Here is a 144,179-nt window from a genome sequence, read left to right as displayed (position 1 = left end):
CAAACTATGTTGTCGTTGGTCAACATAGGGAGAGACTCTGAGTACTTCACCACTATACCTAACCCTAGCCAGTGCCTCGGACCAGCTCCTCTCATTCAACCCAATATGTTGCGGCATGACCGTTTTCTCCCTCTTTGCAAACCCCAAGCATCTCGATCACACGGCAAATGTAGTGTGATCAATACTAGTCTGACCTCTACATGGGCTGGTGGTAATTCGATCCAGACCATGACAAATCTATGTATACACAATATGCTGTGATGTCACAGTCTGGGGGTTCCTGTAATCAGGCTACCAGACTGCAATTGTTTTTGTCATAATCTCTAAATATGTGGCGGCAGGACCATTTTCTCCCTTTTTGTAAAATCTTATTCTCTTGATTACACGGCAACTGTAGTGTGATCAGGAGTAGTCTGACATCTACATGGGCTGGTGGTAATTCTATCCAGAACATGCAAATTCTATGAATACAAAGTACACTCTGAGGTCACAGTCTGTAGGCTACTGTAATCAGGCTGCCAGACTATAATTGTCTTGAAGATTATCTCTCGCTGCATTTCATTGCAACAATTACTTGTTATATTCAACAATACTAATAAAAATATTTTTTGTTAAATAGACTATTACTTTCTCCTTCCATGGGGCCTAGCCTGGGGAGTTTTATTTAACTACCTCCTCCACCTGGAAACTTTTTTTACTGGGCCAGCTCCTGTCAGGTTACTAACCCTATCCACCAAAACTTCCTCTTAACTGCTCCCTGCCAGGGCACACCAGAGCACCGACCATGCAAGCGCTCCCTCCTCATCACTCATGTCTCGTCAGGACCGCTCAAAAGGATGTCGCCTCTCCCCCTCTGCTGCTCACTCTGCACTACAAGACACTTAATCGCCCCCCTCACATGGCTACTGGAGAGACAAGTCAGCTGAGGCTCCCTTTATCAGACCCTGAGGCTTCCCAAGCAAGCCCACTGATATATGAGGCGCACTCGACTTGTTTTTCTACAGTCATGCATCACCTGTAGCCCATGTAGCAGCCTCTCATCCCTTAAAAGGAAAAGCGTCATGCCTACGTACTCGCCCACCCATGCCCCATGCTCTTGCCTTGCCCATTCTCCTCATGTGCCTCCTCACAGGATGCCATACACATGGAAACACTCCCTCTTCATCTTCGCGCCTGCGTGCATGCCCAAATGGATCTCCACTCCCTGTACTCCTCACACCTGGATGCACTCCCTCTGCATCTTCGCGCCTGCGTATGTGCCCAAAAGGATCTCCACTCCCTATACTTGTCCACCCTTCTCATGTGAGTCCTGACAGGAACCCACCCACACACATGGATGCACTCCCTCTTTATCCCCCATGTCTCCTCATGCATGCCCAAAAGGATATCGCCTCTCCCCATCTGCAGCACCTTCTGCACTTAATCGCCCCCTCACATGGTTACCACAGTGACAAGTCAACAGAAGCTCCCTCTATCAGCCCGTGAGGCTTCCCAGGCAAGTCCACTGATATGGGAGGAGCACTCGACTTGTTTCTCTCCTATCATGCATCACCCTGCAGCCCAGATCAGCACAAAGGTGCTCCCCCGCTGCCTATTTGCCCTTGTAAAGCACTAACATGATGCCTATGGCCACGCCCACCAACGCCCCTTTCTGGACTTGCCCTTTCTCCTCATGTGCCTCCTCACAGGTTGCCATACACCTGGACACACTCCCTCTTCATCTTCGCGCCTGCGTACGGGCCACAATGGATCCTCACTCCCTGTACTCCTCACACCTGGATGCACTCCCTCTTCATCTTCGCGCCTGCGTACATGCCGAAAAGGATACCCTCTCCCTGTAATTGCCAACTCTTCTCATGTGCCTCCTGCACGGGACCCTAATCCACACACATCTGGCTGCACTCCCTCTTCATCCCCCGCGTCTCCTCATGCAAGCCCAAATGGAGCCTCACTCCCTGTACTCCTCACACCTGGATGCACTCCCTCTTTATCTTTGCGCCTGCGTGCATGCCCAAAAGGATCTCAACTCCCTATACTTGTCAACTGTTCTCATGTCTGTCCATGCCGCGGTACAAGCCAAATAACCGCCCCTTGCTCACTGGACTTCTGTGCTCTCATCAGGTGCCTGGCAGGGGCCGTGAAATCCCCATACTAACCTCTCTGCCCCCAGAGCTCCTATTCAGTTTTCTTTCCTCTATATTTTTTTTCTCTGCAATGCCTAATCCCAACCCTGATCCCTAAACCCAACCCTTATGCCTAAACCCAACCACTTTACTTTTCTGACATTTTCGTTTCTAGTATATGTCCAGCCCTGTTCCTTAACCCTGACCTCAACCCCTTCCCTCCCTGTGCCTAACCCTAGTCTATGGCCATTTAACCTGCATCAGCCCCCAAGCAGGGATTGGAATTATAGAGTATTGTCCACAATTGAATTGTCAAAATTTTCAATTTTCACTGCTGGCGCCCCCTTGTGGCCACAGCATGACACTGGTTCTGACTGTGAGTGTGGTTGTAGATGTAGGCATATATGGCAGCTCTTTTAGGGCTTCCTTTGTTTTGATAGTTTACTTTTCACAGCTGGCGCCCTCCTGTGGCCACAGCCTGACACCAGTTCTTCCTGTGAGTGTAGGTATAACTGTAGGCATATATGGCAGCTCTTTTAGGGCTTCCTTTGTTTTGATAGTTTACTTTTCACAGATGGCGCCCTCTTGTGGCCACAGCCTAGCATTGAGAGCATGACCCTCTGTGTGTTTTGCCCCAGCATACTACTGGGCGGTCCAGTCACCTCCCTCATGGTGCAATGGACCATAAAAAGATTAACAAGTAGTTTTTTGGTATTTGACAAAGACACACCATACCAGAATTAGTTTACATAGACTTTTTATATATACCAGTATAATTACTGTTAGAAAAGAGCATTTTTTTCCCACATTCACAGTCAGGGGGCGTGTTTACCCATAAGGCTTTGCACCGCCTCACTCAGACCAGTGGAGCAGGCTTATCCCCCTCCTCTCTCTCTCCCCTTCACCCCTCCTTTTCTTGTTGTTTACCCAGAGTGCCTTTCACCCCTTCACACACAGGGGGAGTGGCTGTCACTTGCAGAGTGCTGCACCCTAAGGGAAAAGCGTAGCAGCTTCAGTGACTTGGCCAGCTTTGGCCATTGCAAACCAAAACAGCAAATTCAGATGAAGGACTTTACCCTGCAGAGGATTTCTTTCTTCATTTCTTCAATTGGCCTGCTGTTGGATATGGACTTTTTATACCTTTTTACATTTTCAATTTTTATTTATTTATTTTTTTTCCTTTTTCCACTCTTTGTTGTTGTGCGGTGTATGGAACACATTGAGTTGGCTTTTTTCTTGGCCCTGAGTCCATTGGGGATCAAGGAGGCAGAGCGAGTCTCTGCTGGCCTTGGTCCTCCGGACCTCTGTGGTGGCCGGGAGGGCTCTGCTCTGGCGGGCTTTCTCCTGGACATTGCAGGGGTGGACCTTGGGGCTGGGATGGAGCTGGCTCTCTGGTCCTGCCTGCTCAGCAACATCTGTGTTGTGTGCTTTTTAAGGGGATGCTACAGGACATTCTGGGTGAGTAACAATGAAGCTTGGCTGGTTGCATTTGGGAGCCCCCCCAAATTAAGGCTTTAGTTTATTGTAACTGTCTCAAAATAGGCGCTCAACATTATTTTTTAGAATCTATTTCTCTAAAAACACAAGCCTTTAAAATACAAGTGGCCAGTGTAGAGCAGCATAGGAGGGACACACACCAAAGACCGTACATCTTTGGCTGGACCTTCCTTGGGGGAGAGTGTCTTGTGGTAACGGGTCGAAACACTCGATGATCCTAAGGCACACAACTGAGGATGTGTCCCAGTGAGCACAGACTTGGCAGGTCATCACTCGAAATTCCCTCATGGTTTTTCGCATCTGGGGCATCGCGGGACGACATACTGGCCCACGTTCCCTTAAATTCAGACAGCAGGTGGAGAGGTCTGTCATGGTGTCGGGGGAGCACTCCTGCTCCCTTCGGTTGTCATCGGGCTCTTCCTTGCACCCCACCACATTCCCTCCTGGGGCTCTGCACGCCGGACGCATGCTGCTGCACCTTCTGGTGTGGCCGTGTGCTCCCCCGGTGTCTTTGCCGACGGGGGGGATTCAGGTTTAACAGGGGGGCCTGGTCGGCTGGTGGCAGCTTGTTGCGGATGACTTGCAGTGATCTGCTGCGCTGTTCAGAGGACTCCACTTGTGCCATACAGGCTCCTCCCACTGTAGCTTTCGCTCTCCACTGGTGCGGACCACATGGGGAGGGAGGATGTAGTGACAGGGGAGACTTCCACTGCAGCAGTCAGTCTCCACTGGTGCGGACCACATGGAGAGGACTGCTGTCATGATTCAGACGATGACATCTCTGCCACTGTCTCCACTCACTTAGCAAGCTGCAACGTTTACTTAGGCAAAACTCTCAAAGATATACTAATATATTTCCTGTGAGAACTGACTTTGCACATCATCAATCGAAATTCCTACCAGGTTTTTCGCCCTTGGGGCATCGCGGGACGACATGTTTACCCACGTTCCCTTAAATTCAGACAACAGGTGGATGCGTCTGTCGTGATGTCTGGGGGCTCTTCCTGTTCCCTTCAGGGGGACGGGCGGTGGTCGTCGGCGTCGTGGGGATGCTTCCACTTGTGCCGCATACTGTCATGATGATTCCTCAAGCACTGTCTCTGCTCACTTTGCAATCAATAATATCTAATGACTTTTCTTTTGCAGACTGCAACTGTCCCTAATGCTGTCTTCCCCTTTGACCTTCCTGTGATTTCTTTCTGTGTTTTGCCGGTCTGCTTGGTTGTTCATATGGCCACACCAGTCGGTTATCCTAACCTCAACCTCTCCCCCCTTCACGTCTAATCCTAACCCCTCCTTCTTTTCTTTCTCTGACCTGACGCTGGACACGCCCTAGTCAGCATTTTTTGTAGATATTTCAGGCAGTATTTATTGAGCCATTACACACTCTACTGTGGTGTGGATTTGTCCTGCCATTAGGCATAGCTGGTTCGCTAAAGGCGTTCCCCCTCTCAACCAACTCTTCCTCTTCCTCCACCTGTTCTTCTCTCCTCTATCACCGGTCATGCTAGCAAGTGGGAGGTGAGATGGGGACTAACTTGCGGCGGCCCGTGCATTCCTCTGTCTCTCTACCCCAAACTATGTTGTCGTTGGTCAACATAGGGAGAGACTCTGAGTACTTCACCACTATACCTAACCCTAGCCAGTGCCTCGGACCAGCTCCTCTCATTCAACCCAATATGTTGCGGCATGACCGTTTTCTCCCTCTTTGCAAACCCTAAGCATCTCGATCACACGGCAAATGTAGTGTGATCAATACTAGTCTGACCTCTACATGGGCTGGTGGTAATTCGATCCAGACCATGACAAATCTATGTATACACAATATGCTGTGATGTCACAGTCTGGGGGTTCCTGTAATCAGGCTACCAGACTGCAATTGTTTTTGTCATAATCTCTAAATATGTGGCGGCAGGACCATTTTCTCCCTTTTTGTAAAATCTTATTCTCTTGATTACACGGCAACTGTAGTGTGATCAGGAGTAGTCTGACATCTACATGGGCTGGTGGTAATTCTATCCAGAACATGCAAATTCTATGAATACAAAGTACACTCTGAGGTCACAGTCTGTAGGCTACTGTAATCAGGCTGCCAGACTATAATTGTCTTGAAGATTATCTCTCGCTGCATTTCATTGCAACAATTATTTGTTATATTCAACCATACTAATAAAAATATTTTTTGTTAAATAGACTATTACTTTCTCCTTCCATGGGGCCTAGCCTGGGAAGTTTTATTTAACTACCTCCTCCACCTGGAAACTTTTTTTACTGGGCCAGCTCCTGTCAGGTTACTAACCCTATCCACCAAAACTTCCTCTTAACTGCTCCCTGCCAGGGCACACCAGAGCACCGAACACGCAAGCGGTCCCTCCTCATCACTCATGTCTCGTTAGGAACGCTCAACAGGATTTCGCCTCTCCCCCTCTGCTGCTAACTCTGCATTACAAGACACTTAATCGCCCCCTCACATGGCTACTGGAAGGACAAGTCAGCTGAGGCTCCCTTTGTCGGACCCTGAGGCTTCCCACGCAAGCCCACTGATATATGAGGCGCACTCGACTTGTTTTTCTACAGTCATGCATCACCTGCAGCCCATGTTAGCAGCCTCTCATCCCTTAAAGGTAAAAGCGTCATGCCTACGTACTCGCCCACCCATGCCCCATGCTCTTGCCTTGCCCATTCTCCTCATGTGCCTCCTCACAGGATGCCATACACATGGAAACACTCCCTCTTCATCTTCGCGCCTGCGTGCATGCCCAAAAGGATCTCCACTCCCTGTACTCCTCACACCTGGATGCACTCCCTCTTCATCTTCGCGCCTGCGTATGTGCCCAAAAGGATCTCCACTCCCTATACTTGTCCACCCTTCTCATGTGAGTCCTGACAGGAACCCACCCACACACGTGGATACGCTCCCTCTTTATCCCCCATGTCTCCTCGTGCACGCCCAAAAGGATCTCGCCTCTCCCCATCTGCAGCACCTTCTGCACTTAATCGCCCCCTCACATGGTTACCACAGTGACAAGTCAACAGAAGCTCCCTCTATCAGCCCGTGAGGCTTCCCAGGCAAGTCCACTGATATGGGAGGAGCACTCGACTTGTTTCCCTACTATCACGCATCACCTGCAGCCCAGATCAGCACAACGGTGTTTTCCCCCCCTGCCTATTTGCCCTTGTACAGCTCAAACCTGATGCCTATGGCCACGCCCACCAATGCCCCCTTCTGGATTTGCCCTTTCTCCTCATGTGCCTCCTCTCAGGATGCCATTCACCTGGAAACACTCCCTCTTCATCTTCGCGCCTGCGTACATGCCAAAATGGATCCTCACTCCCTGTACTCCTCACACCTGGATGCACTCCCTCTTCATCTTCGCGCCTGCGTAAATGCCCAAAAGGATCTCCACTCCCTATACTTGTCCACCCTTCTCATGTGAGTCCTGACAGGAACCCACCCACACACATGGATGCGCTCCCTCTTTATCCCCCATGTCTCCTCATGCATGCCCAAAAGGATATCGCCTCTCCCCATCTGCAGCACCTTCTGCACTTAATCGCCCCCTCACATGGTTACCACAGTGACAAGTCAACAGAAGCTCCCTCTATCAGCCCGTGAGGCTTCCCAGGCAAGTCCACTGATATGGGAGGAGCACTCGACTTGTTTCTCTCCCATCATGCATCACCCTGCAGCCCAGATCAGCACAAAGGTGCTCCCCCCGCTGCCTAATTGCCCTTGTAAAGCACAAACATGACGCCTATGGCCATGCCCACCAACGCCCCTTTCTGGACTTGCCCTTTCTCCTCATGTGCCTCCTCACAGGATGCCATACACCTGGAAACACTCCCTCTTCATCTTCGCGCCTGCGTACGTGCCACAATGGATCCTCACCCCCTGTACTCCTCACACCTGGATGCACTCCCTCTTCATCTTCGCGCCTGCGTACATGCCCAAAAGGATATCCTCTCCCTATAATTGCCAACTCTTCTCATGTGCCTCCTGCACGGGACCCTAACCCACACACATCTGGCTGCACTCCCTCTTCACCCCCCGCGTCTCCTCTTGCACGCCCAAATGGAGCCTCACTCCCTGTACTCCTCACACCTGGATGCACTCCCTCTTCATCTTTGCGCCTGCGTGCATGCCAAAAAGGATCTCAACTCCCTATACTTGTCAACTGTTCTCATGTCTGTCCTGACAGGAACCCACCCACACACATGGATGCGCTCCCTCTTCGTCACCTACGTCAACTCGTACACGTCCAAAAGGATCTCCTCTCTCCTCTCTCCCCATCTGCAGCGCCCACTGCAGCCACCGTGCGTTCCACATACTTGCCCCCTAACATGACTTAGTGGAAGGACAAGTCAACAGCTGCTCCCCGTTTCAGAACCTGAGGCTTAATGAAGAAGCCCCCTGATATCGGCGGAGTGCTAGGCTTGTTCCACTACGGTCATGCATCAGCTGCAATCCATGTCACCATGATGCTGCTCCCCCTGCAGCCTATCACCCCTTGGAAGACACTACTTAATGCCTCGGTACAACCCAAATAACCCCCCCTTGTTCACTGGACTTCTGTGCTCTCATCATGTGCCTGGCAGGGGCCGTGAAATCCCCATACTAACCTCTCTGCCCCCCGGGCTCCTATTCAGTTTTCTTTCCTCTATATATTTTTTTTCTCTGCAATGCCTAATCCCAACCCTAATCCCTAAACCCAACCCTAATGCCTAATCCCAACCACCTATCTTTTCTGTCATTTTCTTTTCTAGTATATGCCCAGCCCTGTTCCTGAGCCCTGACCTTAACCACTTCCTTCCCTGTGCCTAACCCTACTCTATGACCATTTCACCTGCATCAGCCCCCCAAGCAGGGATAGTAATTGTAGAGTATTGTCCACAATTGAATTGTCTAAATTGTCAATTTTCACTGCTGACGCCCCCTTGTGGCCACAGCGTGACACTGGTTCTGACTGTGAGTGTGGGTATAGATGTACTGATATATGGCAGCTCTTTTAGGGCTTCTTTTATTTTGACAGTTTACTTTTCACAGATGGCGCCCTCCTGTGGCCACAGCCTGACACCAGTTCTTCCTGTGAGTGTAGGTATAACTGTAGGCATATATGGCAGCTCTTTTAGGGCTTCCTTTGTTTTGACAGTTTACTTTTCACAGATGGCGCCCTCTTGTGGCCACAGCCTAGCATTGAGGGCATGATCCTCTGTGTGTTTTGCCCCAGCATACTACTGGGCTGTCCAGCCACCTCCCTCACGGTGCAATGGACCATAAAAAGATTAAGAAGTAGTTTTTTGGTATTTGACAAAGACACACCATAACAGAGTTAGTTTACATAGAATTTTTATATATACCAGTGTAATTACTGTTAGAAAAGAGCATTTTTACCCACATTCACAGTCAGGGGGCGTGTTTACCCATAAGGCTTTGCACTGCCTCATTCAGACTAGTGGAGCAGGCTTATCCCCCTCCTCCTCTCTCTCTCCCCTTCCCCCTCCTTTTCTTGTTGTTTACCCAGAGTGCCTTTCACCCCTTCACACACAGGGGGAGTGGCTGTCACTTGCAGAGTGCTGCACCCTAAGGGAAAAGCGTAGCAGCTTCAGTGACTTGGCCAGCTTTGGCCATTGCCAAACCAAAAAGCAAATTCAGATGAAGGACTTTACCCTGCAGAGGATTTCTTTCTTCATTTCTTCAATTGGCCTGCTGTTGGATATGGACTTTTTATACCTTTTGACATTTTCAATTTTTATTTTTTTTCCTTTTTCCACTCTTTGTTGTTGTGCGGTGTATGGAGCACATTGAGTTGGCTTTTTTCTTGGCCCTGGGTCCATTGGGGATCAAGGAGGCAGAGCGAGTCTCTGCTGGCTTTGGTCTTCCGGACCTCTGTGGTGGCTGGGAGGGCTCTGCTCTGGCGGGGTTTCTCCTGGACATTGCAGGGGTGGACTTTGGGGCTGGGATGGAGCTGGCTCTCTGGTCCTGCCTGCTTAGCAACAGCTGTGTTGTGTGCTTGTTAAGGGGATGCTACAGGACATTCTGGGTGAGTAACAATGAAACTTGGCTGGTTGCATTTGGGAGCCCCCCCAAATTAAGGCTTTAGTTTATCTTAACTGTCTCAAAATAGGCGCTCAACATGATTTTTAAGACTTTATTTCTCTAAAAACACAAGCCTTTAAAATACAAGTGGCCAGTGTAGAGCAGCATAGGAGGGACACACACCAAAGACCGTACATCTTTGGCTGGACCTTCCTTGGGGGAGAGTGTCTTGTGGTAACGGGTCGAAACACTCGATGATCCTAAGGCACACAACTGAGGATGTGTCCCAGTGAGCACAGACTTGGCAGGTCATCACTCGAAATTCCCTCATGGTTTTTCGCATCTGGGGCATCGCGGGACGACATACTGGCCCACGTTCCCTTAAATTCAGACAGCAGGTGGAGAGGTCTGTCATGGTGTCGGGGGAGCACTCCTGCTCCCTTCGGTTGTCATCGGGCTCTTCCTTGCACCCCACCACATTCCCTCCTGGGGCTCTGCACGCCGGACGCATGCTGCTGCACCTTCTGGTGTGGCCGTGTGCTCCCCCGGTGTCTTTGCCGACGGGGGGGATTCAGGTTTAACAGGGGGGCCTGGTCGGCGGGTGGCAGCTTGTTGCGGATGACTTGCAGTGATCTCCTGCGCTGTTCAGAGGACTCCACTTGTGCCTTACAGGCTCCTCCCACTGTAGCTTTCGCTCTCCACTGGTGCGGACCACATGGGGAGGGAGGATATAGTGACAGGGGAGACTTCCACTGCAGCAGTCAGTCTCCACTGGTGCGGACCACATGGAGAGGACTGCTGTTGTGTTCAGACGATGACATCTCTGCCACTGTCTCCACTCACTTAGCAAGCTACAACGTTTAATTAGGCAAAACTCTTAAAGATATACAAATATATTTCCTGTGAGAAGTGACTTTGCACATCATCAATCGACATTCCTACCAGGTTTTTCGCCCTTGGGGCATCGCGGGACGATATATTGACCCACGTTCCCTTAAATCCAGACAACGGGTGGATGCGTCTGTCGTGATGTCTGAGGGCTCTTCCTGTTCCCTTCGGGGTGACGGGCGGTGGTCATCGGCGTTATGGGGATGCTTCCACTTGTGCCGCATACTGTCATGATGATTCCACAAGCACTGTCTCTACTCACTTTGCAGGCCACAACATCTAATGACTTTTCTTTTGCAGACTGCACCTGTCCCTAATGCTGTCTTCCCCTTTGACCTTCCTGTGATTTCTTTCTGTGTTTTGCCGGTCTGCTTGGTTGTTCATATGGCCACACCAGTCGGTTATCCTAACCTCAACCTCTCCCCCCTTCACGTCTAATCCTAACCCCTCCTTCTTTTCTTTCTCTGACCTGACGCTGGACACGCCCTAGTCAGCATTTTTTGTAGATATTTCAGGCAGTATTTATTGAGCCATTACACACTCTACTGTGGTGTGGATTTGTCCTGCCATTAGGCATAGCTGGTTCGCTAAAGGCGTTCCCCCTCTCAACCAACTCTTCCTCTTCCTCCACCTGTTCTTCTCTCCTCTATCACCGGTCATGCTAGCAAGTGGGAGGTGAGATGGGGACTAACTTGCGGCGGCCCGTGCATTCCTCTGTCTCTCTACCCCAAACTATGTTGTCGTTGGTCAACATAGGGAGAGACTCTGAGTACTTCACCACTATACCTAACCCCTTAACCGTTCCAGACGGTGTGCCTGGCCCCAACCCAACAGCCAACTTCTCCGTTACAGCTTAAAACACTCAACGTCGCGCACAATACACAACACCGCCCCGCTGATCTAACACCACTTTTTACATTCGACACCGTCCCACCAACTTTACTGGAATCTTTGATTTTGGCAACTTAGCTGTAGGCTTTATCTACACGCCACAAGCTGTTCTGGGTGGGTAGCCCATGATGTCATTCCTGGTGTTCTGTGGGCGACTCGGGGCTTGTTTTTTACAGTGGAGCCCCCAGGTCCAGGACACTGGGGGCAGTGAGGAGCTCCCAGTGCAGGGCTTCTCAGTGAGAGATGTCCCGGGAGTTCCTCCCTGGTGGCTGTACTAGGTACAGCCTTTGTTTTTCACAGTGGAGCCCCCAGGTTGCCATGGCAGTGCACTGGGGGCGGGGAGCTCCCCCCAGGAGGAGGGGCGTGTCTGTCTCTGTGTGGGGAAGCTGCAGAGTGTCATTCTTCTGACACCCTGCTTCACTCATGGTGCAGATAGGTTAACAACACTACTTTTACCCTTTCTCGAGGGTTACAAGCTGGGGTTGCCACTAAAACCATACATACTGCCACCCTCTGTGGCACACTGTCAACAAATACTGCTAACTGGTAAATTTTGCTTTTTTTGTCATTTTCTACAAATTACCCAGCATGCCATTCACCCACCTGGGTGGCTGGTATCCGCCCCCAAGAAATTACCCAGCAGGCTTTGGGAGCTTGTAGCTTTCAAAACAGGAGTAAAATGGCTCTACTGAGCCTCTCCTGTTTCTGAAACTTGGCCTAAAATACTTTGCTATGCGTGTTGCTCTTGGGGGGCTTGACTTTCGGGGAAAATAGCAGCTTCACCAAGAAGTCCTGTTGTCAGGGGGTGGAGCTGCCGCTTTTAATAGGGTGAGGGGGTCCTGTGAAGCCTAACTTAAACAGGGGGTCATGTGATTGACTACAGCAAGGCCGGCTACACTCAACATTAGGAGATTTGGAGTGCAGGCAATATTTCTGGTGAGTACATGCTTTGACCTTTCCTTATGCACATGGATCATTATTTTTGGCTGTTGTTTTACCACTCTCTGGGAGTCGTGCGGTGTATGGGGCACCAGAGAGTTGGATTTCCTGACCCTGAGTCTACTGGGGGTCGAGGAGTCAGAGCCAGTCTCTGTCGGCCTCGGTCTCCCGGTCCTCTGTGGTACCCGGGAAAGCTTGGCATCGCATTGCCGGGCTAGTACTGGTTGCTGCAGGGGGTGGACAACATGGGAGATGCGACCAATCTCTCTGGCCCTGCCCGGCTGGACCACTGATACCTTGCGGTGATAACGACGTGGTCTATGCTGGTCAGGGGGTAAGTATGCGGCCCCCCGTGTCCCGACTTTAGGGCAGCACTGCGGGAGTGGTGGTTTTGGCGTCAGAACCTTAAACGTGGCCAAGTCTTCTATGGGGATTAGCCTCACCCACACAACAGCCCATTTTGCACCACACACGGTTCCAATTCAGCTGTCCGCTTTGTGTAAACACCTCAATTGGGCGTCTTTCAAATTGTCACTTCCCTCCAAATTTCACGTCCCTCAGTCTGACTTAGAGACTGGGTCGTGGACGCACCGGGACGTAGGCTTTTTCCGTCCCTCAGTCTACTTTAGGGACTGAGTTTTGGACGCTACACGACCATAGGCTTGTATTTATCTCAGGCTTGGCAATCTTGTTTCCCTCCACTTCAGTGGACTTCGAATACGTAACCCTTTCTCCTCGAATCAACAACCGACTACGCTCACGCCTTGCTCTCCAGGCAAAACTGCGCTCGCTCCAAAAAACACTTCTAATCTTGGTTCGCCTTAAACTCAGAATGGCTAGTGTAGTGTAGCATAGGAGGGACACACACCAAAGACCGTACATCTTTGGCTGGACCTTCCTTGGGGGAGAGTGTCTTGTGGTAACGGGTCGAAACACTCGATGATCCTAAGGCACACAACTGAGGATGTGTCCCAGTGAGCACAGACTTGGCAGGTCATCACTCGAAATTCCCTCATGGTTTTTCGCTTCTGGGGCATCGCGGGACGACATACTGGCCCACGTTCCCTTAAATTCAGACAGCAGGTGGGGATGTCTGTCATGGTGTCGGGGGGGCACTCCTGCTCCCTGCAGCTGTCATCGCTGGCAGTCTGTGGCGGATGACTTGTAGTGATCTCCTGCGCTGTTCAGAGTACTCCACTTGTGCCTTACAGGCTCCTCCCGCTGTAGCCTTCGCTCTCCACTGGTGCGGACCACGTGGGGAGGGGGGATATGGTGACAGGGGAGACTTCCACTGCAGCTTTCGTTCTCCACTGGTGCGGACCACATGGAGAGGACTGCTGTTATATTCATATGATGACTTCTCTGCCACTGTCTCCACTCACGTAGCAAGCGATAACAATTCCTGCGGCAAAACTCTCCAAACGTTCTTTCCTGAAAAACTGTCATTGCTCATCACTAATCGCAATTCCTACCTGATTTTTCGCCCCCTTCGTTCTAGAGATGGCGAACTCCCCTTAAATTTCGAGAACATGCCCACTCCAGTACGCTAACCCTAACCTCAACCTCTTCTATTCTGCATGCCTAACCTCAACTCCCTTGTTCCTTTCTGGCCAAACGCTGGACTGGTGCCTACGCCAGGCTTATATGACAACTTATATAACAGATTATATGACAGCTTATAGCACAGTTTAATTCACCGGCATTGGGCCACTGGACATTCTGGTGTGCTTTTGTAATTGTTCTACCACTATCCATCTGTTCTCCTCTCCTTTCGTCGGTCATGCTGGTAAGTGGGAGGTGAGATGGGGACTAACTTGCGGCGGCCCGTGCATTCCTCTGTCTCTCTACCCCAAACTATGTTGTCGTTGGTCAACATAGGGGGAGACTCTGAGTACTTCACCACTATACCTAACCCTAGCCAGTGCCTCGGACCAGCTCCTCTCATTCAACCCAATATGTTGCCACATGACCACTTCCTCTTGCCCTTCATACCTACTTAGCTTGAACACACGGCAACTGTAGTGTGCTGGGACGTACCCTGGACTCCACATGGACGGGTGCATATTCCCTCCAGTCTAATATTGGGTTATGCTTACTACATGTACTTAGAGGGCGCAGTCTGGAGCTACTGTAATCAGATTTCCAGTGGATACTTATTGGCGTTCTCGTTATTGGTACTACTATTGTGATTATGATTATGATTATTAGTAGTATTATTATGATGACTCTGTCATCTCTTTATACACGCATGTTGGTCAAACTTACGGCGTGCTATAGCCTGGCGTTCGCATTACTTACGGTCTACTATTCTTTTTTTCGTCCTCTATACAGCATATTGCCTTCCCCCTTTGGACACCTTAGCCATGTCTACACTGAATACCGCTGAGGATTTCCTGACACTTGTCAACAACTTGGTGCAGTACATATTGGCTCACCACAAACTCACCTCGTTGCCACAAGCTCCGGAAGACAGCCTTCCTCCTTTTTTGGCTGATGCCGAAAAATACCTGGTCCGCATCACCAACCCCTACACACCATCGGAAGAGACAACTACTGCCTCACGACAAAATGCCAGACAATGGGTGGCCGCCACACTCACCTTACTGCGGGACCACTACCGCCGCATCCGTGACAGAGTGATTGGCGACATCACCCCCTTGTTAGTGCCTGCTTGGAATAGAGCTCTCTTGGTGGCTACTCGTCAGGCACGTCGGAAAAACCCTGCCATAAGTGACACCACCATTGACGCAACCCGCAGCATGCTGACGGCCATAATGTCCCCCTCTTTCCCGCTGCCACCTCCTGCACCGGCGGGGACACAGTCTCCCTTACCGGGCCCATCTCAGCAACCTCAATTGCCCAACGAACCTCTTGAAGAACAGACGCTGGGTTCCTCTGCTCTTGACGCAGCCGACGTACTAACCGGTACTCTCTCCACACCTCCTACGGGAACGACTGACAGCCATGCAACGCGTCCTCCCCTGCCTTTATCACCTGTCATCAGCATCATTCCCCCGAACCCAGCCACTAGTCATGACACGCTGGCACGCACCGACTCATCATCTCCGCCCCCGGTTGGCCCTGACGCCAAAAAGTCACGTTTTGACATTGACTCACTGGATGACGGCTACCTTCGTTCCCTCCTGGATGACTTCCCTTTGGAAGGGCCGCCGCAGGCCTCTGCATCTGTACACCCTTCTACGAGTGACACGACCCCCGCACCTCCCAAACCCGCGGGGTCACTACGACATGTCCCTTTATTTACCAGTCATCCACACCATGGCGACAAATACAAGAACTGGACTCTGTCTCTTCGTCGCCCATTGCTGATTATGGGGGATTCCAACCTGTCTCGTCTCCCCGATATCGCTGATGTACGCATACAGGTGGATAGCTACCCTGGCGCTAAAATAGCTCATGCCGCTCATATACTGAGACATAAAACTCCTCCTTGTCCCATGGTGACTACAGCTATCCTGTCTTTTGGCATTAATGATAAAGAGTCCTCAAACCCGTCACTACTGACGAAGTCACTGGCCTCCTTGTACAACGCGGCTAAACGCGCCTTCCCCAACGCCGTGATCTACGTCCCACTACTTAACTGTAGTGATTTTCTCCCTCCGCATATTCAGAAGAATGTAGCACAACTAAATGACTTGATAAAGTCGTACAACTCGTTCATTCCTCGTTTGGGCAAATCCCAGTTTAGAACCACTCAGGACAATGTCCACTGGACGCTGGAAACTGCACGCCAGATGTGGAACCACTGGAGGGATTTTTTAGATTAACGCCTCTTCTACCTCCCACACCACATGCCACTTCGGATAAGGCTGTACTTAACCTCTCCCAGCACTTCACATTGACATACAATGAACACTCGCTACTTAGTAGAGGCCTCTCTTTTGTGCCTACGAAGTCTGCCTCCCACACGGCGCGTCAGGATCTGGCGTCGGACTTGCATCTTTATCATCGCCGCCTAAAACTTGCCTCGTACTTTGGCCCTACTCCCTTTTCCCGTAAGCCACCCTTCTCTGCTGCGTCACAATGGGAACCACACTCTGCACGCCTGCCCGCACCATTACTACAACTTCTGCAGGATGACTGCGCTACAATCTCACGCTTGACGTACGCACCGGATGCTCCAAACCTACCCCCTGACGAAGAACAAGCACTGGGAGACCTTATCACTGCGAGAGGGTTAGTCATAAAACCCGCGGATAAGGGCAGCGCTGTCGTGCTTATGGACCGGGCGGATTATGTTTCGGAAGCACTACGCCAACTGAATGACACCGAGTATTACATCCCGCTGGATAAACCGATGTATACAGACACGGCTGAGATTATTGCTGAAGAACTGCGAGCACTGCTGGCTTCTAAACGGATCAACAAAAAACAGTACACATATCTCCTTGGCGAATCCCCACCCCGACCCCGTTATTTTTACCTCCTACCAAAAATTCATAAACCACGGGAGAAGTGGACAGTGCCACACAGAGTGCCCCCGGGCCGTCCCATAGTCTCGGATTGTGGAAGCGAAAGCTACGGGGTGGCAGAATATCTGGATTTCTTCCTTACCCCCCTCTCTGTGCGTCACAAAAGCTACGTGAAAGACACCCAACATTTTTTGGCCAGAGTAGCATCCCTTAAGCTGCGCGACCCCTGTTTTCTTTTTACCATGGATGTGAACAGCCTGTACACAAACATTGAGATACCTCTTGGGATACAGGCCGTCCAAAACACCTTCACACGTTACCCAGACCCGGCGCGACCGGATGACACCCTTCTACGCCTCCTTGAAATCAGTCTCAAAAGGAATGACTTTGTTTTTCAGGACCAATTCTACCTTCAAATCAAAGGCACCGCTATGGGCAAACGCTTTGCCCCAGCCTATGCTAACATCTACATGGCGGAATGGGAAAACACTGTCTTTCCTAAATGTCAGCGGCTACCTTTGATCTACTTACGCTACTTGGATGACATCTGGGGAGTATGGACACATTCCCGAGATGCTTTTGATGCGTTCATACAAACCCTTAACGCACATCACAAATCCATTACGGTTGAGCCGGAAATTCATCCCACCCAGGTGAACTTCTTGGACACCACGACATTCAAGGGAAGCGACTTTGCAAACACAGGCACCCTGGAGACGAAACTCTTTGTAAAACCCACAGACACCCATGCTCTCTTACACCGTGCAAGTTTCCACCCCCGCCATGTCTTCACCGGCATCCTCAGGTCGCAGCTGTTACGGTTCTCTCGCATATGTAGTCGGCCTCAAGATCGATACGATGCGACGAAGGAACTATTTACAGCTCTGCGCAAACGCGGGTATTCACGATCCTTCCTACGCAATGCCCTGAAATCTGTGCACGCACCCAGTACGCAGCCAACTGGAGAAGACAAACAGCTCATCCCACTGGTGGTGACGTACTCCTCCTTCACTACACGTGCAGTGCACAGACTCAGGTCAGCATTCACCAACACCCTGTCAACAACTCGCTTGGGCAGATGCTTCAAGCTGATTTCTGCCTATCGCCGGAATCCCAACTTACTCCAACTGTTGGTACGGGCTAAACTGCCCCCAGTAGAAACCACTCTCCGAAAAGCCCACACTATGAAAACTGTCTCGAACACATCTAAAACGGCGGCATTCCCTCTACCACAGAACATCCCGCGGACTCAATCCAATTGTCTCTACGTTATAAAATGCTGCCACTGCGGAAAAATCTACGTTGGGGAAACACGAAACTCACTCAACGACCGCTCGACGCAGCACAAATACGTTATCCGAACCCGTACTGGCTCATCTTCCCACTTGGTGGCTCACTTTCAACGCCACGGGATACATAACTTTCTCATGCGGCCGTTGGAACATAACCCCCGGTGGACAGTGGCAGACCGTCGCCGAAGAGAAGCTATTTGGATTAAACGCCTGAACACTTATTACCCACATGGCCTCAACGACCGGAAACCATGCAGAAGTCGGACATGACTCTAGCATGCCCCAACCCCTGTCTTTGACACAGTATGCTGTATATACTAACTCTGCACTACTATTTTAATAAACTATCTTTGTTCTCCCCCCTTTTTTTTATTCTACTACTTAACCCTTGAGCGTGACTCCCAAACACGTCTTCTGTTTACCAAGGTTTGTTGGTACTTTTTGGGCTTTTTAATATATATTTTTTGGAGATATTTTTTCTATATTTATATATTGATATATATGTGTATATATATATATATATACTTCTTTGGCTGATATTTTTTACCTCATAATTTTTTATTTCAATTTTTTATTTCTATTTTTTCATTGCACACTCCCACTTAATATAAAACGGGAGTGGAAGGAGGGCTCGTGCATGGATACGGCCATGTTAAACATTGATGTACCACATTGTACTTGCCACTGACTTTTTTCCAAAAAAAATTTTTTTACACATATTTCTAACTTACTTTTTGTACGGACAAGAATCCCTTCTACTTAAATCCTTACGATACTGGAAGGTGATCATTGGAAATGGCGCGGAAATGAAGCTGAACTGATCCGTTCCATTTTCAATTTTATAATTCAAAATAAACTACTATTTACCCCTTGAACGTGATTCCCAAACACGTCTTCTATTTACCGCGTTTTTTGGCTCTCTTTTTTTATATATATGTCCCCCCTTTTTTTTGCTTATACTCTTTATCTAATACTGGTTTCATTTTTATTTTTTATTTTTTATTTTTTATTTTTTATTTTTTTTATTATTTTTTTTATTTTTACTGCACACTCCCACTTAATATAACACGGGAGTGGAAGAAGAAACATTGATGTGCCACATTCTACTTGCCCCTGACTTCTTTCGCAAAATTCCTTTAACATATTTTTTACTTAACTTTGGTACGGAGAAGAATCCCTTCTACTTAAATCCTTACGATACTGGAAGGTGATCATTGAAAATGGAACGGAAATGAAGCTGAACTGATCCGTTCCGTTTTCAATTTTATAAAAATCTTTTAACATTTTTTTTGTTTTTTAGATTTTTTTTGTTTTTTTAGATTTTTTTCCTCCCGTCTCTCTGTCTCTCTCTCTCTCTCTCTCTCTCTCTCTCTGTCTCTCTCTCTCTCTCTCTCTGTCTCTGTCTCTCTCTCTCTCTCTCTCTCTCTCTCTCTCTCTCTCTCTCTCTCTAACCCCAGCCCCTAACCCTGACCCGACTGTCTTACCCTAACCCCAACCCCCTCCTTTCCTAATGCCTAAACCCAGCCTCCTCCGTTCCTAATGCCTAAACCCAACCTCCTCCGTTACCGATAACTCAAGCCTAACCTCCTCCCTTCCGAAGGCATAGATCCAGACGCCGTTTACGCGCGATATAATGCAAATACCTGCCAACTCCCTTTTTGGGGGAAATGGGGGAAAGGTTAACACTTGACCCCTGACCTCAACCTCCTTCTCTCCACGTGCGTGCCTAACCCCTTAACCGTTCCAGACGGTGTGCCTGGCCCCAACCCAACAGCCAACTTCTCCGTTACAGCTTAAAACACTCAACGTCGCGCACAATACACAACACCGCCCCGCTGATCTAACACCACTTTTTACATTCGACACCGTCCCACCAACTTTACTGGAATCTTTGATTTTGGCAACTTAGCTGTAGGCTTTATCTACACGCCACAAGCTGTTCTGGGTGGGTAGCCCATGATGTCATTCCTGGTGTTCTGTGGGCGACTCGGGGCTTGTTTTTTACAGTGGAGCCCCCAGGTCCAGGACACTGGGGGCAGTGAGGAGCTCCCAGTGCAGGGCTTCTCAGTGAGAGATGTCCCGGGAGTTCCTCCCTGGTGGCTGTACTAGGTACAGCCTTTGTTTTTCACAGTGGAGCCCCCAGGTTGCCATGGCAGTGCACTGGGGGCGGGGAGCTCCCCCCAGGAGGAGGGGCGTGTCTGTCTCTGTGTGGGGAAGCTGCAGAGTGTCATTCTTCTGACACCCTGCTTCACTCATGGTGCAGATAGGTTAACAACACTACTTTTACCCTTTCTCGAGGGTTACAAGCTGGGGTTGCCACTAAAACCATACATACTGCCACCCTCTGTGGCACACTGTCAACAAATACTGCTAACTGGTAAATTTTGCTTTTTTTGTCATTTTCTACAAATTACCCAGCATGCCATTCACCCACCTGGGTGGCTGGTATCCGCCCCCAAGAAATTACCCAGCAGGCTTTGGGAGCTTGTAGCTTTCAAAACAGGAGTAAAATGGCTCTACTGAGCCTCTCCTGTTTCTGAAACTTGGCCTAAAATACTTTGCTATGCGTGTTGCTCTTGGGGGGCTTGACTTTCGGGGAAAATAGCAGCTTCACCAAGAAGTCCTGTTGTCAGGGGGTGGAGCTGCCGCTTTTAATAGGGTGAGGGGGTCCTGTGAAGCCTAACTTAAACAGGGGGTCATGTGATTGACTACAGCAAGGCCGGCTACACTCAACATTAGGAGATTTGGAGTGCAGGCAATATTTCTGGTGAGTACATGCTTTGACCTTTCCTTATGCACATGGATCATTATTTTTGGCTGTTGTTTTACCACTCTCTGGGAGTCGTGCGGTGTATGGGGCACCAGAGAGTTGGATTTCCTGACCCTGAGTCTACTGGGGGTCGAGGAGTCAGAGCCAGTCTCTGTCGGCCTCGGTCTCCCGGTCCTCTGTGGTACCCGGGAAAGCTTGGCATCGCATTGCCGGGCTAGTACTGGTTGCTGCAGGGGGTGGACAACATGGGAGATGCGACCAATCTCTCTGGCCCTGCCCGGCTGGACCACTGATACCTTGCGGTGATAACGACGTGGTCTATGCTGGTCAGGGGGTAAGTATGCGGCCCCCCGTGTCCCGACTTTAGGGCAGCACTGCGGGAGTGGTGGTTTTGGCGTCAGAACCTTAAACGTGGCCAAGTCTTCTATGGGGATTAGCCTCACCCACACAACAGCCCATTTTGCACCACACACGGTTCCAATTCAGCTGTCCGCTTTGTGTAAACACCTCAATTGGGCGTCTTTCAAATTGTCACTTCCCTCCAAATTTCACGTCCCTCAGTCTGACTTAGAGACTGGGTCGTGGACGCACCGGGACGTAGGCTTTTTCCGTCCCTCAGTCTACTTTAGGGACTGAGTTTTGGACGCTACACGACCATAGGCTTGTATTTATCTCAGGCTTGGCAATCTTGTTTCCCTCCACTTCAGTGGACTTCGAATACGTAACCCTTTCTCCTCGAATCAACAACCGACTACGCTCACGCCTTGCTCTCCAGGCAAAACTGCGCTCGCTCCAAAAAACACTTCTAATCTTGGTTCGCCTTAAACTCAGAATGGCTAGTGTAGTGTAGCATAGGAGGGACACACACCAAAGACCGTACATCTTTGGCTGGACCTTCCTTGGGGGAGAGTGTCTTGTGGTAACGGGTCGAAACACTCGATGATCCTAAGGCACACAACTGAGGATGTGTCCCAGTGAGCACAGACTTGGCAGGTCATCACTCGAAATTCCCTCATGGTTTTTCGCTTCTGGGGCATCGCGGGACGACATACTGGCCCACGTTCCCTTAAATTCAGACAGCAGGTGGGGATGTCTGTCATGGTGTCGGGGGGGCACTCCTGCTCCCTGCAGCTGTCATCGCTGGCAGTCTGTGGCGGATGACTTGTAGTGATCTCCTGCGCTGTTCAGAGTACTCCACTTGTGCCTTACAGGCTCCTCCCGCTGTAGCCTTCGCTCTCCACTGGTGCGGACCACGTGGGGAGGGGGGATATGGTGACAGGGGAGACTTCCACTGCAGCTTTCGTTCTCCACTGGTGCGGACCACATGGAGAGGACTGCTGTTATATTCATATGATGACTTCTCTGCCACTGTCTCCACTCACGTAGCAAGCGATAACAATTCCTGCGGCAAAACTCTCCAAACGTTCTTTCCTGAAAAACTGTCATTGCTCATCACTAATCGCAATTCCTACCTGATTTTTCGCCCCCTTCGTTCTAGAGATGGCGAACTCCCCTTAAATTTCGAGAACATGCCCACTCCAGTACGCTAACCCTAACCTCAACCTCTTCTATTCTGCATGCCTAACCTCAACTCCCTTGTTCCTTTCTGGCCAAACGCTGGACTGGTGCCTACGCCAGGCTTATATGACAACTTATATAACAGATTATATGACAGCTTATAGCACAGTTTAATTCACCGGCATTGGGCCACTGGACATTCTGGTGTGCTTTTGTAATTGTTCTACCACTATCCATCTGTTCTCCTCTCCTTTCGTCGGTCATGCTGGTAAGTGGGAGGTGAGATGGGGACTAACTTGCGGCGGCCCGTGCATTGCCTCTGTCTCTCTACCCCAAACTATGTTGTCGTTGGTCAACATAGGGGGAGACTCTGAGTACTTCACCACTATACCTAACCCTAACCCTAACCCTAACCCTAACCCTAACCCACTTGTCCTAATTTGGTTCCCCACCCTGACACCGACCACAAACCCTAACCCCAACCCGTAAGTTGACCCTAGAGGCCCTAAATTAAAAGGTTCCGTAGCCACATTCAAACCCAAGTAGGGTGAATAATATACGAGGTACGCTAATTTGGACACCGGTTGTGGGTGAAGGATGGAGGACGGGAGAGAGGAAAGGAAACGGAGAAGGAAGAGGAATAGGGAGAATGGGATAAATTAATTAGAATAAATATAATTGGACAAACAAAATTCATAGGGGAATAGGATTTATTGGGTTTAAAACAAGTTAAATATAACATATTATAAACAACAGGCAATAAATAATAAGATATAACAAATACGTTAAATTCATTAAAAACAAATAGGTTACAAGATAAATATGTAAAAACAAATAAGTTAAATAATTAAGTTAAAAACAAATTATGTGGAACACAAGCAAGTGAAAACAGAAGTAAAAGTAAATTAATGGGCAAAGTAAAATGGTTGAAATGGAGAAATCAGGGGGGAGTATAAAAGGGAGACAGAGAGCAGAGATCAGTTTGGCAGAAGACATTGGAGGAGCAACATCTCCCCAACATTAGGGATACTTGTAGGATGGCCATAGCCTGAAGAAGTCCGAATAGAGACGAAACGTCGCGCGAGCCTCCTACAATTAAAACAAGAAGGTTAACCAAAACAAATATGGGTGGGAATTAGAAAAAACAATAGAACGCCAAACTAAAAAAGATTAAAAAAACCAAAAGAACCAAAAAAATGGAAAAATAAAAACAACAAAAAAACAAAATAAGCGGTGGAAAATAATACTTGATATAAACTTTAATTTAAAATATATATAACTAAACTAGAAATTATAAATATTATTAATTAAATACACCGCGACGATAACTCAAATAAGAGAGGATGGGAGAGGGGGCCGGCCAGACATGTGAAGGACCGTGCATTTCTGGGCGACCACCTCGGTGGTGCCCATTTCTCTAAACCTAACCCCCTAACCCTAACCCTAACCCTACCCACCACGGTGGTGCCCTTCCTCTAAACCTAACCCCTAACCCCTAACCCTAACCCTAACCCCCCCTAACCCTAACCCTAACCCAACCACCTATCTTTTCTGTCATTTTCTTTTCTAGTATATGCCCAGCCCTGTTCCTGAGCCCTGACCTTAACCACTTCCTTCCCTGTGCCTAACCCTACTCTATGACCATTTCACCTGCATCAGCCCCCCAAGCAGGGATAGGAATTGTAGAGTATTGTCCACAATTGAATTGTCTAAATTGTCAATTTTCACTGCTGACGCCCCCTTGTGGCCACAGCGTGACACTGGTTCTGACTGTGAGTGTGGGTATAGATGTACTGATATATGGCAGCTCTTTTAGGGCTTCTTTTATTTTGACAGTTTACTTTTCACAGATGGCGCCCTCCTGTGGCCACAGCCTGACACCAGTTCTTCCTGTGAGTGTAGGTATAACTGTAGGCATATATGGCAGCTCTTTTAGGGCTTCCTTTGTTTTGACAGTTTACTTTTCACAGATGGCGCCCTCTTGTGGCCACAGCCTGGCATTGAGGGCATGATCCTCTGTGTGTTTTGCCCCAGCATACTACTGGGCTGTCCAGCCACCTCCCTCACGGTGCAATGGACCATTAATAGATTAAGAAGTAGTTTTTTGGTATTTGACAAAGACACACCATAACAGAGTTCGTTTACATAGAATTTTTAGATATACCAGTGTAATTACTGTTAGAAAAGAGCATTTTTACCCACCTTCACAGTCAGGGGGCGTGTTTACCCATAAGGCTTTGCACTGCCTCATTCAGACTAGTGGAGCAGGCTTATCCCCCTCCTCCTCTCTCTCTCCCCTTCCCCCTCCTTTTCTTGTTGTTTACCCAGAGTGCCTTTCACCCCTTCACACACAGGGGGAGTGGCTGTCACTTGCAGAGTGCTGCACCCTAAGGGAAAAGCGTAGCAGCTTCAGTGACTTGGCCAGCTTTGGCCATTGCAAAACAAAAAAGCAAATTCAGATGAAGGACTTTACCCTGCAGAGGATTTCTTTCTTCATTTCTTCAATTGGCCTGCTGTTGGATATGGACTTTTTATACCTCTTTACATTTTCAATTTTTTTTCCTTTTTCCACTCTTTGTTGTTGTGCGGTGTATGGAAGACATTGAGTTGGCTTTTTTCTTGGCGCTGAGTCCATTGGGGATCAAGGAGGCAGAGCGAGTCTCTGCTGGCCTTGGTTTTCCGATCCTCTGTGGTGGCTGGGAGGGCTCTGCTCTGGCGGGCTTTCTCCTGGACATTGCAGGGGTGGACTTTGGGGCTGGGATGGAGCTGGCTCTCTTGTCCTGCCTGCTTAGCAACAGCTGTGTTGTGTGCTTTTTAAGGGGATGCTACAGGACATTCTGGGTGAGTAACAATGAAACTTGGCTGGTTGCATTTGGGAGCCCCCCCAAATTAAGGCTTTAGTTTATCTTCACTGTCTCAAAATAGGCGCTGAAAAATAATTTTAAGAATCTATTTCTCTAAAAACACAAGCCTTTAAAATACAAGTGGCCAGTGTAGAGCAGCATAGGAGGGACACACACCAAAGACCGTACATCTTTGGCTGGACCTTCCTTGGGGGAGAGTGTCTTGTGGTAACGGGTCGAAACACTCGATGATCCTAAGGCACACAACTGAGGATGTGTCCCAGTGAGCACAGACTTGGCAGGTCATCACTCGAAATTCCCTCATGGTTTTTCGCATCTGGGGCATCGCGGGACGACATACTGGCCCACGTTCCCTTAAATTCAGACAGCAGGTGGAGAGGTCTGTCATGGTGTCGGGGGAGCACTCCTGCTCCCTTCGGTTGTCATCGGGCTCTTCCTTGCACCCCACCACATTCCCTCCTGGGGCTGTGCACGCCGGACGCATGCTGCTGCACCTTCTGGTGTGGCCGTGTGCTCCCCCGGTGTCTTTGCCGACGGGGGGGATTCAGGTTTAACAGGGGGGCCTGGTCGGCTGGTGGCAGCTTGTTGCGGATGACTTGCAGTGATCTCCTGCGCTGTTCAGAGGACTCCACTTGTGCCATACAGGCTCCTCCCACTGTAGCTTTCGCTCTCCACTGGTGCGGACCACATGGGGAGGGAGGATGTAGTGACAGGGGAGACTTCCACTGCAGCGGTCAGTCTCCACTGGTGCGGACCACATGGAGAGGACTGCTGTTATGATTCAGACGATGACATCTCTGCCACTGTCTCCACTCACTTAGCAAGCTACAACGTTTAATTAGGCAAAACTCTCAAAGATATACTAATATATTTCCTGTGAGCACTGACTTTGCACATCATCAATCGAAATTCCTACCAGGTTTTTCGCCCTTGGGGCATCGCGGGACGACATGTTGACCCACGTTCCCTTAAATTCAGACAACAGGTGGATGCGTCTGTCGTGATGTCTGGGGGCTCTTCCTGTTCCCTTCAGGGGGACGGGCGGTGGTCATCGGCGTTATGGGGATGCTTCCACTTGTGCCGCATACTGTCATGATGATTCCTCAAGCACTGTCTCTGCTCACTTTGCTATCAATAATATCTAATGACTTTTCTTTTGCAGACTGCAACTGTCCCTAATGCTGTCTTCCCCTTTGACCTTCCTGTGATTTCTTTCTGTGTTTTGCCGGTCTGCTTGGTTGTTCATATGGCCACACCAGTCGGTTATCCTAACCTCAACCTCTCCCCCCTTCACGTCTAATCCTAACCCCTCCTTCTTTTCTTTCTCTGACCTGACGCTGGACACGCCCTAGTCAGCATTTTTTGTAGATATTTCAGGCAGTATTTATTGAGCCATTACACACTCTACTGTGGTGTGGATTTGTCCTGCCATTAGGCATAGCTGGTTCGCTAAAGGCGTTCCCCCTCTCAACCAACTCTTCCTCTTCCTCCACCTGTTCTTCTCTCCTCTATCACCGGTCATGCTAGCAAGTGGGAGGTGAGATGGGGACTAACTTGCGGCGGCCCGTGCATTCCTCTGTCTCTCTACCCCAAACTATGTTGTCGTTGGTCAACATAGGGAGAGACTCTGAGTACTTCACCACTATACCTAACCCTATCATAAATCTTATCACTATTTCATTTTATCCCCTAACCCTAAAATTTGGCCTTTATTGTTTGGGTAGAAATAAATAAATAAATAATTAAATACATAAATACATAATTCATACATTTATTAATATATAAAACATAATTTATAAAGGTATTATCTATAAAACCATTTGATATATTAATACACATATATAGTTGTAATAATAGCTAATATATCTAAAAACATTCATATTTAAAAAAAACACATTTTGGGAGGATAATTCATTGTAGAAGGGGAAGATAGGATTAAAAATTTAGAAAGGGTATACAACTTTATTTTTAAACACACAAAAAAGAGAGCCTATAAAAGGGGAGGAGCTTGTGGGGAGGCTCATTTTTCTCTGGGACATCGAGGTGGAAACATCTAGAGCCAGCCAGACAAACTATTATTTTTAGTGTGTCCAGTGCCTGAAGAAGACTCAGTGAGTCGAAACGTTGTAGAGGACACACCTATTTTCGTTCATTATTTTATTTTTTCGTTTTTTAACAAAAAAGAAACACTCTTTGGAGTTTTTGTTTTATTAAACATTTATTTTATTACTTTTCTAAAAAAAATACAAATAACCAAAAAAAACAAAAAAGACAAAAACAAACAAAATTAGAGACACAACAAAAGAACTTCACCCATAGTCATGGGTGATTATAATACAGGCTGGACCCTGGTCCAGCGAAGAGGGCGACGCCGGCCGGCTCGCCCACCGTTTCAGGACCGTCGGGGAGGGTGGACGGAGAGAGCCTATGCCGTTCCCTACGGGGGGCGGAATCAGTTCTCTATCCCTAACCCCTGTTCCTGAACCCTGACCTCAACCCCTTCCCTCCCTGTGCCTAACCCTAGTCTATGGCCATTTCACCTGCATCAGCCCCCAAGCAGGGATAGGAATTATAGAGTATTGTCCACAATTGAATTGTCAAAATTTTCAATTTTCACTGCTGGCGCCCCCTTGTGGCCACAGCATGACACTGGTTCTGACTGTGAGTGTGGGTATAGATGTAGGCATATATGGCAGCTCTTTCAGGGCTTCCTTTGTTTTGATAGTTTACTTTTCACAGCTGGCGCCCTCCTGTGGCCGCAGCCTGACACCAGTTCTTCCTGTGAGTGTAGGTATAACTGTAGGCATATATGGCAGCTCTTTTAGGGCTTCCTTTATTTTGACAAGTTTACTTTTCACAGATGGCGCCCTCTTGTGGCAACAGCCTAGCATTGAGAGCATGATCCTCTGTGTGTTTTGCCCCAGCATACTACTGGGCTGTCCAGCCACCTCCCTCGCGGTGCAATGGACCATAAAAGGATTAACAAGTAGTTTTTTGGTATTTGACAAAGACACACCATAACACAGTTAGTTTACATAGACTTTTTATATGTACCAGTATAATTACTGTTAGAAAAGAGCATTTTTAACCCCATTCACAGTCAGGGGGCGTGTTTACCCATAAGGCTTTGCACCGCCTCATTCAGACTAGTGGAGCTGGCTTATCCCCCTCCTCCTCTCTCTCTCCCCTTCCCCCTCCTTTTCTTGTTGTTTACCCAGAGTGCCTTTCACCCCTTCACCATAGGGGGAGTGGCTGTCACTTGCAGAGTGCTGCACCCTAAGGGAGAAGCGTAGCAGCTTCAGTGACTTGGCCAGCTTTGGCCATTGCAAATCAAAAAAGCAAATTCAGATTGGAATTTACCCTGCAGAGGATTTCTTTCTTCATTTCTTCAATTGGCCTGCTGTTGAATTTGGACTTTTTATACCTTTTTACATTTTCAATTTTCATTTTTATTTTTCCACTCTTTGTTGTTGTGCGGTGTATGGAACACATTGAGTTGGCTTTTTTCTTGGCCCTGAGTCCATTGGGGATCAAGGAGGCAGAGCGAGTCTCTGCTGGCATTGGTATTCCAATCCTCTGGGGTGGCCGGGAGGGCTGTGCTCTGGCGGGCTTTCTCCTGGAAATTGCTGGGGTGGACTTTGGGGCTGGGATGGAGCTGCCTCTCTGGTCCTGCCTGCTTAGCAACATCTGTGTTGTGTGCTTTTTAAGGGGATGCTACAGGACATTCTGGGTGAGTAACAAAGAAACTTGGCTGGTTGCATTTGGGAGCCCCCCCAAATTAAGGCTTTAGTTTATCTTAACTGTCTCAAAATAGGTGCTCAACATTATTTTTAAGAATGTATTTCTCTAAAAACACAAGCCTTTAAAATACAAGTGGCCAGTGTAGAGCAGCATAGGAGGGACACACACCAAGGACCGTACATCTTTGGCTGGACCTTCCTTGGGGGAGAGTGTCTTGTGGTAACGGGTCGAAACACTCGATGATCCTAAGGCACACAACTGAGGATGTGTCCCAGTGAGCACAGACTTGGCAGGTCATCGCTCGAAATTCCCTCATGGTTTTTCGCATCTGGGGCATCGCGGGACGACATACTGGCGCACGTTCCCTTAAATTCAGACAGCAGGAGGAGAGGTCTGTCATGGTGTCGGGGGAGCACTCCTGCTCCCTTCGGTGGTCATCGGGCTGTTCCTTGCACCCCACCACATTCCCTCCTGGGGCTCTGCACGCCGGACGCATACTGCTGCACCTTCTGGTGTGCCCCGGTGTCTTCGCCGACGGGGGGGATTCAGGGTTAACAGGGGGGCGTGGTCGGCTGGTGGCAGCTTGTTGCGGATGACTTGCAGTGATCTCCTGCGCTGTTCAGAGGACTCCACTTGTGCCTTACAGGCTCCTCCCGCTGTAGCTTTCGCTCTCCACTGGTGCGGACCACATGGGGAGGACTGCTGTTGTGTTCAGACGATGACATCTCTGCCACCGTCTCCACTCACTTAGCAAGCTACAACGTTTAATTAGGCAAAACTCTTAAAGATATACAAATATATTTCCTGTGAGAACTGACTTTGCACATCATCAATCGACATTCCTTCCAGGTTTTTCGCCCTTGGGGCATCGCGGGACGATATATTGACCCACGTTCCCTTAAATCCAGACAACAGGTGGATGCGTCTGTCGAGATGTCTGAGGGCTCTTCCTGTTCCCTTTGGGGTGACGGGCGGTAGTCGTCGGCATTATGGGGATGCTTCCACTTGTGCCACATACTGTCATGATGATTCCTCAAGCACTGTCTCTACTCACTAGACATAGCAGGTTCGCTAAAGGCATTCCCCCCTCTCAACCAACTCTTCCTCTTCCACCTGTTCTTCTCTCCTCTATCATCAGTCATGCTAGCAAGTGGGAGGTGAGATGGGGACTAACTTGCGGCGGCCACATCAAATCACACCGCCAGCCCACCCCGAGTACAACGCACACACTCACGTCTTCCTACGGCGCTGCTAGCCAAAGTTAGCGCGACACGTTATTCACACCAAATACACACCTTCTCAAGTTCATATCTCCGGAACCGCTGGCCCAATCCCGACCATTCAAACGGCTATGGAAAGCTCTCGAAAAGACAAACAAAACCCGACCAAACTCACCTCTCTAGCTCCTTCCTGGAAACACTTACGACCCATCAAAACACCAAAAATACCACTTCCACACGTCAGAAAAATCCTGCCATGTCACCGTTAGATCCGCCATGCCCACAAACGGGGGGGTAGGCGTCAAGTCCGATGCCAAAAGACGATCCCAAAACAAGATATTCACTTTTCACACATCCACAGCCTCCTCTCAGCTCCAAACGCCTTGGGGTCAGGCAAGCACATTTCACAAAAACCACACTCCAAAGGGGGTATAGATAGACTCCAAATGGCCTGAAACGTGCTCCTAAATGGTTTCTGCAGACTGCATTTGGCCATCTCACACAGAAATTTTCACACTTCGCCCATTCACTTGAATGGGGATTTTCAAACCCACACAACTCCAGACAGGAAACTACTACAAACTCCATTCCAAGTGCATTGGAAAGCCCATTGCCACTTTAGGGGGGGTAGCCAAAGTCTCAAGTCCATCTGACCAAGTCAAATGACATCAGCTTTTGGGGAAATTTCTCAAAAACTACAAGTCCCACATACAAGATTCTACGGTATCTACGGATCCGCCTCGTCCAGACGAGTCTCTGGATACCTCTACCATCTATCTAGCACATTCCTATCTCGAGTTATTCCCAAAAAGAATGACCTCGAAATCATACTTTTTCCATATCTCAGCAACCGTAGCTCCTAGCCACTTGGGACCACCACCAGGCGCTCCGGAACGGCCTAAAATGGCCAAAAAACATACTTTCAAGTCCATCACACCTTCCGTTCTCGAGTTATTCCCAAAAAGAATGACGTCGGGTGGTTTTCATCCCTATACCCTAAAACGCACACCTACACCAAAATCATACTTACCTGGACCACCTGTGAAAAAAAAAGAAAAAAAGAGAAAAAAACACAACAAAAGACTTACCTGGAACACCTGTAAAACAAAAATACCTACCTGGAACACCTGAAAAAAGAAGAAAATAAGATTATATCTGTCGACCTTTAGATCTCTGGGGGCAGCCATTTTGGCTACTTTGTTTACATTCTGTTAAGTTTCACTTTTGGTTTGTTACTTCTTAAGTTCAGTTGGACACTTTATTTTGATTTTTTGGCAACATTTGAGCAGCAAACAACAGGAAAAACAGCAGAGTTCAGTTAGAGTAATGCCCAGACATGTAGGGAGCCCGTACGGAGGATCCGTAGCCAAGGGGAGGGCTGACTTGCGTGGAGAGTCCAGGGGAGGAGATAAAAGGAGGCCGGAGGAGCAGAGCCGGTCATACCTTCTCTGACCTAGGAAGGAGAAGGATCTCTGTCAGTTAGACAAACAACAGCTCTCTTTTGTCCCCATATCAGTGTGCTAGGCCTGAAGAAGACCAGAATCCTGGTCGAAACGTCGCCGGTTAGCACACTCTTTCTTTATTTCTGCAGCAGCTCAAGTACAGAGCTTTTTTCTTTAAAAACAATTGTTTTGTTTTGCCTTTTTCTGTTCTTTTCTTTGTTTTTCACTGGTTTGCTTTTTCTTTTATTAATAAATACCTCACCTAAACTTAAAAATAAACTATAGAACTTGATTAAAAACATACAGTGCATAAGCACATAGATTTAAAACATATCTCCCTATAAAAACATAACTCTAAAACATAAACACTAGTGATTACTTAAATACACCGTGAGGACAAACTTTTCCAGATGGACGGTGTATGGAAGAAGGTCAGTTACAAGCGCAGAGGGCGACATACCTATGATCCTGGCTGGGATAACGTGACAGAGGCACAGTGGGGGAAGGACAGTGCACCTTCCCGGCCATTTTCGGCACGGGCTCAGTTGCCCGCACCTAACCCTAACCCTTCACACACAGGGGGAGTGGCTGTCACTTGCCAAGTGCTGCACCCTAAGGGAGGAGCACAGCAGCTTCAGTGACTTGGCCAGCTTTGGCCATTGCAAATCAAAAAAGCAAATTCTGATTGGATTTTATCCTGCAGAGGATTTCTTTCTTCGTTTCTTCAATTGGCCTGCTGTTGGATTTGGACTTTTTATACCTTTTTACATTTTCAATTTTTATTTTTATTTTTTCCACTCTTTGTTGTTGTGCGGTGTATGGAAAACATTGAGTTGGCTTTTTTTCTTGGCCCTGACTCGATTGGGGATTAAGGAGGCAGAGCTAGTCTCTGCTGGCTTTGGTTTTCCGGTCCTCTGTGGTGGCCGGGAGGGATATGCTCTGGCGGATTTTCTCCTGGATATTGCTGGGGTGGAATTTGGGGCTGGGATGGAGCTGGCTCTCTGGTGCTGCCTGCTTAGCAACAGCTGTGTTGTGTGATTTTTAAGGGGATGCTGTCACATCGTGGTGAGGTTGTCTCGTCTTGGTATCTGTCTTGTGAACTTCCTGTTTTATTGTGAAAATAACTCTCCTTTCGTTTCAGGTCACTTACCCTTCCTCCTGTGTCCATGGTCTGACGTCATCCCTAATCCCTGATTGTTTCCACCTGTGAAACCCTTCCTCATGTGTATAAAGTCTGCGTCTTCCCCTGTCTCTGTGCCAAAGTATTTCGTCTTTATGTCGTTTACCGAAGCCTTTGATCACAGCCTTGTTCCACGCCTTGTTGAGAGTTTGACTCATAGATGGTAATGTATTGTTCATGTTTTATTTCTTCTGAATTTTGTATCCTCGAGAAGAGTGATTTTTATTTGTATTTTCTGGTTAGGATTTTGAGTTGAAGTTTGAAGTTTTACAGCCTTTTGTTTTCCTCGTCACGAGTGAATTTTTGTTGATAAATTATTTAAGAAAGAGTAGTTAATTTTCATAGCCTCTGAGCTTTCTCTTCGGAGTGTTTTAGTTTTTAATTTTGATATCTATGTATATATTCAAGAAAAGTGTAGGTTTTCCTCCTGCGGGAGCGTTTTCAGTTTTTCTGTGTTTCATGTTGTTTGTCTTGTTTGTCTCGCAGAGTTTCATAGAGTTTGATTTGTCATTCTTGCTGGAGAGTTACAAATTCAGAATAATACAACTTGACACTACTGCTGCCATTTCCGCATCTGAGTTCTCTTTTCTGCCCGAGTCTGACAGATGCTACAGGAAATTCTGAGTGAGTAACAATGAAACTTGGCTGGTTGCATTTGGGAGCCCCCCCAAATTAAGACTTTAGGGTTTGTCTTTACTGTCTCAAAATAGGCGCTCAACATTATTTTTAAGAATTTATTTCTCTAAAAACACAAGCCTTTAAAATACAAGTGGCCAGTGTAGACAAGCATAGGAGGGAAACACACCAAAGACCGTACATCTTTGGCTGGACCTTCCTTGGGGGAGAGTGTCTTGTGGTAACGGGTCGAAACACTCGATGATCCTAAGGCACACAACTGAGGATGTGTCCCAGTGAGCACAGACTTGGCAGGTCATCGCTCGAAATTCCCTCATGGTTTTTCGCATCTGGGGCATCGTGGGACAACATACTGGCCCACGTTCCCTTAAATTCAGACAGCAGGTGGAGATGTCTGTCATGGTGTCGGGGGAGCACTCCTGCTCCCTTCGGTTGTCATCGGGCTCTTCCTTGCACCCCACCACATTCCCTCCTGGGGCTCTGCACGCCGGACGCATGCTGCTGCATCTTCTGGTGTGGCCGTGTGCTCCCCTGGTGTCTTTGCCGACGGGGGGGATTCAGGTTTAACAGGGGTGCCTGGTCGACTGGTGGCAGTTTGTTGCGGATGACTTGCAGTGATCTCCTGCGCTGTTCAGAGTACTCCACTTGTGCCTTACAGGCTCCTCCCACTGTAGCTTTCGCTCTCCACTGGTGCGGACCACGTGGGGAGGGAGGATATAGTGACAGGGGAGACTTCCACTGCAGCAGTCAGTCTCCACTGGTGCGGACCACATGGAGAGGACTGCTGTCATGTTCAGACGATGACATCTCTGCCACTGTCTCCACTCACTTAGCAAGCAACAACGTTTAATTAGGCAAAACTCTTAAAGATCTCCAAATATATTTCCTGTGAGCACTGACTTTGCACATCATCAATCGAAATTCCTACCACGTTTTTCGCCCTTGGGGCATCGCGGGCCGACATCTTGACCCACGTTCCCTTAAATTCAGACAACAGGTGGACGCGTCTGTCGTGATGTCTGAGGGCTCTTCCTGTTCCCTTCGGGGTGACGGGCGGTGGCCATCGGCATTATGGGGATGATTCCACTTGTGCCACATACTGTCATGATGATTCCTCAAGCACTGTCTCTACTCACTTTGCAAGCAATAATATCTAATTACCTTTAATTTTGCACACTGTAAGTGTCTCTAATGCCATCTTCCCCTTTGACCTTCCTGTGATTTCTTTCTGTGTTTTGCCGGTTTGCTTGGTTTTTCATATGGCAACACCAGTCGGTTATCCTAACCCTCAACCTCTCCCCCCTTCATGTCTAACCCCAAACCCCTCCTTCTTTTTCTGACCTGACGCTGGACACGCCCTAGTCAGTATTTTTTGTAGATATTTCAGGAAGTATTTTTTAAGCCACTAGACACTCTACTGTGGTGTGGATTGGTCCTGCCATTAGGCATAGCAGGTTCGCTGAAGGCGTTCCCCCCTCTCAACCAACTCTTCCTCCTCCACCTGTTCTTCTCTCCTCTATCAAGGCTCATGCCGACAAGTGGGAGGTGGGATGGGGACTAACTCGCGGCGGCCAGCGCCATGCCTCTGTCTCTCTACCCAAACTATGTTGTCGTTGGTCAACATAGGGAGAGACTCTGAGTAATTTATTACTTCACCTAACAAAAACAAAATTATACTTGATATAACTAAGGCTACTCCAAAATAACATAAATAAATATTATAAAGTAACCAAATAAGGGGAATTTGGAGCTACTGGGGGGGGGAGGGGTCAGACCACAGGGTGGAGAGTGCACTTCTGGCACCACTTTGGTGGTTGCCGGCTTCTTTTCCCCTTGCCCAATCCCTCCTTCCTTTTCTGACCTAATGCTGGACACGCCGTTGTCAGCATTTTTTGTATATATTTGAGGAACTACAGCCAAAGCCTCGTTCACTGGACTGGCCAGGAAGATCAATGACCAGCCACCAAAACTTTAACATTGGCGCTTATGGGTCAGGGTCTGGACAGGAAGGAGCTAGACACTCCATTCCAACTGCCATGGAAAGCCCGTGGCAACATTTGAGGTGGTAGACAAAGCCTTGTTCACAGGACCGGCTGGGAAGATTAATGACCAGCAATGCATTGTTTTTTCAAAGACTTCCCGAAGTCAAATCTGAGACATAAGGTGACCAGCGCGTTCAGCTAGGCATAACCTTTCCGAATATATAGCTTTTGTGGCTCTCAGACCCCGGGAACCTTCATGACCGGAGACCCCGGGGGTGGCACTCACCCCCATTTCCCCCTAACCCTAAGCACCCTTACTGGATGATGTTTTCGAAGGGTTCTCCCGCATTCAAGTCAGTGACAATAACCACTGTACTATCCAGCTTTTTAAAATTTATTTTTTTATTTATTTTCTTATTTATATTATTTATTTGTTTTTCCAAAAGGCTACATCATATTTTAAAAAGATTTACACTACTTACCCATAACGATTGGAAGATTTGAAAGGGAGGTGGACTCAAACACAGTTAAAGAGGAGGCAAGATAAGGAGAAAAACAAAACGTGAGCTTTATTTAAAAGCTGATTACAAAAAACCAAACACAGACAAACAGGGACGAAAGGCAAAGTAGCAACCAAGGATGAGACAAAGTGTCAAAGTTCAAATCAAACATGGAAAAAATGCAAAAAAAATCCAAAACATACCAACCAGGGGACAGGAGCATGAACAGGAGCATGAACGCTGACAAGGACAAACAAAGACAATGACCGGACAAGGAGTGAAGGAAACACACAGACTAAATACACAGACACTGATTACCAATGAGGAAGAGGTGAGGAGAGAGGAAGGAGGAAGCCAGGTGAGGTAACGAAGGGGAGGAGCACAGAAGAAGACCAAGAGGGAAGAAGGCAGACAGAGGGCAGACGACAGGGAAAACTTAAAGGACACACGAGGGCATGGAAAAACAAAACATGAGACACAAGACATGATACAAAGACATAAATCAAATACAAGAAACCAAAAAACAGATACAAGAAAACAACACAAACAACAAGAATCCAAGGTTATGACAAAGTGGGAATGGTGGTGCGCTGTGATGCAATATTAATTTCAAACCACGGTCAGATTCAACGTCTCACCACACCACAGTCACAAATTTACACTTATGCGAATCGTCTCAGACCAGTTTATAGTCAAATAGAGTTTATGTTTATAGTTCAGATCAGACGATTTCACTGGAGCATGCAAACCTGAAGTTACTCAGCACATGCTGATTTACTTCACATGCTCCTTCTGCTAATCCCTGTTGTAGTGTAACAGTGTGCTGAGCAGGAGTAACACTGGTAAGAGACAGAGTAACACAGAGTTTGACAGAAAATGGGAAAAAAAGACAAATAATATGCAGAAACAATCAACAGGTTGAAATCAGACTTGCTGCAGTGACACACACACATCATCTGCTGAGCTTCAGACAGCATGTTTGTGTTTCATTGAGATGGACAGACAGACACATACACACTAACAGACATAGTGTCTGTAAAGACAGATAGTTTTGTTTGTTTGTCTACAGTCAAAGCTGCCAAAATAATATAAACATGTCGAGCTCCAGTTTCTGTTTTCTGATGATAAGGTAGCGCTGACGTCACTTCCTCCTCTGAGACAAAACAATACAGATCCAACTGAGACACACACACATACAAACACACACACACACACACACACACACACACACATTCAGCTTTTTGTTTTCTGTAGTGCTAAATGTCTTGTAACCATAGTGACAAGAGGTTGCCATGGAGATGCTGCCCTTCTCTGTTATTTCGTCTATGACAACCAAAGCAGCAGCCATTACATTTTGTTTCTGAATTCTAAATGTGTGTGTGTGTGTGGTTGCTTCCTGTCTGGATTCCTGGTGTGAATGTTTAATCGTCTCAGTCTTGGTTTAGAGTTCTGAGGTCACTCAGTTGACCATTGAGTTGTGATTGTTTTATCAGTCATGTGATCCGGCACTGATGGCATCATGTGTTTGGCTGGCACTGATGACATCATGTGTTCGGCTGGTACTGATGATATCATGTGTTCAGTTGGTCCTGGTGATGTCATGCACACTGCTCACTGGAGTTTTTGCAAACTCCTCTGAGTAGGTTGTCTAAATAAGTACAAATGTACTTATTGTAAGTCTAATTGGACTGCTTTGATTGTCTCCTTCACAGTAACACAGAAAAAAATAAAGCTGCAGTCTGTTTATGAGGGGTTTTAAATTTTCTGTGAAAAGCTCCTTTACATTTATGAAGGAGATAAATTGCTGTGAGTTTTATTGTGAAGGGGAGAGTAGGAGAGTCATTATTTAGAATCATTATTTCAGCTGGCTGCCTGATTCTTTCTGCTTTGATGAAAATCATTCTTGAGGGTTGAATTTCTCGTTACAGTGTTTTTTTCTTTGTTGCAGAGAAACTTCCAGAGAGAAGTCTCATTTCACATGGGGCTCTGAAGTCTGTTGCTGATTGTTAACGAGGGTCTTGAAGCTTAACGAGGCGTCAAGCTCATTAATGTCTGAGACTGAATCAAAAAACAAACAGGGAGGTTTGTTACAACCACTTTTTTCTTCATTTGATATTTATTTCATGTCACATAGAGAAAAAAAGCTTCACTGATCCTGCATGAACAACAACAGCCAACATGAAGAAAAATGGTTCAATTAGACAGACGATGCAAAACTTTGCAATGAAATTTTACTCAAGGACAAAATAACTAAACTGATTCTGAATGAATAAACACCACAGTTTCAATTCATCAAGAGTTATTCAGAACAACCACATCACAACATAGTTATGAAACTTTTTACTTCTCCAAAATACACAAGGGTCAAAACAATGCATGACATCATACAAACAACAACAACACATAAACAAACAAACAACAGTCATAGTAGGAGGCCGTAGGAATTCAAACACAACATTAATAATCATCTGAGGTCTGTCTTACTATCAGATCTGTCTCACTGTCAGACCTGTCTCACTCTCAGAAGACCCATGTCACAATACCTGTCTCATTCTCAGACCTGTCTCACTAACACAGCTGTCTCACTGTTAAATCTGCCTAAATTTACATAATCTTTTGCACACTCAGACCTGTCTGTCTCACATGACATTTCTCACTGTCAGACCTGTCTCACTGTCAGAGAGACAGTTTCTGGTGACTGTTGACTTCCTGGTAACTCAGTCACTCTTATGCATCTGAGTCTGAACCACATCACAGTTCTGGTCTGCTCATATTTCAGAGCGATGACAGAATTTTTGGGATACATCACCACGGTAACCACTGGTGACAGTACAGCCTATTGGAAACTGTTGTGTTTCCATGGTGACACTAAAGGAGAGCAGACGAGAGGATAATTGTGTTTCAGGAAACACTTTAACCAATCACAGCTGGACTGACAGGCTATGTGTGTGTGTGTGTGTGTGTGTGTGTGTGTGCGTGTGTGTGTGTGCGTGTGTGTGTGTGTGTGTGTGTGTGTGTGTGTGTGTGTAGAGGGGTAATGGGTGTATTTTGCATTGTCATGCTGACTGCAGCTCATTAACCAGCTTTCATCATCATAACATGAAAACAGAGAGAGAGGAGAAAATACTTCAATATAACAGCTCGGCCTCTCTCTCTCTATTATTCTTTACTCTCCGTCTCCAGACTGAAACAACTCAATTTCACCCCTCACTAACACTGACTGAGATGTGTGTGTGTTTGTGTGTGTGTGTGTGTGTGTGTGTGTGTGTGTGGTGGGGGGGGGGGGGGTCTGTGTGTGTGTGTGCGACCAGCAGTCATTTAAAACAATGACTGCTGCTGAGGGGACAAAGAAAATGATAAAATGATAAAAGATTCATTCACATTTCAGAATCAGGATTTTTTTATGAAACATTCTGTTTGAACATTTTGATGAGAAACGTTCATGAGAAAGTCTTAACATGTTATTATTACAGACAGACAACCATCAGTCACCTTTTTACTTTGATCTGACTGTATTCATCTCGGTTCAGAGACATCACTGTGTTGACAACATCTCCAGCCATGTGGACAATACTCCTCCTCTGAGCTTTTCTTCATTGAAAATGCATCAACAGCTGTGTTCTGACAGACATCTCGTCTCGTCACCCTTTAAGCTCATGGAGGGGACAATCGTTTTTGCCCAGTTTGATCACAGAGACGTTCCCCTTTAGGTCAGGATTAAGAGAAGGATGAATGGATGACAGATTTAACACAAGTGGTCATTATGAAAATCATGTTATTCAGTCTCAGTAGAGATTTGTCTTTACTGGTCTTATCTACAACATTTTTATAACAATTGATAACATGCTCAAATATACTAGAAAAGGCAGGATGGTGTATATCAAGGGATTCACAACAGAACCAGCTGTTCAAATTGTTTCCTTTCTGGACTTGTTGTCACCATCAGCAGGATTCCAGAATAACTGCAGCACCGACTTGTTTGCGTTGCTGTTGAGAGGGTTAGAGCTGGAGAGCTGGAGAGAGCTGGATTGCTAGTAGACCAGAATGCTGACGACCACTGGACAGAAGGGCAAAACACAAGCTGTTATTCCAGATGGCGAGTTAGCCGGAGTCATATATCACATCTGACTGACAAAATCATCTGGCAGCAGGTAACATGGAGAGCAGGGTGTATCAGCAGGTACTGCTGGCAAACCTGCTGCAGGTGCATGTGAATCACAAGCTCCAGTGAAAGGAAAACTCCACTCAGCACCCATGTTAGCGCAACAGAAAGAAGAAGAAAAAAGCACAAAAATTCACCACAGAATTATGAGATTGTCACATTAATGCCTCAAAACTCACTGTACCAGACTTTGACTTGGCCTCATATTCAGTTGATTTTAAGACACTCAGAGTTTTAGCTGGAGTGGATTTTTTTTATGAATGTAAAACCCTTGCTTCCACCAGGGATTAGCAGTCATACATAAAACATGTGTTAAATGTACTTTGATATCTGCTGGTAATTTGAATTAATTGAATTAGTGGTAAAGCTTCACTCTGCTGCCACCAGGGGAAATAATTCATTAATTTTCTGAAGTCCTGCCAGTCATTAAGCTTTAAGAATTAGCGCAGATTCATTTTGTAAATTCTCAGTTTGTACTGAAGCCACCTTCCCGCTGAATCCATCTGTTTTAACTACAAATCAAAGCCTGACAATCTCAAAAGATTGAATTATTAAACACAAATCTGATGTTTTTAATAATGCCGTGTTCATCAATAATCTGTGTCACAAATCTCCAATCAACCGTCTGTAATCAGTAACTTCACTCCTTCTCATAGCTCTGCTGTCCAGTCATTCTACATGGGCGGAGCTAAACTATGAATTCCTCTGAAAGGTGGCCGAGTTATCACATAATCCATCCTGTCAATATTAGTGTGTGTGTGTGTGTGTGTGTATTACAGCAGGGAAACAATTACTGATATCAGCTCATACAAACACAAGTGTTTTAAACGCACACACTTTCTTCATCACAATGAGAGACAAAGGAGATGTGGGTGTGTGTTTGTGGGTGTGGGTGTTTTGATGACAGACAGACATATGTGAACAGAGATTTATAAAGTTTTTCTCAAGCCAGAGGAAGCAGAATATATTCTGATAAACTGCCTCCAGTGATGTCACTCAGTGTTGCATTGTTGTTAATGTAGGTTTTACTCTGTCTTTACACTGCTATAACACTATTGGACTCATCATCGACAGTTTGAGAAGAAACGGCAAAACAGTCTCAGTCGGTTCTTCTTCCTGATTAAAACCTGGAAGCTACATTACCCACAATGCTACTGAGTCACCAAGTGACATCACAGATGATCAGCGTCTGCTGGCACTGGGATGAGGCACCAGCTGCTCTGACCCTGGAGGTGCGCTCTGAACCGCCATCATGTGTGACCATGAATAAAATAGAAAAGAATTACTTTAATGATCCCAGACTTGGAAATTGTTTAATCATCCTGTTTAAACTTTAACTCTTTTTATTGTTAACTTTGCTAACCCTTTGCTATAAAAATGATATAATGATGACTTATTGATGTTGTCCTTGTTATTATTGTTGTTGTTGTTGGGTCTGGAGATGTGACTCTCACATCCATGAAAAACATGTGCTACTATACAAATACACCCATGTATCCACATGTGCAACACATACATACACACGCACAAACACAGTGAACTGGGAGCCGTCTCTCTGATCTGAGAGCTGCTCCATTTACTGGAGCTTTAATCGGTTTGCACCGGAAAGAGGGAGAGCGAAAGAGAGAGACAGGCAGGCGTGTTCCGGTCACGGATTCGCCCCCCCTCCCCTCTCTACCTACAGACGTCGCTTAACCTCCACCGCCGCCGTCGTCGCCGCTGCCGTGACTCTCCGGTCTCTCCTGTCTGTCGCTATCTGGGCGTCAGTGTTGTCAGTCGGGTGTGTTTGGATCTCCACCGGACGGGAGGATGATCTGATCTGCAAACCTCAGTTGGGAGCGAGGCGACGTTCAGGACGTGACCGGACCGGAGAGGGGCGGCAGTCCCGCCGGTCAGAGGAGCCCCATACCGGGACAGAACCTAGAGAGGCTCCGCAGATCGGTAGGTGACACATACCGGACCGGGAGTGAACCCGTTAATTTATCCGTTAATAACCCGTGACACTCCTGCATCAGTACTGATACTCACAGCTGTAAATACAAGTGGTGACATGAGTATTGGTATTTCATCCTGAATGTTTAAGATGATTTATTTAGTTGAAGATATTGATGAATGGCTTGATTACATGAGATGACCCTGTTTGTTCTGATGAGCAGACATCATGCTCTTGTTCTTAGGTGGATTGTGCCTTTAGTTGACAGTGTGAAGCAGAGGGAGTTCTGCAGCTGGACTCACACCTGGACACTTTGTAACCTCTGACGTGTTCTTAAACAAGCTGTGAAAACTTCACAGATGAATCTCTGACATCAGTCAGTGAATCTGTGATTGACTCTGATGGTTCATATTTCAGTCATGTTGATTTGTATGTTGTTTGTGGCTTTGCAGGCTTCAGAGCTTCCACTTCATTATAGTTCATATTTTAAATTTGTTTAAAGCTGTAAATGTTCTGAATACTGAGCGTCCTCACGCTAACGCTTCAACTGAACAGCTGAGTCAGATTCTGCAAAACCCTTTTAACATCTCAACAAACATATTATTTTTTTATTCTAGAAAATACAGAACATCATGTGTACACAGATATTATTACAAAAGTACTCAGTAGTATTTAATCAATTATTACACAAGAACTCAGTAGTCTTTAATCAATTATTACACAAGTACTCAGTGTCCTTAGTACATTATCTCATGGTAATCATTAGTTGGATCTGGCCCTGTTCTGACCTCACTCACTGTGAATGTCACCAGCCAACGTTCCACTTGTTTTACTTTGTTTTTGTTTATCTGTAACTGGTTGAATGTGTTTGTGATAACCCTTTTTCAATAATGACAATCATTATAATAAATAACCATAATAATTACAATAAATGTAATAACTGATATTAATAATGATTTAGAGTCATAATCGAATTGAAGGAGTTTAAAAAGTTGCTCTGCAACAGCAGCCGGATCAATTTCAAGTACTGATGAAGTATCAATGTGTTTTTCATCAAGGAGGTGTTGGTAGTGATGCAACTTTTTATAATGTATTGATTTTGCCTTAATTACTGATGCAGAATTTATGTGGTGGTGTTTGATTGCATATTGATGATTTAGAGCATGAAGTATTGATGAAGTAGTGATGTAGTATTAATATTGATATGTTTGTATTTCCAGAAGCTAGTCATTGAGCTGTTTTAAGGGTTTTTTCTTTTTTAGTTTAGTTTTTTTTCTTTTCTGCAGTAACATAATGATCAGATGTTAATCTGACAGACATTTTTTCTCTGATCACTGAGTTCTGCTCAAACTGTATTTTTTTTTCTCAAATATATTTATTGAGATTTTAACATTTTAACAAAACAACAACAACAAGGCTCAGTACAACATTGGACTGGACAGTCTATACACATTTACATTTCACATACACCCGACCAGCACAATGAATAGGAGACAGTCCATCCCACCACCCCTCCCTGTAAAAGAAAAAAAAGAAAAAATTCCGACAATTTCAAAATGACCAGGCTGCTCACTGTTAAGAGCAAAACGTGGGAAAAGAGCCAAAGGCTAGCCAAGGACAACACCTGAAAGCACCGAAGCCACTGTAGAGCCGGAGAAGTGAAGATATGGAGTCCAAATGTTCATAAACTGTCCCACTGAAGAGTGAAGCAGACATGTCAGGTACTCAAGGGGAAAACATTCCAGAACGATCTTGTGCCAGTTTGATTTAGTGGGGGGTTTGTCACTTATCCAGGACAAAAAGATGTTCTTCCTTGCAGTCCACAGTAGTATCTTGACTGGGGTAGCCCAGAATTAAGGAAAGAGGGTCCATGTGTAGCACAACACCAAATATATTTTCCAGATCTTGCAAAACATCCATCCAGTATGCTTGAATTGTAGGACAAGACCAGATACAATGCGTATAGGTGCCCACTGAGATTTTACATTTTAAACATGCAGGTGAGAGTTGAGAGTTCATTTTATGCCTTTTGTTAGGAGAGATTTGTAAATGATGCACAATCTTAAATTGCAGTAATCTAGCACGGTTACACAAAGATATTTTCTTTGTTTGAGCCCATATCTTAGTCCATTTCAAACTGTATTTTTAATAGACTTATTTTCTAATTTCCTAAAATCTGCAGGTTTTTTATCATAATCATTTCTTTATGTGACTATGATCTCTGCTGTAACTCTAAATTCATTCTGAGTTTAGATGTTTTTGACCCACTCAGCTGCTGGATTGTCTGGTTTGTCTGTGAAGTGTATTCTCACTATTTGATCTGAAGCAGTGCATTTTGGGTATTTGAGCCTGTTAACCCCTAATTATCACTCGTGATTGGTCCATCTGTCTTTCAGGTGGCGTTTTCATCATGATGTTGCCAGTCTCAAGGTTTAAAGGTCCACCAGTTGGCATGGTAACCAACGCAACACCATGGTTGTCTGTCAGCAACGACCCCGCCCCCCACTGGCTCTGGTTGGCAAGCTGGTCAGCTGCAACATACCAGGCCACACCTCCACTGGTCTTCTACCCTCCAGCTGTGTGGATACCTGAACATACACACCTGATCCAGGTAACACACACACACACCTGGTACAGGTAACACACACAGTCCATCAGTTATCCATCAGTCTACAGAGAATTCACTTCAAACTCAAATCTGCTTTCAATTTGCACTTTGAGTAGTTTTGACTAATCACATTGAGTCGGCTCAGGTTTCAGGTGAGCAGCTGTTCACAGTGGAAGTGGCAGAACACTGTGGTTGAAATGTAACCCATACCATATCAGCTGACATCCATTCACTTACTACACTTACTTACTAAGTTGCTAATCAGACCATTATCAATGAGTGGGTTACAGTTAGAAGAGGATATCTGCTATCCAGAAATCTGCTGACTCCGCAGATAAACATCAGTTGGTTCCTCAGAGGAAATGTCACAGTCTGTTCTCCTGATGCTGTGACTGAGCAGAGTGTTGAAGCTGTGTCACCACTGTACAAACTTACTGACGCCTACATGGTAACCAAAGCAACCTCAATGGATAGGATGGTGATGTCTGGACCCAACAATCTGATCTGATCGCAAACAAGTAACAAAGCAAACTCTCAGATCTTTCACATCTGATCTGAGAGACAAGTCTGATAAAACGACCACAATGGAGACAATAACCCACTGAAGAGTTCATTTGCTGCAGGAGGTGTTGAGCTGATTGGAGACAGGTGAGCAGAGCTCGCCCACTGCACAGCACAGACACTGTGAGTACACCACAAATCCGGATTAATTATTCAATCATTCTGAAAAATTACACATGCAAATCTGAAGACAGCACGTTTCATGTCTTCATCTCTTCTGTTTATGTGATAACATATATAAAATCAAATTTAGAGACAACTGACTGTATCAGTCATCACATCCCTGCTTCACTCGTTTCCTCTGCTAAAATCTGTGAAACTCACGTTTGCAGGGAACAGTTTTATTCTGTGTGTCAGTCCTCTGGTTGTTCCTTCAGTCTGATCTGAAGTGTCTTTGAATGAGTTTAGCCTCCTCTGCTGTCTGGAGATAAGATGAAACTTTAATGATCCCTGAGGGCAAAGTGAATAATTGTGTGTTAATTATTGGTGGCGTGTTAATTATCTCTTGCTGCTCTTCTTTAATTCTTTCTACATAAACTCCAGTGGCAGAATGTAACATCTTCTCAGCAGACTGTCTGATTAAAGTTTGTGTTGAACAAAGAAAAGTGAGTGAAATCAGGCGACATGAAACTCCTCACACACTTTGAAGAGATAAACTGATCTGAAGCCTTGACAGCAGAATATTCTAAACTCATCCTGTTAGTTTTGCACATCTGTTTGTCTCACATTAAGATATTTTCAGACGTTTCCACATATGAACTGTTTTAATTTTTACACTAATAATGACACTCACAGGACCAACAGTCCTTTGCCTTGTTTTATAAATATGAAGATGATGTTCAGAGAGCATAATCATTTCTGCTTCAACAGCTTTTTTCTTTACAGTCTGAAGTTCAAAAAACTCAGGTCAGGGACACAGATGGGCTGTGATTGGACCAACTGAAAGAAGTCAGACAGTTGCTGTGTCTCAATTCAGGGTCTGCATCATTCGGAGGAGCGTTTGAAGGCCAATTACGTCACAACGCCATGCAAAGGCTGTCCCAATTCAAAGGCTCTTCCAAATGCAGCCCACAAACGCATCCTCCTTTTCCCTTTTTTTGGAGAATGCACCACTACTGTCCTTCTTGGCCTCACACATCCCAAGATTCTTTGCATGTCCGAAAAAGAAGAAAGAGAGATAATGGCGACATTGCGTGGTGTAGATCGTCACTTTTGCGAGCCTGGGCAGTAGAGATAGTAAAGTATCCAGGAAATGCTCCAAAGGCTAGACCAATCCCATTTAACAACAGTTGACGAGGTCAAAATTGTCTCTCCGAAGGACTCGCCTTTGAAGATCACAAAGGCAGCGTCCTTTGAAGGATGCAGACCCTGAATTGAGACACAGCAAGTCTGTCTGTCCAATGTAGACTTGTTCTTGGTGTTTCAGTGGGAACGTCCAGCTGCTGAAGTCATTCCCCTCCTCCCTCCGTTCTATAGCTCCTCACCTCTTCATCCTCCTCATCCTCTCCCAAAGGTAGACGCACATACAAACACACAAACACACACATATGCAGCACAATGCTAATATCTAGTAATGTTTGCAGCTAGCTGAAAGCTGGATCTCACCAGAGGAAGTGGGTGTGTTCCAAAGAAGAGACAAACCCCTCCTCCTGACAAATCAGATCATCCAGAGGTCAGGAGGGCACACACCCCCGACCTGCCTGCTGTTGTCTCCCTCTCAGTTCTCAGGTAAGAGATCACCTGACTGAGGAGGTGGAGCCCTTTGATTGGCTGGAATCATCACTTTGTTTCCTATACAATCGGCGCCAAGCTTCCTCTGTTAGCTCCTTCCTCCATGTTTGGCAAGTACATTTTTACTCAGAAGGTGTCTGTGATGTATCACAATCACTACATGGATGAAGGTCCAGTAGCAACTAGCTGAAATGTTGCATATCACCACCTATAGTGTTGGAGTTTTAGTCTTGTATACTGAGACAATGGCAACAGTCCAACTAAATGGCCTAATTGAACGATGACCGTAGCTCGACTTAACTGTGCAACGTTCTGATTGAGGACTCACCAGATTAATAGAGTGCAGGTCACCTGTGAAGCAGTAGGTGTGATCAGATTTTATGATCTGTGCTGGTCATTTTTTGAAGCGCACCCACATAGACAGGGCTGTGTCTGCAGTTCATGCAGTCACCTGAAAGGCAGCACTTCTTGTAAGCAGTCAGTCAGCTGTGTTTATACTGCTGCAGCTCAACAGGAATTGAACCAGCAACCTCTGAAGGCCAAATATGTTTAAGGTGCTGCATTCTTATCTGCCAGGTTGTCTTTTGACTAGACTACACTTGACTGGACTAGACCAGTATAGATTGTAGTAAACTAGACTGGAGTGGACTGTCAGACTTCCAGCTTGTCCATGTGTCTCCCAGATTGAAAAGGCAAATTTTTCATATTAAAAGCAGAAACGGCACATAGTGTCTTTGATTTCTCACAGACATTTTGGATTTCGCTGTTTTCCCTCTAAAGCCTCTCTGTGAATTTGTTTGAGACACATTCAGATACAGTCAGTCTTGAAGCCAACAAATGTGGATTAAATTTGCTTTTATTTTGGTGAACGTGGGTGTGTTCGTGTTGTAGATGATTTCTGGCAGAAAATCTTCACTCTACAGTTTGTCAGGACTGATTTGTCACAGACTTTCACCACAGTTATGGAGGAAATGATCTGTGAAACACAAGTGTGCTGAACTTTGACTGAAAATCACAAAAAAGAGGTTCTTTCTTCAATGAAAGCACATTTCTACTACATTCAATTCCTTCATCTGGTTATGAAAACAATCAAATTCTGTATAACATGGTTTTAACATCACAGCAAAAGAAATGACAAACAGAAAGCATCTGGACTGGAAACATCACAAACTGGCATGGTTCATCATGGCCCACCATTGTGTGTGTTTCAAGTTCAAGGCTCTACAGAAGTTGATTAATTCCACCATGAACATCACTGGTACAATCCACAGAGCATACTCCCACTCCAGCCACAGTATGTTTTGTAGTATCTGTTGCCATACCACCAAACTACAGAGCCGGTTCATTCATCAGGCTGCTCAATTCATCCACACTGCATCACGATAACATGCAACATGGACTACAACGAAGATTTTATTGTGTTGTAAAATGACAAAAAATAAGCTGTGATATCCTAAAAAATGTCCCATTTTAATATGAAGACAATAATTTCACCTCCACTGAATCTTTTATTGGTGTTAGAACATCTCAGTGTGTTAAACCAGAGGCATCACACTTGGAGCTGTGTGTGTGTGTGTGTGTGTGTGTGTGTGTGTGTGTGTGTGTGTGTGTGTGTGTGTGTGTGTATTGCAGCTGCACTGATGTTCTTGGCAGTAGTTGGGAAGACACGTAAACACGTGTGGGCGTTCAGAAGCTGAGCTCCCTGACTGGCAGCCTGCTTTCATTGGACTGTGTGTGTGTGTGTGTGTGTGTGTGTTTGGGGGTGAAATTTACAACATCACATCTTGCACTAAAGCCAAAGCCAAAACAAATGCACATGCAATTTCAGTCAATTAGGTCAAAGGAAAAAAGCAGCAACTAAACACACACTGCTCATGAAACTCAGATAACCTGAAAAATGATTCAGTGCGGATCAACAATGGATCCATTCTATGTTACTACGTTGCCTTTTCTCTCAGAAACATACTGTATTGTGTTTTATACTGCAGTCGACATCTCAGACTCCTGATGTTTATTTTAGTAAATATAATGTAAACATTGTTATATTTTCTGTGATCTTGAATCATTATTGAATCATTATGAGTCTGGAAAGTATAAAACATCATTGCGCAGATATTCTATTATTAATATGATGCTCCTGCTGTCAATAGATGTAGGTGAGCATTTCAGAAAAGGATCGCAAACATGGAGGCAGAATGATTTGCCAACACATTCATGATCATGACCATAAGATGTGCAGTTTGTCCTGATGATACAGGAAATGTTATGCATTCGGTCAATTAGTTGTTTATCCTGTGGAGAGCACAAATTAGATAAGAAATCATTTATTGATAATCTGAGCTTTTCCAAAAGTTAGTCTCATTGAGCAAGGCACTAGTGTTAAGCCAGACTAACATGTTCTTCTGTCTCCAGGTCGTGTTAGAAGAGTCACAAAGACCAGAGACAGCAAGCCAGAAGACTTCTCCTCTTCCCTCTCATCTTCATCCTCTTTTTCCTCCCTACCACTGCACCTCAACTCTGTATCTCCTCTCCACCTACCTCAACGCACTTCCTCCTTTCCAACAGGTGAGTCATTTGGAACAATTACAGATTGTGGGTCAACTACAGATCAATACAGTATTAAGGATATGAATTAATTAAGAATAAATTAGATTAAGAATAAATAAATACATTTAGTTTCTTATGTGGCACAACATAAAATCAACAAAATTAAAATCGATAAAAGGAAATAAAATATTTCTGATGTGCCTAATTTTATTTTTGCTGACAGTGATCCTGTCTGTTGTGTCTGGATTTATACCAGGTTCTGGTTCTTGTGCTTGTTCTGTAATTTATTCTTGTTCTAGTTCTGTTAGACATTAGACTAAGGAGTTAACAGTGGTGCTGCAACTTGAAACGCATCTGTGCTTAGTGATTTTAAACAAGGCAGGGAGGACATGTTCATTATTGAAATATGAAGACAAGGATGACGAGCTTGATGGGTTGACTGAATCTTTTCTATGAATGCATTTATTTCACATCAGAATATCTGTGGAGGAGAAACAGTCAGCATTATGTGTTAACTGGTTGAGTTGGTTAGTGGTTGCTATTGGATTTCTTGCACATTATATTAATCTAACCAGTGCATCTGTAGAATGCTAATAGCCTTGTTGTTCTTGATAGGAATTATAGTCTTGATGCAGGTTCATTATGGGACTTATAGTCTTGATGCAGGTTCATTATGGGACTTATAGTCTTGATGCAGATTTCGTCATGAGACTTATAGTCTTGATGCTGGTTCAGTATGACAGTTTTAGTCTTGAGGGTGATTCAGTATGGGACATAAGTCTTGATGCGGGTTCAGTGCGGGACTTATAGTCTTTATGCAGATTTTGTCATGGAACTTATAGTCTATAGATGCAGATTTCGTATGGGACGTGTGTTGTTCCAGCTGCATTAGGGCTGTCTCTGACATTGTTCTCTGAGCATCTTGTTGTGTGTGTGAGACAGACTTTATCTCTTCCTCAGGCTTCTATTGTTCATCTGCTCTTCAGCTCTCTTGTTTATTTTTCATCTGTGCCAATTAAAATCCAGCTCTACTTAATTTCATGCTGTTGTGGCACTTCAGCAGCAGCATCTGCTTTGGTTTCCCGCAGTAGCGAGACAAATCTGCAGCTTAGTGTGACATTATTGAAAACAAACCGACTAACACTAACATGAACACAAACCAAATGAAAAGCAGCAGTGGGGAGCAGAATGTCCAGAAAAGAACGGTTCAGAAAACAGAATCAGAGTTCAAATGAATCAAAAAGATATCCTCTCAATGAATCTGTTTCAGTGTGACTCGATCAATTGACTGATTTCTTATTTCACAATGAGAATTCATCGATTAAAAAACAATCAACCCCTAGACCCCAGGAGTCAGCAACCTTTTTGATATGAAGTGCCATTTAAGAATTTTCTTATTAATCAGTGTGCCAATAAATATAACATTTAACATTAAGTTTAATAATGATGCCTCATTAAAATTTAAATGTCCACTGTTTTTACTCCATCCATATATCGTCAGCATGTATTAACAAAAAAAACATTTTTTGCCCATACTAGGGACATTTTAAGTATATATTAACCCTAACACCACAATCGGGTTCATCAGCAATAAACTTAAATTGCATTTTAAGAAATATGAGCTCTGTACAAGAATGCTGCTACCTTTTTGAAAGCATCCACATCTGCCAAAATAGGGACTGGGACAAGGTGTTCCATTATGCAAAGGCATGTGTGCTACAAACAAACAGATGCCAACCAGTCAATTTGATCCCTGTCCCTGCTGAGCTCCATTATCTTGGGGTCACTATAAGTTGCACACAAGCTTTGATGTGGTCAGTTGTCAAAACGCATGGGAGGGCTGAGCATGGTTTTCATGTGCAAAAATATCTGCTCCCAGAGATATGTTGATCTGAAGACAGTCGGCAAAGCCAAGGCAATGTTCCTGAGATGGCTAACCTTCTCTGGGAGAGATCTCCAGCAGGTTGAACATATTCAATGATCATGCCCTGCTGTGGTTTTCCAGCCATTTCCATAGCTATGCAAACTTTGTCACCCACAGTTTTGAGCTCTTCAGCTCACTCAGCTGCATTATCATGTCCTGTGTATCAGAATCAGAAAAAGAATCAGAATCAGAAAAAGCTTTATTACCAAGTACGATTTTACACATACGAGGAATTTGTTGTGGTGATGTTGGTGCATGCATCAAATGACTATTAAGTGAAAATATAACAAATTAACAATATAAACTATTTAAAAAAAATAGAAAATATAACAGATTAACAATATAACTATTTTAAAAAGTAGAAAATATAACTATATAATATAAATATATATACACAATCTGTTTTTTTGGTAAAAGGAGCAGACCAGCTGGCAGTGAACAGTTACAAGAAATAATGTGCAAGTGAAAATGCGCAAATGAATAGGTAGTTCAAGCTGAGCATTAATGTAACGCATAGAGTTATGGTGCTGTCAGTGTGACAGTAGAGTCAGTGGTAGAGGTGGAGTGTGAGGAGTGTCAGGGGGGATTCAGGCCTTGTTGATAAGGCTGACAGCAGACGGGAAGAAACTGTTCTTGTGGCGTGAGGTTTTGGTCCTGATGGACCGCAGCCTCCTGCCAGAGGGGAGTGTCTCAAAGAGTTTGTGACCGGGATGGGAGGGATCAGCAACAATCTTTCCTGCACGCCTCAGGGTCCTGGAGGTGTACAGGTCCTGAAGAGACGGGAGGTTGCAGCCAATCACCTTCTCTGCTGACCGAATGACATGCTGCAGCCTGCCCTTGTCCTTGGCGGTGGCAGCAGCGTACCAGATGGTGATGGAGGAGGTGAGGATGGACTCAATGATGGCTGTGTAGAAGTGCACCATCACTGTCTTTGGCAGACTGAATTTCTGCAGCTGCCGCAGGAAGTACATCCTCTGCTGTGCTTTCTTGATGAGGGAGCTAATGTTCAGCTCCCACTTGAGGTCCTGGGAGATGATTGTTCCCAGGAAACGGAAAGACTCCACAGTGTCAATAGTGGAGTCACAGAGGGTGATGGGGGCAGGTGAGGCTGAGTTCTTCCTGTAGTCCACAACCATCTCCTCTGTCTTTAGAGCATTGAGCTCTAGGCTGTTCTGGTTGCACCAGGTCACCAGGTGGTCAACCTCCCACCTGTAGGCGGACTTGTCACCATCAGAGATGAGTCCAATGAGGGTGGTGTCGTCCGCAAACTTCAGGAGCTTGACGGACTGGTGACTGGAGGTGCAGCTGTTGGTGTACAGGGATAAGAGCAGAGGAGAAAGAACACAGCCCTGGGGGGATCCGGTACTGATAGTCTGTGCATCGGAGATGTGTTTTCCCAGCTTTACACACTGTTTCCTGTCAGACAGGAAATCAGTAATCCACCTGCAGGTGGAGTCAGGCACGTTCAGCTGGGAGAGCTTCTCCTGTAGCAGAGCTGGGATGATGGTGTCGAAAGCAGAGCTGAAATCCACAAACAGGATCCTGGCGTAAGTTCCTGTAGAGTCCAGGTGCTGGAGGATATAGTGGAGGGCCAGGTTGACAGCATCGTCCACAGACCTGTTGGCTCTGTAGGCAAACTGCAGGGGGTCCAGGAGAGGGTCAGTGATGTCCAGTAAGTCCATCAGCAACAAATCCAGTTGATGTCCATCAAAGCTATGGGGTTTGATCAATAAAGAGAACATGGGTCCATACTTATGAAATTCCCGAAACCGTGTTGTAAACTCCTAGTTAAGCCTGCTGATATACTTACAAATTACAGCTGTGCTGATGCTGTGTTGTGTGGACTTTCTTAATTGGCTTAAGTAGCAGAAGGTAGAGGTGGCATTTTCGCTTGAAAAAGCTGCCAGCTTTCCATTAACAGTCGCCTGTGTGTCATACCAACACAGATTGCCCTGCACTTTGCAGTTGGAGATTGAGCTCTTTAAGGTGTCCAGTATTATCTGTGAGAAACATAAGGTTCACAGCTCACTTCTTGTCCTTGAGTTCTGGATAGTCTTTTCATTTTTCAGTCAGGAACGCCTTTATGGCACCAAAGGAGCTGACAAACTGCAACAAAACTTTTCTGCATCTTAGCCACCTTACCACTGAGTGGAAAGCGATATCTTTATATGAGTGGTCCATTTGCTCAAGCAAGGAGTTACACCGAACAAAAACATAAATGCAACACTGTTGGTTATTGCTCCCATTTTTCATGAGCTAAACTCAAAGATCTAAAACTTTTCTTATATACATACTTATATACAAAAGATCCATTTCTCTCAAATATTTTTCACAAATCTGTCTAAATCTGTGTTAGTGGGTCCTGGCTGCAGTTTGTCGTCGTAACTTACTTGAGTGGGTAAATGCTCACATTCGATGGCATCTGGCACATGGAAGAGGTGTTCTCTTCACAGATGAATCCTGGTTTTCACTGTTCAGGGCAGATGGCAGACAGCGAGTGTGGCGTCATGTGGGTGAGCGGTTTGCTGATGTCAACGTTGTGGATCGAGTGGCCCATGGTGGTGGTGTGGTTATGGTACGAGCAGGCATATGTTATAGACAACAAACACAGGTGCATTTTATTGATGGCATTTTGAATGCACAGAGATACCGTGACGAGATCCTGAGGGCCATCGTTGTGCCGTCCATCTACGACCATCACCTCATGTTGCAGCATGATAATGCACGGCCCCATGTTGCAAAGAAACCCAGCATACTCTCCAGACATGTCACCAATTCAGCAGGTTTGGGATGCTCTGGATACAACATGTATACGATATGTATACAACAGCATGTTCCAGTTCCTGCCAATATCCAGCAACTTCACACAGCAATTGAAGAGGAGTGGACCAACATTCCACAGGCCACAATCAACTACCCGATCAACTCTATTCAAAGGAGATGTGACGCAAATGGTGGTCACACCAGATCACATGGGTCCCAAGATTGTAAACAAGGCGTGCTGCAGCATTCTGGGTATGTTTAATCGCAGAGGCTGGGAGTCAAACCAAGAGGGAGTTGCAGTAGTCCAGGCAGGAGATGACCAGCGCTTGGACCAGGAGTTGCGCTACAATCTTTGTGAGGAAGAACCAGATCCTGCAGACGTTGTAGGGGGGAAAACTGCAGGATCAGGCCACAGCAGTGATGTTGGGTTAGGGGAGTGTTAGGGGAGGACAGTCTATCCTCGAGGAATACACCCAGGTTCCTCGCAGTTGACGATGGCAATACCGTGACATCCTCGACAGTGACTGACAGGTCCATATGAGGGCAGTCTTTCCCAGAGATGAAGAGTTCAGTTTTACTGAGGTTGAGTTTGAGGTGATAAGCAGCTGTCCATGCAGAGATGTCTCCAGACATTCAGAGATAAGCATCACAATGTGGATGTTGGAGGAGGATGAAGGAAAAGAGAGGAACAGTTGGGTGTTGTCCGCAGAACTTGAGTTAAATAATGTGGAACTTTTCATAGATGAAAGTTCAAAGTACAATGACATCTTGTGATTAAAAATGCAATTCAAATGTCTGTGATCAAATCAAGCCAATCGACAAAACAAGATGACCGGACTGAAACATAAGCTTTTAGGACAGCATCACAGAGACGACCTCATAGAAATTAAAGTTGTTTATCTAGTGTTAGGGTAAATTAAAAAAATCTAAAAATCAAAAGTAAACTACTGACACTTCTGAAACAAAAAGGATCCTGTGACACCAATCTGCAAATTAATTCTGAAGAACTGGTTACTGAACAAGGTTCTGGAGATTAATTGAAACTCGATGGAGGAGAATTGATCGTCACTACAGCCATTTCACTCTTCCATTGAGCTCTATCAAATGTCCAGTGTTATAAATCCAAGTTTCTGAACCTTCTTCAGGAACAACCTCAGGAATTCCTTCACAGTGCAAACTTCGTGAACTCTGGTTTGTAATCCAGGTATTAAACTGATCAGTATATATACTCTTGATCTATCTCTTGCCCACCCCCATACTACTCACCTGAGTGGCGAGTCAGTCAGTGACTGATGGGGTCACCTTCCAACTCCTCAAGCCCACTGACTTGCTCTCTGGTTTAAGCATTTCTATCTATATGTGTCTTTATACACTATATGACCTGGTTTGACGTCAAATCCTGTAACCTGAGCGTCTCTACTAATCATTATTGTAAGATGTTTCTGGCTGAATGCACAAGGTCCAGACTGATGTTGGACAGAAGGCCTGGATCAGTTTTCTGACTCCTCCCACAGGCATGCAGTGGGGCTGAGGTCAGGACTCCATGAAGCCAATCAGGTTCCTCCAAGCTCATCAAATGGGTCCCCATTGCCGTGTGTTTGTGAACCAGCTCTGATTCTGACCTCAAACACTTGAAGTGTTGCCTCTTCACAATAAAAGCATGCTGAACTGATGAAAGCAGATGTGGTTTGACAGAATGTGAGAAATCATTGAACTCTTTCAGAACCATGTGAAATTTTGAATGTTTGTCTGGAGACCTGAAACAGTGGTGTCAGCTGACTGTTGGCCATGTGGTGTGTTTATATCAAGTGAAGAAGAACACTAAGGTCCTTTTGTACACCCCCCCCCCCCCCCCCCCCACACACACACACACACACACACACACACACACACACACAGTGTCTCAGTAAACCTGCTGATCTCTGTTGTGTTCAGACTGTTTGATAAAGTGTCTCTATAAACTGAGACCAGAGCTTTATTGTGCACACACAAACACACACACACACACACACACACACACACACACACATTTCTCCAGGGTATAATTGGGTGTTTTCAGGAGGGCAGCTCATCGTTCATCTTTACAAGTTTGTGTGTTCTCTCCCTCTCTCTCTCTCTCTCTCTCTCTCTCTCTCTCTCTCTCTCACACACACACACACACACACTCACACAATCTGTGCTCAGTCTATATTGATAAGTGGCTGATTGATTGAGGATGCTGAAATTGAGATAATTGGCCACAGGAGTGTGTGTGTGTGTGTGTGTGTGTGTGTGTGTGTGTGTGTGTGTGTGTGTGTGTGTGTGTGTGTGTGTGTGTGTGTGTGTGTGTGTGAGTGTGTGAGAGAGAGAGAGAGAGAGAGAGAGAGAGAGAGAGAGAGAGGTATTCCTTCACTTAAAAACGTTTTATTTGATTTCATTAATAACAAATATCACAACATTAGATATAATTGGGACTGTTACATCTCAGTCCTGAACACGCTGTCAACTATCAAATCCAAAAAACAAATCATTTTGAAATTTTTCTTATGTTCATCTGGAGCTTTTTCCTGCTGAGGTTAATTAATAGATTAATTAATATTAAGATAAATACAAGAAAAACATGATTACTATATGTGGGAAAAGGTACAGCTGCTTGTTTTAATCATGTTCAGTTCTGAACGAGAATCAAAACATTCAACTACTACAAAACCTCAACATGAAGACAGTTTGTTTTTGGCTCTTATATCATTTTATGATCATAATCATATTGATCATGATTATTGATTTAGTAAAGTGACTCATCAAACATTTTATTACAACCTCAGCACAGTTTTGTGGACGGCGCCTCACCCTGGGTTGTATTTTGTTTTGCTTCTTGCTGTGTGTTGCTTTTTGACATATAACAGGAGGTTTTTACATGAAAAAGCAAAACAGTTCTTTAATTAGAGCTCAGATCTCACACATACTTTATTTTAAGTGTTACAACACCTTTTATTCAAGTCAGAGAGCACAACCAGCTCACCTGGGTGTGATGGTTAGGTGGTGAGGAGGAGAGCTTTATACTTGTACAGTGACCCTGAAGGACAGCCGAGTTCAACATGTCCTCTGATGAGGCGTTGGTCTCCTGGTTGGTCTTCCATCCAAGTTCTACAAAAGATTCAGGACCCAACAGGAACAGCAGTTGTTTGAAGTATTCAGTTATAGTTCGTATTCTGGGACTTCATCACTGAGCTGTGAGATGAACATTCTGAAAGAAACAAGATCGACTGAAAAGACCAGTTTCATTGCTCGGTGCAGATCATGAAATAATCCTCTTCCTCCTCTCTCTTCTCTCCTCTCCTCCTCCTCTCTCCTCTCTCCTCTGTCTTCTTTCCTCCTCCTCTCTGTATTATTCTCTCTTTGTTAGTTTCAGGACAACATTTCTCTCACAGATTTTTTTGACCGACTTTCTGTTGCAAAATAGATTTAGCAATCAACATTAACACACACACACACACACACACACACATTAATTTTGTGCATAATTTCACAGCAGGTTTTCTCATTATAACAAGACGAGACTGGATATCACTGATTAGACTCACACACATTCTCACACACACACATATTCTTCCACATGTACACAAACATACACATATGCAGTATTTTGGCTTATTAATAATTAAGGAGGTGAAGTTTTAGGAAAAAACACTGATTGATGACAAACTTCACCTCCCTGCCTGCTTACCCTCCTAACCCATCACACTAACACTCCTCCACACTCCTCTTTCTCACCTACCCTCCTTTTCTCCTCTGGTTGCTTCATCAGCTGTTTCCTCTTGGGTGTCCAGTGGACAGTGTGTGTGCCAGTACTAGGTATAATGTCCTTTTACTTGCTGATGGTATCAGGCCAGTGTGTAAAGATCCCAACTCTTTTGACAGTGTGTGTGGATGTGTCTGTGATGTCATGCTGCCATGATGATGTCATGATGATGACAGGATGAAACATGTTTTAATAAATTTTTAATGAACTTGTGTTTTAGTGTTCTAACACTTTCAAGCTGCTCCCAGTCAATGTACTTAGCTAGGCTAACACTTGTAACCTGCTCCCAGTTGTTGTGCTAAGATATGCTAACACTTTCAACCTGATTCTATTTGCTGTGCTAAGCTAGGCTAACAGTTCTGTTCAGTCTTTGGAGTTTTGTGTTCCATCCATCCATCCATCCATTTTCTTCCACTTATCCGGGGCTGGGTCACGGGGGCAGCTGCCTAAGCAGGGACACCCAGACTTCCCTCACCCTGGACGCTTCCTCTAGCTCCTCCGGGAGGATCCCAAGGCGTTCCCAGGCCAGCCGAGTGACATAGTCACTCCAGCGTGTCCTGGGTTTTGCGTCCCAAATGTTATCCCTTAAACAATTCACAACAGTTCATTGTGGGTTAGGGTTAGTGCATAGTGCACTACGTAGTGACTACACCCTTTTGTAGTGCTGTCCAAATGTCTAGTGGGAAATATTATACCCTATATAGTGCACTCAAATTATCCCACAATGCAGAAAGTACTATCCACCTGTTTCCTCAGAAGCCTATGGGGGCTGCCATGACAGATAACTACTTCCCCTGGCGGTTTTCTGTTTCCAGTTGCCTTGCAATGGCATGACGGACCGCTGCTGCCAAGCTATCCCTAAACAACTAGCATTAGGTCATAAGTGCTAAATTGTTTTTAAAATGAGCTCAGGTACAACATGTGCCGTTGTTGAATGCCACAACAATTCATGAAAATTGAACTTTTTTTCAGAAACGTCTCATGTAGTACATCAACAACTTAGACAAACATGTCCGTGCCCTGCACCCTAAACACCATGCTGAGGAAGGAGGAACGGAGACTAGCGTCGCTCACGGCTTTGACGCTAAAATAAAAATATGGGTTTATGAATATCCTCAACAGAATAGCTGCTGCATGACTGCATGACTTCCCTAACCCGACAATGTCCAAGCAGCCGCCTGTCTCCACAACTCCACTTTCCTTCAGCATTATCCACGCTGTGGCTGGGCGCTAACGTTACAGCTGCCTTCTTTAACAGTACTTTCCCTATTTTGTTACTGTGCAGGTAGTTGTATGCTTCTTTGCTTTTGTAACTGCATAATTTTCCATCTCCGTCAACACCTTCAGAAAATATAAGATAATTACCTGTCAATGTAGCTAACGCTAATGCCTTATGTCATCTGCCCACTCCGTGAGAACTGACGGGTGAGGTACTGTGAGAACTGTCGTCACAACTTATTAAAACACCTGCACTGTGTATCCACCTCCGATTTTTATCCATTCTGTCACTTTCTTTGTGTTACCAGCCGGTTTTTAGAGCAAGCATGACAGCTACATTCGCATAAACAACGAGGTCAGCCAGTTTAACTGGAAGAGCATAACCAAATACCGCTATGAACCATGGGTAAACTCACAAAGTCAGGAATAAGGTGGCTACAAACAATGGTCACTAACCAAGCAATAATAACCATCATGCATTGTGCTGCAGACGAACGCATGGAGGTTTCAATTCAAGTTTCAACTGCGCAACAGCAGTGATGTCATGAACAGCGCCAGAACATCTTAAAGTGAGTTTTTTTTCTTATGCCGATGAGCTCCTGTATAGTCCAATATGTTGGACTCCCTATGTAGTGACTAGGGAGGAGAGAATGAGTGGGTGATTTCAGACACAGCTGTTGTGTTTGTTTGTTTTGATCCGAGTGCTGCTGTGAGGACAACCAGGGGGGTTTCACGGCTTTCAGCTGACCAAATATTTACTGATTTCTGATTGGCTGACAGTCATGTGATCAAATTGATGCCAAGCAACAGGTTATTAAAGTGTCTCATCCCTATGGTGACTAGTTGGTGCTGATGGTGACAGCTGTGTTTCCATGGCAACCCTGGACCTGCTTTTCTACCCTGTGATTGGTCGGTCTAATGTAAACCAGGAGGCGGGGTGAGGATGGAGGCTGGGATAATAAAGGAAAGGTAGAGAAATAAATAAATAAATGGATTAGAGGAGGAGGGATGAAAAGAGGAAGTCAGAAAATTAGATCGAGACACTTCAAACGAAACTGAGCTACCTACTGCTGCGTGTGTGTGAGTGAGTGAGTGAATGTGTGTGTGTGTGCATGAAGCAGCTTTGTTGATGTTCACACACACACACAAGCATTCAGATGCAGATGAATTGTCCTTTTATATCCCGACAGAAAGAGAGCGATAGAGACTTTAACTCACCAGGAGAAAAAGAGAGCGATAGAGGATGAAAAGAGTTTTCTTCTTCTCCCATGATGCCGTTTAGTCGTCTTGTTAAAATGTCACTGGTTGTCACAGTAATGGTGTTCTTGTTAATCCTTTGCTGTCAGGTGTTGTGTGTGTGTGCATTTTTTGTTTATTTGTTGAGTCTCCTCACATCCCAACTGCAAACTATAAATCAAATCATCAGACAGATCATAGAAAACATTCCAGTAAAGTGTTGGTCGTAGATCATCCAGTCTTATTAAATATGAACAGTTGGACAGGCCACCTGTGTACCCTATATTGCTAAAGCTGTTACAGAAGCTAGATAAATCTTCCATGCTAACATGTTAGCTTGATAGCCAATTGTTTTAGTTAATCACAATGATGTTACACAGGTAGCTTCTTTTACATGAGATCAGGGTTACCCTCTGAACTCATGTGTTCAGTCACTCAACATACCGTCATGAATACTCAGTGTTCCATCAATAATCAGAACTCAAGCTTCTATTGGTTCTTCTTGTGATGGACAGTGACGAACTGCTGTTGTTAGCATGCTAACCATACCATCTCATCTCGTTGTCGTTTGTGTGAGAATAATCAACCAGATAGGCTTTTATTTTGTTGGAGAGGAAGAACATGAAGGGTTAAATTGTTTCAGTCATAACTGCAGATGCTGCAGATACACACACACGCGCACACACACACACACACACACACACACACACACACACACACACACACACACACACACTGCCTGTGGTGTGTGTTGCATTTTAATGTGACACTGATTAAATGTGTCAGGGGAGGAAAGGAAGAGCAGCTGAGAGAAGACAAAAAAGGAGAGAAATACGGGGAAAGAACAATAAAAAAGAGAGAAGGAGCAGAAGACAGAGAAAGAGAAGAAGAGAGAGAAAGAGAAGAAGAAGGAGAGGAAGAAAGGGAGGGATGAAGAGAAAAAGGAGAGAAAAGGGAGAGGAACAAGAAGAAGGAGAAGAAAAAGAAGACAAAGGAGAAGAAGACGGAGAAGAAGGATAAAGAGAAGGAGAAGAAGAAAGCGAAGGAGAAGAAGGAGAAGGAGATGTAACAAACACTGTGGCTGTGTCTGACATCCCTCACTACTGACTACCAAGTGACTTCGCCATTTTGCTGTCCAAATGTCTAGTGGAAATTTTTATACCCTATACACTGACTCAAAGTATCCCACAATGCATCGCGAAAAGTGTACAACAGATGGTCACTAACCAAGCAATATTTACCATCATGCATTGTGCTGCGGACAAATACGTGGATGTTGCAGAGAGGGAGCTGATCTCCACAATTTCATGTTTCAACTGTGCGACAGCAGTGTCATTATTAACAGTGGCCAAGTGTCCGAAAGTGCGTTTTTCTCTCTGCTGATGAGCTCCATGTACAGTCCTCCATGTTGGACTCTAGTGACCAGGGAACATGAATGAGAAGGTGATTTTGGACAGCCAGTATTGTCTTTTTCTTTCCTCCTCTCCTCTTCTGTGAATCAAGAAGTCCTCTGGTGGTTAAAGTCAGTAACAACAGCAACATTACTGCAGGATTATTCCATGTACAATCAAAGCAACATTTTTGTTTAACTTATATTCAACCAGAAAACCTTCAGCTTGATTAACAGTTTACTGATAAATGTTTCCTGTCTGGCTTAAGCTGTCAGCTGTTCCATTGTTTAAACATGAAGCTTTTCGAAATCAGAGTGAAAAGAGAATAAAATGTAACTTGAGAGATGAAATACAAACAGAAAACAGTCAAATGATTAAAATTATGATGTCATCCAGTAGGTGGAGCTTATGTGGAGTGGGCTGGACTTCAAATACAGAGAGTAAAGGAGGTGTGGCCTCTTCTTTTGACCAAACAGCAGCGCGGAGGAACCTGGTTACAACCAATTATGAGACTAAATAGAAGACTGTCTGCACCCAAACAGGTACATTACACATTATACTGTGTGTGTGTGTGTGTGTGTGTGTGTGTGTGTGTGTGTGTGTGTGTGTGTGTGTGTGTGTGTGTGTGTGTGTGCGTGCGTGTGTCTACGTGTGTGTATGTGCATGTGTAAAAGTGAGACTAATAAAGTATTTGTCACTCTTACAGCAGTGTGTATTTGGGCCTGTCTCTGCCACTCAGCTCTGCATTGACAGGTGGCCTGTCTTACCTGTTCAGGTGAGTCTGTCAGTCTGTTTGTCTCTCTTTCCATTTAACTCACTTTAAAAATGGTCTCCTCTCTTTTTTCAGGTGATAAAGGAAGCTCCTCCTGCATTCTTCTCCTCACAGTTAACTTCCAGATTCACTCTGCTAACTGACTACAGACACAGTAAGAACTGCCTGCTTGCCTGTCTGTCTGTCTGCCTGTCTGTCTGTCTGTCTGTCTGTCTTACTGTGCAACATTGTTCACAATAATACTGTGAAGACATGTTGTAAAACTTTCAGTGAATATAACAGAAACAATGATGTGAAAGATGGCTGAGTGGCCCAATGAACTAGTTACAGTTTACTGATGACTCGCAGTCACCCCAGCCTGTCACTGCAGTCATATTTCAAGCAACCCTAAATGCAACCAGGAGAAATAAGCATAAATATTGGATTGCCACCTGGCCACTGTGCATCTTCTTGTGGTGTTAAAAAATACTTAAAATAATGACCAAAAGAACAGGACACAACGTGCAGCTAGCTAACTTCACTACAGCTGCAAGTATGAGGAATATCATATGCCAAGTGTATTTTCTGTGGTCTGTTTGTTTATACAATGAAGATTTTTGAAAATATCATTTCCATGAGGCTTATTCTCAGCAAACTCATTTTTTGTTTGTTCACGCAGAGCCAAGCAGATCCAGCATAAAGATTTACATTTACATTGAGGGGATTTAGCAGATGCTTTTCTCCAAAGCGACTTACAATAAGTACATTTGTCACAAGAGAGAAACCACGACATCACTGTAAAACGTATAGTAATTAAAATAGGTTGGGAGTCATGCTATGCGGGGGTGAGGTGAAGTCTGAACAGATGAGTCTTGAGTTTTTTTGTGGAAGATGGAGAGTGATTGGTCGGGAGTTTGTTCCACCACTGAGGTGCCAAAGATGAACTAGTGTGTAATTCACGCAGAAAGCCATCGCTGCGGCTCCTAAAGAGGCATGATGGTCCATGTCATCATGATGATGTTGGTGTGTTTCCCAGGTGTTTTCCAGGTGTCCTACTGTCAGTCTAAACTTGCGGACAGTTTATAATCATGTGGGTGCTCTTATAATGTGTAGTGATTGAGAACCTGACCCACCAAACATCCTGGAAACTGACAAAGTTACGTTTTTTAAACTGGAAGCTATTGGGCTCACTCACAGGGACGGAGGCTGTTTTCTGGGGGAAAGTTCATTGAAGTCTCGGTCTGGAGGCCTGACCGTCACTGTGACCACAGTAACTACAACAACACAACAGTGAAGGAGACAAACACTTGTGACTTTAAGTATTTTTGGCAGACATTGTTTTTCGTGACAAAGAGTTGGTAGAACAGACAGGAGGACTTATTGGAGGACAGATGGGAGGACAGATAGGAGGACAGACAGGAGGACAGACAGGAGGACAGACACTTCTTTACATATGGCTGTGGTATTTTTTTCCTCATCTAAGTTGCCAAAGACAGTTACAGTTACTATGTTACTGTTGTTTGGTCCTGTAACGTTGCTTTGTGGGAAATTTCTCTTTATTTCACTGAGTGAAGGACGTGTGTAGTTATCAGACTGTCAGACCGACACACCCTAGACACGTGACGCCAGCTTATCCATTCACAGTAGTTTGGTCCGGCAATGCTGCGCCTCTGATCATATCTCCAGAGGCAGATCAGAAGTGGAGTGAAATTTCACCCCTTGCCGCATCTGAGACTTTAACACAGAGGAGGATGCATAGAATTGGCACAGGATCCCCACAGTCAAAGAGCCATGAGGATGGGGATACTCACAACTAAAGCCTGAAACACACCGGGCCAACTGTTGGCCATCTGAAGTGTTTAGAGAGACTCAGATGAGTTCGGGAACAAATCTGTTCAGTGTGTTCAACTGCGTTGGAAGCTTCTGGAACCATGTGGACGTTGTCTGCTTCGATTCACCATGTGAAGTCTGAGGAGGTTGGCTGTCGGCCGTCTGAGCCATTGGATTCTCTGATTGGAGGTGTGCTAGTGAATCAGCGCAGTGTGTGAGAGGGGTGGAATACTGTGCGCTTTGTTTTTCTATGCATTCCGCTCCGTCATTTCCTGTTTTCATGTTTTGGAGTACTGGCACAAGACTAGCGCCACCCGCTGTTAAGGAGGCTTGTTGCATCTCACGCAAGTGCAGAACATACACACTACAGTGGATTTGGCAGCAAGTCGAGGCTGTGTTCAATGCAACTTTTCTGCTGAACGGGTCAGACGAGAGTCAATGGAGTATTCGAATAAAGGCAGCTGACTGTTGGTTTGAGTCTAGGCATTGTGGGGGCCTTTATGAGGATGCAGAGAATTGGCGCAGGATCCTCGCAGTCAAAGGGCCATGAGGATGGGGATACTCACGATTAAGGAACAGGTGTTCAACAAGTCCTTTCAGGGTCTTAAGTGCTTTGAATTACGTGGATTTGTTTCAGAGACTCAGTAATTACAGGCTGGCTGCTCTTAGTCATTAACATGGTGATTTCTTGTATTAGCATTCACTCCTTGTGCTCCCCCAAGACTTCTGAGACAATCTCTTTGCTGCATTGTAATGTAACATACTCCTTGGGTGTAGGCGTGTAGTTATTATATATAAAGTATTTCTTTATATATAAGAAATAAACGCCTACACCCAAGGTAGCTACTAATGTAACTCACTCATAATAAATTCCATGGCATTCAATAGCCAAATGTCTACCTGTCTACAGCTTAGCCAAGCCAACAAAAAAACTGCCCATGCCAAAATTCAATGTGGCAAAATAATCTTTAATGATAAATTTCTGTTGGTATTGGAGGACAGTTTGAGCAAATGGTAATTAAGGGTAATCACTGTCAACCAGGTCTTGGGGCTCACTCAGATACAGCTTGGCCTCTCTGCGCTGGATTTCTTCAGCTGTTTACTCTTGACTTGAATAAGTGGAAGTTCTGCATAAGTGAAGAGTTCAGAGTCAGCCAACACAATGTTAAAGGTCTTCCCCTCTGTGAACATTTGGCAAATTTACAAGTGAGACATGAAAGAATTTGTGCTTCTGAGTGCCAGCTGACACGTCCCCCATGAAGGTATTATTTAAATCTATTACGCTCGCTGGATTACCAGAGCTGGAGACTACAAATCCAACCGAAATGGCCTGTAGTTCCATGTACTTGGAAGTACGCCAGATTTTATGGCACAGAGAACATTCAGGGTGTGTCCCTCAGCATGAACTAAATTCCAATAGATAAAGATCAAGGTTGTAAATTGTCGAAGTTACCCTTTAAACTCATCAGGACATGTTCTTCACTACAGACATCTCAAATCTTGAGTCGTCAGTTTGTTCAGGTTATTTCATGTCAGTCTGCAGAGTCTTGACCTCAGGATTCAGGTTTTGATAGTTTCTGACATCACAGTCATGTGACCGTGTGTCTGCTGTCACAACGTCTCATCTTTTTACAGAGGATCAGAGTTAGCCAGAGGAACTCCTTTCATCTGCCACATGTGATCACTTTATTCCCCTCAGCTGAAGATTTTTGGACTCACATGAAACAGCATTGCTGAAATGAAGTCAAAGTGAGGTGGATGTCTTAATGATTCTGGTCTGCAGTCAAGTTCAGTTCCAACTCAGATCTAGTTTGATCTGATTTAAGCCCCATTACATACAATATGAAGCATCACAAATAGGTTTCGGACCATCATTCATTCAGTACGCGACGATAATCATAAATTCCTTTATCAGTCCTGCAGTGCAATCCTGCATTTCAATATATAACTGCAATACCTCTCCTTCACACACTTGGACCTGCAGTACCTCTCCTTCACACACTTGGACCTGCAGTACCTCTCCATCACACACTTGTGTGTCAGTCTGTCACTGAAGCAGTGGCCCGGTGCTGAGATAGTGGCCTGCAGGACTCCTGCACCAGCAGTGATGACAGCTTGTCCATCATCCTGCTCTCCACCACCTGCACCTACAAGAGGATCCCACGATGGAGTGGGCCTTATTTCTAAGTTTATCCAATCTCCTCCTGCACTGAAAAAACTGAAACATTGGCTGAACTTATTGAAGTAATCTGTCAAACCTAATATTATAGCATTGACATGAATGTAAATCATTGATTTATATTGACTGAGTAATTAACTTCATGTAAACCAATTTCTGAAGATGAAGCAAACCAATCATTTCAAATCATTTCAAATTTTCCCAAATAAAAACAGTTACATTGGTTTTATTACTTAATGTAAATAATCCACTTCATTAAACCTGAATATTTTAACTTTATGTAAACGACTTCTGAATGTGGAAGCAAAGTGTTTGTTTTTTTGTTTTGTTTTTTGTTGTTGTTTTTGTCATAATATAATGTATGTAGAACTGAATTTTAAAAAATTACTTTCAATTCCTCATTCTGATTTAAATACTCAGGACACATTCCTTTTCAATACATTATTTATTGTTGAATGAGCATTTTTTCAATTACTTCCTTTTTTTTCAATATGTATTAATATAGTCCTTAAGAACAGTCCCTTCTCAAATACAGAGCAACCAAGAAATGTCTGGTTCTGTTCAGCGAGAACAAAATGTACCATATATGCAGTGTGTCCACTTGAAAATGCAAACTAAATACTCTGAGTAAAATAAATTACAAATAGTAACAGAAATTGTTCCTATAAACAAAATCAGAAAATTGTCCTTTTTTCAAAATGGATTGTAATACAGACAGAGAGGAATTATTCATTAAAATAAAAAGTGTTGTCAGTGTATCGCTTCTGTTCAATAACCTGCAAACATACAGTATGTGAGGTAGCTCCTGGCACTCTCTTAGTCTGAAAAATCTGACATACAAAAATCAGTGCAAACACTGCAGTGCAAATGCAGTCGCCCACCATTTTTCAGCACACTGCCCATTCATGCCTGTGATAACTTGGGCAGAAACTTTTGTCAGTACTGCAGTGGAAATGCAGTCATGCAAGTGCAAACTCCAAACACCAACCTCATATAAAAGGGTACAAAGTCTTGGTTGTAGAAACATTATGAATTGTGGGAAAACAAAATCAGGCGAGTCAGTGGAATTCAACTCTGCCTACTCTGGGCTGTAAAGCTGGGTGCTCAGCCTATGAACTTTTGGGGATATCTTTTTTCCACCAAGCTCCATCAGGACTTTGTGCACAAATTCAAGGGTGTGCTGCACATTTTTCGGATATTTTAGGTTTAGTGCGTAGGTGAGCCCGAAGAACATTGCAACAGCCTTTGCAATTGTGGGAACCTCTTTCAGGACCTCTATTCCATTGATGATTAATTCACTGTCCTCTTTTCCACTGACGATAGCCATCATTGCCTGCTCCAGTTCGTCAGCTTCATTTTCCTGCATATCCTGCGCACACAAAAAACAACGAATGAGGACAACTAGAAAGAGCATTTCCTGAAGACAACGTGCATTGCCAATCACAATGCTGAAGGCCGAACGCAATTGTTGAAGCAATGCTGAATCCACTGAAGAAACTGCTGAAGCAATGCTGAAAAGGCTGATTTTATAGCTTAAAAATATAACTTGTAAGCTTAATAAGGATTAATGGTTTTCAAAGTGCTCAAAGCAGCTGAAATGTTGAAAAGGCATGTTTAAGTAATGTTATCACTGCAGAAGCAATAGCTGATAAAAATAGATTTAAAGGACACTGAATGACGTGAAATAATTTTATGTATGACAATATAAACAAAGAAAAGAAATGTGTAATGTAAAGATTGAAATAGCTGGGCACTACAGTTTGTCTCCCCACTTTCTCCCCACTGGACAATTTACTGGATAAATAACAGAGGTAAGTAGTTCTCAGTTTAGACTGATGATGGCGCTACAATAAAGGTCAAGGACTCATTAAAAATGACTAACTTTTTCCCCCACTTGGGGCTGTTTTTATAGCAATTTGGCCATAAAATTTAAATAGTCCCAAATCAAAGGAATGTTTAGTACCAGAAAAAATATATAGTGCTATGTTGCATCTCAACAAAAATGGGTGTGTGGGTTTTGACTGTGTTAGCAAGAGAGATGCCCTTACCTGGTATTCTTTGATGAGGTGATGAGCTGATTCACCCAGGTAGATCATCAAAGATTTAAGGATGCACAGTCTTCTTGTTCTGAGTAAGAACAGTTACTACTTATTAAAAGCACACATACCCAACAACTATGGATCCCACTGATCCACCCTAACCCTAACCCCCCACCAACTTGTGCATAGATAGCTCATCTAAAACCTGCAGGGTCCTCTTGGCCTGCTCTTTCACATGTCCTCCCTTGCTCCTGATGACATCCAGCAGTTTGATGTGTGCTTGTCCAACTGCGCCAAGAACTTTGTCTCCGAGGGAACTGTTGTAACTGGCATAAACTCAGCGTTGATATGGAAAAGAAAAACAGAGCATGTATCAAATATGTATTGAATAAAGAGCAAATTATCTTCCAAAAAGAACTAAAGTTTGATCAAACTGCTCGAAAATCAGTTTTTATGAATGTCTAATTAATGACATTAAAAAATATATGAAGTCCCTCTCCTCTCAAAAATGTGTTTTCTTTTTTGTGGTCATTCCTACAGTTGCACAGGAATGAGTGAGTGAGGTTTGAGTGACTATTCGGTCTGAGGTGCCATGCATCTAAAAATATATCTCTTCCATCTGGAAAAGTCCTGGCCATCTTACCAAGATGTCTTCAATGCTCAGCTGCTTACACATTATTTCTTGTCTACGGTATCCAAATGTCTTTGCCATCTTTTCTTTTATTGTTTGACGGTTGTTTCTTTTCTGTAGTTCTGCCAAAAGGGAAATCCTCTTTTGTTCTAGGCTTCCTGTAGTCGCACCAGTTGGCAAAGATGGCAAATCATTGACCTCTGCTCATCTAGGTCTCTTTACGTTCTTTGCTGGGTAGGCACCCTCCCAAGACTTGGATTTCAAAGAATTCACTGTGTGCTCAGCAGATGTACCATGTGCCTTAAGTTGGGTCCGGTAGTTCGCCATTTTTATCTTCATACTGCATTTCCATCCATAGCTCTCATTGACAGACCCTGGTTCTCTAAGGCAGGGGTGCTTCTTTGTCAGTGCCTCAGCGACATCACTGAAGTGAGAATCTTCAGGCTATGGTGTGTATGCGTAGATACTTTCAGCTATTTTCTCCAGTATGTCTGACAGCATTTTTGAGCTAGGTGTCAGTCTAGTTTGGCTTCTCATGTACTCTGCATTTCCCCTCTGTAGTTGACATTCTGTATTATAGGAGAAACGTGGGATTGGGAACACTGCTGTGTCCTCAGCATAACCAGCTATCGAATGGGTGTGATATCTGCCAGGTTGCCCTCTGTGAGTGATAGAAGAGAGAGAGAAATCTGACTCAGCAGCTTTTTAACATTTGTAATAGTTAAAGTCTGTGTAAAGGAGAAATACATTTGTGTTATGAGTTTGTCATACCACAGAAACATGTGTCATTGACCACTGAGCCAAATTTGAAAGATTATAAAAATTCCCAAGTATATAAAATTAGGTCTCAAAATCATAGGAAAAACAAGAGCTTCTCTCTGCTGTGAAACGCCGGGGGCGTGTCAGACAGAGGCGCTGGAGCCACGCCCACACGCAGGAGGGGAGCCTCCATGTACTGTCCAAGGACGTAACCTACAGTAACAATGTAAGCTAGCAGCATTATTGGATGGACCCAGCCTGACCTGTATGAGCCATCAGAGCTAGAAACACTGATAGTGCTCAGCCTCGTTCCTCACAGTCCACGTTTTACATTACACACAAATGTAAAAAAAAACCCAGTCTACATATAATTCCTTGTCATAGCTATATTGGTGCACATAAAATATTACCTGTGGATTATCATTGTGCTGTCAGATGGACTCCGCTCAGGGAATGAGGCCAAATCATGTCATGATTACATGCAATAACATTTGCTAACACTACATGGGCATGACAGGATGCACAGTGTAAAATCACTTTCAGGATTTGCACCTTCAGCAAAATGCATTTAATTGCCAAAATGTACAATATTTATAACATACTTATGCACACACTTACACTTAGAGCTTAAATCTGGCCCAAAAAAAATCAAGCCCGAGCTGAGCCCACGCACATTGTGTCTGAGCCGGCTGGCCTGACACATTAACTGTAATTATGAACCCGAGCCCGATTTAAACCCGACATTTTTTTACTACGTGGGCTGTTATAGCGGACGTTCTCAAGCTCCATGTTGCATTTACACTGCACAATCAGTGATGCCGGTAGCTTTTCTTCTTGCATCTCGGGGAGTGACGTCACGTGCGCGAGAAGTCACGTTTTCTGCATGAGGACACTTACTCACGTGTAAAACCATGCAGCGGCACAAACAACACAGAGGGAGGAGAGAGATGCGCCTTTTGTAGCTGGAAGTACGGTCATTATTTTGAGTTATTACAAAAAAAAAAACTCACACACACAAATGCTTGATCAAGTGTCGGCCCGACCCGGGTGCCTCTACTTAAGAGCAAATGCTATGTCCTTTGAAATATCAATGGGAAGACTTGAAACATTTGCTACCTCCTGGGGGGATTTAGGAAAACTCAACATGTGATGGTTATGTGCCATAAGAAACTGATGTCTTTGTGCTAAGGACAGAAGCACATTTTTGAAGCAGGTTGTATGATGTACAACTATTTTGAAGAAGTTTGTCTGTAATGCAACTAACGGTCCAAACTCACAGATTAAGTGAGGATAATGCTCCAAGAAATGTTAGTTGGTTAGTTAGTTAGTTTCATTTATTGTCCACAATGTGGAAATTTGTCTTTGGTCTCATATAGCTTTTAGGGAGAAATTCTGACTCTGGTAAAATTTCTATAAATCTAACTCTGTGCTCGTGTCATTATCCATAACCGCTTACCCCTTTCCATGGGGTCACAGGGTGTTGCTGCTGGAGCCCTTGTCTCAGGGCGAGGGTCACCAGCTCATCACAGGGCCCTCACTGATGAGCAATGTGGGGTTCAGTATCTTGCTCAAAGACACTTCGACATACAGCTCAGCCTTGCCCTGAGCCGGGATTTGAACTAGCGACCTTTCGATCACTAATCGACCTGCTCTACCCGCTGAGCTACAGCCGCCCTGTGCTCAGAGATGTTAAAGTTCAAATATGCAATTGATTCCTGAGTCTGAACTGGAGAAACAACAACTTCTACAATGTCCTTCAAATCAGCAATGAATTTCCAGGCTGGTTCATCAGAGGGCACTTTCTGTCCAAGTAGAAGGAAAAAATCTTATTAAAGTCCAATTTTCATGTGCGTTTCCACCAATTGTGCTCCTGGATGCATGGGTCAGTGGAACAGAGTGAGGCTGATTTGTTTTATCAGTCTATTTATAGGGAAAATCTTCTATTGCCTTGTTTAAAGTGTCCAAAGTGAAACAATTTTTGGAACTGAATACAGTCAGACAGAGAGATATTTCAACTGGAACTATTCCCTCAAATAAATCATGGACAACGTCTGGAGGGAAGCCACAGGTAACATTGAACGTGGTAAGTTTTTCTGACAGAACATATTTAGTCTTAACACTATAACAGTTGTTCAAGGAATTTTCATCAGGGGTTTTTAGATGATTTGTGTGAATCTCTTCAGTTCTCAAAGAGAAACCTCCAGCTCCAGCTTCCTTGCCCTGAATTTCTAACCTATCTGCTGTACAAAACCTGCAAGCACATCTGCCAGAAAAACTCTCTACAAAACCAGCAATGCTGTGTGCACCGAGGTTATCATCAATAACACACAACAATATCCCCTTCAAATTTTCCCCCAGCTTTTCCACAAAAATCCAATGTTGTTCCAATGTTATGAGATCAGTAATAAAAGGCTCTAACACTTTTTCGTAACCATATACCTTGACATCATTGCTATTGATCAATGCAATCAATGGATAGAGGACAATGAGGAGTGACAACCAGGTGGCAGATTGCATAAAATACAATACAATACAGATTTTGTGTTTTTTACAAGACCTACCAAGGAGATTGCAAATTTAATTTGTCAACATACAAAATTGCACATTCTTTTGAGAGAATAACATTTCTTTTGTAAAGGAGTCCATCCCAAAAGGATCTGTATACCTGTTTATCACTCTCCACTGGATGATGTTTTTCCTTCAATGTATAGCCATATTTAGTGATGTTTCACAGTTTAAAAGTAGCTGCAAGGATTTTAATAAAGGTACATACTGAAAAGTCTTATTCTTCCGTTCTAAAACACATTCAAAAGGTTCCACGACGTTAACGTTTTTTCTGTAGTATGCTCTCAATTTTCAAGCAGTCAACAGTGGACTGTGCTTTCCTATTGCAACTTGAATGGGATTAGAAGTGTAAAGTACAATGGCTAACTCTTTCACAACAGATTCATCAACTATGCAACACAAAGTTCTTCAGATGGTATATCAGCAGTGCCACTTTTAAATGACTCTACAACAGTAGGACTACCAACAGGTCCATCAACTATTCCAGGCTTAAAATCAAGAATTGTGGGGGGTTATATTTTCTCCATTTGTGAGTTCTGAAAGCGCCAAAAAGATTTGTTTTGTATGAATAATCAGCAAACATGCATTGGACAGATTCAGAGCTTTCCATGTCTTCCAAGTGCATGGGCAATTCTCATAAGTACAGGGGTAAGTATGGCCCCACCTGTTGATGATCAGGTTTATAATGTCTAAGAAGTTCAGATCTTCTTGAATATGAATGGTCACAGGCTTTACATTTCCACACGCATGGATAACTGAGGAAAAGTACAAGGGAGGTGAAGAGGGAGGAGAAGAAGATTTTAGGAGAGTGATTTAATTATCTCAAATGCCCTTATGATATTGTACACAGAACTTACAAGATGACAAGGGACATTATGGTGCCTTCTGTTCTTTTTAAATCAGATTTATTAATAAATAAATAACTGTCAAAACATGAAAACTTATGTTGCTTCATTATGCCCAGTTATGGTGATGCAAAAATCCTTCTAATCAGACTCCTCACTCCCTACTCTTCACATCTTCTCAATATCTGGCCTCCTGCTCCTGACTGAGTCCCTGTGCCACAAAATTACAGCTTTTTTGGGGTCAAACTCCCTGATCTGGAGAAGGAAGCTGAACCACAAGGAGATCTAACAGTGAATTAGAGTTCAGGGTATCGCCAATCAATTTCACTTGATTCCAAGATGGCGCCGCTTGAGTGGCAGCCTGTTGCAGCGGTTCTCACTCACTTTTGAGCTTTTTCCTCTTTTATAGTCCTTTTTGTACTTTTCTAACTGTTCTTTTTACTTCTTTCTGGAGCTCTTTCCTTGGGCAGTATGAAGAGCAGACTTGCTTTTTTCGTTCTTTTTTCACCGTTTTCCACCGTGTCCGGGGAGCCTTTACGCAGCCCTACTGTTTACAGTAGGGATCAGCTGTTGGCCCTCAGTAGCGCCGCGGTGCAGCCGCACAAGTGGCTTGATGTCCCCCGCGAGCTGAGGAGGAGAGGAGACGCGGGTGCTGTTCTGGAGCTGTTCGCCGTCGCAGGAGGACACACTACAGACCCGTCCTCCCGTCTGTCATCATGGGGAATGTAAGATCTCTCCCCAATAAGGTGGACGAGCTGACGGCGCTCACCCGGTATCAGAGGGACTACCGCAAGTGCAGCATCATGGTGCTCAGTGAGACGTGGCTAACGGAGCTGACCCCGGACACGGGCTAACCTGGACGTTTTTCAACTGCGGCGGGCAGACAGGACGGCAGAGAGCGGTAGGAGGAAAGGAGGAGGGCTGGCTGTGTTTGTTAATGACAGATGGTGTAACTCTGGGCACACCACTGTTAAAGAACAGGTCTGCAGTAAGGACATTGGGGTTTCTGGGCTGTCTTCCTCAAAGGTGTAGGCGTGTAGTATGGTGATAAAAGAATTCTGCGGAGGCAAAGCTGGGTGGAATGATAGAGCAGTCTTTATTAAAACAGACTTCAGGTAGCCCAGCATCCGAACAGAGTGTGGCTACACATCTGGTGTTCTCCAATCTAGGGCAAAGTAATGCCAAATGCATTACCCTCTGCCCTATCAGAACTCCTATGCCTTCGATCAATTCTACTAAGTACCACCCACCTTCCTCTGGTGTGGGGGCCTTTTTTAAAGTCTATTTTCCATAACCGCCTACTTCTTCCAGTTGGTCGCTTCGTTGGATTAAAGGTACATCCATCCAATGGGAAAGAAGAGAAGGATGGGTCTGCCTCACATCCTATATGAAATAAGTTTTGTGTGTGTTACTAAACTTTGCTTATGTCAGCTAAAGTGGACAGGATGGTCTCTCTATACTTAGATGACAATGTATACATTGAGTCAGCTCTAAGCCTCTGGTGTGGGGTCCTTCCTGTAGCTTATCTCTGATGCCCACCTCAGGACTGATCAGGGCTCCTGGTTGTGGGGACCCTCACACTGTCACATTCCTGCAGTTGTCTAAGGGGAGCATCTGGTCCCGTCTCATCCTGTCTTCTCCCTATTCACTATTGTCTTAGAACCCAGGATGTGTAAGAAACACACAGATACTACAACATCAAACTTTTAGCAGTTAGCATGAGGCCATACTACCTCCCAAGGGAGTTCACACAGGTGATAGTATTTGCTGTGTATATCCCACCCCCTGCTAATGCTGATGCAGCTTGTGATGTTCTTCATTCAGTCACAAGCTCACTGCAGACACAGCACCCACAGGCCCTCCTAAGGCTCTCCTTAAGGAGAAAAAGAGGGCCTTTAGGTCAGGAAACAAGGAGCAGCTGAAGGCTGTGTAGAAGGAGCTGAGGAGGAAGATCAGAGAGGGGAAGAACAGCTACAGGAGGAAGATGAAGAACCAGCTGCAGCAGAGAAACATCAGTGGTGTCTGGAAAAGCCTTAAAACTATTTCAGGGCAGAGGACTCCAGACTCCCAGGCTGTGGGGGATCAGACGTGGGTGAACGACATTAACCTATTCTTCAATAGGTTTGATCAGACCTGGCTCCTGCTCACCCTGTACACCACAGATTTCTACCACCAATCCCCTCACTGCCATCTACAAAAGTTCTCTGACGACTCTGCTATTGTCGGCCTCATCAGGGAAGGGGACAACGGAGCCTACAGAGAACTTATTCAGGACTTTGTGGACTGGTGCCAGCAGAACCACCTCCAGCTCACTGCTGGGAAGACCAAAGAGCTGGTGGTGGATTTCCACAGGCACAAACAACCCTGCATACAGGTGAACATCCTGGGAATGGACATTGAGATGGTGACACCTTACAAGTACCTGGGAGTCCAGCTGAACAATAAACTGGATTGGACTGATCACACTGCAGCAACATATAAAAAATGTCAGAACAGACTGTATCTGCTGAGGAAGCTCAGGTCCTTTGGAGTGCAGGGGGACCTCCTGACCTCTTTCTATGACACTGCGGTGGCATCAGCCATTTTCTATGGAGTAGTCTGCTGGAGCAGCAGCATGTCAACAGCAGACAGGGGGAGACTTGATAAACTTATTATGAAGACCAGCTCCATCCTGGGATGCCCTTTTGACCCAGTTCAGGTGGTGGGAGAGAGCAGGAAGATGGACAAGCTGTCATCGCTGCTGGTGCAGGAGTCCCACCCCCTGCAGGACACTATCTCAGCACTGGGCAGCTCCTTCAGCAACAGACTGACACACCCTAAGTGTGTGAAGGAGAGGTATCGCAGGTCCTTCCTACCTGCTGCTGTCAGACTGTACAACCAGCACCACTCCATATAGACCTCACCCTGTACTCTGCACTGTGCAATAAGTCTATACAAACTCATCTCATCACCCATATTTATTATACATATTTAAAATCTGTATATAAAAAATGATTGTCCATTCTTGCACTATATCATGTAAATATGTATATACGACGATTCAATTCCATTTTCTTTCCTTTAAATTATATTGTCTATTTTTATATTGTCTATTTTATATTGTCAATTTTACTATTGCTCTTGTTCTTGTAATATTCTGATGCTGCTGTGACAAACAAATTTCACCGTCTGCGGGACATTATAGGATTTCTGATTCTGATTCTGATTCTGATTGTTTGATTTTGTTGAAAGTAAGGGCTGGGCGGAAAAAAAAATCTGTTCACAATTATTTTTAAAATATCATTCAATATTGATATAAATAGAAAAAATTCGATCCCAGGGGTGGGCCACACTGACTTGTTCATGGTGAGTCATTTACGGTGTCTGTCCTCTCCTCTCCCCTGTGTGTGTATGTGTGTGTGTGTGTGCATATGCACTCTGTATATGGCCTGTGAGTCCTTTTAACCAGGTGTATATAAAGTTTGCTGCCCCTCTGTGGGCCTGTTTACAACATCTTCTTTAACAACCAGCAACTTTGATACAGCGATGAGGGTTTGACACATTTAATCAAACAGGCGCCCAAACATGTATCAGGTATGATTTGCACAGAGAAAACCTGAACAAAGAGGCATATCAGAGGATAGCTACATCCTCTGTTGTAGCTATGGCGACCACATATGAATACCACGTTCGGCTGACGGTCACCATTTAATATAGCTCCGTATTAATCCGAAATATGGGCTTGTCCCCTTGAAGCTCAGACGTGCAGACAGCAGAGGAACAAAGTAAAAGTATATAAATGAAAAGTGAAAAACACTACTATTATTGTACAAACATTTACTACCATAGCCCAGATGAACTCTGAGATTTATTCGCCAAACGGAAAATTTCCTGGCATTTGGCGCCTGGCAAGTGTTAATTTTGGACCCTGTGCAGGCGGTTACCGTCTTTAACAACGTTTAATGGAGTCTTTATCTGAGGGCTGAAAATGAGTCATGTTTAAAAACGGGAATGACTTACCTTAACGTTACTAGAATGCGTTTTATTCTTTTCTTCTTTCCGGTATCAACATCCGTCCGAAATGCAGGCTCGTTTGAGGCGGAGGTACAATTGCCGCCAGTTTTAAAAATGTGCATGTGCGAATCGTACTCAATCTTATAAAATGCTCTGGTTGAAATGAAAAATTCAGTTTGGTGCCTCGCTGTCAGTCTAAATTATAGTAAAGTAAAAAAAAATCTATTCAACCATAAATATATATAAGAAAGATTAGTTTAAATGAGCAAAGTATTTTTTTTCAAGCATTGGAATGAGAACAAATACATTACCCATTCCAGTTCCAGTTTAGCAGTATCAGACATCGAGCATGCAACGATGCCTAGGCAATTGCATTTTTCGTGGAAGCGGGACAAGTTTGGCTCATTCTTAGCTATACCAAAGATAGCTATCAAAGGATCAGGTTGCAGTGTTTGGCAAGGTATTGCTGAGAGTGACTGGAAAACAGAAGGCCAAAAACCATGCAAAGATGGACATGACCAAAATGTGTCCCAAAGAAACAGGAGAATATTGACTTAGAGGCAATTTGGTGAAATTTTAGGGTATAATTTAGACAATCTGTCATTGGAATAATGCAATCTGTGAACAACCTTAAATTGAATCAATCCATGTCTGATACAGAAACACAAGGTGTGTATATGCTGCATGGTATTTTTCCTGGTGTCTTCTGGTATAACTTCTCCCACTTCTCCCTCCCATGCCGCCTTGATTTTGTCCCACGCATAAGGACAGCTATTCAGAATTAATGCATGTATTTTTGATATTGCTCCTTTATTAAGTGGATTTACATCAAGGACTGAATACAGTAAGTCTTTAGGTGGTGGAGATGGATAACCTGGGAAGTATATAGAGGCAAAACTCAGAGCCTGAAGATTTCTGAAGTAATGAGATTTTGGTAAGTTATGATCTTCACATAGAAATTTAAATGAGTAAAGCCATCATTGGTGACGGGATCTTCAAAGTAGACCAAGCCCCTTTTATGCCAAACTGCAAATGTCTGATGGTGCAAAGAGATGATTAAACATTATTGGAGAGAAACTACATATATTTGTCAAATTAAAATGTTTTCTGAACTGGCCCCAGATCTAGAAATTTTGGACCACCAATTTAGAGTTCATTTCAGGTGATTTGATATTTAGTGGGAGGGGGCAGTTTAGATTGAAATCGGGGAAACTGGGAGCTCTCAGTCCCATATCAGCCCAGATCGGAACCTCCTTATATGCGAACATGGTGATCCAATATGTCAACTTAACAATATGTTCTGCCCAATAGTAAAATAAGAAATGAGGTAAACCCAGACCACCATCAGATATAACTCTCTCCAGGCTTGCCTTCTTTATACATGCAGGTTCCAGCTTGGTAAAATAAGACTTTGGGAGAAAAATGGGAATCATTTGAAATAAATTAAGAAACCTGGGCATTACAGTCATCTTCAGTGCATTTATTCATCCTGCCAGGGAGAATGGAAGTTTTGACCATCTATCCATATCAGTTTTGACACGGTCTAAAATAAAACTGTAATTGTATTGAAAAATAGCCTTAATTCAACCTGCTATTTCTGTTCCCAGATAAGTAAATTTGTTATTTTTAATTTTAAAAGGCACATTTTCATAAGTGATCTGTCTTGCCAGATTATTCAATGGAAATAATACAGATTTTGATAAATTAACTTTATACCCAGATATACTACTGAAACTTTGCAGCATGTGGAGAAGGTAGGGCATGCTCTCAGTTGGGTCTGATATTTGCTAAAGCAGATCATCAGCATGAAGCAGAGTTTTATGGTTTGTTTCACCCCCTGGATATTTTGTTAATCCTACCATCTGATCTAAAAGCAATTGCGAGTGGTTCAATTAAAATGTGAAACAAGATGGGCGACAGACAGCTACTCTGCCTTGTACCTCTGTGGAGCAGATAGTATTCTGAAATCAGGCTATTTGTCCTGACCACTGCCATAGTTGCTGAATATAGAACCTTGATCCACCTACAGAAAATGGGCCCTATTCCAAATGTTTCTAAAGCTGCAAAAAGGTAGGTCCACTCAATTCTATCAAACGCCTTTTCGCCTTCAAGGCTTAGAATGACTTCAGGTTGTACTGTTGAATGGGGGGAAAATAACACATTAAATAACCTTCTCACTTTAAAAAATGATTGCCGTCCAGAAATAAAGCCAAATTGGTCCTCACTAATAATGGTGGGAATAATAGGGTCTGATTGCTGTGCAAGAGCTTCCGTTAGAATATTATAGTCACAGCACAGAAGACTTAATGTCCTGTATGAACTACACTGTGCAGGATCCTTATATTTTTTTAGTAAAACTGAAATTGCGGCCTGGGTAAGTGTTTGCGGTAATTTTCTAATAGCCAGTAAATCATCATTAACTGATTTTAGGACAGGTGCAAGTTTTGCAGAGAACTCCGTGTAGAAGTCTTTGGGGAATTTGTTCGGACCTGGCACCCTTCATGTTTGAGACGACTTGATGGCATTTGCTATTTCCTCAAGCGACAATGGCTGCTCTAGAGTTGACTGAGCATCCTGAGAAAGTCTTGGGATATCCATAGAACAGAGAAATGAGTAGATATCTGACATATCAGTGTCTACCTCTGATTGATATAGAGTAGAATAATATTGTTTAAATTGGTCATTAATGACTTGGGTGCTGCATGGTATAGGGTCAGCACCTGTATCAATTCCCGGGATCATTTGTTCAGCTGACTGCTGTAAGTTGACATGCAAGTTGACTCCCCACTTTATCTCCATGCTCATAATATACCTGTCTGGATTTTAAAATATTTTTTTCACCACTCCATGTCATAAGTGTATTGAATTCAGTTTGCTACAGTAATTTCTCCTTATGAAGATCTGGCGGAGGCGAAAGAGCATACCGTCTGTCTGCAGTCTGCAATTTCATCAGCCAGCTCTTTAAGTTATTTAGAACGCTCCTTGTTCCTGTTTGCCACATAGGAGATAACTTGACCCCTTATGTATACTTTGATAAACTCCCACAAGGCTCCCCTTGACACATCTTGAGTGTCAGTAATTTTCAAAAAGAAGTCAATCTGATTATTGAGAAATGTTCTAAAATGTTCACATAAAAGTAATTGGGGGGTCTAGACGCCAAGCTCGTTTGGGCGCTACATTGGCTGGAAAAAAAAACTGTACTGTGATCTTCTAGCAATATACTGTGATATATACTGCTGGTTATCGACAATAAAATAATCAATCCTGGAGTAACTATGATGAACGTGGAAAAAAGGAGAATTGCTTTATAGTTGGATTTTTTTATCCACCAGGGGTCTGAGAGGCCATAAGAGCAAAGGAGGGTGTTAATAGCTACTGCAGCTGACAAGAGAGTGTTGTTTGACCTCAGCCGTGGACTGTCTCGCTGGGCATGAAGGACGCAGTTAAAATCCCGGCCTAGTAACAGTTTGTATGAATTATGGTGCATCCCCCCATTTGGTCCATAAATTTTAGCCAATATTAATGATGTATTAAATAGCTTGCCCACTTCTATAATATATCTGCCCTTAGCATCTGATATTACTTACTTACTTACTTATGTTCTGTGCTTGTGTGAGATGCAACAAGCCTCCTTAACAGTGGGTGGCGCTAGTCTCGTGCCAGTACTCCAAAACATGAAAACAGGAAATGACGGAACAGAGTGCATAGAAAAACAAAGCGCACACAGTATTCCGCCCCTCCCACACACCGCGCTGATTCATTAGCACACCGCCAATCAGAATGGTCATACAGGTGGCACATAACCAATCAGAGTATCCAATGGCTCCGACGGCCAACAGCCAACCTTCTCAGACTTTGCATGTTGAATTGGAGCAGACAACGTCCACGCGGTTCCAAAAGCTTCCAACGCAGCTGAACACACTGAACAGATTTGTTCCCAAACTCCTCCGAGTCTCTCCAAAAGCTTCAGATGTCTAATGGTTGGCCCAGTGTGTTTCAGGCTTTACATGAACTCTGGAAAAGTCAGAACAAAATACAATAGGGCTTTCCTCTCATTACTATAATGGCTGCATGTGTGGTGGCACTTCTTTGGTCACAGGCTGATAAATCTCTTAACACTTACAGTTGGAAGATATCACCACAAGAAAAGAGTAAAATCAAATAAAATTAGTAATGATAATAATGAAGCTAATTAAACAAAAACAAGCCAAACAAAAGTAATAACATTGCATACGGTTGACAAACAGTAAATATAATTTGACAGTATGTTTAACAACAAGACCAGCTAGCCAACCAGTCATGTCAATGTCCTCAAATCAACATCAAGATTTTCACGAACAAATGATCGGCCGTGTGTAACGTCACTGCGGCCGCAGCCTGAAGTACAGGGCTGAACAGCGAATGGGATGTGAGATTATTTGCGTATCAGTAAGTTTAGATGGGAAGTGTACTTTCTGAAGCTTGTGTGTTACAGTCGCCACCCTGTGTTGTTCAGAGGATAATGAAGGACTGATGGACTGCGCTCAGTGTTGGAAATAAAATATTCAGATTTGATATGCCAGCTAGCGCATTGATTTAGATCCGTGAACAGACAATTTGACTGGACCTACTTAGTAGGTGTCCATATATTAGGGTTTAATGGACACCCTGCAGCCAATCAGACCATGACCATGGTATAAGAGACTATATTTCACACCTGATAGATGGACAAATGCATACCGTTGTGGATAATGGGGCCTGCACCCATGGCCTTTCGAAGAACATCTACTTTCTCTTGAAAGTACTGGAACTTGACAATTATTGGCCTTGGACTGTCTCCATCCTTTGGCCTTGGCTGCAGGCTCCTGTGCGCCCGATTGGGCGTCAGTGTATAGTCGAGGGCTAGCACTTCCTTTAACAATTCAGCTACAGCTCTCTTTGGTCGTATATTTCCAAATCCCTCTTCCACTCCAACTAGTCTGCAGTTATCTCGCTGCTGTCGGGACCCCAAATCTTCGGCCTTATCTGCCAACCGGGTTGCGTATTAACCATTTGCTTCCTCCTCCAGATCATCAACCCGGATTGCAAATGTGGCGTTTTCCTTCTGCATTTCTTCGATTACGTTTGTAAACCCTGCATGCACATTTAGGATTTCTATCCTTAAATCACGCACCAGGTTGTCTATTTTCTTATGCAGTTACCTGAAGCCGCCATCACAGACTAGTCTATCTTTGTTAGCACACACTGCTCTATTTGCTTTATGGCAGCCATGATTGCGTTGGCATCCTAACCCCACTTCTGCAGCCGGATCCGCATCAAGTGAGTCTGAGGCTTCCAGCCCTGACTTCGGCTTTTGAGATTTAGGCATTTTGGGCAGCTTTGAATCAAAAAACACAACTAATTTGAGGGATTTACCACTTTAGAGACACATTCACCCCGGAAAGGATGAGAAGGAGAGGAGGAATACTAAGTAAATGTTCGTTCTAAGCAGAGCTCACAAAACCCATCTTCACATGTCGCTGCTCCACTGAGCCACCCTTTTTTTCTTTTTTTTAGGGAAATTCATCGACATCTGAACACCTTAAAAACTGACCAGTCAGTCTCCTTTAGATGTTTTGATGATCACAGTAGTATGCTGTGCTGAGAGAAGTGTCTCAGATCTAAATAACTGATTTGATCAGTGCTGTGCTAACAGGTGAGGTATTTCCCTCCTAAAGTCACAGACTGTCATCAATGTGCCATTTGCACAGTTTTATTTCTCTAACTGATGTAGGTTGTTACTGTTCCTGAACCAGCTGCATTCATACAATTATGAATCAGAACATCAGTGAACTGGGAATGTTTGTCTCTCAGTAACAGGCAGCAGAGTTCAGAGCATCTTCATCCATGATGCTGTTCAAATGTTCAGCATGGAGAAGCCCCACTGTAAACGTCTCAGTGATTGCAGGATGAAGCTGGTCAAAGGTCAAAATGACGAGGTTATAGAAAGCTGATACGTCTGTTTCTGTGTTGTCAGAGAAACAAGGGATGAGTGGAGGTAAAGTTTCTTATGGAGGAGCATTACTGCTAAGGACAGAGAGACTGACAGACGACAACAAGCAGGTGAGTCCTCACATCCATCACCTGTTGAGACAGTGGTCCCCTGGGGGCCCTTTAACCCTTCACTTTATACACTGACCTTGTTTCGTCTGGTGGGTTCCAACATAGGGGTCAGGGCCCTCCACAAGTTCACCTGATGAATCTATGATGATGTTATTGATGATGATTGATTCAATAATCCCAGATCATATTTAGTTCCAGATTTGTGTGTGTGTATATGTGTGGTTGTGTGTGTGTGTGTGTGTGTGTGTGTGTGTGTGTGTGTGTGTGTGTGTGTGTGTGTGTGTGTGTACGTGTGCATTTATGTGCATGTGTGTTGCAGTGTGTTGGTGTGTCTGTGGACAGAGGACAGGAGGAGGATAAAGGAGGCAACGATGGGAGAAAAGATAAACGTCCTGTGGCCTCTGCTCCTGTCCCAGGGTCGCCATGGTAACTGCTGTTCTCTCACACACTGCACACTTTATTATTATTGATTATTATTGACGTTTAATTAGTTCCTCTGTCACCATGACAACCACAATCTGATGCAGTGCAACTGTGACCAACTGTTAACACACTGTGTGTGTGTGTGTGTGTGTGTGTGTGTGTGTGTGTGTGTGTGTGTGTGTGTGCGTGTGTGTGTGTTCAGGTGTGTTGTGTGGACTGGAGACGACAGGGTCTTCTTCTTCAATCCCACAATCCACCTGTCTGTCTGGGAGATACCAGGAGAGCTGATTGGCCGAGACATCAGCCACATCATCAAGGACCCACCCCACAAAAGGAAGAGGACGACACCTGAAGGTCTGGCTCCTCACCTGTCTGTCTCTTCACCTGCATTTTTCCATGGGCACTTATTGAAATTGACTTACTTTAGAAGTTTTTGATGCTTCAGTTGAACCTGAAATATATAACATATCATAAATATGGACATATTTCTGTTAAACTCAACTCTCTCTCTGACAGAAAGCAGCACCGGCTGCCAATCACCTGGTTGCCATGGAAACAATGAAGTTGATGAGCATGACCACAGTTTCAAAAGGAACAGGTTAGTCAGCCTGAGCCATAATCCAGTGCCTGGCCTGTAGACTCGTTCGCAGTTTGGTGTTGTTGGAATTTCTCACTTGAATTGAGTTTATGGGTCCCTAGCAGAGGTGGGTAGAGTAGCAAAAAAATGTACTCAAGTAAGAGTATTGTTACTTTAGAATAATATTACTCAAGTTAAAGTAAAATGTACTAAGTAACATCCGATTTATTGTTTCACTAATCAGAAGATGAAATAGACAAAAACATACAATAGCAATGTGCAGATTCCTTAACTAAAACAATAATAAATTACATTTTTACAAAATAGCCTAACATAAAACAAATTAAGGCAAATTCAGCCACAAGAAATGGTAATAACTTAAGGACTTTTTTTGTTTAAACTCGTGAAACAGCACAATAGGCTCAGCAGGCAGACATTATATAGAGGAACACAAACAAGGCAGCCTGTGCATACAGAGGTCTCTGTGTCCATAATCTTAATGACTGTTAAGCTTCAACAGCTAGCCAGTAGTTGGCTCTCAAGGTTCTTGCAGTGAAGCTGTGATCTTTTAGCAGTGAACAGGAGTCCTTCATGACTGAAGAGTCTCACAGGCTGCAGATGCTGGAAGACTTGTGTTGACTTTGAGTGACAGTTTCTTGATATGAGGAAAGGTATGTAAGACATCCATAATTCCGTTGGACGGACATGAAAGGTACCTCTCCAGCTGTTTCTGATTTTCCTGCCCTGATGGATGCAAGGAAGTCATATTTATCAGACTGGCTGCTGTTTGTGCAGGCATCATTATCCAACTCCAAGTCAGTGTCCAGGTGATTTTTGATGTAGTCCAAGTCTGCAGCAAGACAAATAGTTTTTAAAAGAATTAGGTGCACACCCTTCTACTGTATAGACTGCCAAGTTGCTGTTTTTGGTATTAAAAGCTCTCGGCGCTTGTAACTCTTGCAAGCCTATAGTTTGTCACTGACACAGTATAAACCTAAATGACAATAACATTACATAGATTCATATACACTCACTGGCCACATCATTAGGGATACCTGTACATTATAATGCAATCCACTAGAAAAGGTCTGTCATCAATTCTACTTTAACAAAGTACTCTATGACTTAGATACTAGAAAAAAAAACATGCTCAGTGCCTTGCAGAAAAAAAAATTAGTTTTAGTCACTGAAATTCACTTTACTTTCTCTCCATCATGGTGACTGTGCTTTGCTGTTCACTGACTCCATGTGTGTGCATGTGTGTGCGTGTCTGTCTATGAGGCTGCAGTGTGAGAATCAATTACTCCAAAGCAATGTACATTTTACAGTTATTTATGACATTATAACAGGGCTAACGTTAGCCTATCCACAGCCAAACCACATATAACTTACCGCAATGTGTTTTCTGAAGTTTGAAGCGGAGTTCTTGTCGGCTAAAATGTTCACATGTTTAGGCAGACACATATGACAGCGCATGACAGAGCTGTTCTTTTTCATAGTCTGCAAGGTAAACGTAGACTGAATGTGAGGCCATGGGGTGTTCTGCCTCTTCTGATTCTGAATCACACACCGTAGAAAATCCACCTTTTTTGTTTCTGAATGTTTATACACATGTAATACCTCCATTTAGATGTATTACGGTATGTGGAATTCATTTCTGATATTGTTATGACCATATTGGGTGATTTTTGAGCCTAAAAGGTCATGGTCAAGGTCATTTTCCTATTCTGAAGACCTTGACCATAACTTGGCCATTATTAGGAATTGAAACTAGGTGCAATAAGTCTGATTCTACTAAATCTGACATTTAACATTAAGGATCATCTTGTCATTGAATTGTCAATGTCAACATCATTTTTCAATAACTCGATTAAGATTTTTTCTTTATAGTCACTTTTTATTGTATATTCTTTTCCACAATGATTTGTTTTAATTACACCAACACATGACGAGAAGAAATGTAACAATTATAAACATCCCCTTTGAACTTTTATTTTCATTGGGTGTTAGTACAGTGTTATAGAATAAAACAATTGGGTGCAAATAAAACTATGCAGCAATAAAAGTGGTACAATTTACATCATATCAAATTAACTAAAAGTGCACCATACAGTCTGATTTCTCTCGAAGTGTACTCTAGGTGTACATGCATATTAGTGGGATGGGTTTTAACAGCATGATTTTTTACATTTTTCCATGGCAGAATACGGTGCATGAAACTCCAGCAGCACGACAGCCACATCGGCAAATGACACACACACAAATGCCTGCACACTTACATACTGTGAGCAGACTTGGTGGTAAGAGATTCAGACATTTTGATGGCAGGAGTGTGCCAAAGTGCTCCTTCCGTCCATGTTTCGTTGGCTCTAGTCTTGCTTTGGGGTCCTTGGCTGTTGCAAGCAAGTGGCATGCCATATGACCCAGAAAAGCCCCTTGTTGGATGTGGCCTCTGATCCCGCTACTTGTGGGAGGGAGAGCATCAATTCCAGCACTTCCACTGATGTAGATTTTACCCTGAAGTCATCAAATGTCTTAGCTGTTGTTGTTGACCTGGCCCAGCCCAGACACACACCAAGTACTTCTCATCCAACGCTGCATCTTGCTCTGTCAAGGTGTCTGCATCTCCAAAGCTGGGTTAAGTATTGGACTGGGTCAGAAGCCAGAGCAGCATGTTTAGTCCCCACCTTGCTCATACAGTCATCTCCAGTCAGGACATGTGCTTTAATCACTGTATTTGAGAGTGACACTCCAAGACGAGAGACTGCTTGAAGGAGTGGAAGCATTCACCGCCCCTCACCAGTGCCAAACTACTGCCAGATCTCCTTCATCCTGAGTTCTTGGAAGTATGGGCTGTGAAGAAGTGAAGAAGCAATGCAAAGGTGTCTGTGTCATTGAAGACTGACAACTCTCTTGCACTGCTTCATACAAACAGCCCACTCAACTTGATATGGGTGTCTCTCTATCTTCTGAGCATTTCACAGCACAGCTAGCGAGAAAACTGCAGGCAAATCTGAGTGTCTGTTGGATCAAACATGAACCAATTCTGTTGAAAGTTGCGAGAAGGCTCTTGCTGCAATCTCTTGCATAAAAGGCATGGCCAAGCATAATATGCAATGGTGTTCGCTTTACTTCACCGAGAATGCTATACACAAGTATTGCGAGAGTGCAGTTGTGTACACTTGTGATCTCTCACCCATTTCCCCTCTTCTTCAAGAAGATACTGTTTTCTCAGTAGAGGCTCTTCTCCATGTGAGGGCTGTTGCTGGCATCATTGTTGCTGGCATCATTGTTGTCTCCCATGATGCTTTCAAGTCAGTACTGTCACAGAAGCAGTTGTGCAGACCAAAGTCCAGGAATACTTAACTCAACTTGGTGCCTGCCTCTCTCATTATGTCCTGATTCTTCAGCTTGATGGCAGAGTCAGTAGTGTTAATGTCAGATGAGAAAAAAATGTCAGATTCATTCACTTTTGGGAGAGATTGTGACCAATTTTCTGTAGTGATTAAGCATCAGCTGTTTCATATCACGGGTCTGGAAGGTACTTGTAAGCACCTCGCCGTCTTCCAACAGGCTCAATGCAAACTCCACCACATCACTCACAGCGCAAAATTCTCCCTTCGCCAAAAGCTTGTCAATATATGAAATAGCATGAGCAAACAACACTTGCTTGATGTTGGTAATGGACGGTTTCTCTAGTGCTTTGGCTTTGATGCCACATTCATTTTTTTGCATGTAGTTGTGGCATCAGAGATTGTGGCAAAATTAATCAGCTGATATGACTGATTTGATAGAGCTATCTTCATCGTCCTTCAGTCGATCTGCAATTCATGTGAAAAATACATCCTGGTTATGCTTTGCTGCAGCAATGATTTCGATACTCGCACTACATTCTGTAATTGTGTCAACCTTGACATGACCTTTCAAGGTCAAAATCACCCAATATGGTCATATCAATGGCAGACATGAATTCCACGTAACATGGTTAGTCAAAATGCAGGTATTACATGCATATAAACATTCAGAAACAAAACAGATTTTCTCATAGCCAATGGCGGCCATATGTGATTTGACCATTGCGCAATTCGTGGTACTATGGCAGACGAGCACCTCTGTGATTTTTCATGTCGAAGGACGCACTAACTCAGTTCAAGTGAGAAATTCCCCCAAGACCAAATTACGAATGGGTCTACAGGCCAGGTCCAGGATTACCAATCAAAGAGCAGCACAAAGATAAGGTGAATTAGATAAAAATAACAGTTTTATTCAGTGCTAAAGATTCTGACCTGCTGATGTCATCATCACTGAGTGATGTGATTGGTTCTTTCTCTCTCTCTCTCTCTCTCTCTCTCTCTCTCTCTCTCTCTCTCTCTCTAGAATAGAGGAACCAGTGTCTCTTGTCCATCGTCCGGGTGAAGTTAAGCTCCTACCACTAGAGCTGCGTGTAGCTCATTTTAGGGAAATGATGCTCGAGAGAGGGGTAATACACACACACACACACACATATATATATATATATATATATATATATATATGAAATGAAATAAAATTATTTTCATACAACCCAAAATCACTATCACATCGCATCAGTGGGGTTTACAATCTGTCAGTGACAGCCGACGAAAGGGACGAAAAACTTTCCATGTTGAGAACAAAAAAAACTTCTAACAGGGAGAAATAAAACTTAAATATATCCCACAATTAGTTGCCCATACGGGATCAAAAAACTTCTGTGTGAAGATGTAAATCAATAAATCAATCTGCTCTGTCCTGAGGTGTCGGCATTCTCCACCTGGGAGAAGGAGCTCCATAAGATGGTGTTTGATCCTCGATACCTGCTGCTGACTTCAGACCAGAGGAAACAGGTTTAGATGGTGTTAGATGTTTTAAATCATACGGCAGAGTTTGTCTTGTGGTTATGATGTCACTGTGACATCAGTGTTACCTGTGTGCAGGTGTTTGATCAGTTTGTGAAGAGCAGGGTGAAGGACGAGTACAAAGAGAAGAGGAGTAAACTGCAGAAAGCCAGAGAGGAGTTCAAACAGCTGCTGGAGGAGGCAAAGATCACCAGCAGGTATTTCTCATCCATTATTCATCACATCACTCTCAATTATTCAGTCAATCTGAGTCCACCTGCTCATTTGGACCAACATGTATTAATGTGTGTGTCACATCACTAAGACTCAAACTGCAGCTGATCCAGCACACAGATTGTACCTGTGTCTCCTGCACCGACCGTACCTGTGTCACCTGTACTTTCTATACCTGTGACAAGCTGAATCCTGAATCCAGCCGTTCTCCTTGTTGTTCTCTGCAGATCCACCTTTAAGGACTTTTGTGCTCATTACCATGGTGACCCGCGGTTCATTGCTGTCAATAGGAAGAAGGAACAGGAAGTTCTCTTTCACCATTACATCACTTCCTTAAAGAAACGAGACAAGGAGAACAGAGTCAAACTTAGGAAGATGAGATGAGTCTGAAAACATCCCAGAAGCATCAAAGCCTTTGTAGAACTCATCCAGGACCTTCCCAAACCTTCCAGAACCTCCAAGAATGCCTTCCTGGACTGTGTGCTCCACCACACTGAGCAGATCTTGGTTCTCACTGATTAATCCTGGTTTCAAGCAACTGGACCACAACCACACAGTCCAGATGGAACCAGTGAGACCAAACTGGGACCAGAGTTTCTGTGTGGTTCTGACGTGTTGTTTGTGGTTTTATAACTTTTTTCAGAACAGACTGTGGTGGACTGATGTCATCTGGCCCTGATGAACTGGACTTTAAAAAGAATCAGCACAACAAAAGATATCTGTCTGTCTGTCTGTCTGTCTGTCTGTCTGTCTGTCCGGTGTTTCTTGACCCATCAGTCAATCAATCAATCACAGTGTATTTGTAGAGCACCTTTCAGACAGAGCAGTGATAAGATGAACCAGTTAAAAGTTCTATGTTATCATAATGCCACTGTATACCAACAAAATGTTGTGATGTAAGCCTCGCCCCTCACTTGTTAGTGCTGCGGTGAGCTGTGATTGGACAGATTTTCCTGTCCCATAGTTCTAATTGGATGTTTTTATGTCCTCATTGAAAAGTGTCTGTGTGTTGAAATTACCTTTGTGTTTAGATTTCATTCATTTCATTGGCTGTTCATGATGCGTTTTAAATTAAACGGTTCCTCAAACAAACCTGTTGTTGTTATTGTTGTCATGTTGTTATGTTATAACATTATTATATTATTATCTTAATTTACTGCATCATTATTATATTATTATAGTTTTACATTATTATATTCCACTAAGCAGCATGATGCAGCAAGAGACAAGAACATAACAGCAGAGAACTAACAGAGACAGACAGACAGAAGTGTCTCTGTCTGTAATCAAAGTGATTTAGCCGACCACTGCTTAATGTCTGTTGTCATAGCAACCTGATCATGATGGAGGAAAACAGTTATGGGATGATAAGTGGCACACACACACACACACACACACACACACACACTCTCTCTCTCTCTCTCTCTCTCCATGTCTCTCTCTCTCTGCGCATTGTGTGAGCATCAGTGAGGTTGAGTGAGTGAGTTTCTATCTTTCCTGTTCTATGTGTTTAGTGTTTGTTTGTGTTGATTGTGTTGTGGCGTTTGTCATAGTTTCAAGATTCAAGATTTAAAGTGTTTATTTTCATATGCACAGTAAAGAAACTTGTTCCTCCGTACAACCTCACAGTAAAGCACTTTTGCAAGGCACATGTGATAAATAAGAAAAAGCTGCAAAAAAGTAAACAGTCGCGACAGTTCTGAGGTAGAATAATCTACTGTTTAGGAGTCTGATGGCAGTGGGACAGAACAGGTTCTTCAATCTGGTAGTCTTGGACTTCACATTTCTGTACCTCCTGAGTGTAGAAGTGTGAACAGTCTGTGCTGGGGATGGGTGGAGTCTTTGATGATGGAGGCAGCTCTCCTGCTCTGTGGAGTTCTGGTGATCTTTTCCTCAGTCTTTACCACTCTCTGCGGTCCAAAGCGTCCAAAGTGCTGCTGTACCAGGCAGTGATACAGCCGGTCAAAATGCTTTCATGCAGCTGTATATATGGATATCACAAGACCCCTGGTCACCTGAGGAATGAGCTGCTCATAGTCATTCTACCAGACACGTATTCAGTCCAGCTCTACTCCCTCACAGCTCCGCCACAGTACTGGAGCTGATAGGTTTCACTCTAGCCTATGTGTTTAATACCTCTGGCTCTGCTGCATTGTGTATCTGCTCCGGCAGTCTGGACCATTCGCAATGCAGCAATTCAGCCAAATTCAGCACAGAGCAGACAGGAAGTCACATAAAGAAACAACAACATAACATCTGTTTTTTGTTTTTTTTTAAAAAAAACATTCTCTGTTGACGTCAACACAAATATCCAAGCTCTTCTTCTAATCCTGCAGTTGGGAACACTTCTTGTTCATGTGTTTATAACATATACATATAACTGTGGTTGTGATTGATTGTGTAATTATCGCAGGAACTCCCGATCTCACAACTCAGCTGTTCGTGGGTGCTGCGCCATGCCCCACTCAAAACACAGCCGGTGGGGGGCGACGGAGCAAAACGGTACTGGAGCCGTGCTGCAATGGACAATTATTCAGTGGAATCCTAGAGGCCGAGATGTGGAGGGGGACCAATCCAAGTGAGTATATAAACCAGAACCACTTAGAGAACTGGGTTCTTCCTCTTGCTTCTTCCTTGGAGCAACACATGCGATTAAGTATGTGAGCAGCCTAAACATCGCAGAAAGGACTTCAAGTAATTCATAGCAGAATTCGACAAGGAAATAAGCAGCAGATGAACCCTTTTCACCAACCAACTGTGGATTACAATTGGCCGTTCTTTTGTTCACTCTGCTGGCATGAAGTTTGGACTTGGAGTAAATTTGGGGACCTCAGAATTTTTCTTCATTAAATCGTATTATGGTAAGCATAATGTATTTGTTCCTTACCGGTGTCTACCACTGCAGCTGACATTGAGACAACTCTCAGTCTTCCTGCAAGTCCTCGCCTGATACTGCCTGATATACATTTCATTTAGATTAACTGATAGACACATTATATATCATATCGACCATAATGAAGTGCAATGAAGAAAGACAAAAAAAACTATTCATTGCATTTAATTGAATGTACACAAAACAGTGTGTTGTTGCAACCCCACTCTGATCTTGGACTATTTTGATTTCAGGCACTTCATTGATATAAATCCTGAGAGAGGGACAAAGGCCAAAAAGGGCAAGGTTGTCTCCAAGAAGAAAGGTGTGATGGTCCAGAATAAGTCTTCTGCAATCAATACACACGTCGCCATGCTACTGAAGAATCTCCTTGACTTTGAATGGAACTTCATCTAGATCGGTGAGCTCTTTAATCTTGCTCTCTTTGTTTTGACAGTCTGGCATTGCCACATTAAGCCATAAGAATACTGGTATCATTAACTGTATAAGCATAAGCTTGGAGTGTATACCGTACACTCCTGACTGTATAGTTTATTTGTTATTATGATAATGATTGTTTGTTGTTGTTTGACAGTGGCAACACTGGAATAATGCTGCAGAGAGGAACAGCAGCTCCTAAAGTGATGGTCATACCTCCTGGATCCACAAGAGCTAAGACGTAAAAACACAAGCCTACCACACAGGACAGTTTTAAAAGGTAACCTGCAAGTCTAGCTTGCAGTGGCACAGGTGCCTACCTTACAGTTTCATCCCTAAATGATGCAGATTATTGATGCATATTGTCAAAATGTTCTACTGTACTATAATGATGAGCAATTTAAGAATTTAATTTTATTTCTATAGTCTAAAGCAGACACTGCTAGGCTGTTTCTGTTTGCTACTAGAAATCTCTTCTCAGCATCGTCCAACAGGGTTCATTTTCTTTTTTGCCATTTTTTGAAAGTAGCAGTATTCATGTTGACATTGACATTGTTCTTTGAAATAAAGGTATTTGATTTTGATTCTCTCTAAGTTTGTATTGCTTATTTTGCATAATATTCACTATAATGCATATCTTAAGCAATTGTCTATAGCCCTGAGAATAATGAAGTTCATTACAATCAATATTGATTGCAATGAAGACTGATATTATAAGAAACTGCTAAATTAATTATTTTATTATCTACTGTGCCTGTCTACAGCAAACTTTGAGAAGTTAAAGTAACAACCTCAACAGAATATTATTCTAATTTCCAAATAATAACGGAAATATGCTGCATTTATTTATTTTTACTGTATCAGACTGTGAAATCATTTAACAGAGTGAATACAGAAATATACTGTAGTTCTGGTTTATGGACTACTACCGTAAAGTAATTTTATGTATAATACATAATTTACAGGAAAATTATTCAAAGTGATGTTGACCATCCTCAGCTCTTTAAGATAAATATTTTATTTACTGAATTGTGATTTTTGCAAATAGGTATTCTTTATTATGATGATGAGTGTGCAAAATATCTTAAAGGTTGTTAAAGATTACTCTAGCCTACCAAATTGAAACAGTCCCTTAAGGGCACAGATCTCAGGATCTAACAGATTTAAAGGATGTTTGGAGAGGTTTGAAAAGGACTGACAGGTAGTACACCTGGAGTCACTCCAGGGACAATCTGATATCAATGGCCAGACTTGATCACTTTCTTGTTTTAATCATCAATTTAGTACTATATTTTTGCACACCACACTTTTCTGTTTTTTATTTGTAAAAAAAAAAAAGATTAAAACCATCTATCAATTTCCTTCCACTTCACAATTATGCACCACTTTGTGTTGGTATATCACATAAAATCCCAATAAAATACATTTACATTTGTGGTTAAAATGATTTCACACATTATTCAGCTGCGCATAAACTTTCATTCATAGATAGATTACTTCCTTGTGTATCAGAGTGACAGCTTCAGAATGAAGGACTGTGAGATCGGAGCTGCAGATGTGTCAGACCATAACCTGAAAATTAACATAAACAACAGGAAAAGACACATGGAGACTCAATATAGGAAATTTTAGTAGCGAACAAAGAAAAGAGAAAGTAAAAGCAGAAATAAATAGATATATTGAGGAATATATAATGTGGGATGCCATGAAGGCTGTCATTACGGGAAAGATACGGGAAGATAATCTGAGGGAATCTGAATAGGAATATCAGAATACAAACAATACAAAAACCTACAACAGATCAAGATATTGAAAATAAAGATAAATGACTTGCTATTGAAACAGAACTACTATGAAGCAGACTTGAAGGCTACTAAATTGCCAGCAAAATGAATACAAAAACAAGAAGAGATAAGCAACATATGCAAAATTAGAGATCCAAATACAAGTGAGTTACAACCCAGAGGAGACAGAGAAAATCTTCCACAGATACTATGAGGATCATATACACTGCCAGATGCAGATGAAGACGAAATGAGAGTGTTTCTAAATTCAGTGGACCTGCCATCGATCGGTAATATTCAAAATGATAGGCTAACGGCCGATATTACAAAGGAAGAGGTAAATTACATTGTTCACTCTGGAATTATGGTATAGAAGTGTTAAAAAATTATGGGGCAAATAAGGACATACGTTTGTTAAAGTGAGTCGCATCTGGCAGTTGTCATGTCTCCTGTTGTGTTGTCCTTGTATCTGGTTTTTGGTTTTGGGTTTTGATTTCATGTCCTTTTTTTCTATGTCTTGTTGTGTTATGTGTTTTGTTTTTTCCTTGTCTTGTGTCTCATGTTCTGATTTTTCCATGCCTTCATGTGTCCTTTAAGTTCTCCTGTGTTCTCCCCTCTGGCTCCCTCTGTCTGTTGTCTTGTTCCCTCCTGGTCTGTTCCTCTGTGCTCCTCCCCCTCATTATCACACCTGGCTTCCTTCCTCCTCTCTCCTCACCTGTTCCTCATCATATCTTTAGTCTCTGTGTTCCCCTCACTCCTTGTCCGGTCATTGTTTTCTGTTTTCTGTATGCTACGGCTCCATGCTCCTGTTCCATGCACCTGTTCCATGCTCCTGTCCCGTTTGGTATGTTTTTGGTTTTGAGTTTTCCATGTTTTGAGTTGAGCTTTGATTTTTGATTTGTACTTTGTCTAGCTGTTTTCTTTTGCTACTTTGTCTCGTTCTTGTTTGCTACTTTGTCTTTTGCCCTGTTTTGTCTGCTTTTGGTTTTTGTATCAGCTTTCATTAAAGCTCGCCTTTTGTTCCTCCTTATTTTGCCTCCTGTGTGTAACTGCGTTTGGGTCCACCTTCCCCTTCCATAGTTTTCCCCTTTAAACCCCAACCTGACAGCAGTAATTTCAAACCGGCCAGTTATGACAAGGGTTAGGGTGCCCGTTAACAGTGGGAAAGGGAATTACGGCATGGTGCACCCTAGAGAAAGATGGGGGGCTGGAGAGTTTACAGAATATGCGAGTCAAATATGATCTGGGTAAACATGAATTCTACAGGTACTTACAACAAAGAGATTATTACAGGAAAGATATCAAGATGGACCCCTCCATGGAAGTGAATGGTGTCATACAAACAATGATTAGTATTTACAAGGACACCAAAATTAGAATAGTATCAGCACTGCACCAAAAATTGACAATAAACAAGAATACATAATTATATATAAATATTATAAAGAAAAGTGGGAGTCAGAGTACAACAAATAAAGTTTTGACAAGCTAAATATGTTGAAAATACATCAAACATCCACCAAGTCGTGGATATGGAGATTTCTCTTTTGATCAATTTCTTTATCACGCCTAAAGTTGAGAGTAAATATTTGAGTGTAAATCTATCATGCTGAGAGAGGTGAAGCATTAAGCTCAGATCATGCACATTTCTTTTGGAGAGGTGATAAGGTGCAACTGTTTTGGAAGATGGCAGATAAAACTTTGCAAGAAATGTTGATATGAGATCCCTGTGTGCTGTAAGGTACTCTATTTGTGTAATCTCACAGAGGAAAATGTACATGCAGGGGAGGTACCTGGTAAAATTCTGTTAAAAGCTGGGAAAAAAAGCTATCACAAGGAAATGGGCTAGATAATGGAAAAATTGACACATCGCTTAAGTTTGCAAAAAACATATCTGGAGGACAAATGGCTGAAATGGACAAGAAAATAATACACAGGGGACAAAACTGAGAGAACTAATGAATGAACAAGAAGGAATGCAACTCCCAACAGGACTGTATTTTGTTTAGGTTTTGGTTTTCTAGTGTGGTTTTATTTGGTTTTGGTATTGTCAGATGTGGGGTGTATGTGTACAAAATGTGAAAAATCAATAAAAAACTAAAGTGAGAAAAAGCTCCAGGCACCGAGTTTTACAAATCGAACAGCTGAACAGCTTCGGGAACAAAGGTCGCTCTCCTCCTCTGTGCCCTGCAGCCTGGGTTGCAGAGCCGGCGTCCTGAGACGAGCCACTCAAATGCTGGGAACAGAGCATGGGAGGGTCCTGAAGAATCCTGTGTTGTCCTCAGGGTTTGCTGCTTGCACATGGTGGAAAGTGCTCTAACCGGCAGTCCAGTGATTTTAGAGCAGACTTGGACTGTGCTCTGCAGGTGTGTCCTGTTTTGCAGACAAAGCCAGCTGTTTTTTCTGAAAAGTTATTGTGAATTTTTAAAGACGACTATTTATTTATTGATTTGTCTCTGTCTGTATATTTACAGCGTCTGAATATTTATTTATAAATATTTTTTGGGAAGAATGACACAATAAAGTTATGCCATTATCTCTCTCTATGTGTCTCTATATCTGTATCTCTGATGTCAGTCTGGAATTTTATTTTGAAAGGAACTGAGCGGAGTCACTGCATCAGAGAACCTGCTGGTGAAAATAACTGCTGGTCTTTGGTGGATCTCCTGGACCTGGAACATGATGAGAGGCCAACAAACGTCCAGAGGAGGAACTGGGTAAAGACCCTGACCAGAGCAATTATTGGTCCACTGGAAGCCTGACCTGGTGCCTGTTTCAGAAAGCAGGTTCAGTGAAAACCCTGAGTTAGTCAACCCTGAGATGAGGAAAACTCTGGTTTTTCAGTTTCATAAAGCCAGTTCATCATAACTCTGAGTAAGCTACCCAAGCAACATACTCCATGAAACTAACCTGCTCGCTGGCAGGTTTGCTTCAACTAACCCTGAGTTTCCCCTGCTCCTAAGTTGAAGCCTGCAGACTGAAGGCAGTTGCAGACATGGCGTGTCCGTTTCTCGAGGAGCAAGTTGATGTCAAAGCACAAATACTCTGCAGAAATCTCTGTTGGGAGAGGATTATCAGACTCGGATTGGATGTTTTATCATTCCCTGATGAGTACCTGTTTGTGGTTTCCATTTCTATGCACCATCAATAATTTATCTAAACAATATTCTCAGCCCTCACATCACTTACAGGTGGAAATGCTCTCGGTTCCAAGCAAATTCTTTATTTTGCACTTAGTTTTTTTGCCAACGGCAGTTTTTTGTACAACACTGGTGATGCAGAGCATGTGTCCAAGGCAGCTGTCGGTCGGGCTGTCAGAAATGTGACAGTAGCACTGAAATGACTACTATACACGTTTGTAGTGTTCCCATGTCACAGACCCACCAGACATCTCAAGGAAGCGTTCCATAGAATTGCATGTATCAGTGTAAGCAATAATTAATGTAATGTCATAAAGATTGAGACTCGAGGCACTAATCAGTCAATTTAATATATTTTAGGGTTTCCAGGTGTGATTGTCTGCATTGATGGCACACGTTCCCGTCATAGCCCCTTCAGTAAATGAAGGAGATTATGTAAATAGGAGATCTGTCCACAGCATTAATGTACAGGTAAGCCTAAATAGTAGCTTTTAACATTCCAAATGAAATAGGCTACACTTCAATACAGCTACTGCTACTAATTACTGTTACTCTCACCACTGTGAAGATCATGTGTGATGCAGACTACATGATCAACAATGTGGAAGCAAAGTGGCCTGGGACTACACTGAGTGATACATTTGCCTGTGGGGAGTTTATATAGAGTAAAGCTATATCCTATGATCGATATTTTGTTTCTTCCTATTGAAACTGAAACATTAAACTGTATCTTGTTTTATCATAGGAGAGTTCGATGGTTACCTACTCGGAGACAGAGGTGATCCTGCCTGCCCCATCTGCTGACCCCTTACCCTGACCCTGAGCCCGGCCCACAGCAACGCTACAACATAGCTCTCTGCAGGACAGGAGCCAGGGTGGAGATGACCATTGGGATGCTCAATGCCCAAATTTACACTTTCATAGTGGCATGTGTATTCCTACACAACATTGCCACAATCAGTGGGGAACGATGTACGAGATGGAAGAGATGCTAGAGACATGATATGCTTCAATCATTTCTAACTGACCCATGACCTCCCCAGTGTCAAAGAGAGACAATATGCCTTTTATTTTATAAGGTCTTCTTTATTTCCTGGAAGTACAAATGTTGTACAATTAATCTTTGTTATTGAAACAATTAAAAATCATCCACCTGTGGGCACATCACCCACCTTTAACTGATGATCCAGCAGTTGTATTTCCATTTGTGTCTTTTTAATCTGCAGCCTTATGTGATCCATTTCCAGATTTGACTTATTGATTTGTGTTTGCAAGTACACCTTGTACAGTTGTTTCACAGGGAGCTATAGGAACACAAATGACGCTGAATTTCACAGTGTCTACTTACTGTCATAGTAAGTTGTTGGTCAATACTGAGGTAAGTTGTGCTGTGGAGGTTGATGGACCCTCATCCTCATTGTAATTTCCAGCATTGCTCTGTTAGAGAGAAAGAAGCTGCATTGTGGAACAACACTCATTAACTGAGGCCAAAGTTACTTTAAAAAGGTGGAAACCTCAACAGGCCTGCATCTTCCCTCTCTGTAGTTGCAGATAGGGTGTCTTCATCATCCTCCTGTATTCACACAGAAATGTTGTGTTATATTCTATCCATCATGAAAACTCTGTGGGATATTAAGCATACTTACAACAGCATGGTGGTTTGTTATAGTTTGTTAAGGCTCCACAAAACAGATTACACCATCAGTAACTGGTAGAAGAAGATTAGTCAGTTGATGATAACCCAGAAAATTGCATTTCTTTTTCTTTCTTTTTTTTTCTTTTTATTTACAATAGTGTGCAGGTCCCATCACAATTTTTCAGACTCTGAGTCACCTTGAAATAGACTGATGTCTGAGAGCAAGAGCAACCAATTACAGAGAACTGTAGCCTACTGCTACAAGAAAAATCAGCATGCCAAGTTGTGCCTATGATGAATGGATGGCCATTACTGGGCTAACACTAGAAAAAAGATGAATGTACATATACTATTCATCTGAATAACTTACCGCTTATGTAGGCCCTTGTGTCCTGGGGCATGGTGGGCTCTGATGAGCTCCCCCGAGAGATGCCCTCAGCAGTAGCTCACCCATTGTTCTGACTGAGGGCCATCTCTTCAGCCTCTGTGAGCGGTGGTGGTGGTGGACCACCATCTGTTTGAAAATATCCAGAAAACACAAATTTAGAAACATGCATGTACAACAGGCATGTACGTGTGGCTTCCATATTGACAATATTAAATACTGGCAGTGATGGCTGAAGATTTGGCTTTTTCTTTGTTTAGGGGATTTACTTAAATATCGCTATCACATGTTGAATGTAGCCACTGAATGCTGTTTAATGAGGGCAGGCTAAACCACACCACAATTGCTTGTATTTAAATTATACCTTACCTGTTTGGACTATATTTTTATATTTCATCTTTAGTTGCTACCAAGTCCTTTTTGTACCTGTTGAGTTGCACCTGTGTGCTCAAACACACATATAGAATATAAATGCTGAATGAGTGGAACACTCAGAAAGAAACATTTCCTTTTTTTTCTCGAATTGCTTAATATTCACGCATTGATTCGGTCAGCAGTTTTCTGCCACACAAGCTCTTGCTCTTTTGCTACTGTCACAGTATTGCTTTTTTTTTTTTTGAAAATATGCTTATTTTCTGCATATACGGTCATTAATATTTCCAGCTTCACTGGGGACAAGTAGGAGGATCGAGGCTTTTTTTTCACCTGTTGCCGTGGTGGATCATGTTATCTGCGTTCCATTGATGAGGGCTTTTTATATCCTCATGCACGAGCTTCACTCAGGGTAACATTTACTCGGAGTTGATTGAATTAATTGTTAACACCTTTTCTGAAACCGAAAACTCTGAGTTTGACAGCTCAGAGTTGGTCAACCTAGAGTACAGGTTTTGACTGAGAGTTTGTTAAACTTGCTTCCTAAAACAGGCCCCTGGTCAGATCAAAAGTACCAATGACAGAGAACAACCACAGGGTCCGGTCAAAACCACAGGGTCTAGTGTGTGTATTGTCACAGTTGTTTACAGCACGCAGATGAATTCCTCAGACTGATCCAGATCAATAATCAGGATATTGGTGAGAAGCAGTGAGCCAGAATTTACCTCAACCTTCAAACTGAGTTCAACTCTGATCCTGGAGAACAGGAAAGAGTAACTAAAGTACTTCACACTTAAAATATCTGAGTAGTCTTTCCTCATGACCATGGTGTAAAGACAGCGAGTCTCCAGCAGAGGGAGACACAGCTCTCATGGTGTGATGATAACGATAGTGACGGTGTAACGTCAGTGTGGTTATGATGATGATGTAATGACGGAGAGCCTCCAGCAGAGGGAGACAGAGCTTTGATGCTTCAGCTGTGTGTTACACTGGAGGATGCTGGGAGGAGGAAGAGGAGGAGGATGACGGCAGCAGAGGCTGCAGAGATGCTAACTGCACCGACACACAAACACACACACTGACAGCAGCTAACTGCTAATAGATACAGACAGACAGAGAGAGAGAGAGAGAAATAGACAGACAGGTGGATAGACAGACAGGTGGAGAGAGGCTGAGGTTCTCAGCTGCAGCACACACACACACACACACACACACACACACATACAGAAAGGCACACAGCTGCAGGGAAGATAGCAGGTTAGCATGCTCAGGATAGGAGGCTAACCTGCTCTCTCTCTCACATACACACACAAACACACACAGCAATGCAGTGTCTGAGGCTTCCTATTGGACGGTGAGTGAGCCACATCTTTTAATGTGTGTGTGTGTATTTTCAGTTAGGCCTCAACTGTGTGTGTGCGTGTGTGTGTGTGCGTGTGTGTGTGATTCACCTGCCCTGCATCAAACACAGGTGATCAGTTTCAGGTAAGTCAGGAAGTGATTTCACACACAAGTACTGCTGATACTACTGTGTGTGTGTGTGTGTGTGTGTGTGTGTGTGTGTGTGTGTGTGTGTGTGTCATAGGTCCAGATGTAGTCTCACCTTAGATTGACAGAGAGCTCACTGGGGGGAGCCAGCAGGTGGTGATGTCAAGACGAGGTGCAGGAGGGCGGGGGAAGGGAGAGCGACCTGACGCCATGGCGACCCTTCAAGCAGCCAATGAAGAGCTTAGAGCCAAACTGACAGACATCCAGATAGAACTACAACAGGAGAAGAACAAGGTAAGGACTACAAATCCCAGAGTACTCCTGGGACTTCTATCAATACTTCTACTACTGTACTGTACTAAAACACTGAGTACTATTTCCTGTCCATCCTCAGGTGAGTCGTCTGGAGAGAGAGAAGAGTCAGGAGGTGAAGGCGGAGCATCACAGAGCAACGGTTGCTGTGACGGAGCTGAAAACTAAACTCCACGAGGAGAAGCAGAAAGAGCTGGCAGTTACCAGGGAGACGTTACTACGGCAACATGAGATGGAGCTGATGAGAGTCATCAAGATCAAAGATGGAGAGATTCAACGTCTCAATGGACTGGTGACAACGCTGAGGGATGGATCAGCCGACAAGGTCTGTCTATCTGTGTGTGTGTGTGTGTATGTTTGTGTTTGTGTTTGTGTGTGTTTCTCTGTCTGTCTGTGTGTTCAAATGTTTAACACTCTGTCCTCTCATTCTTCAGGTTAGGACTGCCTTGCTGGCAGAGGTGGAGGAAGCGAGGAGGAGCTGGGAGTTGGAGCGATGTCGCCTTCATCAGGAGGTTCAGGAGCTACGAGGAGCGAAGAGGACAGCTGAGGAGGCTCTGACATCGGCTCAGCAGGCCTGCCAGGCCCGGGCAGCAGAACTACGATCAGCTCATCACCAACACCAGGAGGAACTGAACAAGACGAAGAGAGACTGTGAGAGGGAGATCCGCCGACTGGTACGAGCCACTGCATCACTCTATATCACACTGTATCACACTGTATCACACTACATCACACTGTATCACACTACATCACACTGTATCACACTGTATCACACTGTATCACACTACATCACACTGTATCACACTGTATCACACTGTATCACAATACATCACACTGTATCACACTGTATCACACTACATCACACTGTATCACACTACATCACAATACATCACACTGTATCACACTGTATCACACTGTATCACACTACATCACACTGTATCACACTACATCACACTGTATCACACTACATCACAATACATCACACTGTATCACACTACATCACACTGTATCACACTACATCACACTGTATCTCACTGTATCACACTACATCACACTACATCACACTGTATCACACTACATCACACTGTATCACACTACATCACACTACATCACACTGTATCACACTTGATCGCACTACATCACACTGTATCACACTGTATCACACTTCATCACACTGTATCACACTGTACCACACTATATCACACTACATCACACTACATCACGCTACATCACACTATATCACACTGTATCACACTACATCACACTGTATCACACTGTATCACACTACATCACACTGTATCACACTGTACCACACTACATCACACTACATCACACTGTATCACACTATATCACACTACATCACACTGTATCACACTGCATCACACTACATCACACTGTATCACACTGTACCACACTACATCACACTGTACCACACTACATCACACTACATCACACTGTATCACACTATATCACACTACATCACACTGTATCACACTGCATCACACTACAGTGAAACCCCGACTTACGAAGTGAATTCGTTCCAGAGGGTCTTTCGTAAGTCAAAATTTTCGTAAGTCGAAGCACCTTTTTCCCTATAAATAGCCTAATTCGTTCCAGGCCCCCTACCAGTCATGTATTTCTTCTACAAATATGACTTAATATTTGAAAAAAAACACTAAGAATATTCCAAAATACAATCTGAAATGAAGAAAATAATTTATAAATTATAAATTTATTAATAAATATCAATAAAATAAATTATGTATGTACCTTTTGAGTGAGGCGATGCTGGCTGAAGACGAAGTTCTTGGTGGAGGAGGAGGTGGCGGAGGCTGAAGAAAGCATACGTATGCATGCATACATACGTGCGTGTACATGTACATGTACATAACATATGGAATTTAATTCTAAACATAAACTAAACTAAAACTTACATTTACGTTAATTAATGTACGTACGTATACTGTGCTATGATATTTTTTAAAACATTTTTTTAAACTTTTTTTTTATTTCGGTCGCGGCAAATTTGAAATTAACGTGAATTTTCCTGTATTTGTGGGATTTCGTTATGCGGGCATTTTGCCGTACCACGGGCAGAAATATTGCTGTTAAGTGCCTTCATAACTTGAATTTTTTTCGTTAAATAGGGTCTTCATAAGCCGGGGTTCCACTGTACATCACACTACATCACACTGTATCACACTACATCACACTATATCACACTACATCACACTGTATCACACTACATCGCACTATATCACACTACATCACACTACATCACACTATATCACACTGTATCACACTACATCACACTGTATCACACTACATCACACTATATCACATTGTATCACACTGTATCACACTACATCACACTGTATCACACTACATCACACTATATCACACTGTATCACACTACATCACACTGTATCACACTACATCACACTATATCACACTGTATCACACTACATCACACTGTATCACACTACATCACACTATATCACACTGTATCACACTACATCACACTGTATCACACTACATCACACTATATCACATTGTATCACACTGTATCACACTACATCACACTATATCACACTGTATCACACTACATCACACTGTATCACACTACATCACACTATATCACACTGTATCACACTACATCACACTATATCACACTGTATCACACTACATCACACTATATCACACTGTATCACACTACATCACACTATATCACACTGTATCACACTGTATCACACTACATCACACTGTATCACACTACATCACACTGTATCACACTACATCACACTATATCACACTGTATCACACTGTATCACACTACATCACACTGTATCACACTACATCACACTGTATCACACTATATCACACTGTATCACACTACATCACACTATATCACACTGTATCACACTGTATCACACTACGTCACACTGTATCACACTATATCACACTGTATCACACTATATCACACTGTATCACACTACATCACACTATATCACACTGTATCACACTGTATCACACTACATCACACTGTATCACACTATATCACACTACATCACACTATATCACACTATATCACACTACATCACACTATATCACACTGTATCACACTAGATCACACTATATCACACTGTATCACACTGTATCACACTACATCACACTACATCACACTGTATCACACTACATCACACTATATCACATTGTATCACACTGTATCACACTGTATCACACTACATCACACTACATCACACTGTATCACACTTCATCACACTGTATCACACTACATCACACTATATCACACTGTATCACACTGTATCACACTACATCACACTACATCACACTGTATCACACTACATCACACTATATCACATTGTATCACACTGTATCACACTGTATCACACTACATCACACTACATCACACTGTATCACACTACATCACACTATATCACACTGTATCACACTGTATCACACTACATCACACTGTATCACACTGTATCACACTACATCACACTGTATCACACTACATCACACTGTATCACACTGTATCACACTAGATCACACTGCATCACACTACATCACACTACATCACACTGTATCACACTACATCACACTACGTCACACTACATCACACTATATCACACTGTATCACACTGTATCACACTAGATCACACTGTATCACACTGCATCACACTACATCACACTGTATCACACTTCATCACACTGTATCACACTACATCACACTACATCACACTGTATCACACTACATCACACTACATCACACTGTATCACACTACATCACACTGTATCACGCTACATCACACTACATCACACTACATCACACTATATCACACTGTATCACACTACATCACACTACATCACACTGTATCACACTACATCACATTATATCACACTGTATCACACTGTATCACACTACATCACACTGTATCACACTGTATCACACTATATCACACTGTATCACACTACATCACACTATATCACACTGTATCACACTGCATCACACTAAATCACCCTGTATAACACTACGTTGCACTGTATCACACTACATCGCACTATATCACACTGTATCACACTGCGTCACACTGCATCACACTGCATCACATTATATCACACTGCATCACACTACATCACACTGCATCACACTGCATTACACTGCATCACACTACATCACACTGCATCACACTACATCACACTGCATCACACTGAACACATTCTCTGTCCTATATGGGGCACTGAAAGGATTTTTATGTATATTTCTTTCTCCTGATGAAAAAAACATGTTTAAATGATCACAAAAAACAAAATGACTAGGAATCCTCCTACTGAATACTAGTGAGAGAGTTACACCTGCCGCCACCACGGGTGAGCTAAATATGTTCTTTTCTGCACAAATACATAAAATAACAGTAAATGCGGGGCATCAGACAAGACACTGTGGACTGGAACCATTTCTTCAGTAGTACTGAGGCATCACATTTGAATTCTGTTAATCTGTTCCGGACGTTGTGATCCAAACACTGCAGAACAGAACAAAGCTGATGAATGAATCAGTTGTTATAAAGATGAACACACGAGAAAACAGAGAGAGAGACTGAGCCACACAGACGAAGACACAATGAGAGTCAAACACAGACTGGTACAACAAACAGTGTCCCACACACAACACACTCAACATGCTCAACACAGTGTCACTGCACTTAACCTTCATCAGCTACTTCCAGTAGTCCAGTTCAGCAAGGTCCGATTAACAAGACAAGACAACAAGACTTTTTGCCTTTGCGCTACAAAGTGGTAATGTATTCTATGTGATACAGTCATGGTATGTTGCTTATGGCGTGTAACATGTGTGTGCGTGTGTGTGTGTGTGTGTGTGTGACAGATGTCTCAGTATTTGAGGAAGTGCCGGCCCATGATGCAGTCAATCACACATTGTGTAGAGGCCCAGACAAATATGTCCTGGCTCAGCCCAGCTCGATTTGACTTGCAGCATCAGCTGAGCGCAGCAGGGAAGGTGTTTTACTGATGTCACAATGGTGTTGAGTCGTGGTCAAATAAGCACTTCTTGTCTGCAGTGTTCAAAGAATCAATGCCAACAAAATTCACCGACAAACATTCTGTTAATCCTTCAGCACAAAAGTCCCCAGTTATATAGTCATTAAAGAGCTTTTGTTTTGTAGCATGACGTATGACATCATGGGACATGATGACAGAATGACTCACCTGAACTTCAGGTTCATGTTCACCTGTTTGATTTTACATTCTCCTTACTTGTATGTCTGACTTACCCCACCCCTTACCTGTCTCTGTGATTAACCCTGCCACTTACCTGTCTGTCTACTTGCCTGTCTTACCTGACTAAGCTGTCTGTGTCTTACCTGACTTACCTGTCTGACTCTAACCTGACTCACCTGTCTGTCTACCTGTCTGTCTGCCTCCCTGTTTTCCTGTCTATGTGCAGATGGATGAGATAAAGCTGAAGGACAGAGCTGTCAGTGTATTGGATAAAGCCCTGGGGCTGCAGGCGGGACACGCCCACCGCCTCCAGCTGCAGACTCAGGCTGCCGAGCAGCAAATCGCAGCCCTCAGAGATGCACAGAGGGTGGGGCTAGTCCCAGGCCAAGCCCCTAACCCAGCCCCTAACACTCCTCCTCATATTGTAAGCCCCGCCTCTTCCTGCTGACACTGCATGAAATAAATTTACTTTATCATGACATTTACATTAAAATTTACATTGAGGGCATTTAGAAGATGCTTTTGTCCAAAGCGACTTACAATAAGTACATTTGTCACAAGACATGACATCATTAAACACATGACCACTGGACCATCTAAACATTAGCGCAGTTGCGCTCTGATCTCAAATGTTGATTTTCTTCTCTGTGATTTGGACTTTTGACATCATGTGAAATGTAAAAACCAGATCAGACAGACTGATGACTCCTGTTTTTGTAGCCAGTGATGTTCTGGGTCTCCTGCTGCATGTCTGTAGTTCTGCTGGTGTTGATGTCTGTCTCCAGTCTTTGCTGATATCTCCTCTTTGCCTCCTTGATGTCAGCTCTCAGTCTTGGTCTGGCAGTGTTGTATGCTTCCGTGAGGAACAGCTTTAGGTTCAAGTCATTCTAGCTTAGCTCTTACCCTGGTGCTCTTTTCTCTCTTTCTGGGGAATCGCATCACTTACAGTTGTTTAGGGTTGGTCCAGCTGGTCTTGCTGGCCAGTTGGGAGATGGAGTTGGCAGAGATTGTCTCGCGGTCTGTTTAACTCAGTCCAAATCCCACTTCCTTTTCTGGATGAGAGGATTTCATTAGTGAAATGTGCTTCAGCAGTTAAAGGTGAAAAGATCGCAAATTAATGTTTGAAGGAGCTACTGGCCACCACGTCTGCACAAGCATGTCAGATGTTAACAGTCTCTAATGGCAGGAACCTAAAAATAACTGGCTGTGTGTGTGTGTGTGTGTGTGTGTGTGTGTGTGTGTGTGTGTGTGTGTGTGTGTGTGTGTGTGTGTGTGTGTGTGTGTGTGCAGTCTCAGGAGGACCGGGACACTCGGAGGTTTCAGTTAAAAATTGCTGAGCTCAGTGCCGTCGTCAGGAAACTGGAGGATCGAAACGCTCTTCTGTCTGAAGAACGCAATGAACTGGTAACGCCGAAATGTCATAGTTTCTATATTTTAATATTTTCTATTCATATATATTTTCTATATTTGCTGTATTTTTAATATTTCATGTGCCCACATTTTGCAGCTGAAGCGCCTGAGGGAGGCGGAGAGTCAGTTTCTTCCTCTTCTGGACAAAAACAAACGTCTGAGCAGGAAAAACGAGGAGCTGGCTCTCGCGCTGCGTCGCCTTGACAACAAGCTGCGCTTTGTCACCCAGGAGAACCTGGAGATGGTAACTATGGTAACCCCTCACCATCTTCTCCTGTACCCTGACAACACATGAGCACCGGTGACGGTGTGTCATTTTATCATTTAAAATGGAGCAAAACCAAAACACAGTAACTGAGTTCAGACCTGAAGATAATTGATTATACCAGAGAACAGACTCAAACTAACATGTGAGATAGCTGAAGCTAAGTTATGCACTTTATTCTTGTAAAGTGTGATCTCATGCTTCCATATCTTTCTGATTGTGTTTGACATATACATAGATAAAACAGTAGATGCACTACATTTTTAAAAATGACTAGCTGTGATTCAGCAGACTCAGAATCGAACTAGAAAAGCCTGAGTTCTGCTCAGACAGGAGGCGTCCTCACTGTTGGACCTGTTTGTTGTCTCCATAGAGAAGACCGAGTTCTCTCAACGACCTGGACCGCACCACTTACCATGGTTACAGCCAGGAGGAGAGAGAGATGGAATTTCTTAGGTTACAAGTGGTGGAGCAGCAACACATCATCGACGACCTGTCCAAGGTACTAATACTACCAGTACTGCACTGGACAGTGACTACTGTTACTACATCAACATGTGTAACATCTGGATTTAAAATCAAACTGGTTGTGTTTCAGGCTCTGGAGACAGCCGGTTATGTGAAGAATGTTATAGTAAGTATTTAGTCACAGTAATATTACTACTGTAAATACTTTTACTGTTAAAACTGTGTTTTACATTCAGTGAGAGACTTGGTGGTGAACATAGTTCCAGATATTTCCCTCAGGAGTTGGTGGAGACTAAACTCAGAGCTAAAAGAGAGAATACTGATCAGGTGACACAAACCCCTGATGATGTTGTTGTCTGTCTGTCCTCAAGGAGAGAGACATGTTACTGAGGTACAGACGTCAGGACTCAGTAAGGAGGAAACGAACCTTCAGAGCCTGCAGGGTGAGACTAGACACACGCTCCAGACCTGTTGACCCATCTCTCCTTGATTTACCCCCCGAACCCCAATCTGAATGAGAACCTTAATCAACCTGTGTGTGTGTGTGTGTGTGTGTGTGCGTGTGTGTGTGTGTGTGTGTGTGTGTGCAGGTCATTGAGACGTTTTATGGTTATGATGAAGAAGCATCAGTGGACTCTGATGGATCGTCTTTGTCCTTTCACACTGATAGAACTCCAGATACTGAACCAGAGGAGGTACACACACACACTATAATTGAACCAAACTTCTGTTTTGTTTATTTTCACCACATTTTAAACATTTTACAAGCTGCTATCAAACTAACATTTACATTTAAACACAAACTCACAAAAATTACTGACAATTTGACTTAAGTTTGATTTATTCTGATACAAGTAAAATGCTTAAGGAGGAAAGGGGACCAGTCTGACTGGTTCTGTTGCTGGTCTGACTGAATGTGCATTTCAGGTGTGTGTGCGTGAAGAGGCGGAGCTTCGTTACCGTCAGCTGACTCAGGAGTATCAGGCGCTGCAGCGAGCATATGCTCTGCTGACAGAGACGAGCGGAGGAAACTACGACGCTGAGAAGGAGATCAAGGTGACATGACCTCTGAGCAAGGCAGCACCACAACCAGGGCTGCCTTATCTGTACTGAAGCAAGGCACTGACCGGTTGATGGTTTTACTCTGTGTTTCAGACCAGAGAGCAGCTGCTGGCTGAAATCAGTCGATATGAAACCAGAGTTGCAGATCTAGAGTCAGCTCTGAAACAACAAGGACTGGTAACACACACACACACACATGCACTGCTCATGATAGAGCAGAAAAGGTTTTATGTTTGTAAATAAGCAAACAAGCAATATGATTGGTCCATTGACCAGGTGAGACTATTCTCTGTAATCTGATTGATTCAAAGGTAGACTCGTGGAGGGGGTGTGTCTTCATGCTGATCAGAGGGGCAGCAAACCAATGAGAGCGAGACGGAGGTAGAAGTAACAGTAGAACATAGAACAGAGTGACCAATTATGTTCCACAATGAGCAAAACATAACCTGCAGCTGATATCTCACCCAAACAGATCAGAGACTCCAATCAATGATCTGGTAGAGGGGAGGAGCTTATCTGTGACATCACCTGCTCAGCTGGCTCTCTGTGGTACATGACTGCACACCTCTGATCTAGAATGTAGAACATAGAACATAGAGCAGGTCTGTTAAAGTTCTGAGGTCTCGTTTATCAGACAGTGTGTCACATGTCAGAGTTTACGTACAGGTGCACTCATTCTCAACTCAAGTCTGTTTTTATAGAAAACAACTACAGGCGTCAACTTTCAGCCAGCCCTGTTAGTGTTAACGTTACTGACTGTTATAAATGAGACCCCAGAGCTGTAGATAATGTTGAGTTACTGCCGCTGACATTGCTGTCTGTCTTTCTCTCTGTCTGTGTGTCTGACTGACTGATTGTCTGTCTCTCTGTCTGTCTGTGTGTCAGGATGTGAAGTGGGTGGAGGAGAAGCAGGCATTATATCAAAGGAATCAGGAGCTGGTGGAAAAGGTGAAGCTTAACACATGACACATGAATGTCCACAAATCCACTTAGAAATCAGATACAAAGATTCAGCTAAAGTAATCTATTACATCCATGACTACACTGTGGACAGGAGCTGCTATCGGCTCATTCAATGGAAACAAATATACAGTCTAAAAATAAACGTAGCTCACAGTTGACTGACTCCACAGCAGTATTTTTTTCCTGTTACATCGCCCAAAGCATTCTGGGAGCTGTAATTCTGAAACTTGGGGCATGACTGTCCCCAAATAGAAGAGAGACAAGGAATCATAATTATGTGAACATGAGTATTTTTTGATGTTATTAAGAAAACTGTTGATATGAAACATAAAACCTGATGTAATATTTGTGACACTGGTCAGGTGAGGCAGATGGACAGTGAAGCTCTGCGGCTGCAAAACGACATCCAGGACGTCAAAGATCAGAACGAGCTGCTGGAGTTCAGGATCTTAGAGCTCGAGGTAACAAGAGTCAGACAGAAACAACAAGATCATCAACAGCAACAACAACAACAACACCTAGGGGAACAGCAACACTGACTGACTCTCTGTTTCTATGGAAACCATGTTTACTGTTCAGGAGAGGGAACGACGCTCACCTGGCATTAACTTCCAACAACTATATTTTCCAGAAGGCCTCAGTCCCCTGCAGATCTACTGTGAGGCGGAGGGAGTCACTGTGAGTAACAGTACACCTGTAAACACCTGAGTACACCTGTAAATATCCGACTACACCTGCAAACACCTGAGTACACCTGCAAACACCTGAGTATACCTGCAAACACCTGAGTATACCTGTAAACACCTGACTACACCTGCAAACACCTGAGTACACCTGTAAATACCTGACTACATCTGCAAATACCTGATCACACCTATAAATACCTGAGTACACCTGTAAATACCTGAGTACACCTGTAAATACCTGAGTGCACTTGTAAATACCTGACTACATCTGAAAACACCTGAGTACACCTGTAAATACCTGAGTATATCTGTAAACACTTGAGTACACCTCAGTAATTACTGTTTATTGTTGTTCCATCAGGAGATTGTCATCAGTGAGTTGATGAAGAAGTTGGACATTCTAGGAGATAACGCCGTAAGTGTATGTTGAATTTATTTTGTACGAGTGTTTCATGTTAAAGTCTTCCAGCCTGTTCTACCTGTTTCTGTTCTGTTCTGTTCTGTTCTTCCAGCTGTGTGTTTTATGTAAAAGTGTGCTGTGGTCATGTGTTGTTGATGTGTTGTTGACTTGTTGTTGATGTGGTGTTGACATGTTGTTGACATGTTGCTGATGTGTTGTTGATGTGCTGTTGACGTGTTGTTGATGGGTTGCTGATGTGTTGTTGACATTTTGTTTATGTGTTGTTGACATGTTGTTGACATTATGTTGACATGATGTTGACATATTGTTGACATGTTGTTTTTTACATGTGTTTTCTTCAGAATCTGTCCAACGAGGAGCAGGTGGTGGTAATTCATGCTAGGACAGTGCTCACTCTGGCAGAGAAGGTAACGAGCGCACCTGAGCACACCTGAACACACCTGCTTACTGGTGCTGAGCATGAAATTATTCCCTGCGATCACTTAATTTATGAATATTTACAGGTTGTTGTTGTTGAATTGTGATATTAAACTTGTTTTGTGTCTCCACCTGTCTGTCTATCTCCACCTGTCTGTCTGTCAGTGGTTGGAGTCTATTGAAGTGACGAAGTCAGCTCTGCAACAGAAGATGTTGGACATAGAGAGTGAGAAGGTAACAATGTGAGCAGATGTAAGCAGCTGTGTGTTCCCATTGTTTCCTCCTGATGTCTTCAGCTCCACCTGCTGGTGACGCACACAGTTACATCAGTTTATTTGTATTTCGGGGTTTTATGTTTTTATTGACAGTGGCAGGAGAGAGATCGATCCATCTGAACAGGAAGTTAACCTCTAATTCACTCAAAGTTAAGTCTAAACAGGTAGCAGACAGGAGCTCATTGTCATGGCAACAGACAAACATGGTGGAGGTGATCACATTTTATCGATTCACAGATTCAATCAGCAGCTCTCTGAGAGTTTAAACTCAGATGACAAACATGTATCTGCTGCTGTTGGGGGGAAACTGAAGGTTGCAGGTTTGAATCCCAGTGAGTGTGACACAGTGGCCTTTGACCTCTGCTGCTGTTTTTAGGATCTGTTCAGTAAACAGAAGGGTTACTTGGATGAAGAGCTGGACTACAGGAAGCAGTCGATGGATCAGGCTCATAAGGTGAGTAGCCTTACCCGACATCACACACACGACGATGATGATGATGATGATGATGACGATGACGATGATGATGTGGATGATGGTGTGTGTTGGACGAGAATCTGATTCACTAAAGACTAAAAAAATCTGAAGCTGAAGCTGACTGGTCTAGCAGACAGCAATGATCAGAATAATTAATTAACTAGTTGGTGAAACAAAGAAAATAAATGTGTAATGTGAAGATTGAAATAGTTGAGAAAAGTTGTTGATGTGTTGGGCGCTCCAGTAATATATATGATAAGATCAAATGTGTTCTTGTATGATGTCTGCCATTGATGCAGAGGATCCTGGAGCTGGAGGCCATGTTGTTCGAGGCTCTGCAGCAGGAGGACGAGTCCAGGATGGAGGGACTTAAGATGGAGGAAGGTCATCTGTCTGAAACACTGACTGAGGACGAGAGGGAGGGGCTTCGCAGAGCAATGGACCAATGGAAACGCACTGTGATGTTTGAACTGAGAGAGAGAGATGCCCAGATCCTCAGAGAGAGGATGGAACTACTGCAGCTCACACAGCAGGTAAACATTTAGACAACAGTTAGAAAAACAGGGAAAACAAGTTTTATGTTTCATGTTGATATTTGGTGTACAACATCATTGACATTTGATGTGTGTGTGTGTGTGCATGCGTGCGTGCGTTTGTGCGTGTGTGTGTGAGACAGAGGAACAAGGATCTGGAGGAAGTTATAGAAGCACAGAAACGCCAGATTAAAGAGCTGGAGGAGAAGGTAAATGTCCATTACCATGGAAACACATTCATGTACAGTCCATCCGTCACCGTGGGAACACATGAACACTGTCAGTAAGTGCTGACTCTCTGCTGTTTTCCTCTTCTTCTAGTTTCTCTTCCTGTTCCTCTTCTTCTCCTTGGCCTTCATCCTCTGGTCCTAATACACACTGGTGAGTCACAGCAACATGGTGGGCATCATCACTCAACTCGGGTCTCCTGTTGCTGTAGTATCACTATAGGATAATGCTAAAGAGTTTTCCTCTATATTCAGCTTAGACTGACCTAAGTAGATATGACATCCTGCAGCTAATCAGAATCAGGTATTCACCCAGACCACGGTGTAAGAATCCATATAATTCTATGACATAGTGTTGATCTGTCTCAGGGTCTGCAGGCCTCCAGCAGCTGCTCTCGGCTCCGTCTGGATCTGACCAATCACAGCAGGACTCAAAGGGCCTCAGGTTTGGAACCAGCAGTTTATTGGCTGAGGGCCTCTGGCTGCTGTCAGCCAATCAGAGCAGAGCCCAGCTGTCAGCTGACTTTGGACATTGTTGCACCTCACAGATGAAGACAAGGATGGTTTCCATGGCAACAGATGGACATTGTGTTTCGGACATAAAACTACTACTGGCAACATGCTAACTAGCCTCCTGTTAGCCACTGTTAGCTCACGCACACAAACACATGCACACATACACACACACACACAAACAAACACACTGACCTCTGGATCAACCTGGTGCTGGACTTCATTCAGTTTACCTCAGCTGGCTGGACTGCTGTTAGCATTAGCTCAATTAGTTGACTTTGAACCCGTTAGCTACATTAGCTGAACTAATACAGTAAACTCAGCTTGTTGTCTTCAGTGTTGAGCTGACTGGTAACAGTTCACAGACGAGTGTGTTGGTTAATGAGGCTACTGACTGATTCATTCATTAATTCATTCCATCAGTGATTTCTCCACACAGTAGAATCACAGTAGAAAGCATTAGACATTGAATGAGCATTCTTGTCTGGTCTTTGTTCTGATTGGCTGCTCCAGCTTCCAAAAGGTGAATGCTGTCACAGTGTGGAGCCTCACTCACAGACCTCAGGTTACAGTTAGTAACCTTCAGTGTGTCTGAACCAACTCGGGACCAAAAATTGATGGAGACATCTCTTCATGATGTCAGAGGTCCACTGGAGGCCAAAAGTCAACGACAATAATGCTGATGTGACGACACAAAGCTGAAGGTCGATGCAGGTGACAGTGTGTGAGACAGTGTGTGAGTGTGTGAGTGTGTGTTGATGGTTTACTCACTGCAGCAGGTTATAAACGTGTTTCAGTTCACATGTGATCAGATTTCACAGTAAAGAATCAATAACAGAATAACTTCACAACACAAACAAATATATACTAATATATATGATATGATATTATATAATATTGTTGATTAAGATGATATGAATTAATGCATTCTTCACTTTACTCTGCCACCAGAGAGAACCAGGACGTGTTAACATTTGAATTATAGATTAAATGTTTTTATCTTGTCGTGTCACCATGAACTTCATTTTGTTTTAAACTGATCTGATGTTTGGTGACGGAGTAAACTGACGTCTTCACCATTTCAATGTGAATGATCTGCCTGCAGTGTTAAACTGATCAATGAAACTGATCAGCTTTTAAATTGATCTGCTGTTTTATTATTCAGATGATATTTTTTTATCTGCTGTAAGTCTTAACATCTGAAGAGTCGACAGTTTGATGACATCACTTATTAAAATGGTGGACACAGAATACATCATACCGCTTATTGTGTCTACGTACATGTGTACATGTATACACTCTGTGTACATGTATACACTCTGTGTACATGTATACACTCTGTGTACATGTACACTGAGAGTCTGACAGGAGGTGACTTCCAGTTTAAAACATGAGATCTTCATGTTGACATGGAGACAGACTTTGTCACGGTCCACTGAGTCTGTGTCTGTGTGTGTGTGTGTATGTGTGTGTGTGTGTATGTGTGTGTATGTGTGTGTGTGTGTGTGTCTGTAGGATAAAGTGAAAAAGTGAACATGACAGGCAATGAAATCCAGTTCAGAGTGCAGCGTCTTCAGATTTACTGCATATCAGCAGTAATGAGCAGTGACCTGTGTGTGTGTGTGTGTGTGTGTGTGTGTGTGTGTGTGTGTGTGTGTGTCTGCAGTCCTGTCAGCAGAGTAAATGTCGGTCAGACATGCTGTGACATCACTGGGTTGATACTCCAGTTAGTTTAGGAAAAATCATGTTTGTTTAAAAATGGTTCTGGTTCTGTCTCCACAAAGACGGCTTGAAAATGTCCTGATGAAACATCCAGTGGTTCCACTCTGACAGATGTGTGAACACAGTCCTGAACAGTGGTCTCAGGCCATGACTCCACATGAACCCGTGGTTGTGATACGAGACATAGGACGACTACATATGAAACAATGAATGAAACAGTTTCCCCCCAGGGATCAATAAAGTATTCTGATTCTGAAACATGTTCTGCTGGTGACTTGGAGTCCTCGCTGTGATGTCACATGATGATGTCATTGTGATCACCAGGATGCTCTTCAGTCAATCAATAACCAAAAAGAACTAATTTCGTTGTCATCATCAGCTTGAGGTCATCTGTCAGACTCCTCTACAGCACAGCGTTACCTGTCAGAATCATCTGGAGAGGGACAGCTACCTAACTGTACATCAGTATGCAGCTGATTGGACAAATCATCTGTCAGTCACCCTACATCCAGTCCAACCAGTCAGATCAACAGCAGGGGAGAGCTGCAACCAATCAAACCCTGACTGAAGACAGGAGAGTGAAACTTTTCTCTTCTTCACTGAAAATCAACTCTCAGTTCTAAGGCTATAGCAGCTACGCTAACTTCTGGAGGATCCGCCATGTTGTTTTCTCTCAGACACAAGAGCAGAGGAAAACACAAGGGGACATCTGGGAACACCTGGAAACAACAGGGAACACCAATAAACACCAGGGAACACCAGGAACACCTGGAAACACAGTCTGAGGAAACATCTCCAGGTTAGAACAGACTTTGTTTCTGACAACCTCATCATGTTGTCTGTTTCTGCTCTGATGAAACCATGAACAGACTCAACAAGGATTCAAACCAACAACCTCTCAGGACAATCTGATGTGTGATCTGTCAGCTAAACCTCCTCCTCCTCCTCTTTCTCTTCCTCCTCCCTTTAATCAGTTCCTCTCTGTGTCTGTCTTTGAGGTCACAGTTCCTCCCCTCCTCCATGGCTCCCTTTACTCCTCCTTCTTCTGGTCTCCTCATTTATCGCTTGAGGTCTTCAGCCAACCCTCCTCCTCGTCTCGACTCAGTCCAGAGGCGTCCATGATGTCTGAAAGGAGGTGCTCTCTGGAGGATGACTGCTCCTCTCTCCTGTCCCGCCTCGGTTCCGACTCTCCTCGCCCTCGGATGAAGTATGGTGGGATGTTCTGCAGCGTCGAGGGAGCATTCGAGAACAAGACATTGAACTTTGAGTCGTTCAGTCCCCAGACGCAGCGACGCCGCGTCGTTCGAACTCGCAGTGACAGCCATGATGGAGGAGACGCAGCGAGAGGAACAGGGCAGACGGTGGTGTTTCCAACAGGACACGCCCAAGAAAAACACTACGGCAAGAGAGAGGTTCACATTTATTTAAAATTTATTTTAAACATCTGTTTGTGAATGATGATTGATGTTTTTGGATATTTGATTGATTTTAATCCTGAACCTGAAATCTGATCACCTCAGAACTGCACCGGACCCATTAAGAAAATGACTTAATTTTGTCCAATAATTAATGATTCACTACCTCAGCTGTATTTGAATACTGTACTTGTACCTGTGCTGGAGTATCTTCAGTGGAAGTAACTCATTTTACATGTACATTTACTCTCATGAATTTGAAGAGAGTATTTCTACTTCGCTACATTTGTGTGACAGCTTTACAGATTCAGATGATAAAACTAATCAATACATTGATCAAATTAATGATTATTAAGTTACATTACATACATACCTCATGTTAAGATCTAATCAGATTACTGGTCAGTATGATTTATGATTACGATGCCAATTCAGCTGTTTATATTAAAACATAATTTAGTGGTCATGATTCTAATAAATGTTAGCATATTTATTAGAATCATAATTGTGTGACAGGATCAATCACAAGTACTTTTATTTTTAAAACTTTAAATACATTTTTCTCGAGTACTTCTGCACTTCACTTGTGATGTCTTTATACTGTGTTGGTAAAACATCTGAATAGCCACTGAACTCAATCAATCAGTCAATCAATAATTACACCAATACTGAAGCAAAAGCTTGCCACTGCACCAGCATGTCTGTCTCCTCTGCAGCAGGTGGGCGACCAATTAGAATCCAGCACATAAACTACTACCTGGGATGTGCTTTCAAAATAAAAGCATGTGCAGACAACAGAGTTTAAGCTGATATGTTTAACATGAACTTGGTTTTATTGATCTGTTTCATTTCTTTGATTGTTTAATTTGGATGAAAATACAGAGATGAAATCAGACTCTCATCAGACCTGAGTTTGTCTGACGAGTTTATAATTGACTGATTCAGACAGAGTTCTGTGTTGGAAGTTCTCCTTAGTGAGGGAGAGTTGATCATTCTTAGAGCTTTAGACTCTGTGTGATGAATCAGATCTCTGTAAAACTGCTGCAAGGAGGGAAGATCCCCAACATTTGTCAGTCCTCCACATGGTCCCAACTTAAATACAAAAGAGTCAGGTCCTGGTGTTTAGGTGGATCAGGTCTTCCCAGGACAGAGATCCCCTGGTGATTCATTAGAAGAGAGAATTTCCCCTCCCATGACTTTCTGGCCCTTGAACCTGGAACCTGGAACCTGGAACCTTGAAGGGAATTCTCCCTCCTCCTCTGGCATCCTGAATGGAAAACTATGTAATTTGTCACAGTTCTGAAAGCTGATCTATAAGAAATCAATAAGAGATCAATAGAAACGCAATGAATAAAATATAATAAAGAGAAAATTAGCTGATCTGTATGTTGATAATAGTTTCAGTCTTGTTAGACATTTGATGTTTGTGGCTGCACAGATATGAGGACTTGATTGATCTGCCTTATTATAATCATTATACTGATTTTATTGATTAGTGATAGTATCAATGTTTGTTTGTTGGTTGAAGATCTTTAAAGCAAATGTTACTCTACCGGGCTTTTATCTTGAAGCTCCCAACCGGAAACCGAATGTGTGTGTGTGTGTGTGTGTGTGTGTGTGTGTGTGTGTGTGTGTGTGTGTGTGTGTGTGTGTGTGTGTGTTTTGTCGGCAGTGTGACGTCAGAGGTGACGGAGACAACAATAGAGTGTGAGCGTGTGTGTGAGTGTGAGCGGATCAATCAGCCGATCACAGATCGATCAGGATGTCGTTCCAGACCAAGAAGAGCAGCGCGAGACCCGCGGTAGGTCGAACCCGAGCCGAGCCGAGCCGGGCCGGGCTGAGCAGAGCTAGCTGAGCTGAGCGGAGCCGGGATAACGGGGAGGAGAGGGAGGATGCTGGGCCGGTGAGGCGGGATGCTGCAGCCCCGCGTGTCAGTGAGCCGATAAAACCAGACCGAGCCTGACCCGGATCAGTCTGAACTGGATCAGATACCCTGGGCCGATCCGGGCTGGACCGGACCAGTCGGTCTGTTGGAGTCCAGCTGCTGTAGACCCTCCCGGTTCGGCTCGGCTCGGAAGTGAAGCTGTGGTGATGCTGAGATATCAATTATTATTAATAACAACAATAACAAGGACAACAACCACAACAACAACAACAATAATAATAATAATAATAATAATAATAATAATAATAATCAATGATGATGATTTAGGTTGATTCTAAATAAAACATTTAATTTATATAAGAAACATTAAAGCACTGCCCAGGATCCATTTATATTATTCTGAAAGTTACCTCACTTCCTGTTGCTCAACATCATTTTAACCCCTGTGACATCATTACTGTGGGCGTGGCCTAAAGTCAAAGCATGGCACTTGTACAGTGAGATCATATAATTATATATTTGTGAAGTTCTGATGATTTGTTCAGTTCAACTGAAATAACCCAAATAATATTGTGTTAATGATGTCGAACGTCCTGGTACAGAAGAGGATTAGGGACATGTGAATTTTTTTTTTTTTTTTTTAGCTCTGACTTTAAAGTCAGAATTCTGATTATATTCTCAGAATTCTGACTTTAAAGTCAGAACTCCAAAAAAATTTCATGTGTCCCTAATCCTCTTCCATACCCGTGCCTTCTGAACGTGTGTTCTGAACGTGTGTTTTGTGTTCTGGTCCAACTCGTCAACTTGATCAGTCAAGTTTAAAGATTTTAACAGGATGAGGGACCAGCTGCCATTTTGTAAACTACAGGATGTATTGATCTGATTTTTTATCAGGACCCTGAAGGTCACACCAGCAGGTAAAAACACCTGAGGAGTCACATCTGTCACCTGCCACAAGGTCAAATAGCTGACTTTGATCGGTGTTGTTTCTCATAAGTCTGATCAGACATTCAAACTGACCTAAAGATCAATAACTTCAAACCACCCAGCATCCTCTCTGTCTGCCTGTTCCAGGGCGACCGTCTGATCATTAAAGGAGGAAAGATCGTCAATGATGACCAGTCATTCTATGCTGACGTCTACATCGAAGATGGGACTATCAAGTAAATATCAATATATGGATTATTATTCATTATTGGTGTTTCAGACTAGCTACGGGCTTTAAGCTCACTCAACATGAATACCTGAATTCCAGGTGTGTCGAGTGTCCATCTGTTACCTTGACTGTCTCTGACATCATAACACTTCCTGTCCTGTGTCCTGATCAGGCAGATTGGGGAGAACCTGATCATCCCGTCTGGCGTGAGGACGGTGGATGCGTACGGTCAGCTGGTGATCCCCGGAGGAATCGACGCCAACACCAACCTGCAGGCTCCCCAAAAAGGCCTGAACCCGACTGACGACTTCTACCAGGGAACCAGAGCTGCCGTGTCTGGAGGAACCACCACAATCAGTCAGATTATTGCCAATCACCTATTAATACATATCAATCAGGTTCAGAGGGCAGCAGTTACAGCAGTGATGGTTGTGTTCACAGTGGATCACGTACTGGTGGAGCCAGGGATGAGTTTACTGTCAGCGTTTGATCAGTGGAGGGACACGGCGGAGCAGAGGGCATGCTGTGACTTCTCTCTACACCTGGACATCACACGCTGGCATGACGGACTGTACGAGGAGCTGGAGACACTTGTCAAAGATAAAGGTCAGAGGTCACGGTACAATGACCGCAGTAAGGATACAAACATATTCTCTTAAGTTGGTTTTATATAACCTGTGTTTGTGTTTCAGGCGTGAACTCCTTCCTGTTCTTCATGGCCTACAAAGACAAATACCAGAGCTCTGACTCTCAGGTCATCTGCACCTTCATGACTATTCATATGATGATAAATGATTGTACTTATTGTAAGTTTGTTAAATACCCTGAATGTAAATGTAAATGTCTTAATTTGACTGAATCTACTTCCTCTTTCCGTGGTTTCAGCTCTATGAGGCGTTCGGGGTCATCCGGGATCTCGGAGCCATCGCACAGGTCCATGCTGAGAATGGTGACATCATTGATGAGGTAATTTAACCTGACCAATGAGACGGGAGCTTTCAGTGTTTTTAAAACCAAATGCACTGAATTTAAACTTTTTTGTGTTTCAGGAACAGAAGAAGCTTCTCTGCCTCGGCATCACTGGACCTGAAGGACATGTTTTATCTCACCCTGAGGAGGTACACACACATGAAACACACCTGTAGTCACACCTGTACTTAAACCTGGAACACACCTGGATACACCTTTAATCACACCTGGAACACACCTTTAATCACACCTGGAACACACCGAACTTACACCTGGAACAGACCTGTAGTCACACCTGTAAATACATCTGTAACACACCTGTACTTAGACCTGGAACAGACCTGGAACACACCTGAACTTACACCCGGAACACACTTGAACTTTCACCCGGAACACACTTGAACTTACACCTGGAACACACCTGTAAACACACCTGAAACACACCTGTAATCACACCTGGAACACACTGAACTTACACCAGGAACACACCTGCCGCCACATCTGTAAATACATCTGTAACACACCTGTACTTACACCTGGAACACACTGAACTTACATCTGGAATACACCTGTAGTTACACCTGTAACTATATCTGTAACACACCTGTACTTACACCTGTAACTACATCTGTAACACACCTGTACTTACACCTGGAACACACCTGTAAACACACCTGGAACACACCTCTACTGTAGCCGCTTCTGGGTTAACATGAGTCGTCTTAGCAAGCACCAATGCACACAGATCTCGATTTAAGCCTTTTATTAGCTTAAATCGTTTTACACACAATATTATAGTCCAGGACTGAATGCGGCTTGTGCGTCTCGGTCGGCGCCTTCACATCCAGCTTCCCCGCCTGTTCTCCTGAGCGCCTCCCCTGCATCTCCCATCCGAGGCCCAGCGCGCTACTGCATTTAAAGGGAGAGAGTGATTAGTAGCTGGGTGCAGCTCTATCAATCACTCATCTGGTGCTGGTCTCCTGAGCCCTCTCTACCTCTCTCTCCTGCAGCCGCACCTCGATCACGCTCATCTCCACATGTACTTACACCTGGAACACACCTGTACTTACACCTGGAACCTGAAATCAAACCTGGAACACACCTGTAAATACATATGTAACATACTTGTACTTACATCTGGCATACCTGTAACACAACTGTAATCACACATGTAAATCACCTGTAACACACCTTTTGCTAAACCTGTAAATCACCTTGAACACACCTGTAAACACATTTTCTTTGTCCACCAGGTGGAGGCAGAGGCAGTGTATCGGGCCGTCACCATCGCCAAACAGGCTAACTGTCCACTGTATGTTACCAAGGTGATGAGCAAGTCTGCTGCTGATGTAATCGCCAAAGCCAGGAAGAAAGGTGACATCATCATACTCGTCTGTACTCCACGTTGTTCTTTAATTCAGATTAGATTCACCCTGAACATTATAAATGTGATTTAGATTTTGTTTCTATTACTGGCGCATTCTGAGGTGGACCAGGTAGACCAGGTCCGTCAGTCCACAGGTTCAGTCCTCAACCTCCATGAGACACTAAGGAGTGACTTAAAAAAACGTCATCCACACCTGCTGTCACCGTTGAGGTTTCTGAAGACTTTCTTGAATGTTCCAGCTCTGTATCCTCTATAAGGGATGAGTCAGTCAGTGTTAAGACGCATGCTGCTTAGATTAGCATGTAGCCTGCTCCTCCCTCTTCTGTTTACTGTCTTGATGGGGGCTCCAAAGGCTAAAATCTGACCGCACAACGGGTTGAAAAGATGAGTTGTTAGCTCAGATCTGAAGGCCTCATCATTCAGGCTGTCTGATACCAGAAGTAGATGACTCTGTGGAGCACTGGATGGGAGGTGCTCTGACAGATGTTGTAATTTAAACATCCTCCCGCTCCTGTCATCAGGTATGGTGGTGTACGGAGAGCCAATCACAGTTGGCCTTGCCACTGACGGCTCTCACTATTGGTCCAAAGACTGGGCCACAGCTGCTGCCTTCGTCATGAGCCCGCCTCTTAACCCAGACCCATCAACACCACAGTACTTGACAGCTCTGTTAGCATGGTGAGTATGACTGTTTGTTAGTAAGTCTCTCTGGTAGCATGGTTAACATAAATGCAGTGTCACCTTCCACCTCAACATTTGATTTCTAGGTGAATCTGACAGGTGCTTATGTGTGTTTTCTTCTAGCGGAGACCTCCAGGTGACGTCCAGTGCTCAGGCCAGTTTCTCCACTGCTCAGAAAGCTGTGGGTAAAGACGACTTCACTCTGATCCCAGAGGGAACCAATGGGATCGAGGAGAGGATGTCTGTGGTGTGGGACAGAGCTGTGGTGAGAAAACTAGTCTCCACATTATGAACTGTACAAATGTGACTTGAAACTATAAAAAAGCTTCCACTTCACTTGAAGTATTGGAGTACAGGATGAACTTAAGAGTGAGACAGAGCTACATCTTTCTGCTGACACCAGCTCACCTTGTATCTTGATTTTTGTCATCCTGTAGTGTACGGGGAAGATGGATGAGAACGAGTTTGTCGCTGTAACGAGCACGAACGCTGCCAAACTCTTCAACATGTACCCACGTAAAGGTATCAGTCTGATTCATCTTTTTCTCTGCCTGAGGAGGAAACTCACTGCAATGAAATTTAGTGCATCTGTAGTTCACAGTCAGACATCTGATGTGTCCTCTGTTTTCAGGACGGATTGCTGTCGGATCAGATGCCGATATCGTTGTCTGGAACCCCAAGGAGACCCAAACCGTTTCTGCAAAGACCCATAACCTGGTGAATCCAATCTTCATCATCATCATCCTCATCATCCATAATCAAAACCCATCATTGATCATCATTAGCTGCTCCTTCTTATGCTGCCTCTCTGTGTGCAGACGGTGGAGGTGAATATCCTTGAGGGTTTGGAGTTTCGTGGCGTGGCCTCGGTGGTGATCAGTGGAGGTCGGGTTGTTCTGGAGGATGGAAAACTGAATGTGACTGAAGGCTCGGGACGTTTCATCCCCAGGAAGGCATTTCCGGATGCCGTCTACAAGAGGATCAGAGCCCGCAGCAAGGTGACTAAATACCTGCTTTACAAGTAAACCACCTACGGGTTGTTAACAGGTTCAGCTGCAGTCTGATTGATGAGCTAGCTGATCAGTTAACTGATCAATCAGTTCATCAGGAGGTCATTCTAAGATGTTTCCTCTCATTATTTCAGATGGCCGAGGCTCGTGGCGTCCCCCGTGGAAACTATGATGGACCGGTCCATGATGTCATCAGTATGACCAAATCAGTCCCACCCACTCCAACCAGCAGGGGGCCCCCCTGTCCAAAAACCCTGACTGGCTCCCGCAACCTCCACCAGTCAGGATTCACCCTGGCTGGTAGTGTTCATAGATATCAATACTCAATATTAATATCAATAATCAACAATTTGATGCATACTGAGTAAATGACCACACACAGCAGCTGAGTATGTACATCCATCTTCTTCTTCTTCTCTGCAGGGTCTCAGGTTGATGACCACATTCCTCGCCGCTCCACTCAGAGGATCGTGGCACCACCTGGTGGACGATCCAACATCACATCCTTATCTTAAAGAACAAAACAGTCAAATCTGAGACATAACGATTCAAACAGTCATTAACATTTAATCTCATTCTCTGTAGTTCTCTCTGATATACACAGTAGTAGATCAAACTTCCTGTTTCCTCTCGTGCTCTCTCATTAGCAGCATCATGACTTCATCATCAGACACCACCAGTACACTGGTCATACTGGGCCCACTGTCCCTTTATGTTGTCAGACATCCCAGAATAAGAAAAAACATCCGTCCCCACCAGAACTCATTCTGCTCATTGTAAATTAGTTGTGGTCCTGAAGTCATTAATATGAGCCCTGTAACATCTCATTATAATGTAATTATTCCTGGTCCATATCACTCGTATTATCTGTTAGTCTCAATCTGAACCACTTTAATTCTGCATTAATATTAATAACATAAATCTGTTCTGATATAACTTCATCAGTCTGTGGTAGATAAATGTGTTCAGTCCTGATCAGTGTTTCTATTGGTCCAATTGACGGAAGAGTTAGTCCTGTCAGGACCAATCAATATCTTTTTTTAGTTAATAAATAATGAAATAATTGATAAACCAACATGAAACTTTCAGACTAACACAATCGACTTTTTGTGAACATCATCTGATAAATGGTGCTAATGAATCCAGCTGCAGCCTGCAAGTAGCAATCCCTTCAACACCACGCCCCCTACAGGAAGTGAACACACTGACTCCGCCTCCAGAAATATGTGAAGCTAACTGACATAAAAAAAAAACCAAGACACTGATCTGACCATGGACGTACTTTAAGAACGGAATAGTGGACTCATGGTGAGTTTTGTGTCTTTGGGCTCAGACTCACAACAGGTGTTCTTCTCTGTGAGGTCACACAAATGAAGATGAACACACCTGAGGGAGTGACATGGTGCCTCGCCATGAGCAGATGGAAATGGAGGCTGATGAGGTGCAACAACTCAACAATAACTCTGTAACATTAATACTAAACCAGCAGGATGAGAAAAAGGTTCAGTGAGACACCGTCAACAACGCTGTCTAGCTAAATTTAGCCTCAAGATCTGGAATATTTACTGTTGCTTAGCAACATCATCAGCTGCTCCAGAATCTCTCTCTCACTGGCTGTTGTGAAAGTCCTGATATAATCATCCAGCTTCGAACTATCACACCTGTTTCAGTTGCCTCATTGTGGTTTCATCTAAACTGGGTCAGCAACAATACCAGAGTAAGCCAATCGGAGTAGAGTAGGGCAGAACTTCTCAAGGAAACCAGTGGATCCATATTAATATGTAAACCCGTCACAGCTGATCTGGACCGAACACCAGTACCAGGCAAGGTCCTAGACCAGATTTATCCTCAGATCAATAAGAGCAGCTGATCCTGTAGACTGAGGCTTTAGTGTTACTCCTGCTGGCCCCGCTCACACAGGTAAATCGAGCATGCTGATTGGTGGATTTACCTTCATGACCTCAGACATAAACAAGAAGAGCCCGTTCAGATTTTGCACAGATTTGATGTTTAAATAGACCACACTGACCGTGGGCTCGACAGCGTGCCCTGTGGTCAAATGTCTTCAATACATCCACGGTCTGAGCGGCTGTAGCCCCTCCCCTTCCTGATCCATGACCTCCAGTGACCTCTGAAGGGATTTTTATTAATTGTCTTTGATTTGTAAAGGCTTCAATTGATACATGATCATTTTGTATTTTTTACAGTTTTTGTATCCTGACAGTGTTAGCATCAATGATCGTAACACTCAGTTCAGCCCATGGCAACCATGTTGGTGCCACACTGTTGCTTTAGTAACAACATATTGCTATGAACAGCTTCCAACATGGCATCCTCGTAAAAGTCTGTAGTACAGATTAGCACCAACATGGCGGCTGTGTCCCTGCAGGCTGAACTGTTTCTGTAGCAGTCGGTGGTTTTCCTGTCTTGATGCACTGGACAAACATGGACGACATAAGCTCTTTGTACATGCAGTGATCATGTGCTGTGTGTACATGAGGAGTGGTTACCATGGAGACGGTGCATCTGTTGTTGTTCCTGTAGTGAATGTAAAACTTCTTCCAGTTGTAATGAGCTGCATGAATAAACTGTGAAGGGAAAGTTAACAGTGAGTGAGATGTCTGTCTGTCCAACATGCTAACAGATAAAGAAACACAAAGACAGAGTCTGTAGTACACAACATGAAGAAACAACAACGCAACAACAGGAGGAAAACGACAAAGATGAAGGAGAATGTAAACATACACACAGTACAGACATCACCGTCTTCATGGCTCCTCACTTCATTTAGTGTTTCATAGTCCGACTTCAGTTCATGTATGAACTGGTGAATATTTGTTGCATTTTTGTTTATAAAACTTAGTGTGTAAAATTTAAATATTCCACATAAATGCATGACTACTGTCTAGATCATTTTCTTCATGCAAGATAATATTTATTTTCCTCAAGTTCACACAACATTTCAAAAACATTTTCAACATCAATCCAAAAAGTTTGCACATAATTGTGTTCATGTAGAAACGTTTGAGCAGCAGGCTTCAGAAACATCATTTATATATCTTTTAAGAAATAAAGTGTAACATTTTAAAGAACACCTCACAGACTTTGTTGTGCACAATAAACATGTTGCAGGAGGTCCAGAGTGATGGAATAAAAACTGTTGTGTTGTTCCACTTAGAACCAGTCAGCCGTCGACTGTTCATCACAAACATTCAGCAATCTCTTCAAACAAACAGGAACATCTCAAACACAACACTGTCAGGCAGGACCTGAAATACACAATAGAATAGAATAGAATATCTTTACTGTCAGTGTAACAAGTACAACAAAATTAAGTGCGGTCCTTATTCAGTGCAAAACATCAGCTGAGGTAGTAGATGCGTAAATAAATACCTTAATAAAAAAACTACTGTATACATATTAATGCTAAAAACACATGGGAGACACACTCATACATACATTCACATTCAAAAATTGCACATAGCCCTTTGACAAAGGTAAGTGGTGAGAATTATGCTTAGGTAGCACTATTCTATGCACTTATGGCTGTTGGATAAAAACTGTTTTGTAGTCTGTTTGTTCTGGTTTTCATGGACTGGTATCTCCTGCCAGACAGCAGTAGCTTGAACAGTGACCGGGGTGTAATGAGTCCTGTACGATGGTTTTGGCCTTTTTGAGGCAGCTGTGAAGTTCTTCTAGATAGGGGAGAGGGCAGCCAATGAGTTTAGCTCGGTGGTGTGGACGCTCCAGGTCAGTTCCTCCATGATGTTGACTCCCAGGAAGCGGAAGTCGGAGACCCTCTCCACACAGGTCCTGCCTATGAGCAGCGGCTGGATGTCTGTTTTCTTCCATGATGAGCTACTTGGTCTTTTATGTATTGAGGAGCAGATTGTTAACTCCGCACCACTCCGCCAACCGCTCCACCTCGTCTCTGTAGTCGGACTCATCCCCCCTTGAGATGAGTCGCGCTACTGTGGTGTCATCAGCGAATATGACGAAGGTGTTGCTGTGGTGAGCGTTGGAGCAGTAGTGGGTGTAGAATGTATAGAGCAGGGGACTCAGCACGCAGCCCTGTGGGGAGCCAGTGCTGAGGCTGAGAGCTGCGGATGTATGGGGGCCCACTCTTACCCTCTGAGAGCAGTCCGTCAGAAAGTCCTTAATGTCCCTAACAATGACCTGATGATGTCAGAGTATGAACGTTATTATGGAAAGATTGTTTTCATACTGAATATTTGTATTGATCCATACTAAATGTTTCAGACGAGCTGATAATAAACCAGCAACAACTTCTCTTTGTTCTTCATAAAGTGTTTAAACCAGCTCAACTGGAAAATTAGATTCTTCTTCTTCTTTTTCATTGTTTGGCAGTGGACATCCCTATTTCCCTCCCCTGTTGTATTAATCTGGATGTTTTTAACAGTATTTCATACAGTGTTTCCTGATGTGTTTTCACTGTCCTGTTCTTAATGCTTAAGACTGATGAAACTGAATCACTACATATGACTATCTTCCCGTCCACCATGTCCTCCACCCATTCTATCGCCAGTAGTATTGCACACAGCTCTACTGCAGATATGCTTAAATGATCTGATGTTCTCTTTGGCACTGTGATATGATGGCTGGGAATCACCACTGTTGCACCTGTTATGGGCTCTTTTGATCCATCTGTGTATATGTAAACATGTTCCTCATACTTTCCATCTGCATAGTTATAGAATTCTTGTACTAGTGCTGCTATTTTACTTCTTCTCTTGATATTCCATATTTCTGCTGGATCTACGCTTGATTCCTGTAACATCCATTCTGGTCTTGTTGTCCACAGAACTGTTAGGCTGGAAAATTACATTGGATCAGTACCGTCATTAAAAGCATGTGATGAACCAGCTGCACCGATGACACCAGGACAAATAGAAGGAACCGGTGGCGTCACGTGGTCAGAGACGCGGACCGGTTAATGAGGCAGCTGGTGAAGGCAGGTGAGTCCAGACTGAGACGTGTTCGATCGCTGGTTCGGTGGTTCGGTGAGCCGTGAGGCTGCTCATCTACCCTCTCACGTGTTCACACCTCAAACTGTTGAACTGTGGGAGGGGGCGGGGTTGAGTGTCGGTACTGGACCGTGCAGGTGTGAAACAACTCGTGTGTCAGTTTAATGTAGCTTCTTTATTTCATATTGATTAGGTATCAGGTAAATCCAGTGCAGGAAGTCAGCTGAGCCTTGGTTTGGACTATTTGGGTATAAGTTAGATGTGAAGATAAACTGTTCCTGATGTTATAGGTGAGTGGAGCTCACAGGTGAGAGATGGAGGACACTCGGCTCGTGGTGGAGGAGCTGCTGGCGTTGTGTCTGCAGAGGATCGCTGTGGAGGAGAAGGCCATGGACACTGAGCAGGGTGAGACTGACTGACTGATCCAGGAACAGTTCCTGTCAGCAGTACTGAGAGTTGCGATCGCCTGTGAGATGTTTTAGGATCAGGAGATTCAGATTCATTCATGCGCAGCTGCAGACAGGATGTGATCAGAACCGTTCCATTCAGAGGGCTGCGATGATGAAACAACATGCATCTTTTTTGTCTATACTGGATTTTTCACTGTGTGATTACTTTGTACTTTCAAAGCAAAGTATTTTTAATGATCCATACTGAATTAAGTTCCAGTATATTTGATTAATAAAACAAATGAAAGAAATTTGGCAACTGGAAGGCGACATCTGCCAGCAAACATCCCAGCAGAAAAAGTAGACTGTGCCTGTTGCAGAGTGTAGTGAATGAATACAGCTTCAGCATACTGTGAATCATTAACATGACAAATGATAGACTTCTAACAAGGGATGTCCCCATCAAGTTTGTTTTACCCCAATCCCGATCCAAGTCTTTTAATATTTAGTATCTGCCGACACTGAGTCTCGATCTGATACTTAGCCTTAACTCATATTCTCCTGGATAGTACAGCTGCATAACATCTACTGCTTTTTACATATTCCTTATGTTTTCACATAAAATGATGTGGATGTGTTGCTTGTCTATTTCACAGTGTTCAGCATCTAATTTACGTGCTCTGCTGTATGAGATCCACCAAACTGTGCATACGACACGCTGTAACTGAGTGGAGTCAGTGTGATGAAATGCAGAGATGGTAGGGCAAACCGGGGATTCAACAACTCCAGGCGACGAAGAAAACCCTGATCCTCTACCACAGAGATTAATTCAGTTACCTTCTCTGTAATATTTGTGGCCATGTCACTATCTCGAGGATATTTCTCTTTCCTTTCGAGAGTATCTGTGAGTGTTTGCTGCTGTCTTTACCTGTACTCTCGAGTGAACTTGTATTCTTTAACTGCAGCTCTTTTGTTTCCGCTCATGAAACTGTCGTATTGCAGATGTTACATGTCACCGCTGGACTGCTTTCACTTTCTACTACACTTTTCTACTACTAAGTTATTTCCACTCTGCAGACATTTGATCCACAGGTTTGCAGAGTAACGTTACGTAGGTGTCTGAGTTCTGCCACGAATTGTGCTCTGCCGTGGAAAAAAAAAAAAAAAACGGGTTTGTGTCAATGTTCAAACTTGCCAATCCCAATCAGTGAAAAATGCCCATATCAGTTGATCACAATCCTGCAGATCGGATCATCCCTTCTTCTTACCAATGTGAGAAGTGGGGATGATCTGTTATGTGCAATGAGCAAAAGAAAACAAAAAACATCTTGCCGTACCAGAATCACAGCTTTCACTCAGAAATAATACAGAAATAATGTTTTTGGACTTGAGCATTTCCTGAGTAACTAACAACAGAAAAAGCTGCCTGCGTTCACAAATACATAATAAAGAGTCCAAGACTTCTCACTTTAAACAAAGTCCTGAGCACAGGATCCCTCAGACCAACACAAATTTGGCTGTATTCCACATTCAGAAACAGTTTCCGTACAAAAAAGGCATTTAAACATCTGCAGGAAGGAAAGTCAAAATGTTGTCACTTTTTCTAAGCAGCTGCTCAGATGCACTCTGTAGGAAAGGACAGTGAACCTGCTGAAGACTCGGAAAGATACAGACAATACAGAAAGAAGCTCTCACGCCAAAAATTTGAAAAAGGATGCAGTTAAGTCACACTGATGCTTGGCAGTGCAAATGTGTTTAGCTAGTAGTGAAATATCTTCGAGATGGGACGTTGTATCTCTGCTCCAAAGTGCGTAACATAACTCGAAAGCCCTCGATGACTGAATACGGACGCAAGTCCTCTACAATAAAAGTTGCAATTCTTTGTAAAGTTTGTAATTCTCTTCGGCCTGTCCGAGTTGGGTGAACATTTGATAAGCTTGCTAGGTGCTCCTCTGGTTGGACAGTTTGTCTTCCTCCTCTGGGACGAAACGTGTCATTGGGTTCTTGTGTTTGTCATGTTTCCAAAATATTTGAGTTTAGTTCGACACAACATGCAGGTTGTGGTTCTGGTCCAGGTCCTTTTCCCTTCAACTTCACAGAAGCCAAAACGCTTCCACACACTTGGTTTTACAGCCGAGGCTGCGCTCAGCTCAGGCGTCTCATGTTGTTTGTTTGTGTGCACGCCATCGACTGTCCGGTGCTGCCTTTGACACTTCTGAGTTCCGCCTCTTGCATTTCATCAACATTATGTTGTCAGTTAACATTTAGAAAATAGATTTTAACATTTGTGAATCAATTCAGAATTGTATTTCTCCCACCAATAGAAGTGATGAAGGCAGACACACTTCCTGCTCTGAGGAGGATGAGGATGTGATTTTCTTCTTCTGCTCTGTTAGAGATGATTGAAGTGGTGAAGAACTTTGAGACTGTCAGGAAGCGCTGGCTGCATGCCGAGCTGGAGCTGAAGAAGTATAAAGAGCTGCTGGTGAAGTCTGACGTGGCCAAAGCTGCTCTGGAGGTCAAACTGAAACACACTCGGAACCAGCTGGATGTGGAAATGAAGAAACGCTACAAGATGGAGGGCGACTACCAGTACCTGGTGAGTCACTCAAACACAACTCCACCATGTGTCCTCTGGCACCACCACAGTCCAGAATGTCTAGAGATGTCCTGTAGGGGGCGCCACCAGCACTTCATCACTGTGTGTGTTGGCTGTATGACTAACAGCAGAGGCAGATGCAGCTCATGTGTGACATCCTAGTCCACGACAGTAAATCCAGCGCTTGTCTGAACGATGAGCAGAAGTCTCTGATGGCCACATTTGAACCCAAAGGAACAAACTTGACTCTGCACAGGAGCAGCAAGCGGTGAGAGAGCAGTGTGGTTGTTGTGGTTGTTGTGGTTGTGTGTGATTCTGCCAGGCTGAGTTTGTCTCTGTTCCTTCAGGCTGTCTGTGATCGATGAGTCGTCCTTCCTCTCTGTCTGTCACTCTGACATCAGCTACGACCGCACTGATGATGACGTGGTGAATCAGGATTCCTGACATTAACTCTGCTGCTCTTGAATGTTTACATTTAATAATTCAGAGTTTTCTTGTTGTTTCAGGATCTGGACACAACCGTCATCAAACCACTGAGATCTCGAGTCAGAGAGAGGAGGGTGAGAACATGTGGTCATGGATCTCAGCAGTGAACAGTTTGAGTTTGGTATAAAACTGACCCTGGTTCTGAATTTCTGGTGGTTCTGAGCAGCGTTCCTCAATGGGTCCGGCTGCTGGTGGGAAGCGAGGACGAGGAGGCAATGTTACTGCAGAGCTGCTGGAGAGAAACACTGTTGACAAGGTGACTCAGACGGGACCGAAGCTGCTGTCTATCAACTGAACAAAGGTTAACTCTGAGTCTGTGTGAGTCAGCAGGTGGAGACCACCGTGACGGCGTCACTGACCACACCTGACACTGGAGGTCACATCCACATGGTGCTGGGAATCACACAGGAGAACCCCGAACACCCAACCAGGAACCCCAGCCAGGACCGAGGAGGAGGTTATGTTTAAAATGAGATGTGTGACTGATGACTTGTCCTCTACTCAGCTTGTTCTTGTGACACCGTCACTCCAGCAGCGCCATTGCTGATTTCCTTTAAATTCAGTTGACTGAAGTCTGAACGGACATTAAAGGTTGAATGCTGATGGATTTCATACTGTGCGTCACTTACTGCTTCTCACCAGCTCATTATGCACTCACACTGCACTGAGTTGGTCCCTGCAGGTTGTGCTGATCACCAAATCTGATTGTTGTTGTTGTTGTTGTTGTTCAGATGAGACCTCGGTTTGGTTCCCCTGCAATGAGACACTGCCGGAGCTTGAAACAAAGACAGAGAAGAGAGCTGAGAAACATGTTTTTATTTCTAAAACGGTATGAACACGCAGAGAAAGCCTTTATCTTTGATTCTGGACAGAAAGTTTGATGATTAATGTCCCGGATGTCTTCAGTTGTGTTTGGTCTGTGTGGAGTATAAGAGTATTGATCAGGAATAATAACGTCTTTAATGCTGCAGGTCAACAGGCAGTCGTCAGGTTTGACTCTGTGCTGTGCATCCTGCAGGTGATCCGGCCCGAGACCTGCTCGCCGTGCGGGAAGAGGATCCGCTTTGGGAAGATGGCGGTAAAGTGCAGGAACTGCCGCGTAGTCGCTCATCCAGAGTGCAAACAGAAGTTCACTGGAGGCTGCTCGACCATCCCAACAGGAAGTTCGGCTCAACAGGTACCTCGGGAGCTCTCTGAGGCCAGAACACAGAAACAGAACAAGGGTCAGTCTCGAGCTGAATCAGACTCAGTCTCAAGCTGAACCAGAGCCAGTGCAGTCAGATTTGTGTTTACATGATGAAACTGAACTACAGAACCTGTTGTTGGTCCAGAACTCGTTGGAGGGTTTTGCTCCACTGGTCCATCCCAGAGTGCCTCAGCTGGTCATCGAGTGTGTAACGGAGATCGAGAGGAGGGGCCTGGACGAGGTGAGCAGCTGTCTGTCAATCACCTGATCTGATGACTCAACAGGCTTCTGTAGCCAGGTGTGTGTGTTTGTGTGTGTGTGTGTGTGTGTGTGTGTGTGACGTGTTGTGTGTTCAGAGAGGTCTTTACAGGGTCCCTGGAGGGGAGCGTCTGGTGAAGGAACTCAGAGAACGGTTCCTTCAGGGTAAAACTGGGCTGATGCTCAGTAAAGTCCAGGACGTCCACGTGGTTTGTGGTCTGCTCAAAGACTTCCTGAGGAACCTGAAGGAGCCGCTGGTCACCTTCAGACTGCACCGGACCTTCATGGAGGCTTCAGGTACGAAGGCAGGTGCTGCTCACACACAGAAACCACTCACTCGACTCCACATTATTGCCTTTTCTTCACCTTTGCCTGTTCACACTGAACCAAGCAGCGCCATTTTAGAGCTGCTCTCAGGGCATACAGCACTCCAGAACCAGAAAAGGCATGAAGAGGGCGTATCCACCGACTGTGGTGACCATCACCGCGACAACAGTAGCTACAACAACACAACAGTGAGGGAGACAAAGATATGTGAGTTATTGCCTCCATTCAACTGGGGGAGCTGCCTGGCTCTGCTGCTGAGGACAGACAGAAACCTCAGGACGCACAGGTGGATGGACAGGAGGACGGACACTTCTTCACATATAACTGCAGTATTTTTGTGTGTGTCAGAGCTGACTGATGAAGACAACAGCACTGCTGTCATGTATCGGACCATCTCAGACCTGCCGATGGCCAACAGAGACACTCTGGCTTTCCTCATGCTGCACCTGCACAGGTAAGAGCTTCCTTCCTTTTGGTTGTCCTGAGCCTACAGCAGGAGGAGATGAGATGCTCCTCAGCAGGATAGTGGAGGAGACCAGGCAGCATCAGTGGGGGGCGGAGCCATAAAGCTGCAATCAAGTAGGACAGTTTCCCAGCAGCCTGCAGTCTGTACAGGACATCACAAACAGTCACTCCCTGTCAGATGTGATAGATTTAAATGTGATCAGACACATTGATCAGTGTGTTCAGTTGTTCATTCTGACATCAGACTGTTAAAACTGCTCACAGATCATTTCTCTTCACTTCTCACATAAAACAGCTTCATATCAGTTTGCTGTTGATTCTACTCCTGTGAGCAGACCCTTCCCTCTCACTGCATTAATGCCTTGTATGTTTGACTTTAATGTAAGAGTTTTCATTATTGCTCCGTCACATGTCATGTCATTATCCGTAACCGCTTATCCCTTTCCATGGGGTCACGGGGTGTTGCTGCTGGAGCCAATCCCAGCCTTGTCTCAGGGCGAGGGCAGGGTACTCCCTGGACAAGTCGCCAGCTCATCGCAGGGCCCTCACTGATGAGCAATGTGGGGTTCAGTATCTTGCTCAAAGACACTTCGACATGCAGCTCAGCCTTGCCCTGAGCCGGGATTTGAACTAGCGACCTTTCGATCACTAGTCGACCTGCTCTACCCGCTGAGCTACAGCCGCCCCTGCTCCGTCACATCTCTACCGTTAATAAATTATATTAAAATGCTTTACGAATTCCGCTAACATTGTCAATCATAGCCACATGCGCACCAGAACCAATCGTGCAGAGCTCACTTGCACAACATACCTCAAGAAACAAGCAGATTTATACCTGCAGTGGCGCGAGCAGCAGTTCGGTCCCGTTCTATTCTGTGTATCTAAACTGACTGTTGTGGGTTAATGAGACTAAATTAGTCCGGACCAAGTCTGTTCAGGTCTGAGGAGATCCAGATACGCGAGGACAAAGTGGAATCGGAATCTGTGGATGTTCGTGTGTAGCTAGCTGCTAGCTGCTAGCCGCTACCCCACACAGCCCACCTCCCGAGTCGATGGACGCGCCGGCAGGTCCAAAACTAGGCTTAGGGTTAATAATGTCCGACACAATTTTTCGGGAACATTGCTGTCACGTTTGCTTTGTGTCTGGTGCAGGAAGAAACGGTAAAAATAGGCTTTTGTCACAAAAGTGTCCAAGCAGCAAGTTTGGTTGTTGAGGAACAGGAAGTTGTGGGAGGGATGGAGGCGGTGATACAGACAGAGGCAGAGGTGGCGAGTTTTGAGAGTTGAGAGATTTGTGACACACAGTGTGTTTGGAGTGTGTAGTTAGTGTGTTATATAGTGTTTAGTGTAGTGTGTGTAGTGTAGTGGGTTTTTTTGTGTTGTGATTCAAAACAAGGAGGAGAAGCTGAGGAGGCCTGAGCATTGCCTGCATTTAAATGTAAATAGTTACATATAACTTTATAAATGTAAAAAAAAAAACATATGCACACATTTAGCAAACAGCAATTTATATTTGCATTATAACTAATGCAGTTGGTTCATTAAACATATTTGTGGTATTCACAGTAAAAATCTTACTTTTTCCTCTGATTTTTTGATTTTAGGTCCATAGTGTTAATACAGTATGTCAAAATGAAAAAGAACTGTACAGTCACACATGTGAGGTTGTGCTGAAAATAATGACCAAACAAGGCAAGGTAAATAGTTTTAAGATGAAATATAATGGTATAATCAAAAGTAGTCAAATACAGCCAATTATATCCCTGACGTCCCACCTTCAAACACATAATCTATTGTCGTCTTCAATTTCCACCACTAGGTGGTGCTGCAATCAAGGAAAGTGTGTTTTGGCCTATAAGTCCCTTATACTTTGTCGCACGTTCAAAAACCTTACATCCATGCATTCACTGTGTCCACAAGTGTCCACGCCCATTTCCGCGTCCGTTTTTTTTCCCCACAAATTCGCCAAATGTTGCAAACCTACTTTTTCAAACTCCTCCCAGGCGATTTCACCGATTTGCACCAAACTTTGCACACAGCATCTGTGGACTCTCCTGACAAAAGGTGATTGAAAAAAATTAATATTCCAAACAATACTCAAGTTATTAAATAACTTCCATCAGATTTAGCTCAAAACACAGTGTTGCATATCTCCACATTGGTCTGTCCCAATGACATGAAACTCACATGCCTACTTCCCCATGAGCCCCTGAGCCTCTGTGCAAAATTTTGCCCCACGACCAGTTTGAATTGAAGTATTGGTTGATCGGATTAACACCAAACATGGTAGAATCATTAAAAATGTCCTCCTGATGATCGCTGACTCTATAGCGCCCCCTGGAATATGAACAATCCAAGCCCCATGACGCGCGTGGACTGCGAGGACCTGTTCATTGCTGCTTGCAGCTTTAATTCTTGATTGTCCTCTTTATACCTGAATGTGAGATATTTAGTCTTCTGTTGACACAATAAACTTTCAACATCTCACACATCACATCAAAATCTCCCCAACTCAGCAGAAATAAAAGATCATATAGTTGAGTTACATCTGAACCAATCAGTTAGATCAGATGAAAACCAGGTGTTTCCCATCATGCCGTGGGGTCCTGCAGTCTGTGGAGAGCCACTGCAGCGCCTGGCTGTTGGAGCCAGTCAGGGTCGAGGGTTCTGCACCAGACGGGTTCTTCTCGAACAAGCCTGATGATGGGAGTAAACAGGAAGTGCTAGCTGACTTCCTGTCTCTGTGTCAGAGTGATGAGGAGTCCTAAATGTCAGATGGACCAGAACAATCTGGCCCGGGTTTTTGGACCGACTATAGTAGGACACGGGACGTCTGAGCCATCTCCAACCACCATCATGAGAGACACCAACACTCAGCCCAAGGTCAGCTCCTCCCTCAGCAGGACACCACCTGAACCCCACCTGAACATGAGATCAAAAATGCAACAAACAGCTGAACACATGGAAAAGTTACTGAAAGTCTGTCTGTCTGTCTGTCTCCTCTCAGGTTGTCGGTTGTCTGTTGTCCATCCCTGAAGCCTACTGGAGACAAGTCCTTGGCATCCAGACCGACCAGACCTCATCCAGTCAGACCTACAGCCATGACGGAGGACACGGTGCGTTCTCTGCTTGTCTCTCTATTCTCTTTGGCTCCATGTTGTTATCGTGTGTTTGGTCGTGTGTGCCTTTCTGATCCTGAACTGATCAATCAGCAGCAGGTGATCAATACCTGTTGCAGTTTGATATCTACTCTCATCACTGTGAAGAGAACCAACAGAACTGCATCAGTCCCACTGAGTATGTGTTCATGTTGGATCAAGTGTTGGGGTTAACGTTTAAGGTCGTCGATTCAAATAATTATTGATCAGATTCGTTATGAGCCGATCATAAAGATCAGACTTTGGTAATGCAGCAGTATTGATTGCTTTTTGTTCTGACATAGTCGGGCTGAAGTACGTCCGTCACGGGTCAAAGGTTTCATGTTTTCTTGTGACTCCAAACTGATGTCAAGAGAAAAGTTTGATCTGAAGTGTCAGTAGATCAGTTTGATACCTGCTATGAAAACTTAGCCCTTAAGTTAGCCCTTTTCCCCCAACTCGCCTGACATTCCCTGCAACTTTTAAATTGACTACCTTCTTCTATTACACACACACACACACACACACACACACACACACACACACACACACACACACAGGAAGGCAGAAGGCTGGAAGATCTTATTGAGCACCTTGAAAAGGGACACTTCATTTCCACCTTGGACCTGTGTAAGGGCTACTGGCAGGTTCCAATGGCTAAGCAGGCCAGGCCCTACACAGCCTTCAGGATGCCCCAGGGACTGTTCTAGTTCAAAGTTATGCCATTTGGCCTGCAGGGGGCGCCAGCCACCTTCCAGAGATTGATGGACAGTGTGCTGGATGGGACTGGTGCCTTTATGGGTGCATATCTGGATGACATCATTATCTTCAGTGCCACCTGGGATGAGCACATTAGGCATCTGGCTGAGGTGCTATGGCACATACATCAGGCAGGGCTGACTGCCCAGCCCAAGAAATGCGTTTTGGCCCAGCAGGAGGTGCAGTACCTGGGACATATCCTTGGTCGTGTGGTAATCAGACCCCAGAAGGACAAAAATGAGGCTATCCGCGACTGCCCACAGCCCCAGACCAAGAAGGATATCCAGTTCTTTTTGGGGCTTGCTGGGTGGTACAGGTGGTTAGTGCCAAACTTCGTGCAGAGCTGCGCCTGTCACTGAGCTGTCCAGAAAGTCTGGTCCAATGAAGGTCAGGTGGGAGGAGCATCATGAGAAGGCTTTAATGGATTTAAGAGGTTTTGTGTAACGACCCTGTGCTGCAGAGTCCAGACTTTACCAAGCCATGGACTGTACAGACCGATGCCTCTGGAGCTGGTCTGGGGGCAGTACTACTCCAGGGTGAGGGAGAGCAGCAGTGACTGGTGGCTTTCATAAGCTGCAAGCTGTTTTGCCTGGAGACACGGTACTCAACTGTAGAGCTGAGGTGCCTGGCCATAAAGTGGGCCCTTGACACTTTTAGGTACTACCTTCTAGGTAGAGACTTTGTTCTGAAAACGAACCATAGAGCCTTGAAATTGCTGGGCAAAATGAAGGACACTAATGCCCACATTACATGTTGGTTTTTGACTTTACAGCCCTTTTAGATATGAGGTGCCATATAGGGCGGGAAAGCAGAACATGGTGGCAGACTTCCTGTCTCGCCATAACAAAACACCCTGTCACGTTGGTTTCTTCCAATTAGTTTAACTAAAGGGCTCTATGTGAAGCTATTTTCTGCCCTCAGTGTGGGAGTCTGGAGAGAGACAACTTGTTGTGAGGTTGTATACAGAGAATTGTTTTGCTGCCAGTGAGCCGGAACACGTTTTTTAGAGTACTGTAAATAAATCAGCACTTTTCACCACAATCCATGTTTGCTGTGCCTTCACCCCATCACCACTCAACCTCACTGTGTCCTTGCCACCACCATCCTGTGTGGACGTGGGCTGCAAGGCCCATTTTTCACATGTGCTGATATCACTTCCTGTTCTGAGGCACCTGAATCAACAAGTCTTCAGTTGGAATGTGTTGTAGGGTTCCCTCCACACAGTGACCATCTTACACTTAATGAACCCTAAATGAACCTCTCATGTTTGGACTGCCAAAGGTTAATTAAAGGCTAATTAAAGGTTCCTTCCATGTCCTTCCTCTGTGTCCCTGCAGGTCGGCTCTTCAAGCCGCTGACGTCTCCGGAGTTGAACAGCTACTATGGAACTCCCAACAGTGGATCTCTGAGGGGACGGATCAGGAACCTCACCAACAGGTCAGATCAGCAGAGACCAGGTCCACCTCCAGACCAGTTAGATTATCAGATAATGAATGGAAAAATGAGCAGAGAAATTAAAATAAACACTTTGATAATTGATCATTTTATGTCAGGTTTTCTCTGAATCTGAGTTTTCAACAAAAAGTCTTTAGTCGTCGCTTCAGCATTTAAAATTCGTTTGACCTTTTTAATAGAATAATTAATAAATGAATGAAAGGAATCTAAACATGAAGCTGCTTATCAGTCGTTCAGTCAGCCAGGTCCATAGTTTAGTCATGAAAGGGGAGGAGCTTACAGCATCTGACCAATCAGAAAGGGACAGGTTAGGCTTAGGGAAACTAAAAGAAGATCAAACTGACAAAAAAAAACAAATGATCACACTGAAACACAGAGACAGTTGGGTTAGGGTTGGCGTCAGGGTCCTCCTGGACCCCAAGGCCTCCTGGGCCCCCGCAGCCCCTCGTCTGATCGGGCCCTGATGATCACTGTCAGTTTGTTTTCAGTTGACTTCACGATTCTGACGTCTGTGTCTGTTTATCTCTTCAGTGGTCTGGTACATGGAAGGAGGTTCTTCACGTCACCCACCTGATACACAGTGTACTACACATTACTATCACACAAGTACTACATGTTTACTGTTGGTACAGGAAAGACATTTCCATGTTTGTACCAACAGGAAGTGATGTCACACTGTGACTGTGTAAGAAATTAAAAGCGGTTTCTTTAAAGATGTGATCTATGAACTTCAGTCAGTGTTTAAAGTTTAAAACACGTGTTGACCGCAGAAAATGAATGTAGCTTTAAAAATATGAATTATAATGAGATGTGATTGTTGTTTGACCTCTGACCTCTGTTCACATGATGTTAAACAGTTCAGCTGCTCTGAGCTGGTAGAAAATGTTCTTTCATGTTGTGTTTTTCTAAGAAAGATTAAATAAAACATTAGACTGCAGGTACTTGTGTTATTTCCTGACAGGAAGTGAACATTTAAACATTTTTGTTAATGGGACATCGCAACAATTAATCCTGATCAGTAAACGTTCCTGGTCCTCAGAGGATCAAACAGCTCGGGTATTAACGACTCCATGATCTGTCCTATGGCACCACCTGCAGGACAAACTGCACATGTTCTCCTGAGAGGAACAATATACATAGAGTAACCACCTGTTGTATAAAACACATTACTAATCTGTTATTAATCTGCACTTAGAGATGTTTTATTTATGATTATTTTCCCCCATGTTCTCAGTTTGTGTCAAATATTGAACTGTTGATGAATTCATAATTATCAAGCTTTAAACTACGAGCACCAAGAATACAAAATTAATCATTCGATGTTGATAAAATTGTATTTTGAAAATAAAAGGAGTTTTTTGTTTTTGTTTCGGCTTTTATTTTGCAGCACACTAAACGGAAGCTGTACTTACCGGAAGTTGACGCGATAACTGGAAATAAAGTGAATCTTTGAGGACAACATGCAGTAGAAGTACAACAGTTGCTCTGTTTGCGTGTTAATATTCTGCATTTTAGAAACGGCGTGGATTTAAATCATAGACACATATACATAAATAAACACATATATACATATTTATGACTCAAACACTCCGGGAACGTTTTGTTCGTCCACCGCGGAGCTGAACGACGGAAGGTCAAAGGTCACAACGGACCGGAACATCAACAAAATAAACAAAGGCGGCGGCTGTCTGATCAGAGATCCGTGTCACAGAACTGTTGACCAGGTCTGATGTTCCTCTGAGAACCCGCCGACATGTTCTCCGTGGTACCGTCCAGGAACAGTCTGCTGGTGGCGGCTCTCAGCCTGCTCCTGAGCCGCTGGTCCTGCACTTGCCTGTCGGTCCCAGACATCCCGCACATCGCCACTTACTTCGGCACAAAGACCCGGTATGAGGAGGTGAACCCGCACCTGTTGCGGGACGCTGTGTCTGTGAACAAGTCCGTCCTAAAACCTCCTATCGGGGAGCGGTGCTCCCCTGTCCACCTGACCGCCGTCATCAGGCATGGCAGCCGGTACCCGACCGTCAAAAACATCCACAGGATCCAGAAACTGAGCGAGCTGGTCCGGACAGAAGCTTCCAGAGGCTCCGGTGGCTCCGGCGGCTGGCTGCAGGACATTCAGAACCGCTGGGAGAACTGGTTCACCGAGGACATGGACGGTGAGACCGGGGCCGTCTAACTCCTGGAACATACCGAATACACTTAATATCACTGAGAGTAGACTGCTCCAAACTGATGACGTGTCCCTGTTCAACTCCTCCCTCCTCTTCCTCTTTCCTCTCTCCTCTCTTCCTCCCTCCTCCTCTCTCCTCTCCTGTCATCTCTCCTCTCTCCTTCCCTCTTCCTCCCTCCTCCTCTCTCCTCTCCTGTCATCTCTCCTCTCCTGTCCCCTCTCCTCCCCTCTTCCTCTCTCCTCTCTCCTCCTGCTCCTCCTCAGGTCAGCTGGTGATGAAGGGTAGGGAGGACCTCCATCAGCTCGCCCTCCGCCTCTCCTCCTTGTTCCCGTCACTCTTGTCGGAGGAGAACTTGAGGAGGATCAGTCTGAGGAGCAGCTCAAAGCATCGCTGTGTGAGCAGCGTGGAGGCGTTTCAGGAGGGGCTGTGGAGGCGCCCAGGTGACCGCGTGATGACATCATCATCCAGATATTTGATTGATTACTGATTCTAAGCTTAATGTGTCAGTTGAACAGCTCTGTGCCAATCAGCTGTGAGCTCTGGGCTCACCTGTCGTTCTCTTTACATTGTTGCATTGTGGGAGGTGTAGTGTGAGCTGTGGTGTTGCCGTGCATTGTGGGAGGTGTAGTCTGAAATGTGCCCTGTCTCACTGTAGACGTGGAGTACCTCCACCAGGTGGATGACGAACTGATGCGTTTCTTTGAGCATTGCCGTGGTTACGTGGAGGGTGTGGAGAAGAACCGCACGGCGCTGCAGGAG

General features: G+C 44.1%; 5 protein-coding genes and 3 long non-coding RNA genes across 21 annotated transcripts in view; 7 read left to right on the top strand and 1 right to left on the bottom strand.

Moving 5' to 3' along the window:
• The first annotated feature begins 41,682 nt into the window (after positions 1 to 41,682).
• Positions 41,683 to 90,704, top strand: LOC119010095. Its single transcript, XM_037081965.1, has 16 exons — positions 41,683 to 42,056; positions 44,445 to 44,659; positions 46,644 to 46,730; positions 46,801 to 46,945; positions 49,361 to 49,513; positions 62,205 to 62,350; positions 62,515 to 62,583; positions 62,656 to 62,734; positions 83,396 to 83,481; positions 83,801 to 83,907; positions 84,107 to 84,258; positions 84,421 to 84,502; positions 88,859 to 88,961; positions 89,257 to 89,346; positions 89,437 to 89,555; positions 89,799 to 90,704. The coding sequence occupies exons 2-16, from the start codon at positions 44,459 to 44,461 to the stop codon at positions 89,953 to 89,955; spliced, it is 1,776 nt and encodes a 591-aa protein (XP_036937860.1). The 5' UTR covers positions 41,683 to 42,056; positions 44,445 to 44,458; the 3' UTR covers positions 89,956 to 90,704.
• Positions 90,705 to 91,990: 1,286 nt separating this feature from the next.
• On the top strand, positions 91,991 to 93,371 carry LOC119010158. The gene is made up of 3 exons (XR_005071920.1): positions 91,991 to 92,149; positions 92,698 to 92,864; positions 93,039 to 93,371. It is a non-coding gene; the product is annotated as an uncharacterized LOC119010158 (long non-coding RNA).
• A 2,057-nt stretch (positions 93,372 to 95,428) lies between these two features.
• Positions 95,429 to 98,993, top strand: LOC119009982. The gene is made up of 6 exons (XR_005071864.1): positions 95,429 to 95,509; positions 96,859 to 97,031; positions 97,264 to 97,539; positions 97,629 to 98,276; positions 98,374 to 98,470; positions 98,551 to 98,993. It is a non-coding gene; the product is annotated as an uncharacterized LOC119009982 (long non-coding RNA).
• A 164-nt stretch (positions 98,994 to 99,157) lies between these two features.
• Positions 99,158 to 101,910, bottom strand: LOC119009983. The gene is made up of 4 exons (XR_005071865.1): positions 101,802 to 101,910; positions 99,812 to 99,955; positions 99,320 to 99,378; positions 99,158 to 99,242 (listed from the first exon to the last, which is right to left on the bottom strand). It is a non-coding gene; the product is annotated as an uncharacterized LOC119009983 (long non-coding RNA).
• jakmip3 (Janus kinase and microtubule interacting protein 3) lies at positions 101,401 to 115,084 on the top strand. 8 transcript variants are annotated; one of them, XM_037081760.1, is made up of 24 exons: positions 101,401 to 101,552; positions 101,784 to 101,980; positions 102,081 to 102,323; positions 102,433 to 102,672; positions 107,487 to 107,684; positions 108,551 to 108,664; positions 108,768 to 108,914; positions 109,309 to 109,437; positions 109,534 to 109,569; positions 109,775 to 109,846; positions 109,994 to 110,098; positions 110,331 to 110,459; positions 110,559 to 110,642; positions 111,351 to 111,413; positions 111,791 to 111,889; positions 112,008 to 112,106; positions 112,476 to 112,535; positions 112,877 to 112,942; positions 113,118 to 113,186; positions 113,604 to 113,681; positions 114,002 to 114,235; positions 114,379 to 114,444; positions 114,557 to 114,616; positions 114,832 to 115,084. In XM_037081760.1, exons 2-23 carry the CDS (start codon positions 101,846 to 101,848, stop codon positions 114,605 to 114,607), a joined length of 2,517 nt encoding a protein of 838 aa, XP_036937655.1. In that variant the 5' UTR covers positions 101,401 to 101,552; positions 101,784 to 101,845; the 3' UTR covers positions 114,608 to 114,616; positions 114,832 to 115,084. The 8 variants fall into 8 exon arrangements, 7 of the variants coding, with proteins under 7 accessions (XP_036937655.1, XP_036937653.1, XP_036937650.1 ...); XM_037081758.1 differs by having other exon boundaries at positions 108,768 to 108,923; positions 112,476 to 112,529; XM_037081755.1 differs by having other exon boundaries at positions 108,768 to 108,923.
• A 142-nt stretch (positions 115,085 to 115,226) lies between these two features.
• Positions 115,227 to 127,806, top strand: dpysl4 (dihydropyrimidinase like 4). Of its 2 annotated transcripts, none has more exons than XM_037081765.1 (15): positions 115,227 to 118,109; positions 121,072 to 121,160; positions 121,326 to 121,510; positions 121,595 to 121,759; positions 121,846 to 121,907; positions 122,039 to 122,119; positions 122,203 to 122,271; positions 123,376 to 123,496; positions 124,031 to 124,187; positions 124,314 to 124,455; positions 124,628 to 124,712; positions 124,822 to 124,907; positions 125,009 to 125,188; positions 125,335 to 125,500; positions 125,624 to 127,806. In XM_037081765.1, exons 1-15 carry the CDS (start codon positions 117,609 to 117,611, stop codon positions 125,713 to 125,715), a joined length of 2,181 nt encoding a protein of 726 aa, XP_036937660.1. In that variant the 5' UTR covers positions 115,227 to 117,608; the 3' UTR covers positions 125,716 to 127,806. The 2 variants fall into 2 exon arrangements, with proteins under 2 accessions (XP_036937660.1, XP_036937658.1); XM_037081763.1 differs by lacking the exon at positions 115,227 to 118,109 and adding an exon at positions 119,775 to 119,913.
• Positions 127,807 to 130,080: 2,274 nt separating this feature from the next.
• si:ch1073-416j23.1 (rac GTPase-activating protein 1) lies at positions 130,081 to 142,183 on the top strand. 6 transcript variants are annotated; one of them, XM_037082329.1, is made up of 17 exons: positions 130,081 to 130,176; positions 130,476 to 130,590; positions 132,971 to 133,173; positions 133,302 to 133,441; positions 133,521 to 133,599; positions 133,680 to 133,733; positions 133,826 to 133,915; positions 133,987 to 134,116; positions 134,391 to 134,488; positions 134,678 to 134,836; positions 134,991 to 135,086; positions 135,202 to 135,400; positions 135,761 to 135,884; positions 138,646 to 138,778; positions 138,903 to 139,011; positions 141,129 to 141,228; positions 141,778 to 142,183. In XM_037082329.1, the coding sequence occupies exons 2-17, from the start codon at positions 130,500 to 130,502 to the stop codon at positions 141,818 to 141,820; spliced, it is 1,848 nt and encodes a 615-aa protein (XP_036938224.1). In that variant the 5' UTR covers positions 130,081 to 130,176; positions 130,476 to 130,499; the 3' UTR covers positions 141,821 to 142,183. The 6 variants fall into 6 exon arrangements, with proteins under 6 accessions (XP_036938224.1, XP_036938225.1, XP_036938227.1 ...); XM_037082330.1 differs by lacking the exon at positions 130,081 to 130,176 and adding an exon at positions 130,183 to 130,322 and having other exon boundaries at positions 133,990 to 134,116; XM_037082332.1 differs by lacking the exon at positions 130,081 to 130,176 and adding an exon at positions 130,183 to 130,322 and having other exon boundaries at positions 135,779 to 135,884.
• Positions 142,184 to 142,745: 562 nt separating this feature from the next.
• minpp1b (multiple inositol-polyphosphate phosphatase 1b) overlaps positions 142,746 to 144,179 on the top strand; it is a 9,099-nt gene continuing 7,665 nt past the window's right edge. Inside the window, exons 1-3 of the mRNA XM_037082334.1 lie at positions 142,746 to 143,405; positions 143,684 to 143,860; positions 144,076 to 144,179. The exon at positions 144,076 to 144,179 is cut by the window's right edge and continues 91 nt beyond it. Of these exons, the coding sequence (XP_036938229.1) occupies positions 143,000 to 143,405; positions 143,684 to 143,860; positions 144,076 to 144,179 (687 nt within the window). The 5' untranslated portion in view covers positions 142,746 to 142,999. The remainder of the gene's footprint in view (positions 143,406 to 143,683; positions 143,861 to 144,075) is intronic.

The sequence above is a fragment of the Acanthopagrus latus genome, chromosome 20, assembly GCF_904848185.1.
Source record: "Acanthopagrus latus isolate v.2019 chromosome 20, fAcaLat1.1, whole genome shotgun sequence".
NCBI classification, from domain to species: domain Eukaryota; kingdom Metazoa; phylum Chordata; class Actinopteri; order Spariformes; family Sparidae; genus Acanthopagrus; species Acanthopagrus latus.
This window is presented reverse-complemented; position numbering and strand designations above follow the sequence as displayed.

What these genes read in the sequence shown, in the direction of transcription:
- LOC119010095 (XM_037081965.1), top strand. Translation starts at nt 44,459, where the DNA reads ATGATGTTGCCAGTCTCAAGGTTTAAAGGTCCACCAGTTGGCATGGTA. An exon ending in CACTTCCTCCTTTCCAACAG is followed by an intron (nt 49,514 to 62,204) that starts GTGAGTCATTTG and finishes GATGTCATCCAG; the next exon opens with TAGGTGGAGCTTATGTGGAG. An exon ending in CTTCAGACCAGAGGAAACAG is followed by an intron (nt 89,347 to 89,436) that starts GTTTAGATGGTG and finishes ACCTGTGTGCAG; the next exon opens with GTGTTTGATCAGTTTGTGAA.
- jakmip3 (XM_037081755.1), top strand. Translation starts at nt 101,846, where the DNA reads ATGTCAAGACGAGGTGCAGGAGGGCGGGGGAAGGGAGAGCGACCTGAC. An exon ending in GGGATGGATCAGCCGACAAG is followed by an intron (nt 102,324 to 102,432) that starts GTCTGTCTATCT and finishes CTCATTCTTCAG; the next exon opens with GTTAGGACTGCCTTGCTGGC. An exon ending in TCAGGATCTTAGAGCTCGAG is followed by an intron (nt 111,890 to 112,007) that starts GTAACAAGAGTC and finishes TTTACTGTTCAG; the next exon opens with GAGAGGGAACGACGCTCACC.
- dpysl4 (XM_037081765.1), top strand. Translation starts at nt 117,609, where the DNA reads ATGTGTGATCTGTCAGCTAAACCTCCTCCTCCTCCTCTTTCTCTTCCT. An exon ending in GACACTTGTCAAAGATAAAG is followed by an intron (nt 121,760 to 121,845) that starts GTCAGAGGTCAC and finishes TTTGTGTTTCAG; the next exon opens with GCGTGAACTCCTTCCTGTTC. An exon ending in TTGACAGCTCTGTTAGCATG is followed by an intron (nt 124,188 to 124,313) that starts GTGAGTATGACT and finishes GTTTTCTTCTAG; the next exon opens with CGGAGACCTCCAGGTGACGT.
- si:ch1073-416j23.1 (XM_037082329.1), top strand. Translation starts at nt 130,500, where the DNA reads ATGGAGGACACTCGGCTCGTGGTGGAGGAGCTGCTGGCGTTGTGTCTG. An exon ending in ATGTTTTTATTTCTAAAACG is followed by an intron (nt 134,489 to 134,677) that starts GTATGAACACGC and finishes TGCATCCTGCAG; the next exon opens with GTGATCCGGCCCGAGACCTG. An exon ending in ATCAGGAACCTCACCAACAG is followed by an intron (nt 141,229 to 141,777) that starts GTCAGATCAGCA and finishes TTATCTCTTCAG; the next exon opens with TGGTCTGGTACATGGAAGGA.